This window comes from Hirsutella rhossiliensis, assembly GCF_020360975.1.
Source record: "Hirsutella rhossiliensis strain HR02 chromosome Unknown scaffold00001, whole genome shotgun sequence".
NCBI classification, from domain to species: domain Eukaryota; kingdom Fungi; phylum Ascomycota; class Sordariomycetes; order Hypocreales; family Ophiocordycipitaceae; genus Hirsutella; species Hirsutella rhossiliensis.
In genome coordinates, this window is record NW_025408667.1 from 2792546 (window position 1) to 2910235 (window position 117690).

Sequence of the window (117690 nt, forward strand, 5' to 3'; positions counted from 1 at the left end):
GATATATATAAATATCTAATATATAGATACTAAGGAATCTAAAGAATAATAAAACGGATTAAACGATAATATAACTTCCTATAGCTTAAAGAAGTAGTATAATAAGTTATTAAAGAATATAAACTTTATATATAAAGTAAAGCTAAACGATATAAACTATATAGAGAATTATAACCGCTATTAGTACTAGAAAAACTATAGGATTTAATAGCCTTTAACTATATTATAAAGCTACTACTATTAAAAGAACTTATAACTAACGTTAAGTATAATAGTATATTCGTTATTACTAATAGACTAACGAAGTATAGATACTTCCTACTATATAAAGAAATAAGTAATATAGAAGAGCTAGTATATATATTCCTACGAATAATTATTAGTAATTATAGACTATCGAATAAGATTGTCTTTAGTAGAGGAAGTATATTTATAGCTAAGTTTTAGTAAGCTCTTATAGTATAATTAGGGACGAAATATAAGCTTAGTATAGCTTATTACCTATAAATAAATAGATAAATAGAACGACTTAACTAAACGCTTAAATAATATTTACGATACTATATTAGCTATAAGTAAAACGATTAAGTTAAATAGCTATTAATAGCGTAACTAGCTTATAATAGCTTAGTTATAGAAATAACTAAGCTCTTACTAGTATATACTAATTACGGATATAACCTAGAAGTATTTAAGGTTACTTAATAAGGACTATAAGCGGAACGAGCGATACTATAAGTAGATTAGCTATAAAAATTATATAAAGAAATATAATAAGAACTTTAATTCGTTAGAGAACGAATATCTACTTATTATAATTAGAAAAGATTATAGGGACTAATCTTTCGAGAGGGAGATATAGTCTACCTTATACGACGAAATATTAAAATAAAACGACTAAGTAATAAATTAGATTTTAAGAAACTTAGACCGTTTAAAGTTAAAAAAGCTATTTTAAAAGTTAACTATAAACTTTCGCTACTAATAATAATATAGATGTACCTAATATTTTATATCTTATTATTAAAACTAGTACTACGAAACGCTAAACTATAGGATAAAATTAAAGTCGATAATAATTAGGAATATAAAGCCGAATAAATACTAAATATAAGAAAATAAGGTTAGTAATAGGAATACCTTATTAAGTAAAAGGGATACGGGCTAAAGAAAAATACCTAGGAACTACTTAAGTACTTAACCGATTATAGCTCTTTACTTTAATAGTTCTTCTAAGCGAACCCTTAATCGGAAATATAGGGTTACTAAGAATAGCATCTTAGTCTAATACGTTTAAAGTACTAAACGATTAAACCTCGCTAATAATAATAGTTTCCTTATTCGATAAATAAACTAATTCGTCTTAAGAAGAACGCGTTATACTATCTTCTTTATTAATAGCTTATATACCCCGCTAAAATAACTTACTACCTTAGTCCTTTAGGAAACGCTTTTATTTCCTAATCTAAGCTAAGCGAGCTATCGCTTCTTTTAATGCTTCTTTTACTTTCTATTCGTCCGAATTAATCTTTTACTATTAATTTATAATATAACGAACTAAAAAAGAAGGAATATTAGTAAAAAGAATAATAGGGAAGGAAAGGGATAAAACGAATAAGCGGACGCTATATTATAACTATTATAAGAACAGCCTATAAAGGTATATTTAAAACACCGATTAAAACGCTCGCCGACTTTATAAGTTAGGCCTAACCGAAAATAATAAGAGCAAGGTATAATTTTAATACTATAGATCTCGGTCTAGGATACTAGCTCTAATTATTAATGCGATTTATTAGAATTATAGGAACGGGATTTTTAAATATAACTAGATATACTATTAGTAGTATATCCTAAAAGGATAAAAGAATAAGGAATAATATACTTATATACAACGCGATAAAGGTATATTTATATACGGCGGCTAAGGTAGTAGGTCTTAAGGATAAGACTAAAAGGAAGGGAGGTATCTTATTACGACTATAGTCTAGTAAACCGCGGGGACTAATATATATTACGAGGTTACGTAACGTAGGGAGCAAGGAATATTAGACGGACCGATAGGCTAATTAAGTTTAGAGCGACGGGTTACTCTAGCGCTCTAACGCTCTACGGCTAGGATTATAGGATCGCTCTAGCGCTCTAGCGCTCCTAGATAACGGGATTACCTAGCGCTCTCGGCGATCTAGGGAAGCTCTCGAGATATATAAGGAAGGAATAGAATACTCCTTTAGGTAGATAGCTTAATAGCTTTTAATATTATAATTATTACGATCTCTATTATAATCTTATCTTTAATTCCGATTACTTAATTACCTAGTTATAGTCTATAGTTTACGACCTTTAACTTATTACTAACGTAATTCTCGTAAAGAGAGATACGAGAAGTATATAAAAATATACGAAGGTAAAATTAGAAGTAAGGGGTCGGATAAGTAGGGCAGAGAGATTTAATTCTTACGGGAGCAGCAATTGCGGTAAGGGAGTGATTATTATATTACCTTAATTGTCCTTCTTTCCTCTATCTAACGCCCCTCTTTATACCTATCTAGTATCTCGATTAATAAAGAAGATCCTACTTAAAGAAGCTACTAATATCCTTTCGACTACTAAGCTTTTTACCGGTTTTTCCCCTCCTTTCTAGCCGTTGCCGGCCTATCCGTCTTATCTCTCGCTACCTCTATAGGAAGCTATCGCTACTTCTGCTTCCCCTTATGCCCCTACCCTCCTTTCTACACCTCTTTTTAGCTCCTTCTTCCTTCTATACCGGGTGTTTTTAGCTTCCTTAGTCCCTCGTGCTAAGGGATATCTCCGAGAACTACGAAATTAGGCTACGCTTCGCGACACACCCCCTTAGCTATAGCCTGCCCCTTAAGGGCATAGCTAATACGGCTTCGGGCTAGTAAGCGTATAGAGGAGGTTCTTAGCTCTGCACTTCTCCCTTTACTCGAGGAAAGTAGGGGCCCTTTCGGGTCCCTAGGCTCTTTAGACCTACTTAAGGAAAAGGGCCAAAGGGGAAAGTCCTATAAGAAAGGGGGCCTTCTTAGAAGGGAAAAACCTAATTAAATAGGGGGCCCTCTAAAGGGAAAAACCTCTTCCTTTTCTTCGGCTATAGACGTTACCTTCTCGTACGGGCTATTAGCTCCTCTTATAGACTCTTAAGGCGGGCCTCTAAGGACAGCTTCTCTCGAACGTCTTCTAGCCTAATTTGCTATAAAAAGACAGCTAGCTTCTACTTCGGTAGGGGCTTTATAAGACCGTCGGCTTTCATCGATACTATTAGAACCTAACGGACGGAAATAAGTCCCCTTTAGACCTCTTAGCGTAACTAATACTAGTAGATATCGATATACCGTAGCTAGGTCGATAACTTACTATTTTCTATAAGAATTCGTATAGTCTACGTGTTATCGCATTCTATAGCTAATAGGGTCGGAATTTATAGTCGTAGAGATATTAGTAGCCGGCTAAGGAAAATCGCTTCTTTTAACGCTTCTAAAAGAGCTAGTAGCTCTGCCTCTATACTAGAAGTCGTAACGGTAGCTTGCTTCGAAGCTCTCTAAGCAATAGTTCCTCTAAAAAGGGATATAATATACCCCTATAAGCTCTTTCTATCTAAGGAATTGTCTGCAAAGGACGAATCGCTTAAATAAAGGAAGATTTCTATAGCTTATTTCTTCCTTTCTAGCCCTCCTAGGCGTAGACCATATAATCTCGTTAAATAGAGATAAAGGATAGCTCTGTCTACTGCTTCTTAATGCCTAGGGCTAGGATTCTAGTTATGCCTAGCTAGCCGGGAGACCGTAAAAGAGATATCCGGTCTAGTAGAAATAGCTGAAAAAAGCAGGGAGCCTACCTTCTATTAATATTAGTGTTTCTCTTACTCCCTAGCTTAAAAGGACGGATTAAGTAAAAGCTCTTCGTCTAATATAGGCGTAGAGGGAAGCTTCTTATTAAGGGAATTAAGGAGGAATTTATAAGCGACCTTATCGATATAGGCGTCCTAGGTAAGCTAGATAGTCCGTTAGGACCTATTCTAAAGGATTCGTATCCCTAGGAACTACTTTAGCTCCCCTAGCCTAGTTATCTTATACCTTTATTATAGGCCTCGTATAGCCTCCCTAGTAGCAGCTTCTTCCTCTTTCGGGTAGGCCTAGATAATATTATCGACGTAAAAGAAGACCGTGATTTTACCCTTCTATATTATACACGGTTCCTAAGGGACTTTTTTAAAGCCTAGGGCTTTAAGGGAACCTATTAAATGCTGTTGCTAAAGAAGGGGTAATCTTCGTAGTCTATATAGAGCTTTCCTAAGCCGTAGAACCTTTCCTAGCTATTAGAAGCTTAGTAGAGGCCGTATATAGATAACTTCTTCTTCCTCGAGTAGGCAGTTAATAAAGGCGTTAACTATATCTATCTAATCGAGTTCGAGGTCGAATTCTGCTGCTATAGCTATAAGGGTCCGAAAAGACATCCCTGCTAGGGTAGTTGCCTTAGTAGGAAGATCCCCTTTTTCCTGCTAGTTCCCGTATATAACTAGCCGGGCTTTATACTTTTAAAGGAAGCCGTGTTTATTAGTCTTATAGATAAAGACCTACTTATAGCTAAGGACCTATTTTCCTCTTGCCTTTTCCTTAAGGACTTCTTCGAAAGACCCTATCTCTTCGTGTAAGGCTAGGTAGTCTTTCTAGGCCTAGAAAAACTAGTCTCTAAAAGGGTGTCTTTCTAGCTGCTTCTGGTTTGCTGGTAGGTCCGGGAGGTCTCTTTTATATACCTTCCTTGCTAATAGCTATGGCTTAAAGAGCCGGCCTACTATAAACGCTCCGTGGGAACCGTCTTCTATTAGCGTTAGGTAGAAGTCGGAAAAACGATCGAAATAGGGGAGAGGTTAGTCTTCTTTCGTATCGGGCCCTATACCTTCCTTTGCTTCTCGAAGCAGGGATAAAAAGGCAGCCGGGTAATCCTTTAAGAGAGGTGCCTTTCCTACCCCCTTAGGGGTCGAGACGGGAAGACTAACTAAAAAAGCTGCTTCTAGATCTTCTTCTTACGTAGGAGGCGTAGGTAGGTAGGCGTATTCTAGCTCTACCGCTTTCCTATAGTCTCCTTCTTCGTCTAGATTATCTAATCTAGCAGCTTCCTCTTCGAAGTCGGCGTTATCCTCGACTACTTCGACGTTGGTTTCTTTTTCCGTTTCCTCGTCTAGGACCTCTTCTTAAGACTATTAAGAAGGGGGGATTTAAATCTTTTAAATTAGCTAACGTTAAGAGAGTAAGAGGGGCTATTAATCCCTCTTTCCGTCGAAGAAGCTAGATTTATCGTAAATTATATCCCTAGTCGAAATAACCTTCCGTAAAAGAGGAATCTAGATCCGGAAGATATTCGTAGAATTATACCTAACGAGGTAACTAATAAAGGCTCTAGGATTAAGCTTTCTTTTCTTCTTCCTTTAGCTATATATCGGCAGTTATTGCGTATGCCTTATAGCCGTAGGCACGAAGGTGGGCTAGCGAGGCCCTCTTCTTCGTAAAGAGCTCGAGGGGGGATTTCCAGTCTATTCCTTAGGTAGTCCCTCTAGGGGTCCGGTTCCGTAGGTAATAGGCGGTCTTAACGACTTCCCTCTAAAGGTCGTGGGGAAGCCTTATAGCAAGTCTTATCGTACGGGCCCTTTCTATTATAGCACCCCCTAATCTTTCTGCCCCTCCGTTCTAGGCCTAGGTATTCGGTGCTAACGGGAGGGGTAAAATGCCCCTTTTTAAAGCTAATTTAAGATATCCTTCGTAAATAGCTCTCCGTTAGACCGTATCTTCTTTACCTCGTAGCCGAAGTAGGATTTTATCTAGTTAACGAAGTCCTTAAGGGTAGACTAGTTATGCTTACTTAGGTAGGTCCGTAAGAAATAGGGGAAAACCATCCCTAAAAAGGCGTCTATAAAAAACATTACCCTAACGAAGCTTTCCTAGTCCCTAGATACGTCGGTCTAATCGACCTAAATTTCCTTACACGGCTGGTCCGGCCGTATTAGGGTCCGTCTAGAAATTCGTCTCCTAGTCTTTCCTTGGCCGCAGTGTTCGCATTCGACGGTCTTTAGGCCCCTTATTTATACGCCTTATTATAGGCCTAGCTTATATAAAGCTAGGGGGCCCGGGTGACTAAGTCGTGCGTGCTAAAGAAGACCGTCTCCTTAGGCTACCGGAAGAGGGTCCTTTATAGTAGACCTATTCCTCCTAATAGGGAAAGCTAACTTCTCGGGAGGTTCCTTCCTAAGGATAGGTCGGAATTCGAGAATAAATTAACCGAATTTTTCCTCGATAAGCCTAATAGTCTGATTCTTCTAGACTAGCCTCGTAGGCTTAGACGTTATATCCTAAAAGATTCCTTCCTCTCGAAGAAAGCGGAAGGAAATCAGGCTCGTTGAAAATCGAGGGCAAAAAGCTACCCTTTTTCTTCGAAGAATTTATATAGACCCGTTAGGTAATTTTATCGTGAAATTTACCCTTCCGTATCCCTCTATCCGTACGGTTAATTCCCCGGCAATAAGGTATTCCCTCCGTGCCTTCTTAAAGGACCGGAATCGTAAGAGTATATTATAGATATCGAGGGAAGCACCGGAGTCGAGGATAGCTGACTTTCGTAGGGGATAGTCGGAGGGTCCTAACGGGTGGTCTTGCTAATCCGTGGGGAAGACGAATGCTAGATTTGCTATACTAACGATTTTTCCTCGAATTTACGGTAGCGGCGTTAGTTGCTATTTCTTAGCAACCCGAATCTCGTCTATCTTCTTCTGCAACGAGGGGTCCTCCTTAAGAGACTGTTATACTGTTTCTCGTAGTCTCTTTAAAGGGTTAACTCCTTCGGGTCGGTTTTCCTCGAAGACCTGCTAGCAGTCCTCTAGCCGATAGGGCTTTTTGCATGCTTGGCAGGTAGGTCGATTACTCCTTGTTCGTTTCTTCGAGGAATCCTCGTCCCGGTCTAGAAGGTCTGCTTAAAAACCCCCCCTTTTTACCCCTTGTTGCTGATTTTAACGAGGTTCGATTTCGACTAGTTCCCTGATTTTTCGACTAACGGACTGAAAGGTCTATTAGGGGACTAGTCGGGCCGGTCTAATAGACGGGACCGGGCCCGGAGCAAAAGGCGGAGCCGGGGCTAGGACTGGGGCAGCCGTTAAAGACGGGGTTAAGGCTCTCGAGGGAGGAGGAGCCGAAGGAGCAACAGCCGCAGCAGTAGCAGGGGCCGCAGCAATAGGGGCTATAGCAGCTGCAGGTCGAGCTGTCTAGGTCGAGTGCTGGCCACGAAGGAATAAGACTGCTTATTGTTGTACTCTAGCAGCCTCTTCGTCTAGTTCCCGGCTAGCCTCTCGAAAGATAGTCGAGTAACCGTTACTAATAGGCTTTATTAGCAGAGATATATCCTATAGCTACTAGCCGGAAAGAGCTTCTATTAGGAAGTATTAGTTAGCTTCCTCGAGGATTTCTTCCTACTTAGCTAGCCACGAAGAAGCTAGCAGGTTCCTAGCAGAAAAAGCTCCTAGGTAGGCCGTATAGGTCTTCTTAATACGGTTAGTTATATATCCTCTCGAGGGAGCTATTAAGGTCTCGAGCTTTAAAAGCCACTGCCTAGGAGTCTCTTCCTCTCGAAGAGAGATTAGCTTTACGGCACTAACGGATTCTATTATCGCCGTGCGCGTAGTAGTTAGTAGCTTCGTCTCGTAAAGGTATTCCTTACGATGACTTTCGTAGTTACCTAAGGTAGTAGAAAAAGCTCTCTATTATATAGAGGTTAGCTCGGAGAAGAGGGTAGCTCCCTCTATAAAGTCCGTTGCCCTAGGACGAAGAGGGGGCTCGAGAGGGTCCTACTTATTAGAGAAGACTGAATTATAGATAGTTCTGTCTATACGAGCCCGTAGCTCCTTTACCTACTTATCCTAATCTTAGGGCTCTATAAGAATCGTCCTACGGACCGTAGGGATAGCAGAGGAGTCGATTTTCGTTATTATTGCGGGGAAAGGTAGAAAAGTCGGTTAAAATCGGCTTTTCTAGTAAGAGGGGTAAAAGGAAGCCACGAGGGATGTAAGAAAGGTGCCTTTTATAGCAGCCGGAAGGTATAGGAATACTATTCCTCCCGGGCTTATAACTCTCGCGAAGAGAGATACGAGAAGTGCATAAAAATACACGAAGGTAAAATTAGAAGTAAGGGGTCGGATAAGTAAGGTAGAGAGATTTAATTCTTACGGGAGCAGCAATTGCGGCAGGGGAGTGATTGTTGTATTGCCTTAATTGTCCTTCTTTCCTCTATCTAACGCCCCTCTTTATACCCGTCTAGCATCTCGATTAATAAAGAAGATCCTGCTTAAAGAAGCTACTAATGTCCTTTCGACTACCGAGCTTTTTGCCGGTTTTTCCCCTCCTTTCTAGCCGTTGCCGGCCTATCCGTCTTATCTCTCGCTACCTCTATAGGAAGCTATCGCTACTTCTGCTTCCCCTCTTACCCCTACCCTCCTTTCTATACCTCTTTTTAGCTCCTTCTTCCTTCTTCTATACCGGGTGTTTTTAGCTTCCTTGGTCCCTCGTGCTAAGGGATATCTCCGAGAACTACGAAATCAGGCCACGCTTCGCGATAGTAATATACTTATTATTACTTAGACCACGCCCTATTATATCTACTAATATAAACCCCTTAATAGGTTTATCCCTTAGGAATAATACTAGTCGTTATATATACTATACTATAAATATAAGATTATTATAGTCCTTACTAAGGCACCGCTTAAAATCCTAAACTATAAACTAAAGGATATAGTAAAGGCGGTAAATATAGCCTTAAAAGCTATAGGTATTATAGCGGCGAGGCGCTTTTAAAGTAGAGATATCGTAGTTATATTTAATATTATAGCGAGGGCCTATTAAAGCGACTAAGGCTAGGTTAAGGCCGTATTTAGACTAGAGGCTATAATTACTTACCGCGTATATATAGTAGTCGCTAAGAATATCCTATTAAGGGTAGTAATAGTAAATAAAGAGCGATTACTTTATAAGATTATAAAGGTAAATATAGTTAAAGTTCTTTAGGCCTAAGCGCTATACCCTTAATTTAAGATATCGATAGTAATAACTATACTTATTAAGGTTAGTAGCTTAAAAGAAGCTAATAAGCTCTATAACTTAAGCTTAGTTTTTAAAGTATAAATATTTTAATATAAACCCTATAATAAGTTAGTCTAACTATAAAGGTACTATAATTACTATAAGTATAGCTATATCGCTAAACGATATATATTAATATAACTTAATAGCTAATATAAGAGTATAGTATATAATAAAGGCGAGGATAAATATAAAGCTAAGAAGGGCGAAATCCCTTATAACTATATCTTATATTAAAGGGACTACTTATTATAGACCTAGACTTACCCTATAGCGAATAAAGCCTAGGAAAAGGTAAGAGAAAACTACTAGCGATAACCTTAATAGTTCGCGAATACTTAGATATACGCTAAGTAATAAGTACTACTTACTATTAAAACCTAGGGCGTTTTTAAATTAACCGCGGTTTAAAAGTAAAGACTAAGTAGACCGTACTAAAATAAAAGGTTAAGCTTAAGATACCCGCTAGCTAGTAGGGCTAGGGAGTTCGAACTAAGTATAAATAATATTTATAGGTATAGTAAATAGAGAAGCGCTAAGAGATAAAGCGCTTCCCTCTTTATATAAACGACCTCTTTTACCTTAACCTTACTTATATATAACTAAAAGTATTATTTTAGAATATATAAAAAAGATATAAGCTAGTTCGGTTAGCGCTTTATTACTAAGCTAGCTTTAACTTACTAGTATTATAAGAAGTTAAAGCTATACTAAGAGGCGCCCCCCCCCCTAACCCCTTAGAGTACCGCCTTATAGCTTAGTCTATAAGAAGGGGAGGTATACGCTATATATATATAAAAAGCTTAGGCTAAGGACTTAGTCGCTTTAGTTTAAACTAAATTAAAGTAAGGTAATTTTTAAGGATAGTATTAAACTATAAGCGATTTACTTACTACTAAAGGCTATAAGGGCTAGAGCGTTATATAACCTAAGTATAATTAAACTAAAGTACCTTATAATAATAGTAAGGGACTTTAATATTTATTACTTACTCTAGGATAAAAATAATAGAACCTTAGATAGTATAATATAACTTATATAAGAGGTAATAAAACTATAACTTAAACTCGCTACCTTAAAAAAGGAGTATATAAGATTTTTCTATAGCTAAAGGGATAGTACTATCAACCTAGCTTAAGTAATGCTAAAGACTAAGATATAGTATACTAGGCCTAACCTAGACCTAACTAGGTTAAACTATATCCCTTAGACTATTATATTATAGGTTAATACTTAGGCCTAGGCGCTTAAACTAGCCTTAAGGTAGAAAAAAGTAAAAGTAAAGCTAGTTAAAGCTAAGACTATATTTTAGCTAGGACTATACTAGCTAACGCTTTAAATACCTAAGGATATTAACTAGGACCTAGACTATATCTTTACTACTTTAGTATAGATCGCGATAGCTATAGTTCCGCGCTAAGGGCGAGTATTACCTAAGGGTAATATATAGTTTACCTTAAAGGTAGAAAAGGTAACGAGGGAGGCTAAGAAGGTAAGAAGGAAGTATAAGTAGGAAAAGAGTAAAGCGAACTAAGAAGACTTATATAAGGCATTTATAGCTTAAAAGTAAACCGTCCGTAATATAAGGAGGGCTTATTAGTATAAATTCTTAAAGGAACTAAGCTCTAGAATATAAAGAGGTAGGCTAGACTTTATAGTAAGCTATTACTAAAACTAACTTATATCCTACCGCTAGTTAAAAAGGGTAAGGACTAACTAATAGAAACCTTTAAAGGAAAGGCCTAGATATTAGCCGCTAAGTTCTTCTTATTAAAGGCTAGTACTACTTAAGGGCTACCTTAGCTTATAGCTAAGGCGACCCTTATAGTTAACTAATAAATCTAGCTAGCTAATATTATAGCAGCGCTAGGTAAGATAGTAAGCTAGAAAGTAATAGGATTAAATAGCGTCCCTTTAAGGTTTATTAAGAAGTATAAACTAGCCTTAGTTTAGTAACTAGCTATAATCTTTAATACTTATACTAAACTCTTATATTTCCTAGGTTAGTTCTATAGCGTAAACGTAGTAGTTATTTAAAAGCTAGGTAAGAGGCTAAAAGCCTACTATATAGTAAGGGGATATAAACTAATTTCCCTCTTACTTATAGTAGGAAAAGTACTTAAGTAGATACTAGCTTAAAGGATTATAAGAGTAATAGAGGTAAATAGTATCCTACTAAATAAATAAATAAGGAATAAGAAGGAACGCTTTATAAAGGCAGCGATCCTACTAGTAACGGAACTAATATATACGACCTAAGCTTAAAAGGGTATTATATTATTTCTATAGCTAGATATTAAGGGCGTATTTAATATAGTTAACTATAATAAGCTTATAAAGGAACTAAAGCTTAAAGGATACCTTAGAGCTTATAAGCTTAATATAAAGCTTTATAAGTAATAAAAGATTAACCTTTTACTTTAATAAAAAGACCTTAGAGCTAACTTAAATATTAATAAGAGTCCCTTAAAGCTCCCCTTTATCCTTAATCCTATTTCTATACTATATAACCCCCTTATATAAGAGGCTTAGTATAATATATAGTATTTATATTATTAGCTTTACTAATAATATAAATATAGTTAGTATTAGACTTAATAAGGCTATTATAATAGTATACTTAAAAGAAGCTTAAATAGTATATATAAAGTAAGTAATTAAGTTTATAGTTACTTTTAAACTATTAAAGAGCGAGTTAATTCTTAAGGTATATAAGCAAAAGCGGAATTTTAGGAAATTAAGGAATTACGTAAGACTACGTAATAGAGGGGAAGAAGGAGTATAAGGTAGGATTTTCAATACAATTTATTAGTAATATATTAGTATATAGAAGAGGTGTTAAAGTTAATAATTCTCTATCTATCTACTAGCAGACATGCTGTCTTATATAGACAATTATAGCTAAACGGAAGAACCTTTCGGGACTAGATTTAGGCTGCCGTGTAGCCCTAAGACTAGGAAATTCCGTGATACCTCGAGTTAATCTAGAAGTGTCTTAGTTCTACTAATATTTATATTTAAAGGAGGTTGGTCGTGCTAGTGTTCTTAAGAGGTCTTAGCTAGTATTCTAAGCTAGCTCTGTTCCTTCGATTCCCGATTGTATAATAACCGGCAACCCGTTTAATGCATAATAATATATAAAATAACGAGCGATTCTTACTCTATAGGATAAGATTTTATCTATAATTAATATACTACTTATTAGCTTATATAATCGGGAGAGTATATTATAGCTACTTTATTTATAGTAGGAACACTGTTCCTTATATTAATATACTTTATATAAAGGAAATAAGTAGTAATAACGCTAGTTTATTTTAGGGCTAATATAATAACTTTAGTCTAGGGGGCCCGCTTACTAAGGGTTTAGGTATACTAGAAATTATATTAAAAGGCATACTTAAAATTACTTAAAGTAAAGATAAAGTACTAGACTATAGCCTTAACTAGGCTCGCGGCGTTTATATAGGGATATACCCTACTATAAGCTAGAAAAGTCTATAATAAGGTAATCTAGTCCTTAATCTCTTATACTATAGTTATATTTTATAAGATAACGCCTATAAAGGGGAAACTATATAAGATTACGCGGGACTTAGTATAAGAATAGTTAGCTTACCTCTAAATAATAATAAGCGCTTACCGCGCGACCTTAGTTTACTAAGTTAAAGTAAAGGTAAAGGTACCCTTAATCGACCTCTACTTAAACTAAAGAATAATAGATACCCTTTAAAGGCTAAAGGACTTAAGGCTCCTAGGCTAAATCTAACGCGCGTTTAATATAGTCGCGGGTATACTTAAAAGGAGGTAACGCTAAAGAGAGAGTAAGCCCTTAGCGGCGCTACTTCTAAGTAGGCCCCCCTTTATAGAGGAGATAAGGGGGGTCTAGGGCTAGATAGGATTAAACGACCTCCTAAATAAAGCTAAGTTACTTAAAAGGCTAAATAAGGAATAAGCCGCCTAATTAAATACTAAGGAAGATATAATCTAATAATACTAAACTACCTTCTACCCTACTAACTTCTTACTATAGTTTAATAAAGTAATAACGCTAGACTATTATAAGGGCCTTCTTAAGTATATTAGTATAGTAATTACTTAAATATATATAAGAAAGATTAGGCTTAATAACTTCCTCTTCAACTAATAGGTCCTTAGTATAGTCTTACTAATATATACTTATAGATAAAAATAAGATACTATTTACTATATAATAATTAACTATCTATTAATAGTAAGGGTAAGGGAGTCCCTATTAATATAGGCCTAAGATATAGGTAATATAAAAGCGGGCCTTTAAAGGAAAAGGATAGCGGCGCTAGCGTAATAGTTCTTTTACTTAAGTAAGCTTTATTAGTTTAACCTAGCTTAAAGGCTATATATAGATATATAGGATAATAAGACTAAGGTCGTACTAGTAATAAAGCGGCCTTAACTAAGACTACCTTAGCTAACTACTTCCCTTACTAAGGTAACCTAGGAAAGGGAAAGGACTTATAATAATAAGACTATAGTATTAGCTAAACTAAACTAAAACTAAGTATAAACCTTACTACTTAAACTATAGGCTAAATAAAACTAAGGAGACTTAACTAAGCTAGCCTTAATAGGTATTAAATAAAACCTACTACTAAAAGACTATAATTAAATAAGACTTAACTTAAAACTAAACTAAGATAGAGCTAATAACTAGCCCTTAAACTATAACCTTAGCTTAACTTATTAATAGTAACGTTTACTTTATTATTATAGCGGGAATAATAAGACCCCTTTAAAGTAGTATATAAGGTATAAAAGAGAGTAACCTAAGACTTATAAGGAGTATAGGGACTACTACTACTATAAGAAGCTTAATAATAGCTAGCTAGGCCTAACCTTAAACCTAAACTAGAGCTAGTTTAAACGGCTAACTTATAAAATAAAGTAATAATTAAGTACTATATTAAAGTAGGACCTATACTAGCGGCGGCGTAAAGGCGGTCGCTATAGCCTACGCTATAATTATAAATCTAATTAAGGTTAAGACTAGTAATAATCTTAGCTAAGACCGAACCGTAATAACTATAAAGACGCTATTAAATAAAGTTAGAAGCGTTAGTAAGGTTATTAAGTAATATAAAGCGAGGACGCTTTAAAGCGGGTTTAGCGATAAAAGAACTACCGGGCTATAGCTTAATATTAGAGCTAATTAAAGGGGATATAGTAAGATCCTAAACTAACTTTAAGACGGCTATAGGTATAGAAATAGCGGCGGACCCCTTAGCCTTAGTATTAGATAGGGCCTTAAACGTAATAAGTGCCTTACCCTTACCCTTACCCTTTCCCTTTTTAAAGGAGGCTAGACTAAGCTTAGTATAATTATCGCTATTATCCTTACTATTATAGTCGTTACTAGTAATAGAATAGAAATAGTTAAGAAGATTATTAACCGCTATAAGGGTCTTTTAAGTAACTAAGAGCGACTTAGGCCTAACCTAAGCTAAGGTCTTAATAGTATTACTAAACTTACTTAGGTACTTCTTTAAGGACTTATATATATAGTAGGTATTATTTATAAAATAAGTAAAAGCTATAGTAAACGTTTCGATATTCTTAGCTACTATAGCTATTATAAAGCATAGCTTAATTTCGTAGTTCTTAGAGATATCCCTTAGTAAGAGGGACTAAGGAAGCTAAAAACGCTTAGTATAAGAAAAGGAAGAAGGAGCTAAAAAGAGGTATAAAAAGGAGGGTAGGAGTATAAAGGGAAGTATAAGTAGCGAGAGATAAGATAGATATACCGGTAACAGCTTAAAAGGAGGGGAAAAACTAGTAAAAAGCTTAGTAGTTAAAAGGATATTAGTAGCTTCTTTAAGTAAGATCTTCTTTATTAATTAAGATACTAGATAGGTATAAAAAGGGGCGTTAAATAAAGGAAAAAAGGATAATTAAGGCAATATAATAATTACTCCCTTAACTTAATTACTGCCCTTATAAGAATTAAATAGCTTAGCCCTACCTATCTAACCCCTTACTTTTAATTTTACCTTTATATATTTTATATATACTTCTTATATCTCTTAATATAAGAGTTATAAGCCTAGGAGGAATAGTATTCCTATACCTTCTAGCTACTATAAAAAGTACCTTTCTTATATCCCTTATAGCTTCCTTTTACCCCTCTTACTAGAAAAGCCGATTTTTACCTAACTTTTTTATACTTCCCTATAATAATAAAGAAAACCGACTCCTTTACCGTCCTTATAGTCTATAGAACGATTTTAATAGAGCCCTAAGATTAAGATAAGTAAGTAAAGGAGCTATAGGCTTATATAAATAGAACTATTTATAATTTAGCCTTCTTTAATAAGTAGGACCCTCTTAAGCCTCTTCTTTATCCTAAGGTAATAGAATTTATAAAGGGAGCTACCTTCTTCTATAAGCTAACCTCTATATAGTAGAGAGCTTTTTCTACTACCTTAAGTAACTATAAAAGTTATTAAAAGGAATACCTTTATAAGATAAAGCTACTAACTATAGCTTATATAGCGATAATAGAATCCGTTAGTACTATAAAGCTAATCTTTCTTTAAGAGGAAGAGACTCCTAAGTAGTAGCTTTTAAAGCTCGAGACCTTAATAGCTCCCTTAAGGGGCTATATAACTAACCGGATTAAGAAGACCTATATAGTATATCTAGGAGCCTTTTCTACTAGGAACCTACTAGCTTTATTATAGCTAGCTAAGTAGGAAGAAATCCTTAAGGAAGCTAACTAATACTTCCTAATAAAAGCTCTTTCTAGCTAGTAGCTATAGGATATATCTCTACTAATAAACTTTATTAACTAAATAAAATCCTACTTCGGCTATAAAGTAAAGAAGATATAGTTTAACGGAGAGCTATTTATAAAGGATAGCTTTAAAAAAGGGGTATTTTACCCCTCCTATTAATGCCGAATACCTAGGCCTAAAATAAAGGGGCAGAAAGTATAAGGGGTGCTATAATAAAAAGGGCCCGTATAATAAGACTTACTATAAGACTTTTATATAACCTTTAAAGGGAAGTTATTAAGACCGCTTATTAACTTTAGAACTAGACCTTAAGGGACTATAGGGACCTAGAGACCTATATTAAGACCTAAGGAATAAACTAGAAATTACCCCTTAAGCTCTTTATAAAGAAGAGGGCCTCGCTAGCCTACCCTTATACTTATAGCTATAAGGTATACGCTATAACTACCGATATATAGCTAAAAAGGAAGAAGAAAAGAAAGCTTAATCCTAGAGCCTTTATTAGTTACCTCGTTAGTTATAATTTTATAAATATCTTTTAGATCTAGATTCCTCCTTTATAAAAGGTTATTTTAACTAGGGATATATTTTTCGACGAATCCAGCTTCTTTAAAGGAAGGAGGGATTAATAGCCCCTCTTACTCTTATAATATTAGCTAATTTAAAAGATTTAAATCCCCCCTTCCTAATAGTCTTAAGAAGAGGTCTTAGATAAGGAAATAAAAAAAGAAACTAACGTTAAAGTAGTTAAGAATAACGCTAACTTTAAAAAAGAAAAAGAAGAAGCTATTAAATTAAATAATCTAAACAAAAAAAAAGACTATAGGAAAGCGGTAGAGCTAGAATACGCTTACCTACCTATGCCTCTTCTTATATAAGAAGAAGATCTAAAAGTAGCTTTCTCTATTAGTCTTCCTATCTTAACCCTTAAGGGGGTAAGAAAGGTACCTCTTTTAAAGGACTACCTAGCTACTATTTTATCCCTACTTTAAGAAGTAAAGGAAGGTATAGGGCCCGATATAAAAGAAGACTAATTTCTCCTTTATTTCGATTATTTTTCCGACTTCTATTTAATGCTAATAAAGGACGGTTCCTATAAAGCGTTTATAGTAAGCTAGCTCTTTAAGCTATAGCAATTAGTAAGGAAGGTATATAAAAGAGACCTCCTAGACCTACTAGTAAACTAAAAGCAGCTAGAACAACACCCCTTTAAAGACTAGTTTTCTAGGCCTAAAAAGACTACCTAGCCTTATATAAAGAGATAGGGTCTTTTAAAGAAGTCCTTAAAAAAAAGGTAAGAGGAAAATAGGACCTTAGCTATAAGTAGGTCTTTATCTATAAGACTAATAAATATAGCTTCCTTTAAAAGTATAAAGCCTAGCTAGTTATCTATAGGAATTAATAGGAAAAAGGGGATCTACTTACTAGGGCAACTACCTTAGTAAGGATATCTTTTTAGACCCTTATAGCTATAGTAGTAGAATTCGACCTTAAGCTCGAATCTATAAAACGGATCTAGCCCCTAACTACTTAGACCTATATAACCTAGACTACTTAATTTACCTATATACCTAGGAAGCTAAAGAGGACGCTAATAAGGAAGCCGTCGAAGAAGCTATCGAGGAAGCTAATAAGGAAGCTATTAAGGAAGCCGATAAGGAAGCTATCGAGGAAGCTAACGAGGAAGCTATTAAGGAAGCTAATAAGGAAGCTATTAAGGAAGCTAATAAGGAAGCTAAAGAATATTCTAATAAAGAAGTAAGGTATTTTAATAAGGACTACTAAGGGAGCCTAAAAGTAAGCTTATCTTTTCCTTAAGGGGGGGCATTTATTATAGGATAGAAATTATATAATATATTACGTAATATCTTTCCCTTATATAGATTGTCTAGCTAAGAAAAGGAGAGATTCTCTTTTTTTCTGCCTCTTAATTAAACTATAGTCGATCTTTAGCTATATTTTCCTTAGATCTTATACTATTTTTACTTATATATCTCTTTCTTTTACTTTAAGCACCCTACTTAGGCCGACCTATTCCTCCCTACCTAGCTATTATATAATATAGATCTAAGATATAATAAAAAGGAAAATAATCTAAGAGTTAAAGAGCCTAGCTAGGGCGCCTATCCTTTTTATTTTAAAGAAGGATAGTACCTTACTACTATATATAGACTACTAAGGACTTAACTAGGTTATATAAAAGAATCTATACCTTTTACCTTTTATTTTAAAGATTATTAATAACTATTAAAAAGCTAGGTATTTTTCTAAGATTAATATATAGAATATATATTAATTTATTTAAATTTAAGAAGGAGATAAATAAATAACCGCTTTCTAAATATATTATAGATATTTTAAATACTTCGTAATACCCTTTAAACTTACTAATATACTAGTTATATTTTAAAGCTATATTTACTAAGCGCTTAAAGGGCTTATAGATATAATCTATATAGTTTACCTTAATAATATCCTTATATACTCTAAGATAAAAGAAGAATATACTAAATACTTAGGATAAGTAATAGAAAGGCTAAGAGCTATAGAGCTTTATATAAAACTATTAAAGTATATCTTTTATTAATAGTTAGTTAAGTTCCTTAGGTATATTTTTTCTATTAATAGGGTATTAATAGACCTTTAATTCTTATAAAAAGAGATATAAGAAGTATATATAGAATATATAAAGGTAAAATTAAGAGTAAGGGGTTAGATAGGTAGGGCAAAGCTATTTAACTCTTATAAGGGTAGTAATTAAGGTAAGGGAGTAATTATTATATTGCCTTAATTATCCTTCTTTTTTCTTTTAATTAATGCCTCTCTTTATACTTATTTAAAATCTTAATTAATAAAGAAGATCTTATTTAAAGAAGCTATTAATATCCTTTTAACTACTAAGCTTTTTATTAGTTTTTCCCCTTTTTTCTAGCTATTACTAATATATCTGTCTTATTTCTCGCTACCTTTATAAGAAGCTATCGCTACTTATACTTCCCCTTATACCCTTACCCTCCTTTTTATACCTCTTTTTAGCTCTTTCTCCCTTTTTTATACTAGATATTTTTAGCTTCCTTAGTTCCTTTTACTTAGGGATATCTCTAAGAACTATAAGATTAAGCTATGCTTTATAATATACCCCCTTAGCTATAGCCTGCCCTTATAAAAAGGGTAAAGCTAAATACCTAGGCCGGTAAGCGTATAGAGGAGGTCTTAGTTTATACTTATCCCTTACTTAAGAAATCTAGGTTTTAGCCCTAGGCTCTTTTAGACCTACTTTAGGAAAAAAGGGCCTAAGGAGGAAATTAAGTCCTATAAGAAAGGGGGGCTTCTCTAAGGATAAGTCCTAAAAAAGGGGGCCTTTAAAAAGAATAAGTCCTAATTAAGCTAAGGGCCTTCCTTTAAGATAAGTCCTAATTCCTCTCTTTAGCTATAAACGTCTCCTTCCTCTTATATACTATTAGCTCCTCTTATAGACTCTTAAGGCTAGCTTCTAAGGATAGTATATCTCGAACGTCTTCTAGCCTAATTTACTATAAAAAGATAGTTAGCTTTTACTTTAGTAAGGGCTTTATAGGACTATTAGCTTTTATTAATACTATTAGAACCTAATAAATAGAAATAAGTCCCTTTTAAACCTCTTAGCGTAACTAATACTAGTAGATATCGATATACTATAGTAAGGTCGATAGCTTACTATTTTCCTTTATAAGAATTTATATAGTCTATATATTATTATATTCTATAGCTAACGGGGTAGGGATTTATAGTTATAAAGATATTAATAGCCGGTTAAGGAAAATCGTGTTTTTTAACGCTATTAAAATAGCTAGTAGCTTTACCTCTATACTAAAAGTTATAATAGTAGCTTACTTTAAAGCTCTCTAAGTAATAGTTCCTCTAAAAAGTAATATAATATACCCTTATAAGCTCTTTCTATCTAAGGAATTATCTATAAAGGACGAATCGCTTAAATAAAAGAAGATTTCGGTAGCTAATTTCTTTCTTTCTTACCCTCTTAAGTATAGACTATATAATCTTATTAAATAGAAATAAAAGATAGCTTTATCTATTACTTCTTAATTCCTAGGGCTAGGATTTTAGTTATACTTAACTAGCTAGGAGACTATAAAAGAGATATCCGGTTTAGTAGAAATAGCTAAAAAAAGTAAGGAGCTTACTTTTTATTAATATTAGTATTTCTCTTACTCCCTAGCTTAAAAGGACGGATTAAGTAAAAGCTATTTATTTAATATAAGTATAAAGGGAAGCTTTTTATCGAGGGAATTAAAGAGGAATTTATAAGCTACCTTATCGATATAGGCGTCCTAGGTAAGCTATATAGTTTATTAGGACTTATTTTAAAGGATTTATATCCCTAAGAACTACTTTAGCTCCCTTAGCTTAGTTATCTTATACCCTTATTATAGGCCTCGTATAGCCTTCTTAAAACTAGCTTTATCTTCTTTTAAGGAGGCCTAGATAATATTATCGATATAAAAGAAGACTATACTTTTACCCTTTTATATTATATATAGTTCCTAAGGGACTTTCTTAAAGCCTAGGGCTTTAAGGGAACCTATTAAATACTATTATTAAAGAAGGGGTAATCTTTATAGTCTATATAGAGCTTTCCTAAGCTATAAAACCTTTCCTAGCTATTAGAAACTAAGAGGAAGTTATATAAAGATAACTTCTTCTTTCTTAAGAAGGTAGTTAATAAAGGCGTTAACTATATCTATTTAATTAAGTTCGAGGTCGAATTCTAATACTATAGCTATAAGGGTCTAAGAGGATATCCTTACTAAGGTAGTTGCCTTAGTAAGTAGATCCCCTTTTTCCTATTAATTCCTATAAATAGCTAGCTAGGCTTTATACTTTTAAAGGAAGCTATATTTATTAGTCTTATAAATAAAGACCTACTTATAGCTAAGGTCCTATTTTCCTCTTACCTTTTTCTTAAGGACCTCTTTAAAAGACCTTATCTCTTTATATAAAGCTAGGTAGTCTTTCTAAGCTTAGAAAATCTAGTCTTTAAAAGGGTGTCTTTCTAGCTACTTTTAGTTTACTAGTAGGTCTAGGAGGTCTCTTTTATATACCTTCCTTACTAATAGCTATAGCTTAAAGAGCCGGCCTACTATAAATACTTTATAGGAACCGTCTTTTATAGGCGTTAAATAAAAGTCGGAAAAATAATTAAAATAAAGGAGAGGTTAGTCTTCTTTTATATTAGGCCCTATACCTTCCTTTGCTTCTCGAAGTAATAATAAAAAGGCAGCTAGGTATTTACTTTAAGAGAGGTGCGTTTCCTACCCCTTTAAGGGTTAATATAGAAAGACTAATAAAGAACGCTACTTCTAGATCTTCTTCTTATTTTATAAGAGGAAGTATAGGAAGGTAAGCGTAGTCTAGCTCTACTACTTTCTTATAGTCTCCTTCTTTATCTAGATTATTTAATTTAGTAGCTTCTTCTTCTTCTTTTTCTTTAAAGTTAGCGTTATCCTCGACTACTTTAACGTTAGTTTCTTCTTTTATTTCCTTATCTAAGGCCTCTTCTTATATAAAAAGGGATACGTAATAAGCGTAGGATTAGGTAATTAATAACGTAAGCGGAAAGATCGATTAAAGGAGTATAGGGTAGGATCTCGTCCGGAATTTATAATAAGTATATAAGGGGCTAAATAATATATTAAAAGAATAGCGTTATAAAGGATACTTATAAACTTACTTATTCTATCTACTACTCCTAGGGAAATCCTTAGTCTTTTATAGACTATTACTCGCCTACTAGTAAGCCGATTAGTTAGCTTTCTAGTATATTCTATAGTGCTTAAAAGGCTCTATCTATAGTATGTCTTCCTATCTTAGTATATAGTCTAATTATAACGTAATAGTTAACGTAAGACTATAGGTTCTAGTATAAGTAGTAGATTTAACTAAAATATTCTATGCCCTACCTATTCTTATATCGCGGATAACTTTAGAACCGCTAGGCTAAAATAGGCAATAGTATTTCCTTTCTGCTCGTAATTAACTTATGCATTTTATATATATTTTATTTTATTAAGATAGGCTTATCTTAACCCGCCTTTCCTAAAGGAAGGTAAAGATATCTAGTAGAGGTCTTTATCTTTAAGGGTTATTCCCTTAAACTATATTATAAAGCCTCCTTTTACTAGCTTATTCTATAGAGCCTCCCTATACCTATTATTTCTTTATAATAGTAAAATAAGAATATATAGGTATAATTTTATATCTTATAACTATTAGGAAGAGGGGATTTAGATCTTTAAAATTAGCTAATATTATAAGAGTAAGAGGGGCTATTAATCCCCCTTTCCGTTAAAGAAGCTAGATTTATCGAAAATTATATCCCTAGTTAAAATAACCTTTTATAAAAGAAGAATCTAGATTTAGAAGATATTTATAGAATTATAACTAATAAAGTAACTAAATAAAGGCTCTAGGATTAAGCTTTCTTTTCTTCTTTCTTTTTAGCTATATATTAGTAGTTATTATATATATATTATAGCTATAGGTATAAAGGTAGGCTAGCGAGGCCCTCTTTTTTATAAAGAGCTTAAGGGGGTATTTTTAGTTTATTCCTTAGTTTAGTTCCCTAAGGTCCTTAAGGTCCCTAAGGGTCCGGTTCTAAAAGTAATAGGCGGTCTTAACGACTTCCCTTTAAAGGTTATAGGGAAGCTTTATAGTAGGTCTTATCGTACGGGCCCTTTATATTATAGCACCCCTTAATCTTTCTACCCCTCCGTTTTAGGCCTAGGTATTTAGTACTAATAGGAAGGGTAAAATGCCCCTTTTTCGGAGCTAATTTAAGATATCCTTTATAAATAGCTCTCTATTAGACTATATCTTCTTTACCTTTTAGTCGAAGTAGGATTTTATTTAGTTAACGAAGTCTTAGAAGGTAAACTAGTTATACTTACTTAGGTAGGTCTATAAGAAATAAGGGAAAACCATCCCTAAAAAAGCGTTTATAAAAAACATTACTATAATAAAGCTTTCCTAATCCTTAGAGACGTCGGTCTAGTTAACTTAAATTTCCTTATATAGCTAGTCCGGCCGTAAAAGGGTTCGTTTAGAAATTCATCTCTTAGTCTTTCTTTAGCTAAAGTATTTATATTTAACGGTCTTTAGGCCCCTTATTTATACGCCTTATTATTAGCCTAGCTTATATAAAGCTAGGGGGCCTAGGTAACTAAATTATATATATTAAAGAAGGCCGTCTTCTTAAGCTATTAAAAGAGGGTCCTTTATAGTAGACTTATTCTTCTTAGTAAGGAAAGCTAACTTCTTAAGTAGTTCCTTATTAAGGATAGGTCGGAATTCGAGAATAAATTAACTAAATATTTCCTTAATAAGCTTAATCGTCTAATTCTTTTAGACTAGCCTCGTAGGCTCTAACGTTATATCCTAGAAGATTCCTTCCTCTTAAAGAAAGCGGAAGGAAATTAAGTTCGTTAAAAATCGAGGGTAAAAAGCTACCCTTTTTCGTCGAAAAGTTTATATAGACCTATTAAGTAATTCTATCGTAAAATTCGCCCTTCTATATCCCTCTATCTATATAGTTAATTTCCTAGCAATAATATATTCCCTTTATACCTTCTTAAAGGACTAAGATCGTAATATTATATTATAGATATTAAGGGAAGCACTAGAGTTAAGGATAGCTAGTTTTTATAGGGGATAATTATAGGGCTTTAATAGTTAGTCTTAGCTTTCTTAATCTATAAGGAAGACGAAGGCTAGATTTACTATACTAATAATTCTTCCTTAAATTTATAGCTTAAATAAGGGCAGCGGCGTTATTAGTTACTATTTCTTAGCAACCTAAATATCGTCTATTTTCTTCTATAACAAGGGGTCCTCCTTAAGAGACTATTATATTATTTCTTATAGCCTCTTTAAAGGGTTAAATCCTTTAGGTCGGTTTTCTTCGAAGACCTACTAGTATTATAATAACTAATAGCCTAGGGATTTATAGGCTAGGCAGCCGTTTCGTTACTTAGTCTTTTACTTCTTCGAGGAATCCTTATCTTAATTTAGAAGGTTTACTTAAAAACCTCTATTCTTTACTCCTTATTACTAATATTAACGAGGTTCGATTTCGACTAGTTCCTTGATTTTTCGACTAATAGACTAAAAGGTCTATTAGGGAACTAGCCGGGCCGGTCTAACTAATAGGACCGGGGCTAGGCCTAGAGTAAGAAGTAGAGACGGGGCCGGGCCTAGGGCAGCCGTTAAAGACAGTATTAATACTCTTAAGGGAGGAGGAGCCGAGGGGTAGTAGTAGTAGTAGTAGTAGAGACTATAGTAATAAGGGCTATAGTAGCTATAGGGGTAGTAGGTCGAGCTATCTAAGTTAAGTGCTAGCTATAAAGGAATAAGACTACTTACTATTATACTTTAGTAGCCTCTTTATTTAGTTCCTAGCTAGCCTCTTAAAAGATAGTTAAATAACTATTACTAATAGGCTTTATTAATAGAGATATATCCTATAGCTATTAGCCGGAAAGAGCTTTTATAAGGAAGTATTAGTTAGCTTCCTTAAGGATTTCTTCTTACTTAGGTAGCTATAAAGAAGCTAGTAAGTTCTTAGTAGAAAAGGCTCCTAGGTATACTATATAGGTCTTCTTAATACGGTTAGTTATATAGCCCCTTAAGGGAGCTATTAAGGTCTTAAGCTTTAAAAGCTACTACCTAGGAGTTTCTTCCTCTTAATAAGAGATTAGCTTTATAGTACTAACGTATTTTATTATTACTATATAAGTAGTAGTTAGTAGCTTTATCTTATAAAGGTATTCCTTATAGTAACTCTTAAAGTTACCTAAGGTAGTAGAAAAAGCTCTTTATTATACGGAGGTTAGCTTAAAGAGAAGGGAAGCTCCTTCTATAAATTCCGTTACCCTAGGATAAAGAGGGGGCTCGAGAAGGTCCTACTTATTAAAGAAGACTAAATTATAAATAGTTCTATTTATACTAGCCTATAGCTCCTTTACCTACTTATCCTAATCTTAGGGCTCTATAAGAATCGTCCTATAAACTATAAGGGTAGTAGAGTCGTTTTTTAATATTATTATAAGGGAAGGGTAGAAAAGTTAGTTAAAAATCGTCTTTTTTAGTAAGAAGGGTAAAAGGGAGCTACGAGGGATATAAGAAAGGTACCTTTTATAGTAGCTAGAAGGTATAGGAATACTATTCCTCTTAGGCTTATAACTCTCGCGAAGAGAGATATAAGAAGTATATAAAAATATATAAAGGTAAAATTAAACGTAAGGGGTCGGATAGGTAAGGTAGAGATATATAATTCTTATAAGGGTAGTAATTACGGTAAGGGAATAATTATTATATTACCTTAATTCTCCTTCTTTCCTTTATTTAATACCCCTCTTTATACCTATTTAGTATTTCTATTAATAAAGAAGATCTTACTTAAAGAAGCTACTAATATACTTTTAACTACTAAGCTTTTTACTAGTTTTTCCCCTCTTTTTTAAGCGTTACTAGTATATCTATCTTATCTTTTACTACCTTTATAGGACGCTATCGCTACTTTTACTTCCCCTCTTACCCTTACCCTTATCTTTATACCTCCTTTTAGCTCCTTTCTTAAAACCTATTTTTTAGCTTCCTAGGTCCCTTATACTAAGGGATATCTCCGAGAACTACGAAATCTAGTTACGCTTCGCGATAATATAACCTAGTATTTAATATAAATAATATAAATAATATAATAAGAAGATCTAAATAGTTATTATTAATTTAAAGAAAGACCTTAAATAAATTAATAAAGAGCTTAAGTTAAGAGAAGGTATCTCTTAAAGGAAAGAATAAAGCTTATAAGATAAAATAGAAAATAGCCCCTAGGAATACTAAAAGTATAATAAACTCTTTAAGGAAGAACTTAAGATAGGGTTACCTAAAAATAGTTAATAGGACTATAAAATTTATCTTAAGGATAAAATAACGCTAACGTTTTATAAAATTTATAACTTAGACGAAAAATAACTATAAACGCTATATAACTACCTCGATAAAAATCTATAAAAGAGATATATATAAACGTTAATATCTAAAGTAAGCTATCTAGTTATATTTATTATAAAGAAAAATAGTAAGCTATAATTAGTTATTAACTATAGACGATAAAACGATATTATAATAAAAAACTAAATACTATTACTACTTATATTATAATTATAAGAATAACTATATAGTAAAAGAAAGTTTATAGCTCTTAACCCTAAAGGTACCTATAACTTAATATATATAAAAAAGAGATATAAATAGATAATAGCCTTTAAAATAAATTTAGACTATTTAAATATCTAGCAATAATATTTAGACTTATAAATATACTAGCTACCTTTTAATAGATAATTAATAATATCCTATATAGATACTTAGATATCTTTATAGTAGTATACTTAGATAATATCTTAATCTTCTTAGATACCTTAAAAGAATATAAAGAATATATCTATAAGGTACTCTATATACTTTAAAATATAAAGTTATTAGTTAAACTAAAGAAAGGTAAAGTTCTATATATAGAAAGTAAACTTTCTTAGATATATAAGCTTCCTAAGAGAGATATAAATATAATAAGATAAGATTAATTAGTTAAAGAACAGCTAATATTAAAGAACGTTAAGGATATATAAAGTCTCCTAGGATTTATAAATTACTACTAACGGTTTATTAAAGATTTTAGAAAGATTATAGAACTACTATATTACTTAATAAAGAAGGAGAAAGAATTTATATAAGATAATAAAGCTAATAAAGCTTTCGAATATATTAAAACTACGATTATATAAGAACTAGTCTTACTTACCTTAAATTTAAAGTAATAAATCGAATATAAAACTAATATATTAGACTTTACTTTAAGAGTTTAAATTAAATAAAGAAATAATAAAGGAAGGCTATAACTAATTATATTTTACTTAAAGAAGTTATATAGTATAGAACTTAATTACTTTATCTATAATAAAGAATTCCTTATACTTATTTAAGCTTTTAAGGAGTTTTAATACTACCTTCTTAAAAGTAAATATAAAGTTAAGGTCTATATAGATTATAAGAAGATCTTATATTTTATAATAATATAATAGTTTAATAGATAATAGATTTAATACGCCGAATATTTATTAGGATTTTATCGCGAAGCGTAGCTTAATTTTATAGTTCTTAGAAATATCCCTTAGTATAGGGGACCTAGGAAGCTAAAAATTAGGTTTTAAGGAAGGAGCTAAAAGGAGGTATAAAGAGAAGGGTAAGGGTAAGAGGGGAAGTAAAAGTAGCGATAGCTTCCTATAAAGGTAGCGAAAGATAAGACGGATATACTAGTAATAGCTAGAAAAGAGGGGAAAAACCAGTAAAATACTTAGTAGTTAAAAGGATATTAGTAGCTTCTTTAAGTAGGATCTTCTTTATTAATTAAGATATAAGATAGGTATAAAAAGGGGCGTTAGATAAAGGAAAGAAGGAGAATAAAAGCAATATTATAATTAATCCCTTAACTTTATTACTGCTCCTATAAGAATTAAATCTCTCTGCCCTACCTATCCGACCCCTTACCTTTAATTTTACCTTTATATGTTTTTTATATACTTCTTATATCTCTCTTCGCGAGAGTTATAAGCCTAGGAGGAATAGAATTCCTATACCTTCTAGCTACTATAAAAGGCACCTTTCTTATATCCCTCGTAGCTCCCTTTTACCCCTCTTACTAGAAAAGCCGATTTTTAACCGACTTTTCTACCCCCTCTCTCTTTATAATAATATCGAAAAACGACTCCTCTACTATCCCTATAGTCTATAGGACGATTCTAATAGAGCCCTAAGATTAGGATAAGTAGGTAAAGGAGCTACGGGCTTATATAAATAGAACTATCTATAATTTAGTCTTCTTTAATAAGTAGGACCCTCTTAAGCCCCCTCTTTATCTTAAGGCAACGGACTTTATAGAGAGAGCTACCCTCTTCTTCGAGCTAACCTCTCTATAATAAAGAGCCTTTTCTACTACCTTAGGCGACTACGAGAGTTATTAAAAGGAGTACCTCTATAAGACGAAGCTGCTAACTATTATACGCACGACGATAACGGAATCCGTTAGTGCCGTAAAGCTAATCTCTCTTTAAGAGGAAGAGACTCTTAGGTAGTAGCTTTTAAAGCTTAAGACCTCGATAGCTCCCTTAAGGGGCTATATAACTAACCGTATTAGGAATACCTATATAGTATACCTAGGAGCCTTTTCTACTAGGAACCTACTAGCTTTATCGTAGCTAGCTAAGTAAGAAGAAATCCTTAAGAAAGCTAACTAATACTTCCTTATAAAAGCTCTTTCCGGCTAGTAGCTATAGGATATATCTCTACTAATAAAGCTTATTAGTAACGGTTACTTAACTATCTTTTAAGAAGCTAGCTAGGAACTAAACGAAGAGGCTACTAAAGTATAATAGTAAGTAGTCTTATTCCTTTATAGCTAGCACTTAACTTAGATAGCTCGACCTACTGCCCCTATAGCTACTATAGCCCTAGTTACTACGGCCCCCGATACTACTACTACGGCTATTGCTCCTTTAGCTCTACCTCCCTCGAGAGCCTTAATACTGTCTTTAACGGCTGCCCTAGTCCCAGCCCTAGCTTCGTATCTTACTCCGGGCCCAGCCCCGGTCCCGTTAGTCCGTCCGGCATAACTAGTCCCCTAATAGACTATTTAGTTTATTAGTCGAAAAATTAAGGAACTAGTCGAAATCGAACCTCGTAAAAATTAGCAATAAGGGGTAAAAAGGGGGGGCTTTTAAGTAGACCTTTTAGATCGGGACGAGGATTCCTCGAAGAAATAAAAGACTAAACGAAACGGCTGCCTAGCCTATAAATTACTAAGCTATTAGTTATTATAATACTAGTAAGTCTTTAAGGAAAACCGACCTAAAGGATTTAACCCTTTAAAGAGGCTATAAGAAATAATATAATAGTCTCTTAAGGAGGACCCCTTATTATAAAAGAAGATATATAAGATTTAGGTTACTAAGAAATAGTAACTAACGCCGCTGCCCTTATTCGAGCCGTAAATTTAAGGAAAATTCGTTAGTATAGTAAATCCGGTATTTATCTTCCCTATAGATTAGTAAGACTACCTATTAGGACCCTCCGATTATCCCCTACGAAAATCAGCTATCCTTAACTCCGGTGCTTCCCTTAATATCTATAATATACTCTTAAGATTCCGGTCCTTTAAGAAGGTATAGAGGGAATACCTTATTACCGGGGAATTAACTATATAGATAGAGGGATATAGAAGGGTGAATTATACGATAAAATTACTTAGTAGGTCTATATAAATTCTTCGACGAAAAAGGGTAGCTTTTTGCCCTCGATTTTTAACGAGCTTAATTTCCTTCCGCTTTCTTTAAAAGGAAGGAATCTTCTAAGATATAACGTCTAAGCCTATAAGGCTAGTTTAGAAGAAGGAGACTATTAAGCTTATCGAGGAGAAATTCGGTTAATTTATTCTTAAATTCCGACCTATCCTTAGGAAGGAATCTCTTAAGAAGTTAGCTTTCCCTACTAGGAGGGTAAGTTCTAAGGAGCCTCGTCCGGTAGCTTAAGGAGACGGTCTTCTTTAGCACGTATAACTTAGTTACCTAGGCCCCCTAGCTTTATATAAGCTAGGCCTATAATAGGGCGTACGAATAAGGGGCCTAAAGACTATTAAGTCTAAATACTACGGCTAAGGAAAGACTAAGAGACGAATTTCTAGACGAACGCCTTTACGGCCGGACTAGCTATATAAGGAAATTTAGGTCGATTAGACCGACGTCTCTAGGGACTAGGAAAGCTTCGTTAGGGTAATGTTTTTTATAGACGCTTTCTTAGGGATAGCTTTCCCCTATTTCCTATAGACTTACTTAAGTAAGTATAACTAGTCTACCTTTTAGGACTTTATTAACTAGATAAAATCCTACTTTAGCTATAAGGTAAAGAAGATACGGTCTAATAAAGAGCTATTTACTAAGGATATCTTAAAATAGCTATAAAAAAGGGGCATTTTACCCCTCTTATTAGCACCGAATACCTAGGCCTAGAACGGAGGGGTAGAAAGATTAGGGGGTGCTATAATAGAAAGGGCCTATATAATAAGACTTACTATAAAGCTTCTATACGACCTTTAGAGGGAAGTCGTTAAGACCGCCTATTACCTATAGAACCGGACCCTTAGAGGGACTACCTAAGGAATAGACTAGAAATCCCCCCTTAAGCTCTTTATAAAGAAAAGGGCCTTACTAGCCTACCTTTATACCTATAGCTATAAGTTATATATAATAACTACTAATATATAGCTAAAAAGGAAGAAGAAAAGAAAGCTTAATCCTAGAGCCTTTATTAGTTACCTCGTTAGTTATAATTCTATAAATATCTTCTAGATCTAGATTCCTCTTTTATAGAAGGTTATTTAGACTAGGGATATAATTTTCAACGAATCTAGCTTCTTTAATAGAAAGAAGGATTAACGGCCCCTCTTACTCTTATAACGTTAGCTAATTTAGAAGATTTAAATTCCCCCTTTTTAATAGTCTTAAGAAGAGGTCTTAGATAAGGAAATAAAAGAAGAAACCGTCGTTAAAGTAGTTAAGGATAACGTTAACTTCGAGGAAGAAAAAGAAGAGGAAGCTACTAGATTAGATAATATAAACAAAGAAGGAGACTATAGGAAAGCGGTAGAGCTAGAATACGCCTACCTCTCTACGCCTCCTCTTACGTAAGAAGAAGATCTAAAAGTAGCTTTCTCTATTAGTCTTCCTATCTCGACCTCTAAGGGGGTAGGAAAGGCACCTCTCTTAAAGGATTACTAAGCTGCTTTTTTATCCCTAATTCGAGAAGTAAAGGAAGTTATAGGGCCCGATATAAAAGAAGACTAGTTTCTCCTTTATTTCGATCGTTTTTCTAACTTCTATCTAACGCCTATAGAAGACGGTTCCTATAGAGCATTTATAGTAGGCCGGCTCTTTAAGCTATAGCTATTAGTAAGGAAGGTATATAAAAGAGACCTCCTAGACCTACTAGTAAACTAGAAGTAGCTAGAAAAACACCCCTTTAGAGACTAGTTTTTCTAGGCCTAGAAAGACTACCTAGTCTTATATAAGGAGATAGGGTCTTTTAAAGAGGTCCTTAAGGAAAAGGTAAGAGGAAAATAAGACCTTAACTATAAGTAGGTCTTTATCTATAAGATTAATAAATATAGCTTCCTTTAAAAATATAAAGCCTAGCTAGTTATCTATAGGAACTAGTAAGAAAAAGGGGATCTTCTTACTAGGGTAACTACCTTAGTAGGGATATCTTTTTAGACCCTTATAGCTATAGTAGTAGAATTCGACCTTAAGCTTAATTAGATAGATATAGTTAACGCCTTTATTAACTACCTACTTAAGGAAAAAGAAGTTATCTATATACCCCTTCTACTAGGCTTCTAATAGCTAGGAAAGGTTCTATAGCTTAGGAAAGCTCTATATAAACTACGAAAATTACCCTTTCTTTAGTAATAGCATTTAACCGGTTCCCTTAAAGCCCTAGGCTTTAAGAAAGTCCCTTAAGAACTATATATAATATAGATAGGTAAAACTATAGTCTTCTTTTATATTAACGATATTATCTAGGCCTACCTAAAAGAGGAAGAGGCTATAGCTAGGGAGGCTATAGAAGGCCTATAATAAAGGTATAAGATAACTAAGCTAGGGGAGCTAAAGTAGTTCCTAGGAATATAAATCCTTTAAAATAGGTCCTAATAAACTATCTAGCTTATATAGGACGCTTATATCGATAAGGTCGCTTATAAATTACTCCCTAAATCCCTCGATAAGAAGCTTCCCTCTAGGCCTATATTAAATAAAGAGCTTTTACCTAATCCGTTATTTTAAGCTAGCGAGTAAGAGAAACACTAATATTAATAGAAGGAAGGCTCCTTACTTTTCTTAGCTATTTCTACTAGACCGGATATCTCTTTTATAGTCTCCTAGCTAGCTAGGTATAACTAGAATCCTAAGCCCTAGGTATTAAGAAGTAGTAGACTAAGCTATCCTTTATCTTTATTTAATAAGATTATATAGGCTATACTTAAAAGGGTAGGAAAGAAAGAAATTAGCTGCTAAAATCTTCTTTTATTTAAGCGATTCGTCCTTTACGGATAATTTATTAAATAGAAAGAGCTTATAGGGGTATATTATATCCCTTTTTAGAGGAACTATTACTTAAAGAGCTTCGAAGTAATCTATTATTACGACTTTAAGTATATAGGCAAAGCTACTAGCTCTTTTAGAAGCGTTAAAAGAAGCAATTTTCCTTAGCCAGCTACTTATATCTTTACGACTATAAATTCCGTCCCTATTAGCTATAGAATGCAATAATATATAGACTATACGAATTCTTATAGAGGAAAATAGTAAGCTATTAACCTAGCTACGGTATATCGATATCTACTAGTATTAGCTACGCTAAGAGGTCTAAAGGGGACTTATTTCTATTTATTAAGTTTTAATAGTATCGATAAAAGCTAACGGTCTTACGAAGCCCCTACTAAAGTAGAAGCTAGCTGTCTTTTTATAGTAAATTAGGCTAAAAGACGTTCGAGAGAAGCTATCCTTAAAAGCCCGCCTCGAGAGTCTATAAGAGGAGCTAATAGCACGTAGGAGGAAGGAGACGTCTATAGCTAAAAAGAGGAATTAGGACTTATCCTAAAGGAGGGCCCCTAGCTTAATTAGGTCTTATTCTTCTTAAAGGCCTCCTTTTTAAGGACTTATCCTTAGAGAAGCCCCCCTTTCTTATAGGACTTAATTTCCTCCTTAAGGCCCCTTTTCCTAAAGTAGGTCTAAAAGAGCCTAGGGCTAAAACCTAGATTTCTTAAGTAAGGGATAAGTATAGACCAAGACCTCCTCTATACGCTTACCGGCCTAGGTATTTAGCTTTACCCTTTCTATAAGGGCAAGCTATAGCTAAGGGGGTATATCGCGAAGTATAGCTTAATTTTATAGTTCTTAGAGATATCCCTTAGTATAAGGGACCTAGGAAGCTAAAAAGCAGGTTTTAAGGAAGGAGCTAAAAGGAGGTATAGAGAGGAGGGTAGGGGTAAGAGGGGAAGTAAAAGTAGCGATAGCTTCCTATAAAGGTAGCGAAAGATAAGACGGATATACCGGTAACGGCTAGAAAAGATAGGAAAAACTAGTAAAAAGCTCGGTAGTTAAAAGGATATTAATAGCTTCTTTAAGTAGGATCTTCTTTATTAATTAAGATATAAGATAGGTATAAAGAGGGGCGTTAAATAGAGGAAAGAAAGAGAATAAAAGCAATATAATAATTACTCCCTTACCTTTATTACTGCTCCTATAAGAATTAAATCTCTCTGCCCTACCTATCTCTTAAGGTATATAAGCAAAAGCGGAATTTTAGGAAATTAAGGAATCACGTAAGACTACGTAATATAGGGGAAGAAGGAGTATAAGGTAGGATTTTCAACGGAATTTATTGGTAGTGTATTAGTGTGTAGAAGAGGTGTTAAAGTTAATAATACTCAATCTATTTACTAGCGGACATGCTGTCTTATATAGACAATTGTAGCTGAACGGAAGAACCTTTCGGGACTAGATTTAGGCTGCCGTATAGCCCTAAGACTAGGGAATTCCGTGATATCTCGAGTAAATCTAGAAGTGTCTTAGTTCCACTAATATTCGTGTTTAGAGGAGGTTGGTCGTGCCGGTGTTCTTAAGAGGTCTTAGCTAGCATTCTAAGCTAGCTCTGTTCCTTCGATTCCCGATTATACGATAACCAGCAATCCGTTTAATGCATAATGACATGCAAAATAACGAGCGACTCTTGCTCTATAGGATGAGATTTTGTCTATAATTAATATACTACTTATTGGCTTATATAATCGGGAGAGTATATTATAGCTGCTTTATTTATAGTAGGAACACCGTTCCTTATAGCCTCCCTTAAAGAGTAGATTTATATACTTTTTACTAATTTATTTATAGTAGTATATATATAGGGTAAAACCTAATATAGGAAAACCATTCTTATACCTTAATAGGATATATAAAAACCTATTCTTTCTTAGGAAAACAAAATCCTTAGGTATATACTAATAGAAAACCTATAGTAGGAAAAATCTATAGTTATAATAATTATTTATAGGATAACCTTATATAAGGTAAAACCTATTATTGCTAGGAAAATCTTAATAGATAAAACCTAGTAAATATTTCTCTAGGAAACTTAAAAGGAAAAACCTAGTAAGGGAAAGATATAGAAAGTATAAGAAATATCTAAAAACCCCTTTTAATTGCTTAGGAACTTATATTAAGGATAGACCGTTTCTAAATTTATAGAGTAATCTAGGTCTTAATTCCTTCGTAAAAATATCAGCTATATTATCTTCTAATTTAATATAAAAAACTCTAATTTCCCCTTCTCTTATACTAGTTCTAGTATAGTAATAGGCTAATCTTATATGCTTAGACATTTTATAAAATTCCGGATTTTCTACTAATTTAATAGCAGCAGTATTATCCGTTAAAATAGGAGGTATAGTATTAGGAATCTTAATAGATAGATCCTTAGTAATATTTTTAAAAAGCATGTTTAAATAAACAGCTTCTTTATTTGCCTCCCTAAGGCTAATATACTCTGCTTCGTAGGTAGAAAGGGCAACGGCTTTCTGCTTAGAGCAAGCCTAGCTTATTATATTATTATATATATAAAACAGTAACCGGAAAGGATTTTCCGTCCGTTAAATCCGACGCCTAGCTAGAGTCGGTAAAACCCTTTATATATAGATAGGTAAAAGGGATATTGCAATTATATTTAATCTTTAGGCTAGGGAATTTATTTAAATATTTCTAAATTATATTTAAAGCCTTAAAATACGTCTAGTCGGGCTTAGCCGCGAATCTAGCGCAGGAAATTACAGAATATAAGATATCTAGCCTAGTAAATAAGGCTAAGTATAATAGATATCTTATTTCTTTCTAAAATTGTAATATATCTTCCTTAGAAGGTAATTCCTTTGCTTTTATAAGCTTAAAGCCTACTATAGCGGGTAAATTCGAAGTTCCTAAACCTTCTTTATTAAATTCCTTTAATTTATTTAAGGTATAATTTTCTTAGGATATATATAGCTCTTTATTTTCTTAGTTTATTATAATATTTAGACCTAAGAAGTCTTTTATATCTCCTAAGATAGTAAAATCTAGGAATTTAGATAATTCTTTAAATAATCTTTCTTCTATTATAGATTTAGAGGGCCCTACTATAAGAAAGTCGTTGACGTAAATTGCTAAGGCTATACTATAGTCCTTATTTATAAATACTCCTTTGTCTATTAAAAGAGGAAGAAATCCGAGATTATTTAGTATAATTTTAAAATGATTATACTAGAGCTTAGGACTTTGTTTTAGGCTATATAATGCTTTCTTTAGCTTTGCTTTAATTTGACCGGTTTTATATAGGTCTAGGAATTTAGTTAATTTAATTCCTTTAGCTCTATAAGCTAATCTATATTTTAAATAATATTCTTTAAGAGCGTATTCTTCGTAGCCTATAGGAAGATCGATATATACTTCGCTATCTATATCGGCATATACGAAGGCATTTGTTATATCTATTTGCAAAGCTTCGAATTTATAGATAATAGCTAAAATAAGTAGAATTCTAATAGATTCGGGTCTAGCCGTAGTCGAGAAGGTATCTAGGAAATCTAAGCTATAGATCTGCTTAAATCCCTATATTACGAAACGGGCTTTATATTTTATTATATTATTTTAACTATCCTTCTTAATAGTATAGACCTAGCGGCCTCCTATAGCCTCCTATCCCTAGGAGGTAGGAAAACTCTAAGTTTTATATTTAATTAGCTAGATGATTTCCTTAATTATAGTATCTTTCTAAAATGCTATTTTAGGCTATTTATTGCCTGTTTATAGGTCTTTAGAATTTTTAGATCCTGATTTTCTATACTAGCTAGAATTAACTCTATAAAATCGCAGTTTAGAAATAAATTAACGTTAGGGTATTCGATATAGTTAGAATCGAACCCTTCCGGCTTAGGTAATTCTACTACTATTTTACTAGTAGTAGGAATAGGATCGTTATTTAGAGACTCTTCTTCTATAGAGCGAGGACTTTATCTCTAGGTTCTCTAGTAGCTTCCTCTATAGGGATATAGCTTTCTAGCTTATCTTTATTTAAAATAGAATTAAAATCAAAGGTATTATTACTACTAGAGATTTCTAGATTTTTATAAATTTATTTTCTAGTATAGTAATATCTCTAGAGATAGTAATCTTTCTCTTAGAAAATCCTAGATTTTATATGCATTTTCTAAATAGCCTACTATTATTCCCTTAAAAGCTCTATTATCTAGCTTATCTTTAGGGTCTTTATTCTTATAATATATAAGGCTTCCGAAGGTCTTAATTTTATTTAAGGTCTCGAAGGGTAGTATTATATTATCCTCTTTTCTATAGGACTTTTAAATCCTATCGCAGAATACGGTGATCTATTATATAAATAGGTAGCTATTAAAACAGCTTCTCCCTATAGATATTTAGGAAGCCTAGTAGTAAATAAAAGAGCTCGTACTTTTTCTAATATAGTACGATTTATTCTTTCTATTCTACCGTTAGATTCCGGCGTCCTAGGAGGACTAGAATTAAAGGTAATTCCTTCTTTTTCGCAATAGAGCTTTATTTTATATATAAATTCTTTAGCATTATCAGAAAATGCTTCTCTAATCCTAGTATTTTTAGGGTTACTTTCTACCCTATTTTAAATTCTAGGAACCTATCTAGAGCTTCTCCCTTTTTTCGAAGAAGGTATATTTCTAGATATCGGGTTCCTACGTCTAGGAAAGAAATATAATAGTGATATTTATTATAAGTAGGTACTTTAATTGGCCCCTAAATATCTAATACTATTTTTTCTAAATAAGAATAAGACTTATACGAAGGTTGTTTATTAACCTTATTCGTTGCTTTAGCTCTAATATATATTTCGCATTGCCTTATTTTATTTTCCTCTTCTAGAGGCATTTTTATATCCTTATTATATCTTTTTAATATTTCTAAAATAGCCCTACTATTTATATACCCTAAGCGTAAGTGCTAAGTATAAAAATCTATATCCTTTGCTTTTAAAGACGTAATAAGGATTGATTGGCTTTCTAATAAAGGTTCTATAAGAATATAATATAATTTATTTCTAAGAAATCCTTTAGTAAGGACCTTAGCCTTATTATTTAATAAAAGGACTTTATTTCCTCCTATTAAGGCATAGGTATTATTAAAATAAGATTAGATAGTATATTTACCCTAATTTAGGTATATAAAAGCAGTCTCAAGGATATACCTTTTCTACTATACGGGAACTTAAATACTAAGTCCCCTTTCCTTTACTAATATAAAGGAAGCTTTTCCTAGTAAACTTTAGACTTAATTTCTTTATAGTTAATAAGGAAATTCTTATTAGATACTATATGCCTAGTAGCTCCGGTATTATATATAAAATCAAAGATCCTTTTATTCTTATAACTAGAAATCCTCCTTCTCTTACCTTTAAGACTAATTCCTTTATTCTAGGAATCGAGGCTTCTAGAGGTCCTAAAAGAGAGTCTTTATTAGCTTCTACTATAGGGGTATTTATAGAGGTTAAAATTACCTCTAAATCCTTAGACGTTTATATAGGGGTCGGAGCCCTAGAAAGGTCTATAAGGTCGATATCTAGGTCTATATTTTCTTACGAAGCTATATTTAAGACCTTATTACGATCGTCCGAATCGGACTCTAGCTCTATAATTCGAGCCTTCTTTCTTTTATTAGTAGTAGAAACACTACTAGAAGGGGATTTCTTCCTAGAAGAAGAAGATAAAGAAGAAGATTTTCTCTTCTTAGAAATTCGAGTCCTATCGTCCTTCTTTCCTTTATTTAAAACCCAATAAGCAGGAGCCTTATTCGGGTGTAATTTATAGCAATTTGCTATAAAATGCCCTGGTTTTTTGCATTCCTTATAATAAGGAGTATCCATAGAATTTCTATGGGATTTCTAAGGCTTCCTTCGTATTAGGAAGGCTTTCTCTAAAGATTTATCTATATCCTCTATTCTTCTAGCTTCGTCTAAAAGACTAGCTATTAGGGATTCGAGGGTAAACGCCATAGAATTATGCCTAAGGCTCTACGTAATATTTATAATATAGCTTCTAAATTCCTTATTAAGGCAATTAAGAATCCATGCTATAAGGATAACTTCTAGAATTTCTATGTTACGGGATTTTAAATCCTCGTAGATTTCTTTTACCTTATAAAGGTATTTCTCTAAATCGGAGTCCGAGGGACTAAGATTAAAGAGCTGCTTAATAAGCAGATAATTCGACGAAAAGTTCGACGGATTATATAGCTTTTTAAGCTTATCCCACGCTTCTTTAGCATTTTTTAGATGCTGAATTTGCATTAAGGGACTATCTTCGACTCGAAGGAATATTATAGATAAAGCCTCCGTAGTCGATATATAATTTGCTTACTCTAGAGCAGCAATAAGCTTTTCTTTTATAAGGATAGCTTCTATCCTCGTAGTCTATAAGGTATAATTTAAATTTCCCTTAAGTCTAGTAAATTCGTATTCTTTCTATCTACCTATTTTATATAAATTCGGTATTATTTCGTTCGTAGGGATCGAGAAGTCTAGACGGGAGTTTAAGAGCGTAGGAAGGTAAAAGAAGTTAGGGGGAATTTCGAAAGGAATTTTAATTGAATATTTCGACGAGGAATTTCAAAGGTATAAGTAGTTGATTTCCCGGCTTAAAAGGAGCAAGCCGGGCTTATAACCTCTTAAGGTATATAAGCAAAAGCGGAATTTTAGGAAATCAAGGAATCACGTAAGACTACGTGATAGAGGGGAAGAAGGAGTATAAGGTAGGATTTTCAACGGAATTTATTAGTAGTGTATTAGTGTATAGAAGAGGTATTAAAGTTAATGATACTTAATCTATCTACTAGCGGACATGCTGTCTTATATAGACAATTATAGCTAAACGGAAGAACCTTTCGGGACCAGATTTAGGCTACCGTATAGCCCTAAGACTAGGGAATTCCGTAATATCTCGAGTAAATCTAGAAGTGTCTTGGTTCCACTGATATTCGTGTTTAGAGGAGGTTAGTCGTGCCGGTGTTCTTAAGAGGTCTTAGCTAGCATTCTAAGCTAGCTCTGTTCCTTCGATTCCCGATTATACGATAACCGGCAACCCGTTTAATGCATAATGACATATAAGATAACGAGCGATTCTTGCTCTATAGGATGAGATTTTGTCTATAATTAATATACTACTTATTGGCTTATATAATCGGGAGAGTATATTATAGCTGCTTTATTTATAGTAGGAACACCGTTCCTTATACTATCCTACCCCTTACTTTTAATTTTACCTTTATAAATTTTTTATATACTTCTTATATCTCTCTTCGCTAAAGATTTAACTATAAAAGAATCTATAAAGAAGGAATAGAAAATAGTTAAGATAATACCCTTAGTCGATAAAATAATTATAATATAAGGGCACTAATAGTAAAAGGATAGCTCTTAGAAATTAATAAAAATAAGAACTACTCGTAATAATAGCTAAATATAATATTTAAAGTATAACTTAACGACTTAATATATTAGAAATTCTAAAAATAAATAAAAGAATATAAAGTACTAAATAAATATAATATAGAATATTTAAAAGTTCTAATATATAAAAATAAAATCTAGATATTATTAGTATTATAAGATAAAGTTATATAAGATATATATAAATATATAATATATAGATAATAAGGAATCTAAAAAATACTAAAACGGATTAAATAATAATATAACTTCTTATAGATTAAGGAAGTAGTATAATAAGTTATTAAAGAATATAACCTTTATATATAAAGTAAAGCTAAATAATATAAACTATATAAAGAATTATAACCGTTACTAGTACTAAAGAAACTATAGGATTTAATAGCTTTCTATTATATTATAAAGCTATTACTATTAAAAGAACTTATAACTAATATTAAGTATAATAATATATTTATTATTACTAATAGATTAATAAAGTATAAATACTTTATACTATATAAAAAAGTAAGTAATATAAAAGAGCTAGTATATATATTTCTATAAACTATTATTAGTAATTAAAGACTACTAAATAAGATTATATTTAATAAAGGAAGTATATTTATAGCTAAGTTTTAGTAAGCTCTTATTCTTATAAAGAGAGATATAAGAAGTATATATAAAATATATAAAGGTAAAATTAAAAGTAAGGGGTCGGATAGGTAATATAGAGATATTTAATTCTTATAAGGGTAGTAATTAAGGTAAGGGAGTAATTATTATATTGCCTTAATTATTCTTTTTTCTTTTATCTAACGCCCCTTTTTCTACCTATTTAGTATCTTAATTAATAAAAAAGATCTTACTTAAAGAAGCTATTAATATCCTTTTAACTACTAAGCTTTTTACTAGTTTTTTCTATCTTTTTTACTAATTACTAGTATATCTATCTTATCTCTCGCTACCTTTATAGAAAGCTATCGCTACTTTTACTTCCCCTCTTACCCTTACCTTCCTCTTTTTACCTCCTTTTAGCTCCTTCTTTAAAACCTATTTTTTAGCTTCTTATATCCCTTATACTAAGGGATATCTCTAAGAACTATAAAATTAAGCTACGCTTCGCGATATACCCCCTTAGCTATAGCTTACCCTTAAAAGGTAAAGCTAAATACTTAGGCTAGTAAGCGTATAAAGGAGGTCTTAGTTTATACTTATCCCTTACTTAAGAAATCTAGGTTTTAGCCTTAGGCTCTTTTAGACCTACTTTAGGAAAAGGGGCCTAAGGAGGATATTAAGTCCTATAAGAAAGGGGGACTTCTCTAAGGATAAATCCTTAAAAAGGGGCCTTTAAGGAAAATATATCTTAATTAAGCTAGGGGCCCTCCTTTAAGATAAGTCCTAGTTCCTCTTTTTAGCTATAGACGTTACCTTCTTATATATACTATTAGCTCCTCTTATAGACTCTTAAGGCGGGCCTTTAAAGATAGCTTCTTATAGACTTCTTCTAGCTTAATTTACTATAAAAAGATAGCTAGCTTCTACTTTAGTAAGGGCTTTATAAGACCGTTTACTTTTATTAATACTATTAAAACTTAATAGATAGAAATAAGTCCCCTTTAAATATCTTAGCGTAACTAATACTAGTAAATATTAATATACTATAGCTAAGTTAATAGGTTGCTATTTTCTATAAGAATTTATATAGTTTTTATATTATTATATTTTATAGCTAATAAGGTTAAAATTTATAGTTATAGAGATATTAATAGCTAGCTATAGAAAATAGCTTCTTTTAAAGCTTTTAAAAGAGCTAGTAGCTCTACTATTATACTTAAAGTTATAATAGTAGCTTACTTTAAAGCTTTCTAAGTAATAGTTCTTTTAAAAGGGATATAATATACCTTTATAAGCTCTTTCTATTTAAGGAATTATCTATAAAGGACGAATCGCTTAAATAAAGGAAGATTTTAGTACCTAATTTCTTTTATCCCTACCCTTTTAAGTATAGACTATATAATCTTATTAAATAAAGATAAAGGATAGCTTAGTCTACTACTTCTTAGTACCTAGGGCTAGGATTCTAGTTATACTTAGTTAGCTAAGATACTATAAAAGAGATATTTAGTTTAGTAGAAATAGCTAAAAAAAGTAAGGAGTATACTTTTTATTAGTCTTAGTATTTCTCTTACTCCCTTACTTTAAAGGATAGATTAAGTAAAAGCTCTTATTTAATATAAGCGTAAAGAGAAGCTTTTTATTAAAGGAATTAAGGAGGAATTTATAAGCGACCTTATCGATATAAGTATCCTAAGTAAGCTAGATAGTTTATTAGGACCTATTTTAAAAGATTTATATCCCTAGGAACTACTTTAGCTCCCTTAGCTTAGTTATCTTATACCTTTATTATAGGCCTTATATAGCCTCCCTAGCTATTACTTCTTCCTCTTTTAAGTAGTCTTAAATAATATTATCGATATAAAAGAAGACTATAATTTTACCCTTCTATATTATATACGGTTCCTAAGGGACTTTCTTAAAGCTTAAGGCTTTAATAGAACCGGTTAAATACTATTACTAAAAAAAAAGGGTAATCTTTATAGTCTATATAGAGCTTTCCTAAGTTATAGAACCTTTCCTAGTTATTAAAAACTAAGAGGAAGTTATATATAGATAACTTTTTCTTCCTTAAAAGGGTAAGTAATAAAGGTATTAGCTATATCTATTTAATTAAGCTCGAGGTTAAATTCTACTACTATAGCTATAAGAGTCTAAAATAATATCCTTACTAAGGTAGTTACTTTAGTAGGTAGATCCCCTTTTTCCTATTAATTCTTATAAATAGCTAGCTAAGTCTTATACTTTTAAAGGAAGCTATATTTATTAGTCTTATAAATAAAGACCTACTTATAGCTAAGGACTTATTTTCCTCGTACCTTTTTCTTAAGGACCTCTATAAAAGATACTATTTCTTTATATAAGGCTAGGTAGTTTTTCTAGGCCTAGAAAAACTAGTCTTTAAAGGGGTGTTTTTTTAACTACTTTTAGTTTACTAGTAGGTCTAAGAGGTCTCTTTTATATACCTTCCTTACTAATAAAGGCTTAAATAGCTAGCTTACTATAAATACTTTATAAGAACCGTCTTCTATAGGTATTAAATAGAAGTTAGAAAAACGATTAAAATAAAAGAGAGGTTAGTTTTCTTTAGTAACTATATTAAGCCCTATATATTCCTTTACTTCTTAAAGTAAGGATAAAAAAGCATCTAGATAATCCTTAAAGAGAGGTGCCTTTCCTACCCTTTTAAGGGTTAAGATAAAAAGACTAACTAAAAAAGCTACTTTTAGATCTTTTTTTTATATAAAGGGAGGCGTTAGGAGGTAAGCGTATTCTAGCTCTACTACTTTCCTATAGTCTCCTTCTTTATCTAGATTATATAATTTAGTAGCGTCCCCTTTTTCTTTAAAGTTAGCGTTATCCTTAACTACTTTAACGTTAGTTTCTTTTTTTATTTCCTTATCTAAGACCTCTTTTTAAGACTATTAAGAAGGGGGGATTTAAACCTTTTAAATTAGCTAACGTTATAAGAGTAAGAGGGGCTATTAATCCTTCTTCCTATTAAAGAAGCTAGATTTATAGAAAATTATATCCTTAGTTAAAATAACCTTTATAAAAGAGGAATTTAAATCTAAAAGATAATTATAAAGTTATAACTTATAAAGTAACTAATAAAAGCTCTAAGATTAAGCTTTCTTTTCTTTCTTCTTTTTAGCTATATATTAGTAGTTATAGCGTATACCTTATAGCTATAAGTACGAAGGTAAGCTAGCGAGGCCCTTTTTATTATAAAGAGCTTAAGAGGGGATTTCTAGTTTATTCCTTAGGTAGTCCCTCTAAGGGTCTAGTTCTATAGGTAATAAGCGGTTTTAATAACTTTACTTTAAAGGTTATAGGGAAGCCTTATAGTAAGTCTTATTATATAGGCCCTTTTATTATAGTACCCCTTAATCTTTCTACCCCTCTATTTTAAGCCTAGGTATTAAATACTAATAATAAGGGTAAAATACCCTTTTTTAAAGCTAATTTAAGATATCTCTTATAAATAGCTTTATATTAAACTATATTTTCTTTACCTTATAGCTAAAGTAGTATTTTATTTAGTTAATATAGTCTTAAAGGGTAAACTAGTTATACTTACTTATATAGGTCTATAAGAAATAAGGGAAAACTATCCTTAAAAAAGCGTCTATAAAAAACATTACCTTAATAAAGCTTTCTTAATCCTTAGAGACGTTAGTTTAGTTAACTTATATTTTCTTATATAGCTAGTCTAGCTATAAAGGGGTTCGTTTAAAAATCCGTCTTTTAGTCTTTCCTTAGCTATAGTATTTATATTTAACGGCTTTTAAGCCCCTTATCTATAAGCCTTATTATTAGCTTAGTTTATATAAAGCTAGGGGGCCTAGGTAACTAAGTTATATATATTAAAGAAAACCGTCTCTTTAGGCTACTAAAAGAAGGTCCTTAAAACCTATTATCTTAGTAAGGAAAGCTAACTTCTTAAGAGGTTCCTTCTTAAGGATAAGTTAAAATTTAAGAATAAAATAACTAAGCTTTTCCTTAATAAGCTTAATCGTTTAATTCTTTTAGACTAGCCTTATAGGCTTAGACGTTATATCTTATAAGATTTCTTCCTTTTTAAGAAAGTAAAAAGAAATTAAGCTCGTTAAAAATTAAGGGTAAAAAGCTACCCTTTTTTATAAAAGAATTTATATAGACCTATTAAGTAAATTTTTTGTAAAATTTACCTTTTTATATCCCTCTATCTATACCGTTAATTCCTTAGTAATAAGGTATTCCCTCTATACCTTCTTAAATAACTAGAATTATAAGAGTATATTATAAATATTAAGGGAAGTACTAAAGTTAAGGATAGCTAATTTTTAAAGGGGATAGTTAGAGGGTCCTAATAGTTAGTCTTAGCCTTATTAATCTATAAGGAAGATAAAGGCTAGATTTACTATACTAATGACTTTTCCTTAAATTTATAGCTTAAATAAAGGTAGCGGCGTTATTAATTACTATTTCTTAGTAACCTTAATCTTATCTATCTTATCTTATAATAAGGGGTCCTCCTTAAGAGACTATTATACTATTTCTTATAGCCTTTTTAAAAGGTTAACTCCTATAAGTCGGTTTTCCTTAAAGACTTACTAGTATTATAATAACCGATAGCCTAGGGATTTATAGGCTAGGTAGCTATTTTGTTTTTTAGTCTTTTATTTCTTTTAGGAATCCTTATCTTAGTTTAAAAGGTCTACTTAATACCCCCCCTTTTTACCCCTTATTACTAATTTTTAATAAAGAGGTTCGATTTTAATTAGTTCCTTAATTTTTAAACGAACGGACTAAAAGGTCTATTAAGGGACTAGCTAGGCTAGACGGACTAATAGGGCCGGGCCTATAGTAGAAGGCGGAGCTAGGGCCGGGACTAAGGTAGCTATTAAAGATAGTATTAAGGCTCTTAAGGGAGGAAGAGCTAGAAGGGCAATAGCTATAGCTATAGTAGTAAGGGCTATAGTAATAAAGGCTATAGTAGCTATAAGGGTAGTAGGTTAAACCGTCTAGGTCGAGTTCTAGCTATAAAGGAATAAGACTACTTATAATTATACTTTAGTAGCCTCTTTATTTAGTTCCTAGCTAGCTTCTTAATAGATAGTTAAGTAACTATTACTAATAGGCTTTATTAATAGAGATATCTTATAGCTACTAGCTAGAAAGAGCTTTTATTAAGAAGTATTAATTAGCTTCCTTAAGGATTTATTCTTACTTAGGTAGCTATAAAGAAGCTAGTAGGTTCCTAGTAGAAAAAGCTCTTAGGTATACTATATAGGTCTTCTTAATATAGTTAGTTATATAGCCCTTTAAGGGAGCTATTAAGGTCTTAAGCTTTAAAAGCTACTACCTAAGAGTTTCTTTTTCTTAAAAAGAGATTAGCTTTATAGTACTAACGGATTTTATTATTACTATATAAGTAGTAGTTAGTAGCTTTATCTTATATAGGTATTCCTTATAATAACTCTTATAGTTACCTAAGGTAGTAGAAAAAGCTCTCTACTATATAGAGGTTAGCTTAAAGAAGAGGGAAGCTCCCTTTATAAATTCCGTTGCTTTAAAGTAAAGAAGGAGCTTAAGAGGGTCCTACTTATTAAAAAAGACTAGATTATAAATAGTTCTATTTATATAAGCCTATAGCTCCTTTACTTACTTATCTTAATCTTAGGGCTTTATAAGAATCGTCTTATAGACTATAAGGATAGTAAAGGAGTTGTTTTTTTAATATTATTATAAAAGAGGGGGTAGAAAAGTTAGCTAAAAATTAGCTTTTTTAGTAAGAAAGGTAAAAGGATATAAGAAAGGTGCTTTTATAGTAGCCGGAAGGTATAGTAATTCTATTCCTCTTAAGCTTATTACTCTTATAAAGAGAGATATAAAAAGTATATATAAAATATATAAAGGTAAAAGTAAAAGTAAGAGGTTAGATAGGTAGGGTAGAGATATTTAATTCTTATAAGGGTAGTAATTATAATAAGAGAGTAATTATTATATTACCTTAATACTCTTTCTTTCTTTTATTTATCGCCCTTCTTTATACCTTTTTAGTATCTTAATTAATAAAGAAGATCTTACTTAAAGAAGCTATTAATATCCTTTTAACTACTAAGCTTTTTACTAGTTTTTTCTATCTTTTTTACTAATTACTAGTATATCTATCTTATCTCTCGCTACCTTTATAGAAAGCTATCGCTACTTTTACTTCCCCTCTTACCCTTACCTTCCTCTTTTTACCTCCTTTTAGCTCCTTCTTTAAAACCTATTTTTTAGCTTCCTAGGTCCCTTATACTATAGGATATCCCTAAGAACTACGAAATTAAGCTATACTTCGCAATAAAAGTTAGTTCGAATCTAGCTAAGGGTATAATTAATTATTAGTTAGACTAGTAAACTACGCTAACCTACTTATTAATTAGCTAATTAGCGCTTTTAAAAGCGCTTATAAATATACTAGTAGTCTAGCCCTACTATAAGTAAGCTAGCCTAGACCTTACTTACTTAGACCTAGTAACGAATTTATTAAGACCTCCCTTTAACCTTAGTCTAGGCCCCTTAACTAGGAAAATAAAAACCTAAGGCTAATACTAGTAACTTAATAAGTATAGCGTAAAGCTAGTATAATAACCTAACTACTAGCCTAGCTAAAGGCCGGTATTAATAAAATTAGCCCGCTAAGCCTTATAGTAGAAAACTAAAGTAAAGCTTAGGAAGATATCGTTATAAGATAAGGTTAAAGATAATTATATAATTAACTACTAACTAAAAAGCGCTCGTACTACTAATTAACGCTATATACCTTATATATATAAAGGAGTTACTTTCTAAGTTTACTTTATAGTAGGGCTAATATAATTCTAACTAACTATAATAATAGATAAGATAGCTAGTATAAAATTCCTATATATTATAACCGCGACCTAGTATAAGGGCGGACTAGCTATAAAAAGAGGGGAGGGTTTTCCTTAAAGTACTTTAGTTTCTCTTTTTTATTTAACGTCGAAGTTTTAAATACCTTTAGATAGGTTACTAGTATAATCTTAATAATAATAATAATATAATAAGAAGACCCCTTTATAGTCTTAAATAGATCTATATTTAGCTAAGCGACTATTAAATTTAGTAATAGTAAAGCTATTTACTTAGTTAGCTCTATTACTTTTAAAATACTAGTTAAAAGGATTACGTTTATATTATCTAGGCTTATACCTATTTCTTACTTTCTTTAGCTAATATAAACCGTCTTAGCGTTTACTTTAATAATATTATAAATATACTTAATTATACTAATTATTATACTAATTACTAAATAAGTATCTTTATTACCTAAGAATAAAAATACCCTTAGTTCTTTCTCTTAAAGGCTAAAGACTTAATTACTTTTCTTATAAAGACTAAGATTTATATACTTTACTAACAATTTAAATACTTAGTAGTCCTTAAGCTATATTACTTTTTAAAGTAAGCTAGCTATAGCGACGTTTTAATAGGAATATTAAAGAAAATCTTTAAGTTCTACTATTACTATTAAATATATTTATAAGCCTTAAGATGTTTTAAATTTACCTTTTAAGATAACTAAGAGTTTAAGTACGAAATTATTATTAATATAATATACCTAGGAAGCCTATAACGCCTTATTATATAAGCTATAAATATAGCTACTACCTTTTAAAGAGTAAGATTCCTACCTTTAATATTAGCTAAGGATATATAAGAGACCCTTTAGACTATTTAAATTAATATATACCTTAGACCCTTTAATACTATTTAATATAACGTAAGGACTAACTTTACTTTAATAGAGTTCTACTAAGAAGTAAAACTTATAGGGATTAAATACTCTTAAGTGCCTATTAAGATATATTAGTTTATTAGAAAAATTAAAAGATATTACGCCCTCCTTTAATACGTATATAATATTATAAATATAAAACTAAGTAATATTACCTTTATTAAAGTAGTATATTAAATAGCTATAAAAGCTATTAACGATATAGCTAAACTTAATAGGATTATTCGAACTTTACTTATCTTTAGCGCTTACTTTTATTTAACTATAAAATCGCCTCTTTTTACTTTTACCTTAAAAAGGTTAGCTAAAATATAGAAAGTAATAAAGACGCTCCGCTAACTCTTAGCGGAAAGATAAGTTAAAAATGCATTTTATATATATAATAAACCGTCTACCTCTAACGTTTTATCCCTCCTACTATAAAGTAAAGTTTATATTTAAAGAGAAAAAGATATTTAGTAAGGACCTTTTTAGATCACTTTAATTAATAAATATAACGTTACTATTAATATAGTTAATAGCCCTTAAGTCTTTTATTCTTTATATATATAGCTATACTTATATAATAACTCTTTAATCCCTTAAGTTTATACCCTTACCTAAGATAAAGAAGAAACCCCTAACTAACCTTACCCCTTAGCACCTTATAAGAGAGGACGCTTACTTAGATCTAAGAATAAGCTAAAGGATTTAATTATAATAACCGCTCCTTTAAGCTAAAGTTTCCTAACTTAAAAGGAATAAGATATATATACTTTATCTATTAAACTTAAGAATAAAGGTATTATTACTACTCCTAGTGCCCTATTTAAAAAATTTAATAATATTAAGATTACTAACCTTATAAAAAGAGATATATTTAGCTTTTAAAGATATAATCGAATAATTTATAGTAATTATTATATCTTTTACTCTTAAATAGTTTATATAGTTAAAGGTAAAGATATTAAACTATATAAGAAATTATAACTTATTATTAAAAGATATAGCGACTTTAAGAAGACTACCTTATTAATATAATCCCTAATAATTTAATATATTAGTTAAAGACTTATTTTAGCTATTACTCTTAAACCTTTTTAAGGTAATAGTATAACCCTTTCCTTTTACGATATTACTTAAGTATACTTATATAAGAAGGTATGAGCAATAAGCGTAGAATCGGGTAATCGATAACGTAAGCGGAAAGATCGGTCGAAGGAGTATAGGGTAGGATTTCGTCCGGAATTTATAACGAGCATATAAGGGGCTGAATAATATATTAAAAGAATAGCGTTGCAAAAGATGCTTGTAAACTTGCTTGTTCAATCTACTACTCCCAGGGAAATCCTTCGTCTTTTATAGACCATTGCTCGCCCACTAGTAGACCAATTAGTCAGCTTTCTAGCACATTCTATAGTGCTTAAAAAGCTCTATCTATAGTATATCTTCCTAACTTAGTAGGTGGTCTGATTGTGGCGTGATGGTTGACGTAAGACTATGGGTTCTGGCATGAGTAGTGGATTTGACTAGAATGTTCTATGCCCCACCTATTCTCGTATCGCGGATATCTTCGGAACCGCTAGGCCAAAATAGGCAATAGGGTATCCGTTCTGCTCGTAATTGACTTATGCATTTTATATATATTTTTGTTTGTAAGGATAGGCTTATCCTAACCTGCTTTTCCTAGAGGAAGGTATAGTTATCTAGTAGAGGTCTTTGTCTTTTAAGGGTTATTCCCTTAGACTGTATTATAGAGCCTCTTTTTACTAGCTTATTCTATAAAGCCTCCCTATGCCTGTTATTTCTTTATAACAGTAAAATAGGAATATAAGGGTATATTCTTATAACTTATAATCTATAAGGAACGGTGTTCCTACTATAAATAAAGCAGCTATAATATACTCTCCCGATTATATAAGCTAATAAGTAGTATATTAATTCTAGATAAAATCCTATCCTATAGAGCAAGAATCGCTCGTTATTCTATATATTATTATATATTAAACGGGTTGCCGGTTATCGTATAATTAGGAATCGAAGGAATAGAGCTAGCTTAGAATGCTAGCTAAGACCTCTTAAGAACACTAGCACGACCAACCTCCTTTAAACACGAATATTAGTAGAACTAAGAAACTTCTAGATTTACTCGAGGTATCACGGAATTCCCTAGTCTTAGGGCTATACGGCAGCTTAAATCTAGTCCTAAAGGGTTCTTCCGTTTAGCTATAATTATCTATATAAGATAGTATATCCGCTAGTAGATAGATAGAGAATAATTAACTTTAACACCTCTTCTATATACTAATATATTACTAATAAATTCTATTGAAAATCCTACCTTATACTCCCTCTTCCCCTCTATTACGTAGTCTTCGAAGTGATCGACGCCTCTGTATTCCTTGCCAAGGAAAATGGGCATAAAGGAACAGTAGACAATTCGCCTGCGAGCTCGCGATACTTGCCTCTCTGGTCTCCATGCGCCCCAAGGTCGGTCCCGGGTTTCGCCGGGTCTTGAAACTGATCGATGCTGGGTGTCGGGGCCGGCCGGGGCGCAACGACTCCGGCTCCGGAGCTCGGACACGCACGGCCCCCACACTTCGGTATAAGCAATCACTTCCTCGGGCAAGTTAAGAATCAAATGGCACGCCCATGCTTTCTTGGAATGCATCGCTGGACGTAACTTCACTGGCCATGGACACCTCATCTCCGCATCGTCATCGGGGCCGGCCGGCCCAGCCGGAAATGGTCCAGGCCGACACCCGTGCATCAACCAGCAACCGGCGCGAGCGGCATCAATCTTCGGACGCAGCCCGCAGAAGCAGTCCCCAGCCCGGTCACGATGACGGCTGGCAGCACGTCCGCCGGGCCGTGGCCGACATGAACGCGGCCCGGGACTGGACCGGCCCCGATGACCCGGACAACCCGCGAAACTTCCCCTTCTCGCAGCGCATCTTCAGCGCCATGGCCATCACGGGGCTCGCCACCGTCGCCACCGTCGCAGGTGCCATGTATGCGCCTGCCCAGGACGACGTGGCCGCCTTCTTCGCATGCAGCCACGAAGTCGCCGTCCTGCCGCTGTCGCTCTACAACCTCGGCCTCGCCTTTGGCCCCGTCGTCGGCGCGCCCCTTTCAGAGACGTACGGACGCAAAGCCGTGTCCACGGTCACGGCACCCATCTTCGCCGCCTTTATTCTCGGCGCCGGCTTCAGCAGCACCGTCGCCGGCCTCGCTGTCTGTCGCTTCTTCGCCGGCATGTTCTCCTCGTCGCTCATTAACAACGCGCCCGCCACCATCCTCGACTCTTCTGCCGGGCGCTATCGTGGTGTGACTCTCGCCGTTTACTACACGCTGCCCTCCTTTGGCGCCGCCTTGGGTCCTCTGATGGGCGGCTTCATCGTCCATGCCGGCGGCTGGCGCTGGACACAATGGGCCTCGGTCCTTCTCGCCGTCACTTTGTATGTGCCCGTGTGCTTCACCCGCGAGACGTACAAAAAGGTCATTTTGCGCCGCCGCGCCATTCGCCTGGGTCTCGACGCTTCATCCCAGCGTACATCCACTGGTCGTGCGTTCCGGTACTTTGCGACGACGCTGATCCAGCGGCCACTGCATATGCTCCTCACCGAACCCATTGTGACCCTTGTCAGCATCTACAACGGCTTCCTGTACGGTCTCTTGTATACCTTTGTCATTGCGGTCCCCTGGATCTTTCGTGAATATTATGGCTTCAACAAGACGAGCGAGGCCTTGTCCTTCCTTGGCCTCGTTGTCGGAACGCTCGCCGCGTCCACGCCCCTGATTCTCATCGACCTGCAATATTACCAGAAGCGGCTGACGCAGTGGCAGCAGTCTCATCCGCCCGGCGGGGAGGGCGTTGAGGAGCCGCTGCCATCCGAACACCGTCTCGTGGGCGCCATGGTTGGAAGTCTCATGCTGCCCGCCAGCCTCTTTCTCGTCGCCTGGACTGCGCAGTTCCGCGTCTACTGGATAGTCCCCATGGTCTTCCAGGGTTTCGTCATGCTGAGCTCCCTACTTGTCTACGCCAGCGCCAACTTGTTTATGCTCGACGCCTACGGGCCGCTGTACGGTGCTTCGGCGTCGAGTGCCATGATGCTTAGTCGCTATACTCTCAGCGCAGCTTTTCCTCTCTTCACCCTCCAGATGTACAGGGCGCTGGGGGTCGGTTGGGCGACGAGTCTGCTTGGCTTTGTGACCATTACCATGGCGCCCATTCCCTGGTGCTTCTGGGTCTATGGCGAGAGGCTCAGGCGGAGGAGCAGGTACGAGAGGAGTGCGTAGACCAAGAGTATTACACGTACGCTTCGCCGTTGGTGCGGGCTGCTTTGAAAATTGTGGCCTACGGTAGAGATGAAATTGATGACGACAAGGCAGGTAATGTCCACGAGACGGACTATGCCTGGCGCGTTGATCCCAGGGGCAAGTCGACGGAGTGTATATAGGCGGGAGGTATGTCGATATGGGGACAGAGCCGAACAACCGATCAAGGGCAAGACCGTGTTGAGAAACATGTCAAAATGGAAAGTCTTTGCTAATTGCAGGTCCCAGTTGGCTCTTGCGTCGCTCGCCTTGGTTAGATTGATCTTGATCGCATTATATTCCAGACTCCCGGTGTCCCAATCAACCCTGCATCATTCTTGAAGTCCCGCCTATTTCCATCTATCTCTATTCAAGGCAATTACTCCGAGAGACGCCAACAAAAATTATGGAAAGGAGCAGTTCGTACTCAGTCAGTCGCTGGAAGATCTACGGTACAGCCTCAGCTCGACATGCCAACGTCTTGCTTTGGGCAATACTCAGCCCCACGATCTCAAACAGACATCTTCATCGGGATGGACTTGTGCGGATTGTAGCCCTTGACGACGAGTTCTTCGGCTTTCCAGCCATCGATGCTGCCTGCCTTTTCGCGCGCGATTTCAAATTCGGGGAAGTTCCGCGGCTCGCGCTCCAGTTGCTCCTTGAGCGCATCGACATGGTCGAGATAGACGTGCGCATCGCCCATGACGTGCGTGAGGCTGCCCGGCACGAGATCGCAGACGTGCGCAAGCATGTGTGTCAGCAGCGCGTAGCTGGCTATGTTGAAGGGAACGCCGAGTCCCATGTCGCACGACCTTTGGTACAGCTGGCAGTGCAGATGGCCCTTGGGCTTCTTGTCTCCGCCGTCGCCATTCTCTGTTCCGGTCCGCGGATATGACACGTAGAACTGGGCAAACATATGGCAGGGCGGCAGGGCCATGCTCTTGAGGTCGCGGGGGTTCCAAGCGGAGAGGATGATGCGACGATCGTACGGTGTCGTTCGCAGCTTGTGGATAACGTCGGCGAGCTGATCGACACCCTTTCCCGTATAGTCGGCTTTGGAATCAACATAGTCGGCCCCAAAGTGTCGCCACTGGAAGCCGTATACGGGGCCCAGGTCACCGACTTGGCGGTGCGACAAGCCCACGCTATCAAGGAATTCGCGCGAGCCGTTGCCATCCCAAATCTTGACGCCAGCTTCGCTCAGTGCCAGCGACGACGTGTTGCCCTCGATGAACCATAGCAGCTCGGCGACGACGGCTTTGAGGAAGACGCGTTTCGTGGTCAGGAGCGGCAGAATCGGGGTTCCATTCTTGTTCAGCGAGAACTTTAACGGCCGCGGAGCAAAGATGGAGTAGGTTCCTGTGCCGGTGCTGCGATGGCATCAGCAGTCAATCTTGGAGGCTCGAAAGAGGGCTGCTTACCGGTCCGGTCGATGCTCGCCCTGGTCAAGGATCTCTCGCACAAGATCGAGGTACTGGTGTTCTTCATGCATCGTATTGCGTCTTTGACAGCTGTTGGGGGGCAGGTTGCGGCGCTGCTTCACGGAAAGGGTGGCAATGTGCTGGATGGGACCGGTTGAACTTCAGGGGGAAAGAGAGGGAAACAAGACGCGTCTGGCAGAGACGCGTTAAGTGCGTGCGGGAGCCCCACCATGCTTGTAGAGAGGGTGGTGAGGGGTTCTGGAGCTAGGACCAGGAGCCCCTGACCTACCCTATACCTCTCGACGCCCAACGCCATATCCACCGTCCGAGCTCGATTCTGAACCATTCTCTACTTAACCCACTGTCCGCAATTTTCTCTTTCTTCCAGGGTCACCCGAAGAATCCCTCCCTAGTACAGTTGAAGATGTCACCGGGCGGGCCCTTGTTGTTGCTTGGTTGGACCAAGCCTTTTTTGCCTCATGCATATGTCGGCCCATGGCAGGGGGGTTTATTAGCATTGCTTTTGCCCACTTGGGCCAAGAGTAGGACCAAGACACTCCCAGAAGAACAAACTGTGATTCCAGCCCTGTCACGTATATGTGGGCCCCACGGAGCAAACGCCGTATATCAGCCAGTGTCGTCATGGTGTGGATCAGGTCTTAACGCTGACAGGGCGCAAACACAAGTTGTATCGTCACCAATCGCATCGAACTGTCAAAAAGGGATTCCAACTACAAACGCTGTTCGTTCTGCCTTTCTCACCCCAGCCGCCCAATCTGAACCAGAGCCGCCGCCACCTTTCACGACAAGCCGGCATGACGGAATCCTGCAACGAACCTACTGGCCGTCTGGTCTCGCACTTCGCCGGCAGGTACGTGGAAACTCGCCCAGCCCAGTGGAATTCGCTCACCTTCGTATCCGCTCACCTTTGCAAGATCCCACGCAGGCCACACTCGGGGCTGGTCGGAGCTGTGGGAGTCCGATCAAAGTGGCTTTTGGGACCGCGGAAAGCCGTCTCCCGCACTCATTGACTTTGTTGAGTCGCGGCCCGAGGTGTTGCATCCGCCCCCAGAAGAGAGACGCTTGCGAGCGCTTGTCCCAGTATGCTGTTCCCTCCGGCCACACAGGCCCTGCCGCCTGTACTACGTGTACTGAATCAAACGGCAGGGCTGTGGCAAAGGCTATGACGTTGCCATGCTGGCGCTTCATGGATTTGACGTCTACGGCCTCGAAGTTTCCGAAAAGGGGGCTCAAGTGGCGAGGAGTTATGTGGCATCTGAGCTCGTCCAGCCTAATGAACTCAACTATGCCAACAGAGACGAATGGCTTTCTACACCGCGGGGTGCACCGGAGATAATTACGGGCGACTTCTTTAAGCGAGACTGGCAGTGGCAAGTTACTTGCACTGAGGACGGCGTCACCGGATTTGATCTCATTTACGATTACACTGTACGTCGGCTCTTCATACGCCATTTCTATCATGCAGCGAATAGAAACTCACCAACCAACCCAACAGTTTCTCTGCGCCATTCTCCCAGGGATGCGCAAGAACTGGGCTCGGCGCATGGGCGAGCTGCTGGCGCCTGGAGGCGTTCTGATATGTCTCGAGTTTCCTCTTTACAAGGACCTCAACGCCCCAGGGCCCCCCTGGGGGCTTCGTGGCGTGCATTGGAACCTCTTGGCTCAAGGAGAAGATGGTATTCTTGACGGACCTGTGGGCGAGGCCGGTCCTACCAATGGGCGCTTTGACAGGGTTCTTTACTTGAAACCTCCTCGATCTTACGAGAATGGAAAGGGGACAGATATGCTAAGTGTATGGGCCCTCAAGTCATGATAATGACTGGAGTCGCTCATGCCTTGTATAGACGCTTGCACACTTCCGACAGCCACTCCGAGGCCAAATGCTGTCTCAGAGTTCGATATTGTACAGCACGTTGCCATGCTTCTCCTTGAACAATGTCTCGTGCTGCGGGCCATTTGGCGACAATGTTCCAAACCGGCATCAATGGACCCAGAGTGGACAATGCAGTGGGCAACGTCAATGCCCATCCCGATGCGGCTTCAACAAACCCAAGCTAACAACGGATTGTGCGCTGTGATGCCATCACAGTGGCCATGACAAGTGGGGTGTCAGTATCGCCGGCTTGCGCCAAGATCAGCATGCGCTTCTAGCTCTTTGTCCTGAAGCACCCAATTCTGGCTTATTGACAAGCTCGTGTATTCATTTCTATTTGCCCTGGTTTTCCCGCGCTCGGATGGTACGAGTCTGTAAGCGACCGGCCTGCCTCACCTGCCGGAAGTCCGGCCTCGGCAGGCCGAAGCGCTGAGAATGCCAGCTTATGGTGTATCACAAGGTGCATCCGCGTACGCCCATGCCGACATGGCACGCGACGCCCTAAGCCAGGCACGCTTCAAGGCAGATACAACTCCGTCACGGGCATCACGCTTTTGACGTCGATGTTCTGAACCTGCCTGTGGGTGTGACACCCCATGTGGTGTCGTGAACGTCCATTTGGGACCTGTCAGCCTGCTGGCTGTGCTATTGCACCAACCTTCAGCACAAAATAGTATCGATATGATATCACAATCCGGCACGGAGGCAAGGATTGGACCTACAGCATGCTGGGCTTGGGCGCTGCGGCCGGCTGGCGCTGCGCAGTTCCCCAGCCGCCTTGCCCTCTCGTGCTTCAAGTGGTGGTAGAAGCTGGAACAAATGACAGCCTTGCCGCAGCTCGACGTTCTCGCCGGTTTGTGCGCATAAACTGTACCTAAACGTAATGATAGTGGCACAACTGCGCATAGGTAAAATCGGACTTAATGCCACCCTCTATGAACAGGGACTCGTGTCCTCCCCCGACTGTCACTACTGCAACCTAGGACACCCACAGACGCCGAGTTATATTCTGCTGCGCTGCCCTACCATTATGAAAGTGAGGAGAGGGAAACGATGTGGGAACGTGCCGGACGCGAAACTACAGAGTTTAAAGAGTTGGTCAACAACCCTGACATCAAATGGCCGGATACGCGGCCCTGATGATGCTAGAAACGGGCTCCGCCTAGCAACTCTAGTGGGTTGAGACGGAACAAGTAGTCGAGGACTACAAAGAACTACAGCTAGCTGCTGCGCAAGGCGAAGGCGCAAGTGCAAGCGGGAAAAGCGGGAATAGGGGAGCCCGCCCTAGCATTATCAAGGGCTCGCGATAATTAGGACGCGGGACCAAGCCACCGGGCTCCACGCGTAAGTGACACGTAGCATACATCAACATTTCCACAGCCCAGCAGGTCTATATGCCCTGCCCACAAACACGCTCCAATGCCACACCCCCTAGAACGCACAAGACGAGTCAACCAGGCGATTAGAAGAACCCCTAGACCGAACGCAGGCACTTAGGGGCAAATCAGACCAGAGATTCGGGACCAAATGTCCCCAGAGTAGGCCAGGAAGAGAGCTAAAAGAAAAGCCGCACGAGGAACCAAAGGAAGAGAAAGCTGGGAGTTGCGTCACACGAGGGAAAGAAAGCACTAAGCAGGACTCCAGGAGGAACGGGACCCCTGTATCTCCACACAACGTCTCGGGGGCTTTGCCCCTGGACGGCGCTACGCTGCGTGGCCCATTTCTGGGCCCCCAGAAAGGGTAATGAGACAACCAACCAGACAACCAACCAGACAACCAACCAGACAACAACTGGTATACTAGCCCCGCGGATTCCAGTTGGCCAACTGACCTTATTGCCACTGCACGCAGCGGGCCGTCACGTCCCGCAATCCAGAGAGGCGGCGCTTAATAGGCTGGTCCGTCCATCAAGACGCTCTAATATGTCCACCCGCCAGAAATCGCAGAAGAAACTCGACTCCGCGGCAAGTAAAGCCTTGCGTATGTCGATGGCCGCGACCTCAGGACATTCCGACCTTAGGTTTGCCGAGGAAGAGGTGAGTAAAGCCAGACAGTCTTCTTCCCAGCTCAGCGGCCATACAGACGAGGTGTCCCCGAGAGCCTTAACAAATATGTCATCTTTCATTTTGCCGGCCACGGCGAATCACATCCGCCGGGACCTTTAAGGAGCTCTTTGCTTACCAGCGATTGGCAAACGGTCGAACTTATCGGACTCAACCTAAGCCAAAAGCCCCCGTCGCTAGCATGCCTCTCGGCTTGCCCGATGAGCGAAAGTAGCGCGAACAATCTGCATAATAAAGCTATGCATTTTGATGACCGCTTGCCAGCTGGCAGGCTTTTAGCACGTAGACGCGCATACGAAGTACACTGCTAAAAGCTCCCTGAATAATATTTACTCCTCAACATGCTCGAATAGGCCTATGTATACGTGGACTCGTTGGCTATAGCATGATATTCGCCACGGCGGCCAAGTTGGTAACCGCAGCCATCCACTTGCCCACGTTGCGACGGACATTGACGCCCTCAGATCTCTCCGGCGCCGTCGGCACGGGGACTTTTGTCGTTTCCCCCGAAGCAGTCGTCTCCGTTGGCGCCCCGGCGACGGTCGAGGTCTCGGTGTGCCCTGCCGGGCCAGTCATTCCCGTGGGCGTCGTCATCATTGCCGAGGTCGTTGCTGCGGAACGCCGGCTGCCATAGCATCCGGCCAGGGCGATGGTGTCGTTGAGCCATATTGCGCCGTACGGCACCGCAGTCATTGCCGTGAACCATCGATTCGGGCAGTAGGTGGCAAACTCGACGGCTTCAGAACTCGACTCCGACCACCACGAAGAAGCGGCGCTGCCATACGAGGAGTACTCGGAGACGAGGACCGAAGGAACGGCCGCGGCGAAGGCGCACCACTTGGAGTGCGCGGGGAACTCGCACTCGGGGTTGCCCATTGCGTCCGTTAAGGTGGGCTTGCAGTCCTTCTTGAGATCCTCGCCATACGACACGAGAGCATCGAGAAGAAGGCCCGTTGGCTTTGGAGGCATAAAGTACTTCTGCAGAGGCTCTGTTGTGCAGGTCCATGGGTCTTTGGTGATGGCCGGCTTCGTAGTGGGCAGGATTGTGTCGAAGATGGCAGCCGTGACGACAGTGGCCTCGACAATGACGATGGCCGCTGCTGCCCTCATAATGGTTTGGACGTGGGCGTTGAGTCAAGTTGAGTCAAGTGTGAATCTGCGTCGACTGTCTGCGACACCAGGACAACACGGGAAGCAATCTGCTTTTGTATCTTTACAACTCCCTCGTCGCCTGCCCAACAAGAGTAGCATTGTAGCTAATTGTCGATTGAACGGAGTACTAACCGTAGTAACTCAGTAAATTGAGCTGACCTTATGAGGACCTGAGGAGATTTGCCCATGTGAGCAAAGCCACCAGTAGCAGAAAAATCCAGAGGTCAGGGGGGCAGCAAGGAGCGTTAGATCTCTCCTTAATACTGTACAGACTTAACGGGCGTGCAATCTATGAGGCTACATCGCCCCACAACCTTAAGGCCGGCTCGATTTACTGTTACTGAGTTACTACGGTAGATGTCCGTGGCAAGGATAAGGGAAGCGGAGTCGCGTGTTACAACCGAGTCGCATCCTTGTCCTCGGCCGGGGAATTCGCTACACAGAGTGACATGGCATAGCCTGCGTGCCTGAAGCAATAGACTAGGGATGCCGGTCGTGCTCCGTGCCGGCTCTGCGGGACTACCTATTACAGTACTAGTATATCCCTTCATCCAAAGAGGTGTGTTGCTTCATTGCGTAGTTTGGCTCGATAGCGAAGTGCCGGAATAAGAAGAATCAGTCCCATAAAGTGCGCCAGAGCCCTCGCAGGATGATGGCGCATACCAGAATAAGGCGGAGGGAGAAGTCTAAGAGAAAGGACAGGCATAGCAGGATTTGTATAAGCAGGGCCTCTCTTAGAGGCATATCCCTACAACGCGACTTAGACAGCTAATTTACTGTTTAAGATGTATTGCGGTAACCTTACTTCTCTAGCTAGGCATAGTCTCGAGCGTAGGTGCCGGGAATGTAGGACAGTTAGTCAGAGAAAAGTAAACTCCCACATCCAGCTGTCTCGCTCCTCCGGCATCGACTGGATCAAGTCATCTATAGCCTTCTTGGCCTCGTCCCTCTGGAAGGCATCTGGCCACCCGTGCTGCCGGTAAACCTGCCTGATGTACTGGACATCCAGATCCGTTCCCCAGTCTTGAGGCTGGGCGTAGACCTGTTCCTTGGTGATGTCCACGGCGACCTCGGGGACGTTGTCGGCCTCCAACGTCTTCTTTCCAAAGCACGGGATAAGCTTGAGGCTGCGGTACGCCGCTTTCAGCTCCTCAAAATACAGACCAACGTCATAGTTTAGGATGTTGTCGGAGCGAACAAGCTCCTCGACAACGCTGCCATCGGCCACCATCAACCACATGTAACGACCATACAATTGGCAGCCTTCGGCAAAGTAAAAGACGTCGGCGGCGTCGACCAAGTCGTTCTCGTCATCGCGAAATTCAAAGCAGTCCACCGCCTGGTCTCCTGCTGCACAGTCCTCGGTTGTCCAGGCAATGTAGTCTATCAGGTGCGACTTGTAATGCACGGCCGCCTCGTCGTCGCGTCTCTTTTCAAAGTAGGGCAGGTGGCGCAGCACTTGGACGGTGTAATCGGACTTGAAGCCCGCGCAATACTCCTTGGTCATGTGCGGCCAGCCCCCAGCGGGCGGCACTTTGAGGTTTGCCTCGTCAAAGTGCAGGGTGGTGAGGAACCGGTAGAAGTTCAGGAATACGGACCCGTATTTTTCTCGGGCGTGTAACGCGGCCTCCCCGGGGACGACGATGCGGTAGAGGTCGCGTCTTCGGAGACGGGGGGCGAGGCGGAGCACATGGTTGTGAATTTGTGAATGCTTGTTGAATTCTTGCTTGACGTCGGAGAAGTACCGTATTATCTCAGTAAATTGAGCCGGCTATAATAAGGGGCCCGATACTGTAGATGGCGTGCCCGCATGAGGAAGAGATTTGCAGAAATTGTCACCTAACAACGTGTGCAACAGACCCAACGTCTGTGGCTCCCGGGGACACCGAATGCACACACAGGAAGTCTATTTTCGGCTGGATTAGCAGGAAATCCCGATGGGCCCCGCACATCGTGTACATACATATATATATATAGAGTCACCCTGACGGATTCCCTCTTTCAGGCAGGAAGGACAGTTGGCCCGGCTCAGGATGGCGGGATGGGCCCGCGTGACATCGTGTTGGCCCTGTAACCAGCAGTAGCGTAGTTGAGGCTTATCAACGTTGTATAACCATGGCATTGCGTACGCCCGTTGCGACGACCGTTGCGACGACCCCTTCTTCCCTCCATCACCTCGGCATCATGTCTCTGATCGCGTTGCCAGTAGAGTTGATTTTACGAATTGCCTGGTTTCTACCCGAAGAACGCTGCATGAGCAGGTTGGCCAGAGCCTGCCGCCGCTTCCACCTCTGCATAACCCCCTTTCTCTATCGTCACAACAGGGAGTGCGGTGGAAACACAGCCTTGATGTGGGCGGTGAGAAACACGTGCCCGAGACGCTGGAGCGTGCCAACCAGGCCGGCACTATAGTCAAGGACCAGAACTTATCACTGCTCCATGGGGCGGCGAAGAGGGGCGATGAGCAGGTGGTCAAGACGCTCCTGGACGTCTGCCACTTTCACCCTGCTGAGCTGGACGAAGACAATATCACTCCGCTCAGGTACGCAGTCAGGTGTCCTCATTTCGGGGTTGTCAGACTTCTCCTGGACCACGGCGCGGACCCATCGCAGCGGTCCCGTCCGAGAATGACACCCCTTCACGCAGTAATTGCCTTGGACCAGGATGCCACCGAGATAGTCGCCCTGCTGCTTGCGTTCGGAGCCGACACTTCGGCCCAAGACCATTACGACCGAACACCGTTGCATCTTGCGGTCAGTCACCGCAAGGCAAACATTGTCGAGTTACTGCTGATCACGGGGCGGATCTGGAGCTCAGGGACAGCTTTGATACGACTGCGCTCGAGGAGGCCATCATAGTCACCAGCCACGCGGGCATAGCGAAGCTGCTCTTGTCAAGAGGAGCGCGTCTATTCCCGGAGCGCGAGTCTCCACGTAACCCGATATACGAAGTAGCCAAGTATGGCAACGTGGAACTTGCGAGGCTGCTTCTCGAGTATGGATGTGATCCCAACCATGCAAGCGATAGGGGAGACCCGCCGCTCCATGCGGCCTGCCGACAAGGACATTTTGACATGGTACAACTCCTCCTAGACTCTGGCGCCCAAATCAACGCCCAGTCCGCCAATTGCGAAAACACAGCTTTACACGAAGCACTCCGCTCCAGGCATTTACATCTGGTCGAGTGCCTGCTTCAGGCTGGTCCGGATCTTGCGATTGCGAACGAACATGGGGATCAGCCGCTCCATATAGCGTTGTCGCTAGGGAGACAGGACGTGATCGAGGCTCTGCTTGATGCCGGAGCAGACATTGCCGCGAGAGATGGCGAAGGAGATACATTCCTGGAGATTCTCGAGGGCTGGGGTCATGACGAGGTTGCCACCAAGCTCGCCGAGAGAGTGCCAGCCTAGCGTAATGGCTTATACATGTGATTTTAAGTACAGTACTCTCAATCTTTCCGGTGCTGCTAACGCACATGGATATCTACTCTACATGATTTGCTGAAGGGAGTCGTGTCGTGTACACGTATGCAATGCTACACGACCATGGCGTTGGCCTGTGCCTTTTTTGCCTCTTTCAGCCCTGGCCGAGCCTCGGCCTCGCAGCATGTAGTAGCTCAGATGGGGCCATGCATGAGGCAGAGTAAGATGTGAGCGTCGTTTATGCGAGTCGCGCTGAGCCTCCATCTCAAAGGGTAATATTTGCTTGCCCTCCCCTGACCGATGCCCTCTTCTCTTTGGTATCGTCGAAAGCATTCACAATGCAAGGGCTTCCTACTCCGACAAGAGGCGCTTTGGCGTAGTTCCACCACTGCGGACAGCCAGCTAACAACAGTGGTTTTACCTCGGACACACTTGTGAAGAGGATTCCGACTCGCGTATAACATCGACAGGCCTTGGCCTCATGACTGCCCCCTTTTCGTAAACCATGACTTTATACGTTGGGCTGTCATTTTTTCTGCCCACGAGTATTTCAACGACCAGCCATGAGACGGCTAACTACAGTCTCCTTTGTTTGGGCCGCCAGCCTCCATTTCGTCCGCGCCGCCATCAACATCGACGGCAGCCAGGCCGTTGACCCCGTAACTGAGCATGATCCCTCCCCCATCAGCGATCCCACCATCTACATCCCCGACCAGCATGACTGTCCCTTGGCCTGCGTCGACTATTCCAACATGCACAGCTGGACCCCTTTCCTCTCCGTCGACCGCCTGAATCGCTGCCGCGAGCCCATGCTTCTGCAGTTCTCCGTCACGCAGCCCCTGGGGGACCCGGACTCTACTATTTACATCCGGAGCTGTACACTTGGCGGGTCTGCCGACCTCTTCGCCATGGCGGCCCAGGCGGCCGAAGTGGACAATCCCAAAAAGGCCCAGAACCTGCTTCAAGGAGGAAGCTTCGACTTCGCCCCGGCCTGCGCCTCCATGGGCACGCAAGTTGATGGGAAGCTGGACGTCGCCACGAGCGGCCCCGGCGGCGAAGACGATGGCGGCGCGGCGGCTGATCTGCTGCAAGACATGACCAAGTTTTTCGCCGACAAGGACAACTGCAACGAACAGTTTCTGTTTGCCTACCACAACCACCTGGTGGCCGGCGTCTACATCGGAGCTGGGCTTGGCAAGCCTACAGCAAGCTCGGCCCTGGAGGCCCTGGCGGCGACTCTTAGACGCGACCGCCCCGGATCCCCTGGCGCCAATCACACCGTGGCCAAGCTCTGTGGCGGCAAACGTTCGCCGGAGCAGGTATTCGGAATCTCTTTGAATACTACAGGTGACCTTGGGGCAGTGCAGAGGACGGCCCTGAAATGGAGCCTGGGCGAGGGTGCCGCCAGCAACGGCCAGCTGAAGCCGTCGAGGCCCCTTTTCGGCGTCCAGGTCATGGAAATTGCCGGTGCCAACATGACGGCTAGCCGCAACAGCTCTTCCTCGGCGTCTTTGTCACTGAAATCGACGTCTTGGCCACTGACGTCGCGCATCCTCAGGCGAGCCGCGTCGCTAGGGAAGCGCGCCGTGTGCCGGCACATCAAGGTGGCCCCCGGCGACGGCTGCGCTGCCCTGGCCTCGCGGTGCGGCATCTCGGGCGACGACTTTTCGAAATACAACCCAGGCAAAGGATTCTGCGCGACACTACAGCCAGAGGACTCTGTTTGCTGCTCGCCTGGTGAGCGCTACACGCCTCCCAAGCCCCAGGCAAACGCCGACGGCAGCTGCTCGAGCCATCTCATTGCGAACGGGGATTCCTGCCCCAAGCTTGCCATGCAGCACGGCGTCTCGGTCGCCGACATCGAGAAGTGGAACAAGGGCAATACCTGGGCCTGGACCGAGTGCAGCCATATGCTCGTGGGCTACAGCATGTGTCTAAGCCCGGGACTGCCCCCGATGCCGCCACAGCAAGGAACCGAGTGCGGCCCACTGGTCCTGGGGACGAAACCGCCCAAGGAGACGGTGTCTCTCGCACATCTCAACCCGTACCCCCTGAAAGCTTGCTGCAGCAACTGGGGCTTTTGCGGCGTGTTTCCGGCTCAATGCGATGTCCATGCCCCCAAGGGCGGTGGGCCCGGAGCCAAGCTCAAGGGTTTCCAGAACACCTGTGTGTCCAACTGTGGAAACGAGATCAAGCAGAACTCGGGCCCGCCCAAAAAGTTCCAGCGGATTGGCTATTACGAGTCTTTTGGCCTTGAGCGCGAATGCTTGTTGTTACAAGCTAAGCATGCTAATACTGACGGCAGCAACACGCATATCCACTGGGCGTTTGCGTCCATTGACCCGGCAACGTTCAAACCAGTCGTCAGTCCCAAGGACCAGTGGGAAGAGTTCAAGACGCTGTCCAACGTGAAGCGCATTCTCTCTTTTGGCGGCTGGGCCTACTCAACCGAGCCTGCCACCTACCAGATCCTCCGATCCGCCATCATTGACAACCGCAACGTCTTTGCTAGTACCCTGGCCCAGTTTGCGGCGGATGAAGGCCTAGACGGAATTGACATTGACTGGGAATATCCGGGGGTGAGTCTCTTCCCAGTCCATGCCGCGCCGCTTACACCGACAAATTCCGATCAAAGGCACCAGACATATACGCCGGCAGCGAGCCTATTGGCAGGAAAGGCGACGGCATTGCCTATCTGAAGTTTCTGACTGTCCTCGAGAAGAAACTGGGCTCGGGGAAATCCGTCTCAATCGCAGCGCCGGCCTCCTTTTGGTACCTCAAGGCGTTTCCCATCGACCGGATTGCCGCCGTTATCGACTACATTGTTTTCATGACGTATGATTTACGTGGCCAATGGGACTATGGTAATGTCAATGCTTTCGATTCTTGCCCGCCTGGCAAATATATTCGAAGTCACGGTAGGAAGAGTCCGCGTTGCAGCTCATGTTGAAGTGGAGCTTGTTTACTGATGCACGTGTGGTCCGGTCAACTTGACCGAAACTCGCAATTCTCTGTCAGTCAGTATGTTGTCATGTCACTTCTCTCCGTGACATCCTTGTTAACATGTATTTTCAGTCACCAAAGCTGGCGTGCCTAACAACAAGGTCTTTGTCGGCGAGTCGAGCTATGGGAGGTCGTTCCGCATGGCCCAGGATGGCTGCTGGGGCCCATGTGCGACTTACCGGGTCCAGAACAGAGTCCAACGCGAATGCTGGAAGGTGTACCAAAACCAAGGGGTACATTTCAAATGCCGAGATCAACGAAATCATCAAGAAGAGCCAAGGTCGGACGTTGAATGACGGAGACTCAAACACCGACGTGCTGCTCTACCAAGGTTTGTCCGCTCCAGCCAGGGCAAGAGATGCCACCGACGTTAATGCTCGACGCCGCAGGAGACTATATCAGCTACATGACTCCGAAAACAAAGGATACACGACGTGAAGACTGGAAGGCGCTCAACTTTGCGGGCAGCATCGACTGGGCCGTCGACCTGCAGGAGTTCGCTTCCGACGACTTCAGCCCACCCAAAAGAAACGAGTCCGGAGAGGGCTGTGTCTGGGGAAAGGATCTCGGGCTCGACTCAGGGCACCTTTGTGAGTTTAGCTGCGGGTACGGATTCTGTCCCGAATCTCGATGCGTGTGCACCGAGACGGGCACGCCGCCGGACCTCCCGAGCGCGGATTCGACCGTTGAGGCGGCTGCTCTGGATTCGTTTGATGTCGATCTGAACCGCCTTTGCAAGTTTGCATGCAAGTACGGGTATTGCCCCGATGAAGTCTGCGAAACGACGTCGCCGGAACCCGCCGACTCGGTCGAGCCCAGCGAGGGAGACGGAGTCGTTCACGTTGGCGAGGGCCCAACTACTTCGACGTTGCTGCGGCTAGGTGGGCCAACAGCCGGGCGTGCTACCGCTATCAAGACTACACCAAGAACAAGGACGAACTGCAAAAGTGCAAACAGATATGCCAGAGTGTGCTGGACGAGGCAGAGGGGGACAGGACGCGCAACTACGGCTGCGTGGCCCGCTTCGACATCGACAAGCCCATCCCCTGGGAGATAGCTCCGTGGGGCAAGGACTTGGTTGTGCGTGGAGACTGCAATTGCAACAACTGGCTCGTCAACGAGTTTGCCAATGTCGTGCTGGACGCCATGCCCATCATTGCCCAGGTATTGACGACCCTTGGCTGATGACTTGACTGCCGTCTCTAGCGCGTGAGCTGACAACGGCCAGATCGGCTGCTACATACTCATGTCGGCTGTGCACCTGGTGCTCGATGTAGGCGCAAGCTTTATCCCTGGCGTCGGCAAAACACTTGACGCCGGCTTGGGTAAGTCTAGACTCGGGTCCATGCCAGGTCTCACCTCCCAGCACTGACAAGAGTCGATAGACATGGCGGCCACAGCGGCGCAAATGGCATCGTATATATATCCAAACGAGGAAGATCCCGAGGGCGCCTTCTCGTGGTGGTTGAGCCCCTGCGGCTCGACCACGCTGGTGCCCGACGACATCAAAAAGGTGTTTGGGATCCTGAACGGCGTGGCAGATGGCGTGTCCAGCTTCAAGAAGCCCAAGAACATCAAGAAGGGAGCGGCCAGAAGGGGGACGACGGCAACCCGAGGAGCCCCAAGACGCGCCGACCCAACACCGGCGGCAGTGGCCAGCCGCCGCCATCCAAGATTGCCAAGAAGAACCCCAAGTGCAAGATCAAGAAGGGCGTAGAGGTGACCAAGCGCGTCAACGGGCACACGCTGCAGCTGCTTCACTGCCCCAACGACCAGGCCAAGACGGTGACGGAGGAGCTGATTGTAACAACCGTCACGTACAAGAAAAACGCGGCGTTGATGCTCGTCACCAAGACGTGCCAGGGCAAGTGGGGCCAGGCCTGTTACCATTACAGCTCGGCCATCCGAGAGAACCTGGCGTGGACCGAGCTGCCGTGCCCGCAGGAGGCGGCAACCGTGTCGTGGCGTGTCGACGCGAAGGCGACGGCAGTCTGGGAGAAAACACGCCTCGGGCCGGGCTGGAAGAAGGCGGCCGAGGCCGACCGAAAGACGCAGCACTGCGACAAGGATGAGTGGCCGCCCGTCGGCCTCCTGGGCCTCGACCACCCGGCCCGCGTCAAGGCCGGCGTGGACGGCGAGGGCCAGCGCGTGCGGCTGCTGCCGGCGGGCGAGAACCGCGGCGCCGGCTCCATGTGGCGCGGAATCTGCCTCAACCGGGCCCTCGACAGCCTGACGGACAAGGATTTCCGCAAAGAGGGGAAAAGTCGTATACTCACAAGGTGGTCAATAAGGGCAAAACGCAGAAGATTGGCAGCGCGACCTCAGGCGTGCGGCCCAATTTTGCCATTTCTGCCTGGGAGCATGCGGGCACTGCCAAGGACGATGGCCTGTGGGACAATGGCTGCTGGCCCAAGGGCATCACATCCAATGACCCGGGCTACACCCTCCTCACGCTCGACAACTGGTATAAGAAGAACCCTCGAGGGCCCAACGGACGGGTCACGCAGTGGGACTACACAGCCAAGTTTGAGCTGGGCAGGAATGGAGGTTGAAGCTGTGGAAGATGCTCAGACAACCTGGAATAGACGACGGTTGATCCATCTTGGTTGACACTTTATATCTCGAAACTTAGTCCATGTCCGTGTAGGTTGAATCTACCACGTTCGGCATCCCGAAAGCCCTGATTCATCCTCAAGGTCCCCAGGTGCGACCTCCTGCGTCCTCGACAGCCCGTGACCGTGATGCCGTCCTGTCCTCTTAGGCCTCAAGCTCGACGCCTTCCAGCATACTCCAGGGTGCCACCTTGTCGGCTTCAAAGCCAGCCGTCCCGTCAAACCGACGGGCGGCACTCTTGACTCCGGCATACCACATGGCCGCGTCTCTGATCGAGTCCCAGTCGCCAGCCGACGTCCCCAAGGCCGCGCCGTCCTTGCCGGCGCGCAGCAAGGCTTACTTGACCCAACCGACAAAGTTCCACCCTTCAGTCTCTGGTCGGAGCGGCGTGTCTTGGAGTATGGACCGAAGCCGGCTCGGGCTGTTGACCTTGGCGAACAGGATGCGGACCAACAGCATCGACACGGGGTGCGCGGTCGTGTCCCGCTGCTCATACTCCCAAACCGAGCGAAGCACCGGCGGGGCGCCTGTTTCGAGGCGTCTAACGGTTCCTCCGCCTCCCGGAAATGAAACAGCAGACGATACTTATTATCAAGCATCTTGAAGCTCCAGCGGAGGTAAAGGAAATTCATCTTCGAGCTTCGGAACAGACAACACAAACACGAGCTTTAAGAAGACCGCAGGACTCACTCCCCTCCAGGGCAGGGGGAGATTCTCAATCCCTTCTTAAACAACGAAGATATACTGATGATGCTGTACTCCCTGTATTGGGGTTATAATATAATGTACTGCTGGGCTTATGGCAGGTCTGTTGTTCCCTTACCCCTGTAGCGCACTGCGTTTGCTGATTAGCTGAATGATTTCTCTCCATTGACCTGGCGGAATCTTCGCGAAATATTAAAAGGTGGGCATGAGACGAGCTCATAGCGAGACCAGCAGTGTCCAAACCAAAAAGCACGATTTTACCAAATCATTGACATCTCCAACAATCATGGAGAATTCTGATCAAGACAACCAGATCTCTGAAAATCTCAGCAGTCCGTCGGCCCCTGGAGTATGGCCTTTACCGGATGCGATGGCTTCTCTGAACCCGGGCGAGGGCGCGGCTCCAGGCTCTTGGGCCTCTGCCCCCGGGGAGGCTCAGGAGCCCTGGGAGACTCAGCAGCTTCCTGAGGGTTCCGAATGCGCAAGAACCACGAGGAGGGGAAACTACTCACTCTTGACTCGATAGTCGTGCAGAGTCTCCGTCTGAAGACCACATTTGATAAAGTCTTCAAAGGATACAGGGGAATCACGGCGTCATTGAAGAGCGTCGTCTTCAAGGCACCATTTCGCCGATTCTCATATCGTTGGGAACGCCTCACCAAGTTCCTCGAGCATCAGAGGCAGAAAGACCCCGAGTCTGCTGCATTCTTTCAGCTGCTATACGATCCGGTTGATGCAGAGCCCCGTGAGAGTGGCTACAAGTATATTGTCGAGGCATTCGTCAGTGGGCAGATGCGCGACAAAGGCGGGTTTGACGAAATTGTCGAGGGGAAAGGAGTCAGCATTGTCCTGTTGCTGGCCGGCAATCCTGGCACGGGGAAAGCGTTGACCGCAGAGGCCATAGCCGACAAAGTGAGGCGGCCTCTTTACATGCTGGGTGCGGGTGAGCTTGGCAAAGATGCCTACGATGTTGAGAACCGCCTGAAAACTGTTTTGAGGCTCGCTGAGGGGTGGAAGGCCATCCTGCTCTTTGACGAGTGTGATGTGTTTCTGCAGCAGCGCCAGACCAGTCAGCTGGGACACAACGAGATTGTCGCCTTGTTTCTTCGGTAAGTCTGATCTTCCCCTTCCCTCGGTCTAGTGTGACTCATCAGACTGACAATGCGCGCACTCGCAGCATGATTGAGCATTATCGCGGCATTCTCATCATGACGTCGAATCGCGCCAACACGATCGACCAAGGGTTCCACAGCAGGATTCACCCAACGCTGCACTATCCAGAACTGGATGCGAATGCAAATGAGCACATCTGGAGACGGCTTACGTCGCACTCGCAGCAAGGAAACGGCTTGACAGACGAGCTGTACCGGCGGCTCGCACAACTGCCTCTGAACGGGAGGCAGATCAAGAACGTGATCAAAGATTGCGACGCTGCTCGCTGTGCATGGAGAGACCCAGCTGGGTTTGCAGCAAGTCCGCACGGTAATAAAGGCAACAATGGGATTGGATGCTAAAGGCTTGTGATGAAGAGGATCTCGTATGTTATTCATTGCGGCCGATTTATTTCTCTGGTCTTGGAGGGCGCACAGCTACAAGCATGTAGGCCCGGAGGGACGATTGAGGTCTTCTGGCACGCTTGTATGATATACACCAGGTTGGGCAACTCTGAGACGAGCACGGACGAGCTCGGGACATGGAGTTCGAGAGTACAAAAAGGAGACGATCCTGCCTTTTCTCAAATGGTCTCTTCTTTGCAAGTTTCCTTGGGCTACGTTTTGTGCACACGGGCATTGGACAACGGCGATCTATAGCACTTGTCTTTATGGCGTGTCAATAGCTGCTGTATTCATCAAATTGTCTCGGACGAATCGTAACTTATCGGCAAAGTGAGACGCTGTTTCGCGACAAAACTCTAACATTCAAGTGTAGGTGTGCGTATGGTCCTCTTCTGTGAGAGACAAATTTCTTGAGTTGTCGGAATATCGAGCTTGGTCCCAAAAGACGGAGGGTTCAGCGGGCTTTAGACAGGCTTGTAAGAAAGTGGTTTCTTTGATAGTTAGCCCAGGTTCATGTACATGAGTGAGGACTAAAGATCGCAATGTACTCAGTATAATCTTGCATTGCGAGACTCCTACTGTAGAGAAATATACCACAATACCAACCAGTCATCTCTAACGGAGGTGCCTCCAATTTTGTTGGAGGATAATATGACTGGTTTAACACCTACAAGCAGGGACACATGCGCAATCCTGACGGTGCTGCAGGGGCACATGGGATTCTGTCTCACTCTTTAAACTTGTGCAAATACGCAGGTGTCAATGTCTCACGCTGCCACAATACGAACACAAAGGCCTTGATCGAGGTATTTTTATTATTTATTTTGTGAATGCAAGCAGCCAAAGTTTTAATGATGCTTGCCGGAGGTCCGACGCATCCATCGGGCAGACGCGAAGGTACGTACTGTGCCTTGATTTTTGAAGCGCGTTGATCCCTTTGGCAGTGGAGGGAGCCCCCAGGCCACACAGCCCACAGTACGTAGGTATTAGTTACGCTTGCTACTGGCTGCGATTCTAGGAATTCACCACGAAGCGATAAGTATCGACAAGGCTAGCAAGACTTCTTTTATAGCGGGCTTTACTAGGTAGTGAGCTCGAGTACCGCTTAAAGCACAGCATTCTCATTAGACAACTTCCCAGTCAGCGACCTGGGGCTCCCCCACTGTTAAAGGGATAATTACCTATAGGATCTAAGGAGCAGGTACTAGTAGGTAGTAGGTATTAGTAATTACAGTACCTACCGAGGCGATCCCGAGCCGCACTGGACCCTGCTCGAAGGCGAATGTATCTTGGCGTATCTCGCAGGCGCGCGGTCTGAAAAAAAAAGGGAAAAAACACGCTCCCCTCTGCACCTATCCTGTACTGTAAGAGAGGTTTGGTGTTTGGAAGAGGGGGTAGGGGGTAGGGGCGCGGGAGCATGTTTTCTTCAGACCTCATGGCAGGCTACATACAGGAGCACCAGGGTACCCGGCGAGACTTGACCCAGTTAAGACGGAGACAGTACGTAAGGTACAGATGCCTTACCAACTCCGTGCTTGGAGATACTTTGGCTTTTTCTTTCCTCAACCTCCCACCACCCATCTTCAAACCCCCCTCCCCCCCCCGGCCCCCGGTAGAGGCAGCGCGGCCTGCTCCGTCACTCATTCTGCCTTGTTAGACTCTCGGTTTCTTCTACATCTTACATACCCTTCGCCGAGCCTGAGTCTGCCACCTGGCGGCCGCCGTCGTCATGGCGCCTCTCGTCGACAGTGCCCAGATCGAGCATGCCGAGCTGCTGCGCCCGCTCCCTTTCCACTTCCATACCTACGTCTGGCCCTTCGTCATCGTCTGGCCCGTCTTCCTGCGCTACTACCTGACGCCCGACCTCTACGACGCCTACATTGGCGCCCCCGAGTGGACTTTTGTCTGGTGCGGCACCATCATCACCGTCCAGTCGCTCGTCTGGTTGAGCACGCATTGGAGCGTCGGCCTCGACGCGCGCTTCACGGCATCAAAGGCCAAGGATGTCCAGGATGCCCAGCTCATCAAGGTTCTTCCCATCGCAAACGCCGGTTCTGGGGAGATTAGCAAGCTGGTTCGCGACAAGGTAAGCGCTGCAAAAGCACTTATCTGGACATGAGCTGACCCCAGGACCAGGTTGGCGGCAAGACAAATCTATCCTTTCTCTTCCAGAAACGCCGATTCCTCTACAATCCCGATACCAAGTCTTTCAGTCCGCTCAAGTATGACCTCGACGCCGAACCGAAACCCGCCATCGGCCGCTTCCAGTCAAGCCGCGGCTTCGAAAAGCAATCGGAAATCACTCGTGTTGAGCAGCATTACGGCAGAAATACCTTTGATATCCCCGTTCCCACATTTACCGAGCTCTTCAAGGAGCATGCAGTCGCGCCTTTCTTCGTCTTCCAGATCTTCTGTGTCGGACTGTGGCTCCTCGACGAATACTGGTACTATTCGCTATTCACCCTCTTCATGCTGGTCGCCTTCGAGAGCACCGTCGTCTGGCAGCGTCAGCGCACCCTCAACGAGTTCCGCGGCATGAGCATCAAGCCCTACGATATTTGGGTTTTCCGTCTGGGCAAATGGACAGAGATCCAGACCGACGCCCTTCTCCCTGGCGATCTCGTGTCGGCCGGCCGAACCAGGGAGGATAGTGGCGTTGCTTGTGACATGCTGCTCGTCGAGGGCACTGCCATTGTCAACGAGGCCATGCTCTCGGGAGAGAGCACCCCTTTGCTCAAGGATTCCATACGGCTACGTCCGGCGGATGCTCCTCTCGATCCCGACGGATTGGACAAGAACGCCTTTCTCTGGGGTGGCACGAAGGTTCTCCAGGTAACCCATGGCAGCCCTGATCAGGAGAAGTCGACGCTTGCTTCTGGAGTTCCCCCACCCCCCGACAACGGCGCCATGGCAGTCGTCGTCAAGACGGGATTCGAAACCTCTCAGGGCAGTCTGGTCCGGACCATGATCTACTCCACCGAGCGTGTCTCCGCCAACAACTTCGAGGCTCTGCTCTTCATCCTGTTTCTCCTCATCTTTGCGCTCGCTGCTTCGTGGTACGTCTGGGACGAGGGTGTTCGCAAAAATCGCAAGCGCTCCAAACTCTTGCTGGATTGCATCTTGATCGTCACCAGCGTTGTTCCTCCCGAGTTGCCCATGGAGCTCAGCCTGGCCGTCAACACGAGTTTGGCAGCCCTCTCCAAGCTCGCCATCTTCTGTACTGAGCCCTTCCGTATTCCTTACGGTGGCCGCATCGATGTCGCATGTTTTGACAAGACCGGGACTCTTACCGGCGAGGACCTGGTCGTCGAGGGCATTGCCGGCTTGGGCCTCGCCAACTCCGATATCCCTGACAAGAAGGAGGCTGATGGCGCCCACTCCAACATGACGGCAGTAGTAAAAGCCGGCCTCGAGACCCAGCTCGTGCTCGCGACGGCACACGCACTGGTCAAGCTCGACGAGGGAGATATTGTTGGTGATCCAATGGAAAAGGCCACCCTTTCGTCGCTCGGGTGGACTCTTGGCCGCAACGACACACTTTCAAGCATCAACAAAGCGGGCAGTACGCAGGGCACCGTTCAGATCAAGCGTCGGTTTCAGTTCTCGTCTGCCCTCAAGCGCCAAAGCTCCGTGGCCACGGTTCATGGCTCCAACTCGGCGGCTGGCAAGAAAATAAAGGGTACCTTCGTCGGTGTCAAGGGCGCACCAGAGACCATCATGAAGATGCTGGTCCATGTGCCCGCCGACTACGAAGAGACGTACAAATACTTCACCCGCAAAGGATCCCGTGTTCTCGCCCTCGCTTACAAGCAGCTTACCGTGGACTCTGAGCTCGGCGCCGGCAAGATCAACGACCTGAAGCGTGAAAAGGTGGAATGCGACCTCACATTTGCTGGGTTCCTCGTCTTGCACTGCCCTTTGAAAGAAGACGCCAAGGAGGCTGTCCAGATGCTCAACGAAAGCAGCCATCGCGTGGTCATGATCACTGGAGACAATCCCCTCACGGCCGTCCACGTCGCCCGTGAGGTCGAGATTGTGGATCGCGAGGTTCTGATTCTGGATGCGCCCGAAGATAACGCTAGCGGGCAGAAGCTTGTTTGGAAGAGTGTCGATGATAAGGTCAGCATCTCGGTCGATCCATCCAAGCCTATTGACCCCGAAGTCCTCAAAACCAAGGACCTCTGCGTGACGGGATATGCCTTGGCCAAGTTCAAGGACCAGTCGGGTTGGAAATCCCTGTTGCGACACACATGGGTTTACGCTCGAGTCTCCCCAAAGCAAAAGGAGGAAATACTGCTTGGTCTCAAAGATATGGGCTACTACACTCTGATGGCTGGCGACGGCACCAACGATGTCGGAGCCCTCAAGCAGGCCCATATTGGCATTGCGCTGCTCAACGGCACCAAGGAAGACCTGTCCCGCATTGCCGAACACGCCCGCAACACCAGGATGAAGGAGATGTATCAGAAGCAATGCGACCTCATGAAGCGTTTCAACCAACCCGCCCCGCCTGTCCCTGTCATGATCGCTCATCTCTTCCCACCCGGCCCTAGCAACCCCAACTACGCAAAGGCCGTTGAGCGCGAGGCAAAGAGCAAGAACATGACGCCGGAGGAATACGCAAGGATTCAGGGTCATCCGACGGAGACGATTGTCTCTCCGAACGCCCAGAGCCTCGTCAACGCGAATGAACCCCGGAACGCCCGACAGGTCGAGGCGAGCAAGAAGGCCGCCAATTTCGCCGACAAGCTCGCCTCGGGCATGCTCGAGGCTGAGCTTGGCGACGATGAGCCGCCAACGCTGAAGCTGGGCGATGCTTCCGTCGCTGCACCGTTCACGTCCAAGCTCCGAGATGTCATTGCCGTCCCCAACATTATTCGCCAGGGTCGCTGCACGCTCGTGGCTACGATCCAGATGTACAAGATTCTCGCCCTGAACTGCCTCATCAGTGCCTACTCGCTGTCTGTCCTGTATCTCGAGGGCATTAAGTTTGGCGACACCCAGTACACCATCAGCGGCATGCTCATGTCGGTTTGCTTCTTAAGCATCTCTCGAGCTCGCGTGGTTGAGGGCCTCAGCAAAGAACGCCCTCAGCCCAACATTTTCAACACATATATCATTGGCTCTATCCTGGGGCAGTTCGCCATTCACATTGCCACCCTTATCTATATTGCCCGACTCTGCGACAAGATTGCCCCGTGGGTTTTCCCGCTGATACGAATTGGTTCGATGCCGACTAACCTGCTATAGGCGCTCTACCGATGGCCTGGACCTCGAGGCTGAATTCGAGCCGTCCCTGCTCAACTCGGCCGTCTATCTCCTTCAGCTCATCCAGCAGATCTCAACCTTTGCCATCAACTACCAGGGCCGGCCATTCCGCGAGTCCCTCTCGGAGAACAGGGCCATGTATTACGGAATCGTCGGCGTCTCCGGTCTCGCCTTTGTCTGCGCTCTGGAACTGGTGCCCGAGATCAACCAGGGCATGAAGCTCGTGCCCTTTACCGAGGAGTTCAAGATGAAGATGGCGGCCTGCATGGTCATCGACTACGTCCTGTGCTTCATCATTGAAAAGGGCCTCAAGATGGGCTTTAGTGACTACCGCCCGCGCGACATTGCCGACCGTCGGCCGGAGCAGCTCGAGAGAGAAGCTGCGCGCAAGGCGGTCATTGAGCAGAAGAAGGCCGAGGAGGAGGAGGCGAAGCGCCTGGAAAAGGTGGCTGCGTTTGAGCGCCAGGTCGAGGATCGCAAGAGGAAGCTGCGAGAGTGGAGAGGCGGTCAGCAGCGGACACAGTAGAGATGCTGTGTGTATGCGCGCGCGCGTGTGTGTGTATGTGGAAAGAGGAACGAGCGGCCCAAGTCCAGCCTCGCGCTCGGGCTGGAGCCCCTGGTAGGGCGTTGCCCTCGAACTCTCACCTCACGGTGCGGGCGAGGCAGGCTGCTGTATCCGGCCTTGAGATTCTCTATCTTGGGTGATTTTTCTCGATCACTATTGCAAGGGACTCCTCCCGGGAGGTGGAGAGCAGGGGGATAGAACATAGACGATATGGGTCGATTTGCCGGGGGTATCTTGGCGGACTGTAAAATCACGGCAGAGTCCAATAGAGTCTTTCCTTCTGTCACGATTATAGGGGGGATGGCATGGAATCGCCGGACGCGACTACTTTTCCCACACTGTCACATGTAGGCTCTCCAGCAAGGGAATTCAAGACCATGACGAGACAGGACCAAAGAGGCTTGACGCGAACTTTTTGATCTGCTATAATACACGAGACTCAACAAGAGTCGAGAACGACTATTGAACAGCAGGGTAGATTGCGTTCCGCCTATGCCAATTCCTCACGAGGCCCGACCAATGCTGCCCGGCGGCAGCACATCAGTCAGACTCACCTCCTCATTACCGTCCTCGCTTCGTTTAAAGCCTCTTCACGGTGCGCTCCCAGCTGGCTGTGAGGTCGGAGTGGGCTGAAGCGGCGGAAGACGTGCTGTTTTGGGAGCGGTGCGACACTTATTTGCCGGGGTTCTGGGCGACAAAGGCAACGCCCTTTTCAATGTTCTTCTTGAGGTCGCTCAGGCAGGCCTCGAGGAGCTTCTCCTCGGCGGCGTCGAGCTTGCCAAGGGGCAGGATCTTCTCGACGCCGTTGGGGCCGAGCTCGACCTTGCTGCTGAAGAAGTCGATGCCCTGGTCCTTGTACAGGGGCGAGTCGACAAAAGTGGGCTCGACGACACCCTTCTCGCCCTGGGCGGCCCGGAGCAGGGACTCGGCCATGCGGGCGCCGGCCATGGCCATGGACAGGGTGGCGGAGCCGGCGCCGTCCTTGGCCTTGACGACCTCGTCGCCGCCAAACTGGACGCGCTTGACGAGCTCGGCGTTGGAGCTCAGGTCGGGGTGCTTGCTTTGGCTGAAGAGAGGGACGATGGTGACGCCCGAGTGACCGCCGACGACGGTGATATTCTCGTCTTTGGGGTCGGTGCCCTTGATCTCGGAAACAAAGCGGCTGGCGCGGACGACGTCAAGGGTGGTGACGCCGAAGAGCGTCTTGGGGTTGTAGACGCCCTTGGACTTGAAGACCTCTGCGCAGATGGGGACGGTCGAGTTGACGGGGTTAGAGATGATGAGCACCTTGGCCTTGGGGGCGGACTCGGCAACGGCCTTGGCGAGATCGCGGACGATGGAGGCGTTTGTGTTGAAGAGGTCGTCACGCGTCATGCCGGGCTTGCGGGGCACACCGGCGGGGATAAGGACCACCTCGGAGCCCTTGAGGCAGTCGGCGAGGCCACTAGGGGTAGCGTCGTAGCCCTTAACCGTGGACTTTGTGTTGATGTGGGCGACATCGGCGGCAACGCCTGGTAGACGAGGTGGTCAGCTGAGGATCTATTCGGGCTTGCGAGAGGAGCTTGAGGCGAGCAAAAGGGGCGGATGGGTGCTCGGTGGCAACGTACCGGGAGCAAGACGGATATCGTAGAGGGCTAGGTCGGTGACTCTGGGGTTCATCTTGAGCAGCAGGGAGAGGGGCTGGCCAATGCCGCCAGCGGCACCGAGGACGGCGACTTTGGAGAGCTGCAAGCGACGAGATGTCAGTCAGCAAAGCACATCGGAGGGAGCTATGGTCAGGCTTCCCCGGCCGTGTTGGGTGCTGAGACGGTTGAGAAGGGGGACCCACGTTGCGCGCGGAGGCGGAAAAGGCCCGGCGCTGGATCTTGGCAGCGAACATGATGGAGGACGATGTATGAATACGAGGGTATCGTAGGGAAATGAAAAGGCGGAGAGCAGCAATTGGGAGGCAGACGTGGTCTGGTGTGGTGAGGACGGCGATGGGGCAGACGGAGAGGAAAGGAAGAAAAAAGATGGATCGGAAGCTTGCTTGGCTCGATCGGGTATAGCTCGGCGAATCCCGGCGAAGGCGCCGGCACAGTGTTAGGCAGTGTTAGGAGATAGAGTGCGAGGCTTAATACGGACGCCGATTATTAGAGGCGGTACGACTGATAACAGAAGGGGGAGGGTGCTCTTTTACTAGCCTGAAAGTTACTGCTCTTGAGTTGATGTTGAGGACGAGGCGTTGACGAGTTTAAGTTTATTCGCCAATACCAATTGACATGCCTGTAATTACAGCATCTTCAGGTCGGAACAAGACGTAGCAAAAGCGGGCCTCGGCTGGCAGAGGGCACACGGACAGGCACCAACACAGGGCGTCACGCATTGAGGCGCCACTGTTGACTTGTAGGTTCATCTCAGCAAGCAGGGTTGGGGCTTGCTGTACATAATCGAGAGAGGCCAGTAATTAGTGATGAGGAAACGGAGCTCAACCATGGTTAGTGCTAATAACACTGTCTCCGGACTGCAGAGTCTCACGACGCCGCCCAGACTCAATGGACATGGGCATGAACTGCTGCACTTGGATCGGCATCGGCTATTCGTTCTTGACCGCCTGCACGATTGGTATTAGATGCATCATCGGCGTTAGGCTCGATTCAAGGCACAGGGAGAGTCCGAGGGCGTTTGATGAGCTTCACGAGCTCGGCCGCCTCCTCGCCGTCTGACTCACCCAGCTCGAAGTACCGAGCTATCTCGCCTTGGTGCTGGGTGGCGCCTAGCAATGCTAAGATAGTACTTTTCTCAGGCTAAGCGGCGGATATGTACCTCCTCCACGAGTACCTTTTCAGCGACGACGCATCTGCCAAACGCTCCCATCCGTCGTCATCAGCATCGCTGCTCAGCACTCCCGACGCGCCATGTCCCGTGCGCAGCTCTCCCAGCTGCTGCCCCTACCTGAAGAAGAACTTCAGCAGGTGCTCGACTACGCCGCAAGCCTGTCCAAGCCCGAGGCCGCCACCCACTTCCACGACTTGCTCGGCGATTCACCCCTCGCCGTCGACTTCATCTCGTCGTTCAACTCGCATAGAAGAGCACCAGCGGCACCGACATCATCGGCGACGGCTGGCGACTCGGGTTCGGCATCGGAGCCCCCTAGATCCGCGCCGAAAGCCAAGCGAGAGACAAAGAAGAAAAAGGGCTCGGCCATACACACCCCGGCGGCTAGGAAGCTACCAGAGTATCAAGGGCCGGCGACCACGGCATACAAGAAGAATCAGGACATCGAATACATTCCCAAGCGAGATAGCGCGCCCGGCAGCAGCAATGCCTCTCGAGCAGCCACGCCGTCAGTACAGACTCCTGTCCAGCCGCCCCCCAAGCAGCATGCATCGGCTGCCGGGTACCTGATATCAGACGGCCTCGCCAAGGCCAAGGCAAAGTCAAACCCGCCCTCCCGGAGCTCGACTCCGAAACCATCCGGGGGCACCAGCGCCAAGGTGGCCATTCCGGGTGGCATGCCTATGGCCGGTCAGTCTACGGCACTCTCTGATCTAGACGCCGCGATCCGAGCGCTTGAAATCACGACGAACCCTACCATGGACAACGGCAAGAGGCGGAAATGCAATTGCGTCGCTACCAGACATCCCTTGCAAAGCGCCGCGCCAAATTGCCTCTCCTGCGGCAAGGTCATTTGCATCAAGGAGGGCCTAGGCCAATGCACCTTTTGCGGGTCACCGCTTTTGAACGCCGACGAGGCCCAAGCCATGTTGCGGGAGCTCAAAGACGAGCGCGGGCGAGAGCGCATGACGGTCAACGCTGCAGTTCACCGCAAAGCAGACGTGTCCAAGACGCCCGCGCCCTTTACGCAGCCCCGCAACGCAGACGCTGGCGACGGCGGCCCGTCTCTGGCCGAGGCGGCGGCCAAGGCCCGGGCGCATCGCGACAAGCTCCTCGACTTCCAGGCGCAAAACGCCCGGCGAACCACGGTGCGGGACGAGGCGGCCGACTTTGACGTCAGCGGAGCCATGACGGGCACAGGCAACATGTGGGCTAGCCCGGAGGACAGGGCGAGGGAGCTGAAGCGGCAGCAGAAGCTTATGCGGGAGATGGAGTGGAACGCGCAGCCTGACTATGAGAAGCGACGGCAAGTGATTAGCATCGACCTCGTGGGTGGCAAAGTTGTGCGCAAAATGGCGGCCGTGACGCGGCCGGCGAGTTCTGACGAGGAGGACGAGGCCGGGCCGGCGCCAGAGGCCCTGAGCAAAAGGAGCGGGAACGCAAGCGGCACCGGGGGGGCCTTTAGTCGCAATCCTTTGCTGGGCGCCCTGATGAGGCCGGTGTTTGAGCCCAAGGGGGAGGACAAAGACACACCGGAGCCCCGGGGGCAAAGAGAACGGAAGAAGGGGTGGAGGAGAGTGCAGGACGACGTGGAAGATAACGAGGCAGTCATACTCGACGGCGGAGCGTACGGCCATAGCGGACCGGGCGGCGGCGGAGGAAGGGCAGGAGATGAGCCATGGTGCGGGTAAGGCCGGCAGCTGTGCGGAGCAGTCTGAAGATGGGGGAGATGTGGTGCTCGCTCTGTTGCCAGTATGGACACGAGGCAGAGCTGGCGCGAGTACGAATCACCGTCTTTGAGCGTCATCTCCGAGACCCGCACTGAACAGGGCAAGCCGAGGTGTCATCGGTGAGAAAAGCGGGGTGACGGGCAAGGAACCAATACCATTAGCTAATCTGTACTGGCCGAGGGTGTGGTGCCGGCCACGTGACTTCGTGTCGCGGGTAGTGGCGTGCGCGACAGGCTCCACAGACCCTCCCGGACCTTCCAAACAGACCGTTGGGGAGGGCCGAGGGGCCACGCGACAAATGGTCACAGGGCGCCTTTCATGCGGCTGCGGCACATGGGCGCAAAGTAGTTTTTATTTATTAATTGCTTCTTGCCTTGTTTTCTTGGTCAAGGATCGATTAGGGGAACTTCTAGAGTCTATGACAAGGAAAAGAAGAAGGAAACGAGGTTGCGCGTCACTCGCGCCTTTGCCTCGGCCATCCCAGCGACAGGCACAGAATGAAAGATGCAAATTGTTTCATCCCTACTCCGTACAGTACTTACAGACATGCCAGTGGACTCAACGCGATGGAACCTGCGTACGGCCAACTTGGCACACGGCGAATGCGACGCAACCTGGCGGCGCCCTCTGCGCGATGAACTGTAGGAGACTTTACTTTTCCCTCCTCTGGGCCGGGCCGCGTATGTGCGCACGCCACCGTCGTAGAGGCTTGCAAAGCATGCTCGGTACGGAATAGCCAGTGGCATTTGGACAAGCTGGCCAGTGGCAGAAAGCAATCCCAACTTCTGACTCACCCCCGGGCCTTCTCGTCCACCGCTGTGCGGACAACTCGAGGCCCCTTGTGGGAGCCCGTAGCGCAGCGCCCCAAACTCAGGCCCCGTGCCGCCTCGTACTGCGCGGCCGGCGCCCTGCTAAGAGAAAAAGTACCCTTTCCCGCGCAAGCCGCCACATGAGAACTCAGCCCCCTAGCTCCCAGGTACTCTTGCCTCCGTTTGCGAAGTGCCTTCTTCGTCCCGCATCCGTCGCGACCGGACCGCGTAACCCCCGTCGTCAACCTTCAGGCTGCCACTTTTTTGCTCCCCGGCTCTCCCATGCAGCCCGCATCTGCGTCTCGCCACTCCATTTGCGAGCGCCCTTTCCTGCGCCATCATCCATCGCCTTCGGCTGCCCCAGGCGATCCCGGCCCTTGACCAGGCATCCTTTTCTTCCCTCACCACCGAGCGGGCTCACCCTCACCGACAGCAACCGGCGGCCGTCTGCACGCCTGCACGCCATGAGGCCTGACTGGCGTGCCGAGACCTCGCCGCACAATACGCACGCCGCCGCATCGCCCTCATCCTCCTCGGGAGCAGACACACGCGGCGAAAAGATACCCAGGGCACTCGCCGGCGACGACAGCTGGACACGCGGGGGGGACCCTGCTGATCCCACGTCGCGCCCCGCGCTTGTCGCGACCTCGCATCGCCGACCACCACCGACGTCCGACGACCTAGACTTGGACATGACGGCGCGCCAGCAACTACGCCGTCATCTTCTTGACCGGAAACCGCGACAACTTCAGCCCCCAATGGACCAGCGCAGCGCCGCCAGCTCCGCCCACAGCTTCACCCGCTCCGTGACAAACTCCCAAGAATCCGCCGCCACGACGTCGACGGATCAGATCGTCACGCCTCCCCCTAGCGACACCAGTGCCGGCCTCGACGGCTCAGTGCTGACAGAAGGTGGCAGGGGAAACGACGGCGCCAAGGAGGCCACGGTCAGACAAGGAAACGCCGACGAGAGTGTCTTTGACGTCGCCAGCCAGGAAAGCCAGCTGCATCAACTTTCCGCCGTTGCCGCCGTCCAGGACAGGATGGTGCCGGACGAAGCGGGTGGCGGCGGCTCGAGGAAGCGCATGGCCGACGGCGCGGTCAAGACGCGTGACGGCAGCGTGAGTCCGGTAAAAGGACACTCGAGGACCACGAGCGCCATCAGCATGGCCTCGACCACCGGCAGCAACATTGGCGAAGTACGACCGCAGCCGTCATTCTCCCCATCGCCTGCTTACGCTAACACCGTCTTGTCCAGTTGTCTGCCGAACTCAAGACGCTCCTCTCCTACGCCATGGTCAAGGTTAACCACGGCTGGCAGTCACGGTCTCTTGATGAGGTAGAGTCCCTGGCTTCTCAGGCAGTGTCACCCACCTCGAGTGCCTACACCGTGCATCGCCCGCAGGACGCCTCGACCAGTCCGCGGCAGCCCGTGGCTTCTACGGCGGCTCACGTTCACTTCCCACAGAATCCCACGAGGGCCCGGCGCGAGTCCAACTCGCCGCCTTCGCTGCTATCCCCCGCTAAGCCGGCCCTGGCCGCCGCAGCCTCTATCCAGCCTGCCGTACCTCCTTCCAAATCCAGCCTCAACGCTCGCCGCAATTCGAATCCTCGGTATACACCTACGATGCTCTCCCGCGCACCTTCGGCCTCTCCGCACACGCCAGGCCCGGCTCCGCGACCCGACACACGCCAGCCGTCCATGTCACGAGCGGAGCAGGACGTGGCCGAGAGCCTGCTATTCATGAGCAGCCCGGGGAACTCGACAAATCTCAAGCACACCTTTTCACCCTCCATATCCCCAGGCGCTCAGCAGCCCATACCGCCCCGGAATGTCGGCGCAAGGCATGCACTGCCCAGCGGCCCCCGCAAAGCGCTCCCGACGCAGCGGCCTGTCGCTGCCGGTAAGAAGGTTGGAGGCATGCCCCCGCCTCCGGGCTCGCCCATGGACCTGGATTCGCCGCGATCGACTTTACTCTCTCCTGTCCGCGGAGCCCCCAAGAGACGGGCGAATGGTGCGAGCTCCCATGTGAGGGCGTCTCTGTCACTGCCTAGTGGCCTGGGAATGGTTCCAGGCAACGCGAGAAAGAGCCTGCGAGACGAGGACATTGAGCGAATGCTGGACCGCGCCGGCACCGAGTCACCCGACAGCTCTGACGGTGAAGATATTCAACTGCCTCCGGGCCGGAGAGGCGTGGCCAGTGCCATGGAGACGTAGCCAGGCCTGGAGACGTAGCCAGGCCTACGCCTTTTGCTGGCCGTCTCCGCCCTACTGACTCTCGTTTGCCGCTGGCGCACGTCGCCCCTGACAGCTATCCGTTCCAGTATCCAGGCTCAACCCAACGTGACGAATTTACGACAATTCTACATGGAAATCTTGTTTGCAGTCGTCTGCTATTCTCGTCCTGCTCCTCACCCTAGACCATTACGGATGATGTCTTCATGAAGAGGAGGAAACGGTTCATCGCTTTACCATAAACCTGAGGTTCCGTGCTGGGGTGGGATACTCCATGCTCGCTTCGAATCTTTTCTCTACCCAAACGGACGCATGCTACGGGAACGAATGTCATGTACAGACTGATGACGACGGGGCTTTTCAACTTTTCAATTTCCTTGAGTATCCGCTCTGAGAGAAGAAGCATGGGTAGACGTGCAAGCATCGGGCTGCTTCTTGTGTTGTTGCATCGCTTGGCGGAGCGGTTCTGGAATGTGAGCCATGTGCTTTATCGCGCGAGGTGCAGATGACACGGGCTCGTATGGTCTGTGGTCTGGTTGCGACAACGCCTTGCACGACAGCACACCCGGCTTGAGGTGTTCTCAACTTTCGGTGCATCAGCATATGCATGTGCCAGTAACCTCTAGCTTTGCAGCTGAACCTCCTCCCTTTCTCACGTGTCCCGGCTTCTTTGCTTTGCACGTACCCTTTATCGCCTCGTATCCGCCAGTTCCCCAGGCCAGGACGGCCTGACGTACTCGCCGATGCATCGCGCCAGGGCGCCACTTTGCCGCCGCTTCACCGTCCTGCTCGGGGGGTGTGGAAGGCCGAAACAGGACGGCTCGCCACGAGGGATACCCGCACGGACCTCATCGTCGCATGTGTTGTTGCGGCTGCAGCGTGAACAGGCGGTTGAACAGTCGGCGCTGTCGTTGTGGTGGTGACGGTTGGCTGTCGCCAAGTTGCCCGGGCCGGGGCCAGGACCCGGGCGGAGGTGGGGCCGAGTTGCGGCGCGGAGGGTCCGGTCGTCGGCCTCGGCGAGAAAGATGTCGTAGTCTGTCGGCCCATGTCTGTTGGGTCGAATCGCACCATGGCCCCCACCGGCGATATCTTTCCTCTTATCCTCTACTTCCGTCCCCCCTATCCCCTTCCCTTCTTCTTCCGAGTCCTCCGGCTCCTCCCCCTCGTGTACCATCGAGCGCTTCTCTTCCACTGCCCTCCTCTCCTTGCGCCGCCAAGCTAGCGGCGAGGCGGTACGCGCAAAGCTGGACGCGGCGTGCGAGGGGACGTAGGGCGTCCTTGGGGGGCGCTGGGGAGGCGACGGGGTGGTGTTGTCGGGGGTAGCGATGGGCTGGCGTCGGAAGAGCTGTGTCCAGGGTGCTGTGTAGCGCTGCGTCTTGGCTGTTGGCGCTGCTGCTGCTGCGGATACTCTCGGTGATGGGGTCGGGTCCGAGGGGCATGTTCTTGTGATGGAGCAAGGCGGAGGAGGGCCGAGGGATAGGGACTCTTCCCGCTCGCCTTGAAGTTCGCTCATGTTTCTCTAATCCGTCTTGACCTCTGAATGATGTCCCCCTCTTGGACTTCGATTTGAACGATGGCGAGGTACCTTCCTTCGGGTCTTCAATCGTATTAAGTTGACGAGCTTCCGTCTGGTGCCTGGCAAGGTCTTGGTCGGAGACACTCAGACAACGGCACGGGCACACAGACAGAGGCAAGAGCAGCCAGAAGTGCCACTACAACTTTGCTGCCTGTGCGCTGCACATATACCTAGATATATACGACGTACAAGGCGTCACGAGAAAGCAAGCGCCAGCCCGCACATCACCATCGCACAACGCTCGTTCCCGTGTGCGACGGCGGCTGGCCACAGAGGCAGCCACGCCGCGCGATATGCTTGTGCCCTACCGGATACCCACGGTACGAGCCAAGTTCAGGGCCCCTGCGGCTGTGGGAGGTATATGAACGGGCGGCGTACGGGAAGTGTGGTGACGACGGGTGCTTTCAGCTTTCAAGAACCAACAGCCTGCAAGGGGAGGGGAGGTCAAGCGGGTATTGTACGCAGAAGCAACATGTGCTTGGCGGAAAGGAGAAAGAAGCGGTTTGGCTGGTGGACTGGCCATGATGATACATACACGCACAGTCCACCGGGGGCGAGATGGAACTACAAAGGAAAAGGCAGTGCGGGCTGTCCTCTTCCGGCAACAGACATCAAGGGCAAGGGGAGGGCGAAGCATTCTAGGCACAGCAATGAGTAAAGCGTCCGTCTGGATGGAAGACTCCCAGGAAAGTCTGGCCACGCGAGCCGACGCCAGCACTTCGCCACCGGCCGCTACAGTACTCGAGGTCAAAGTCCTGATACAACGGGATAAAGGCGAAAATAGAAATAAACCGTGCCGCATGGAAAGAGGCTCACTTGATCCGGCGCCGGCCCCCGGTAGGCTGAGACTTGGCACACGCCCCCCGGGGTTATTGCCTTACCAATGAAACTCGCGGCGATGGTCTTTGGACCCGACGCTCCCTCTCATTTATCATTTTCAAGAACTCCGTACCCATATTCGCAAATACAAAAACATCAGGTAAAGAAAAAGGCTGGTAACTGGCCAGTCGCTGCTTGCTACGAAGTCCTTGAAGTACAGTACGTATGAAGTTACTCGCCAGACTGAGGGCGAGCTGATGCGAGTTCAATGTCTGCGGGAAGCCGTAAACGCAAGCCACCGGCACAGAGTGGCTCGACGATCCCGCCAAGACCGCTGGGCAACCTCGTAAGCCTCTGCAGTCAATAGTCCGCTCAGGTCCGCGGACCAGGCAGCCCCTACAGGCATCTCCCGCCTCCCGTTCTAGCCCCTTGCTTGACGATTGAAGTGACGGTCAGCGAAATTGCACACGAAGCTTTAGTTAGATACAGGGACCCTCAAAGCCTTTTTATTTATTTAATGAGTGATAGTATCTGGGAATCCAGGATGCCCACTGCGCTTCCCGATTCCGCGTGACTGCACTTCCAGATTCCTCTTTGCCGTCACCGAGCCGACTCGGCTGGTTTCCACCCGTTTCTTCTTGTTGGATCAATTCTCGTAGATTCCGAATATGTCGTGTAAGGAAAGTAATGTTGGAACCCAAGACGCCCACTGCTCATCTCGGCTCCACTTGTATCTCCAAAATTTATCTGTCAGGAAAACCCCGAAGATCCGAAAGCCATCTGCTCTTCTGAATCTGAAATGCTCGATGGAGCAGACCACGAAGGATAAGAGGTTTGACGACAAGCGAGCTCCAACCCCTTGCGGGGGCCTTGATCCCTTGACGCCGAATCAAAGGTAGATGCTACCACGGGCTCACTCAAGCTTCCACGGACACGACTCGAGTCGACTGCTGCGACGAGCCAGTGTCTGGAAGATGCAGCTTGGCCAGCGCCGCAAATCCGCCCCGGACGCTTTGGGAGTCGACTCCCTTGGCACGCAAGACGCTATTGGCCACCCTGGCGCTATCTCCGTCGTAGCACATGGTCAGGATTCTCTTGCCCCGGAGGATGGCCATCAGGGCTTCTGCACTGGGGTTCCGCACTCCATCCTTGTCTTTGATGGTGAAAAGCCTTTCTAGCTCAAGCCACAGTTCCTCGAGCATTGTGCAGTCGCCGACGGGGTCTGCGAAGGGGCTGCCACGCGTTGCGCCATTCTTCAAGACTTCGAGGGGAATGTTGACCGAGTTGGGCAGGTGGAAAGCGTTAAAATCAGCGGCTCTGCGGAAATCAAGAATCTGCGTGTTTGGCTTTGCGACCAGGACTCTTTCCAACTCGTCGACGCAGTTGCCAGCCAGGCAAAGTGCCGTGTCTCGGCTGTTGGTGGGATGAAGTGTGAAGAAGGTTGAAAGGGCGTCCATGGCCTCTCGCTCCCAGGCATCGTCGTAGCGATACAAGTCGACATGCCGGAGTCTCTGCGGGCAAGGTCATTAGCCATCCAATGGCTCACGCCGACCAGGGCCTCTAACACCACTTACCTCGTTTCGCACTGGCCGAAACTTCTCAGGGCCCAGCTTGTCAAAATATTCATTCAGATATTGGAATGGGAGATCGCAGCACATGAAGACGCAGTTGATCTCGCCATTGGGGCCTGCCAGCTGCGACAGAGTGCCATCCTGCTTCTTCTTTTCGATACGTTGCAGGAGACCCTGGAGCGTGAATCCAGAGGATGGCCCGCACACGATGCCCTGGCGGGTGAGGTCGAGCGAAAGAGAGTAGGAGTCTTTCGAGCCTACCTCTTCGATGACATCGACAGCCGACTTGTATGGGAACTTGACCTCGCTCATGAGGGAGAATTCCCGGGGCCCGGGAACCCTGTCTCCCGCATCGGTGCACACACTTCCAACGACCGTTAGTGATGGAGCCAACGATCCACCCGTGTTTCCACTCACGCAATGCGGTAAACCGATGGCTTCGCTTTCCCGAAGTACATACCAAGCCCGGTCATTGTTCCTTTTCGCCGAGTTAAATATCAACGGTCATGGCAGATATATATTGCGGGACATCTTACCAGCGGTTCCCATGGAGGCCGCAATAACATTGATATCGGGAAGCTGCTGGTGAATTTGCGGAGCTGTCCAGCGTTCATGGGCCTTCCAGTTCTACCGAGGGCGTCAGCTGTCCAGGCCTTTTGGGTCTTCAATCTCGTTAGAACTCAGCGCACATTGTCATTCTGGTATTGGTTCGGACTGCAGACTGAGTCGGACTCCATGGCCTTTCGAGAGGCGGCTCGGATACCACCCCTTTCGTCGACGGGGGTTGGCTGGGCCGGGCCCCCAAACAGAGTGCTGGATTGTTTAGTTGCGAGCATCTACTTGACAAGCAGCTTTGGGCGCCTTACACGTCAAGTCCGAAAAACTGCATAAGGCGCACTTTGGTCTGGCTCGTCTTGTTGCTGAGGTACGCATGGACATCATCGATGCCGTGGAAAGCCCGGGCCACCATGGCCATTGATATCACGGTCGAACCCGAGCTGCTTTCCACAATGGTCTTGGTCTTGCCGGGCTCAACGCCCTTTTCCAGCAGATTCATGGCTATTGGAGATTGCTTGGCTGAGCAAATAGCAGGCTACATGATTGGCCGGGAGACGAACCTGGCATGACCTTGACATTGGTGGCCGGGTGCATCGACATCATTTTGGCATAGATGCGGACGCCATCGGCGCGATTGGGGTTGAGGCAGTCGGGAATCTCGACCAAAGGCAGGGGAGGCTGGCATTCGGGGTCAAAAAATTCCCTCACGGACTGAGGCCCAGAGTAGACATTGAGGTTGTTTCGTCCCATCATGGAGCGCAGGGCCGGGAGCTGGGGAGTTGGCAGTCGGGTCGAGCGGGCTTCGGAATGAAGATGCGACGGGCTCAGAAAACCAGGAGAGAAGGCACAGGTGCAAGAGTTTGGTTTATAGTTCAAAGGCAACGGCACAAGACGAACTTGTAGCTCAACTCACTTCCCCACATTGCAGACGATCCGGGTTCGACCGGGCGGCTCTCCATGACGAAGACGTCCAAGTGTCGGGGCTAGATCCCTACCCAGGGTTCGGGGTGAGGGTTCAAGGCCACGGCAATGCGGCGCGCAACAGGCTGGCCATTGCGGGCTGACATGCGGCGGCATCCGTCTGCTGTCATTGGGCAAAGGGAGGGAAAAGGCAAGCCTGGGGAGGAGCTTTTAGGCGGCAGTTCGAATGGGAAGTGTCGAGGACAGCCAAAATGCAAAAGCGCTCGCGTCGGGCCATCGGCAAGGCACGGGAGGTCGGCGGCCTAGTGCCTTGCTAGTCCTGGATCCGCATCTCCACGGTGAGGGGTGAGGGTTTTGCGCTGGACGGTGGCAGACGAGTAGACGTTGAGAGAGTTTGTCCCGCCTCTGGCTGGCGCGGTGAGCCGGGGATGTCGGGGTTAGGAGGGCTCCAAGCGGCCGGGGATTTGGCCAGGGAGCGAGGGACGGCACGAAGCCTCGTGATGCGTGCCTGCTGCGCAATTCAAGTCGGTGAGATGTGCTTGGGAGATACAACTTGTGGTTGGCTAGACAGGATGCAGGTGAGGGGGCGAGGGGCGAGGGGATTCCGGGGTCGAGGCCATCGGCGGAGGAGGGTTTTTCCGGATTGGCTGCCCCGCCGGATGCATACGATAAAGGGAGCAAGCAGCTTATGTACTGTACGTACATACTCGGTACTCGGTACATGTGATGTTGGACAAGGGCATGCATATATATATATACGTACACTTCAAGTAGGTACCTAAGCATAAGATTTGCACAACATGAGGCGATTGAGTTCCGGAGTGCGTCTCTTGGACCTTGGCCAGAAGGCCGCCTGCAGCAGTGGCGCCGCAAGTGCTGAGTCGAGGCCGTCTTGCCGTCTTGCGGGCAGGATGCGCAAGAAGAGGGCCATTCCGGACGTTGTATGATGCCGACAAAGGGCAAGGACAAGAAGGTCATCTGATGATTGCGGGCACGTTTGGGGGAAGAGCAAAGAAGGCAGGCATCAGGCTCCACGTGCCTCGGTTGCCTCCCCTTGAATCCTTGATAATCTTACATGCCGTTCGTCTGCCGACAGACGGCGTCATGTTCCTCATCACTACGGGGTACAGTTACAGCCGTCGAGTTGGGTCGCGTGCATGTGAAATATCAAATCAATGCACGGTCATCCGAGCTGCGGCCGTGAAACAGCTGGGGCAGAGCTTGCCCATGGCCGCAGCGAGGTACGAGGTAATATTCGGTACTCCGCACTGTCCGCCCGTCCGGCTACAGGCTGTGTCCCCCCCCCTACGTATGTGCCTCCTCCTCCGCAAAGCATGTAACCGACCGGGGAAGCTGGGGCGGGCCGCCTGATGAAACCGTCTCGAGGGCGACACGAGAAATCAATCAATTGCTCTTGAATAAGGAGAGAGAGAGAGAGAGAGAGAGGGAGAGGGAGAGAGAGAGAGAAAGAGAGGGAGGGAGCGAGGCATGCGCGTCTGGAATTCCGGCCCTCGGCCCAACCGCGTTGCGTACGGCTCTGCGCTACGGGAACAAGAGACAGCAAAGAGAATGGCTGGCTGGCTGTGTCTCCCCCAATCTCCCTGCGGCCCTGCCTGTCACTGCTTGGCAGGCTCAGAGTTATTTACACATTTAGCCACGCCGGCCAATGGCTGCCAGCCCCCATGTCTGGCAAAAACAAGCACCATGTGCTGTACCGTAAGCCTCCCCCTGCCGATCTGCCGCCTCCCTCCGCTCTGTGGCTCTTTTCCGTCCTCCTTTCTCCATGACAACGGGGGCATCGTTATCTCCTACCACATGCTGCATACGGCCAAGGCCTCCGTGGGCGCATATGCCAAATGCCTCCTTCCAGTGCAGGAAGCGGCCCCGGGGTCGCCATCTTCGGCTTGCTGCAGCTAGCACGAGGACAAGGGCAAGCGAGAAGGCGATCGGCACCGGCGCTCCACCGGCCTCGCTGGTCCGCCGCCTCATGCCAGTCAGCCGTGCGTGGTCAGCCCGGACGAGCAAGCACGCTTGGGAGGCGATAAAGGGGGGACGGCGACCGATGAATGTCTCATTCGTAAATCAGTGCCCCGGCTGCCGAGCCATAAGAGACGTCCTGCAGCCTCACGTCAGAGGCAGGCCTTCTGGCATATCACGAGCTTTGGGCGCCGGCACCCACTCCCCTACCTTGCCTTCCCCCCCTTTTGCCCTTTGTGTCCCTTTGTTTATCTTGGTCGCATCCCCCGGCACCCTCTCTCCCCTCTCGTCAACTTCCCTCCCCAGTGCCGCCACCTGTGCCTGACACGCAACTCCCACAATGGCATTGGCTCTCCTGCTGGGTGCCTGGGCCTTTGCCGGCCTCGGTGCCGGTTCCGCCTGTCTCGAAAGGGCTCACGACATCCCCGAGGGGTGGCAGAGGCTCAGCGAGGCGCCTGATGCTCATCAGCGGCTGCGCATGTCCTTTGCCCTCCGCCAGCCCGATACCCAGACCCTCTACGCGTCCCTCAACGGCAACACCCGCCTGTGCGTCAACCAGATCCGCGCGCTGAGGACGCCGGCCAAGGACGATGTCGACAGTGTCCTCCGGTGGCTGGCCAGCAGCGGAGTCAGCGACGCCCAGTCCGAGAAGGACTGGATCCATGTCCGCACCACGGTTGCCGAGGCCGAGAAGCTGCTCAACATGAAGATGCACCGCTACTCGTTCGAGGGCAAGCCCCCTATTCTGCGCACGACCGAGTACTTCATCCCCGACACCCTGTCCGGGACGATCCGCTTCGCCCACCCCATTGCCAACTTCATGACGCCGACGCACGACGTTGCTGCGTCTCGCGAGCTGTCTGCCGACAAGTCCATCCAACAGCGCGCCCTGCCTGCTTGCGAAGACATCATCACCCCCGGCTGCATCACAAAGCAGTACAGCCTCAACTATACCGCACCCAAGGGCAAGTCGCCCGTGCGCTTCGCCGTCGCCGGTTTCCTCGACCAGTTCGCCAACTACGCCGACACAGATGACTTCCTCAGGCGCACGAACCCGGAGCTCGCATACAAGGGCTACAACTTCTCCGTCGAGCTGATCAATGGCGGGCAGAACCCGCAGGACCGGGCAAGGGCCGGCTCCGAGGCCAACCTGGACATCGAGTACGCCCTGGCCATCGGATATCCAACCGAGGTGACCTACTACTCGACGGGAGGCCGAGGCGTCAAGCTCAACGAATCGGGCCAGGCCATTCCCGTGGAGTTCTCCGACAACGAGCCATACCTCGAAATGGTTGAGTATATGCTCGACATGCCCGACGACGAGCTCCCCCACGTCCTCACCATGTCATATGCCGACGACGAGCTCTCTGTTCCCCGGCCCTACGCCGAGCGTGTCTGCGCCCTGTTCGGCATGCTGGCTGCCCGCGGCATGTCCGTCATCGTGGCCTCGGGTGACGGCGGCGCCCGGGGTGGTCGCAACGCCTCGTGCCGAACCAACGACGGATACAACAGGGAGACGACCGTTGCCACGTTCCCCGGCTCCTGCCCGTGGGTGACGGCTGTCGGAGCTACGACCAACAGCGACAATCCTCCCAAGGGAGCCTATTTCAGCACCGGCGGCTTCTCGCAGTGGTTCAAGCGGGAGAGCTGGCAGGACGAGGCTGTCGACGGCTACATCAAGGCGCTGCAAGGCCGCCTCGAGGGCTTCTACAACCCCAAGATGCGCGCCATCCCCGACATCTCGGCCGTCGGCACCCAGTTCCTGACCGTCGTCAACGGCAAAGACGTGATCCTCGACGGCACCAGCGCCAGCGCGCCCGTGCTTGCGGCCATGATTGCGCTGGCCAACGACGCGCGGCTGCGCCAGGGCAAGCCCTCCCTGGGCTGGTTGAACAAGAGGCTGTACTCGGCAGAGGTCCGCAGGGTCCTTTACGACACACAGGGCGGTGTCAGCAAGCCCTGCCCGTTCTCGGGAGGGAAATCGGCTGGCTGGCCTGCCGCGAAAGGATGGGACGCCATCACGGGCCTAGGCACGCCGGGCAAGTTTGACGACTTTTTGCGCGTCCTGGTGGAGGGGTATTGATTGAAGGACAAAGGGTTGCGTGATCGTAAAGATACCAAAGCAAAAAAGGTCTGTCTTGAGAAGTAATGTCTATACGGCATGCACGTTGTGATGGTTCGGCATAGCAGCGTTAGCCAATTGATGAAAGCATTTGAGCACCTGCACCAGCATGGGGGGGGTTTCTTGAGCAAGTACTCGTGACTCCCATTGCACTCTGAATTCGGCAATAATTCTGGCGGGAGCATCTTCCTTGCGGTCCGATCTCTGCAACAGGGGGTCGGGGCCAGCGTTTCCGTCATCGTGTCCAGTATTGCCATCGGTGGATATATCTCCCAACGTGCATGCAAATGGTGGCGGCCCGTCGTAAACTGCTTCTTTTGCTGCGTCGTCAATGCCGTCGAGTGTCTCGGTGTCGTTGGATTAGCCACCCCGGGCAAGAAAAAGGCTGAAACATGTGTGACAGACAAGAGGAATTGACGTGGGAGCGAAGCACGACTTTGCAGCTCAATCTGGCAGAGGACCTAGGGATGGATCCATTCCTCTACCGGGGCCGCCCGTATCCACTGCGGCCGAGGCTGTTGGCATCCCTGGAAGTGGGTGGCTGCTGGCGCGTGGCGCTAAGATCAACCGGGCCGGGCGATAAGGTACCTGGCCTCCGGTGCCACTCACCGCCTTGCTCTGGGTACTCCTGTCACTAGCGTTAACGCTTGAGGGCTAGCGGACCGGCAAGGAACCGCGACATCAACAATCTCGCGTCAGCCGTCTTTCTGCCGACGCCGGTTTGGCCTTCTGCACTCCCCGAAACGACCAATTGCCGCCTCGTTGCTTGCCTCCCGGCTGCCCTGCGCTCACGTGCTCCATCGTCGAGCACCGCCTGCCTCTTCCAGCTCTTTTCTCCTCCCCCGTCAAAGGCGAGCCGCACCCGTTGAGAGTGGCCGAATTGTACCTCGAGGCGCGGCGGTGACGGCTAAGTGACTCTGACGGACCGCGACGGCATCGCTAGCCGTCCGTAAACAATACGGGCGTGCCTCTCGAAAAGCTATCGCTGCGCCCACGATGCTGATGCTCGGTCCCGCTCGCAGCCACGTGTGCAGTCTCTGAGCGCCTTGCCGTGCTCATCGACAGCGTCTACGACCTCAGTCTGCGAGTGGTACGGTCGATAGAGCGGGGTCTGCTGCGACTCAATCACTATTCACGATACCCGCGTCAAGGCAGCGACCAATCGCCCTTTTGCCCAACATGCCCACGCAGCACGTCGAGCCGCAGTCTGATAACCACCTCGACGATGTTTCCAACTCCCTGCTCAGGGCACGCAGAGTGGTTGTCATTACCGGTGCCGGCATAAGCACCAACTCGGGCATCCCCGTACGGGCACGTTCGGAGCGGTTCGACATGTTAAGCTAACACGGGCAGGACTTCCGATCCGAAAATGGCCTTTACTCGCTGGTCCAGGCTCAATTCGATGCCGCCGCTCGGCAGGCGCGTCGGTTTGACCCAGCTGCCAGTGCTGGGGACTGCGATGGCCGCGACGAGTTCCGTCTTACGAAGCGACGCAAGATCTGCTGTGAAGACTCAGCAGGATTTCCCGACGACGAGCCCGCGCAGGCCAAGCAGGACTCTACCCAATCGTCAGAGCCCAAGCTTTCGCCATCATTTCATCACAAGACGGCCGACGAGATCGAGCCTGTCGCGTTCCAGCCGGAAGACTGCGACGGCCTGGCTGGCCAGCCATTGCGTACTCCACAGCCAAAGCTAGCCATGATCTCAACGACAGACATAACCACGTCGCCGCTGTCGTCGCCTCCGGCTGACGACATGATCATCCCCCCGTCCACTTTGCGCTCGCCCACTCATAAGCGACTAGTCGACGTTACGCTGCCTCAAAGCTCATCGCCACTATCGTCACCTCCTCCCGCCCTCTTCGATTCCTTCATCCCAAGCTCTCCCTCTGCAGCCATCTTCAGCCGACGGAGTAGTACCTCTGCATCCGAGGCAGATAGCTCCACCCCCGCCTCGAACCCCCTGAGCTCATCGCACACTTGCAATTCGAGTAGAGGTGCACTTCTAAACATGAAGGGCAAGGATCTGTTTGACGCCACCATCTGGTCGGACCCTATAAGGACGTCCGTTTTTTACACTTTTGCGACGTCTTTACGGCAAAAAATCAAGATGGCGGAGCCATCGAGCTCCCATCGGTTCATCAGCCATCTGAGAGATCGCGGGAAGCTCGTTCGTTGTTACACGCAAAACATTGACCAGATCGAGGAAAAGGTAGGGCTATCCACCTGCCTGCTGGATGGCCCAGGCAATCGGGGGCGCTTTTCGCGTCGTTCTACGGCAGCTGCAAATCAGCTCAATAAAATGGTAGATGAGGTCGCTACCGTTGCCGACGAACCGATTAAGTCGGAGAAGCAGAGCCACTCTGACGACCAATCTGGATGCAATTCGAGCCAGCCATCCCAGGCAGGATCTTCAGACGGGACTGGTATGCCTGTTTCTGGAGGAGAGACCGCAGCTGCCGACCAGCGAAGGCCTCCGGCTCGGCCTCAGAAACGGGACCTACGGCGCTCTGGGGTGGAATGCGTTTTCCTTCACGGGTCTCTCGAGCTCCTGAGGTGCTTTCTCTGCGGAAATGTCTGCTCGTGGGACGACGACGAGCGCGAAGCAGAGACGTTGACGGGCCAGCAACCCGAATGCCCGCACTGCGTCGGCGCGACGGCGGCCCGAGAGGAAAGGGGGAAACGGGCTTTGGGCGTCGGCAAGTTGCGGCCAGACATTGTGCTGTACGGCGAGGAACACCCCAGCTCGCATCTCATCAGCCCAATCGTCACCCATGACCTTGCCCTGCACCCCGACATGCTGCTCATCCTAGGCACGAGCTTGCGAGTACACGGCCTCAAGGTCATGGTCAGGGAGTTCGCCAAGGCCGTACACAGCAAAGGCGGCAAGGTGGTCTTTGTCAACTTTACGAAGCCGCCAGAGAGCTCGTGGGGAGACGTCATCGACTATTGGGTCCAGTGGGATTGCGACGCCTGGGTTGCGGATCTGCAAGGCAGGATACCGACACTCTGGCAGGACCGCGATCTGCCGCGACCGAAAAAGAAGCGCGAGTCTGGTGGGGCAGTCGAGGGCAAGCAAAAGGGGGAGAAGAAGAGGCAACCGGCGGCAAACCCGGTCGCCTTGCGCGACACAAAGGCCACGGGTGCATACTGGACAGCCAAGGTGCTCCAGGAACTCGGCAGGATAACAGAGAAGATCCTGCCCGCACGCAGGGCTTCGATGGTGGCGGGCGAGCCGACCAGCCAGTCCACGAGCGAACCCTCGTTAAACGCTCTGCGAAAGAAGGGTAAAGCGAAACCAAAGCCTTCGAGGAAATCGGCACCGGGGGCGCTGGAGAAACCCATCCGGCCTTGTTCGGCACTCAACCCCGGCCACGGCAGGGCCGAGAAGAGAGGCAAAGAGGCGGCGGAAGCGGCTGCTGCGAGTGTCGACAACGCGGCGGCCATCAGCTCTATCCTGAATTTGGTCAAGGAGAACCCGAGGATACGCAAGAGAAAGGTGATTGACGGAGAGGAAGTGGCAGCACCTTGTGCGCCGCGAAGGCGCGGCCGCAACCAGAGCTACAAGGCGGCGGCGGCGGACCTCAAACTTCCACCTCTGCGATCTCCTCCGGCGCAACAGTCGACTCTGCCATGCCTTTATGGAAGGCCGGAGCCGCTGGAGCCGAGAAGCCCGCCATCGGGACCGCTCGCATCCCTGTCACCAAACCTGCGCACCGCAAAAGCTTTCCGAGCCAACCCGTTGTACCTGGACGACCCGATGCATCTGCTCGACTCGGCACCTCGCTGGTCACCGTTCTGGGGACACGGCGAGGACGGCGGGGGGCTGCTACTGGGGAGCGGGAACAAGGAGACTGAAGCGAGCCGTGGGTCCGGGTTCAAGGAGCCGGGGGCGAGCGGCTCAAAAATGATGGGAGGTCCGCCGCCGGGGCCGAGTCGGGTGTCGATGGGGAACTTGGAGGGGGAACTGATGGACTGGGGTGCCAACTGGAGCTGCAAGCGGTGACAGGGGCCAGGGCGATGGCGTCTTTGGGAGCCTAAATGTCGTGAGAGGTGGGCCGTGAGATGGGATGCATTAATAGAGGTACCTCCAGACGCAGACAGCCAGGGTCGGACGCACTTTATTCAGCACACGTGCTGCATGACTGGCTCTGGCGTGCGTCTCACGTCGGGCGCTGCTGGTGTTTTCTTTCCCCTTAGCCTTTGAACGATTGTTTACGAAGTACTTGGTCAGCCATTTCCATGGAGCGAGTTTCCTGCTCTGACGCCGTCCCGTTGCTGTGGACGTTATGTTGAGTACGAAGGAGGTCTGCGATGTCGGCGGTCCATTGGCCGGTCACGCGACGAATCTCGAGCGAGGCGCCATCTGCCTGACACTCGGGCGGCTCCCCATTCGTTCCCACCACGGCGGCTGACTCCGTTCATCGCCTTCCCAAGACAAGAATTCGTGCACGCCATGGATTTTGTGTCAAGTACGCTGTTGGCACCAGCCAGGCCACGCTGCGGGACAAAGGGCGTGCGTTAGTCGAGTGAGCTTTCCTCGGGTGAGAATACAGGGATGCAATGGCCTCATCTGGGCAGAAATGGCGATTCTCCCTAGTTCTGTTGCTTATGCTGGCTCGTGCAGGATGAGTCTTGCTTACCTAGGTGGCGAGCCATGTAGCCTTTTCATTCATGACGCCGAGAAGGCACTCTGATGCGTGGAAAAGCTACTTGCTCTCGTCATCCATGATGCGCTGCGTTCATGTTGGGACAGACATCTGGGACTCATCAGCGAGCGATTGCGGACCATTGGCTTAATTAGTAGATACTAGAATAGGTAGGTACTTAGGGCTAGGGTCGGCTCAGGCCTACATCCAAACCAACGGCGGGCAGGTTTGGCAAGGCTACAGAGGGGGTCGGGTGAGGCGGGTCAGGTGAGTGAGGCGCCGGAGCCAGCACCGAGGCCCGGAGCGAGCAGGCCGGCTCGCACGCCATCGCCAAAGATGGGTTGCTTGGGCATTTTATTTGTAAGGAGGGTTCAAGTTCGGCCCGGCCTCTATCTTTATCATTCTTGCCTCCCTTTCTCTCCATATCCATCTCCGTTCTCCTCGTCTTTCCTCTCACTCCACCTCCTCATACTCTTTGCCTGCCTGTTCCTCGGCCTCGTCGACCGACTCGCGGCAATGGGCCACAACTTGCCCATCATCAATGGCCCGCCCAAGCAGTCCCACGTCAAGCAGCTCGGCGGCGCACTGAAGAAGGACTTTCCGTTTGACCCGGAATGGCTCAATCTCAACCATGGTAAGTGCCTCGTCATCATCAGCTCAGGAAACAACAACTGGACACGGTTCCTCTCCTGACACTTCGCCCCTGGCCTGATAACGCCTTGTTAACATTGCTCTCCCGCCCAGGCTCCTTTGGCAGTATTCCCAATGCCATGTGCGCCAGGTTACGCCACTATCAGGACGCGACCGAGGCTCGCCCTGACCAGTTCATACGCTACGACTACCCCAGGCTACTGGATGAATCACGCGCCGCCGTTGCAGACCTGGTCAACGCTCCCGTCGAGACCGTTGTCTTCGTCACCAACGCTACCGATGGCGTCAACACCGTCTTCCGCAACCTGACCTGGGCAGAGGACGGCAAGGATGTCATCCTGACCTTCTCCACCGTCTACGAGGCCTGCGCAAACGTGGCCGACTTCATAGTCGACTACTACAACGGCGAGATCGAGCACCGGCCCATCCCCATTTCCTACCCGCTTGAGGATGACGAGATCCTCGAGGCCTTTCGGGACGCGGTTCGGCGTGTCGAGGCTGACGGCAAGAGGGCCCGCGTCTGCATCTTCGACGTCGTCTCCTCTAGGCCCGGCGTTCTCTTCCCCTGGGTCGACGTGACAAAGGCGTGCAAGGAGCTGGGCGTCATCAGCATGGTCGACGGCGCCCAGGGTATTGGTATGGTTCCTCTCGACCTGACTGCTGCCGACCCGGACTACTTCGTCTCCAACTGCCACAAGTGGCTGCATGTCCCCCGAGGCTGTGCCGTCTTTTACGTGCCTCTCCGCAACCAGCATCTGCTGCCAACGACGCTCGCCACCAGCAACGGATACATTGCCAAGTCGTCGCCCCGCGGCTCACCGCTCCCGCCAAGCGCCAAGGGCGTCTTTGTCAACAATTTCGAGTTCATGGGCACCAAGGATAACGGCCCGTTTCTGTGTGTAAAGGACGCCATTGCCTGGAGACGGGACGTTCTCGGCGGCGAGGACAGAATCTTGGCGTATCTATGGGACCTAAACAAACGAGGTAGCCTGCACGTCGCCGGCGCTCTGGGCACGGAGATTCTGGAGAATAGCAAAGGCACTTTGACCAACTGCAGCATGGGCAACGTCGCGCTGCCCATATGGATCGGCGAAAAGGGCGAAAACGCCCGAGACAGCGACGCCCTCGTCGCGGACAAGGACGCCGGCACAGTGTTTCAGTGGATCGCAAGGACCATGGTCGACGACTACAAGACCTTCATGTCGCTGTTTGTGCTCAATAACCGTTTCTGGGTGAGAATCAGCGCCCAGGTGTACTTGGATATGAGGGACTATGAGGTTGCCGCCAATGTCCTCAAGGAACTGTCGGCGAGAGTGAGCGCGAAATGGGGTTAGGACGACGCTTACAAGGCGGAGTCATACCACCATGAAATCTTGCGCTGTACACTCTTGAACTTCTCGACGACCCTGACGATCTGCTCGGGTTGTTCACCATTTCACAGTGGCCGTCGGGGCCCGGCGCTCGTGAGACTGCTCAGAATCACGGAGCAGCCAAGTTGAGCTTTTATCAGCGATTCGATGTTGCATCCCTCCGGTCCATGACTCTACCCGCTGGATGAGGCTCCGACATCCCCGTTATCGGCGGTGATAGTTGGTTGAACTTCGTCTTGAGTCGAGTTACTCTCCTTTTTTGACGGGGTTCTTGATGCATAGCGGACGATCATCTGGGCAGGGACTGTCTTTGGCAAGGGTAAGCTTCGAGAGGTCGTGGAGGACACTTCAACCTGTCCCATTTTCTCGGACGGAGGGCAGGGCGTTGGGGAGTTTTTGGCATCGTCGCGAACAGCCAAGAGTCGACCATTGAGTGGTGTTGGGCTAGACAGACACGACACACATGACGGACAGGCTCGAGTGATCTGCGAAGAGAAGGGCCCGCATGGTGGACTTTCAGATGACCTTGGTCAACCAGTTGGCCCAGCGTCGTTGGTATAGAGAGGTTTGCGTATGAGCTCGATATAGAACCAAAAGGCTGATCGGGTAACGGGCGGAGAACATTACGCGGGGGTGGGGGGGGGGGGGGGGGGGGGCCAGCGGGCGCCTAAGTTGCGGCCTGGCCTGTGAGATTTCGCATCGAATGCCATACGGTTGGATACCGATGGCCTCGTATGCGTCATCGACGACTTGACTTTGGGAATCTCGAGATGTGTCGCTGGGAAGGATGAGTTAGACGGATACATAGTGGCACGACCTTCCAGAGGCACTTGCTTGTCGCTGAATATTTAGATGCAGAAAGGGGGCGGCATCAATCGTGAGCAATCAACGCAACGAACAGCATATTGTTCGTACGTAAGTGGTGATCTTGTCGACCACATGAGGGCCTACATTCTCGGGTCACGGCTCTGCCCCTGTCCGCCGTGAGTGCGTCCGCACTTTGGACCAGTGAACAATGCAGGCACACCCACGGGCACATGAACTCTATCTCAACCCCATCACTTGGATTTGGCGTGGTCCGCTTGAGCCAATGCCAGTGATAGCCCAGACCACAACGAGGTGACGTTGGAGGGCATTCACAGAATAACAGCCCGGGTCTAAACGCGCATTCAAATGACAGGGAGCACAAAGAGGGGGTCTACCCGTTTGATCTGAATAGATGGGCTGCTCTGTGCGTCCGCTGCCCTCGTTGATACACAGTGAGATTTGCGCAGGGGGGGGAATTGCCGGGTCGCGGATGTTGGAACAAGTCCATTGACGTGGTTGAGGGTAGGAATGTGAATGACTCGAGTTGAGGACGGGAGGTGGTCACTACGAAATTGGGCAGAAAGACCAGATACAGGCATTGAGGTTCATGATGAAAGGGGGAGGACGGGAAGAGGCCGTTGCTGTTGACCTCGACGCCTTCCCGAAGCCTGAGCTCCATTAACGTTAGATACGAGCCATGACTGGCCTCGAGCCTTTCCAATCTTAAAGGACCCCTGGTGGTGGCCGGGCTTCGTGACGGTTGGCTGCCAAGGGAGTTTTGGCTCCATGGCACTTGGGCTTGTTGCTTCTCAGCGGTAGGCCTTGAAGCGGGATTCTCCGAAGAGAAGATGCGGAAATGTTCTGGTCGAGATGGAAGGCGACGGAGAGCAGCGAATGGCCATGGGTTGCCTTCAGCCAGGAGGGGCCGCCTCTGTCCATCGTGCGCCTCATTGTGGCCGCAGAGGAAAAAAAGGTTTGGAGCCTTTGAAATTGAAGGATGGTACAAAGAGAGGGAGGACAGCCAAAGCTGCTACACCACGGCCAAGGCGGGGAAGAGGCTGCGGCACCTCGAACTATATACCCGAGCTGTCTTTGTGTGGGCTTCAGCCACCACCCCCTTCCAGCTGCGGATTATGGCCAGTTTTCTACGTGCCTACCCTACATCTCATTTGAGCTTTCTGACTCGGTCTGAACCTACCTGCCTGGGCCCGCCCGCTATCTGAGATATCGCTGCCCGTGCTCATTGGGAGTTGTTGGGTTGGAACGTTTGGTGGGACACATATGTCATTATGAAAGCAGACGAGGACATCGGTTGCTTTGTTTATTTACCCGTGGATTGAAGCTGTCAGACGATACATTGCTACTCCCATCATGACGATCTTGCCTGTTGGATTCAAAAGTGTTGGTAGCGATGGTTGAAGACGAGCTGTTCACACTTCCACATACACACGTCCTTTTCTCCTTCTTTTTCCAGACTATGCCACTAGACGTATGGCAAATAAGTGTGAAATAGCACATACGCACAGGCTTATGCATGTCATTTTGCTCCTTGAACTTCTTCATCCTTTACCGTCACTTTGATTGCTGGGCCGTACTGTCTGTTTCTAACTCAGGTGAAGAAAACGACAACGACCCGGGCGTTAACTGACAGCCTCCCCCTTTCTAACTTGCAGGGAGAGGGGGTACGCGCGTACGACGACTCTCGGCGCCGCCGGGGCAGGCCGTCAAGCGATTCGCCTACAGGGGGTGTTTCAGCAAAAAAACCGCTCAGCAGGGCGTCTCAGCACTCGCATTGGAGCGCGTCTCGTGGGGGGGGGGCAGCAAACGCGGTAGCGCCGGAGATCATAGCGCCAGCGGGGGCGGCAAAAACTGGCGACTGGTGCGTGCGCGGTTTGGCGACTGAAACGACGGAGGGGAAGATGGGGGAGTTATTCCCGAGAGGCTCGCTCCTCGACCGAGGGAGGGCTTCGGGTTTAAACCAACTTCGTTGTATGGCTATGGGTTCTTTTGTGCCTGGGGTCGTAGGGGAGGTGGGAGATCGCCAAGGCTTGAAACGGAGTACACATCATCAGGTGTCTTGTAACCCATGATTTGCCCATTCCGTGGTTGAGTGTACTGCCGAATTTGCCGCCCCCTAACCACCTACAGAGCAGGTCCAGGTGCAAGACGGTGATCCTTGGGGGAGGGGGATCTGACAGGCAACGCTGAATCCCATCGACTTTCGACTTGTTCCCGGAGCCTCTTGTCTGTAAATACGGGGGCGGGGGCGGCAAACGTTCGACAATCCACGTCTCAATCAGGCATATAAGTGCGCGCTTGCCGAGCATAGCGTAGCCGGGCCAACGCGGCCCTGACGGGGACTCGCCCGGCCGGCGGGAGTCGTGTGTCCCGGCCACCCACGGACTCTCTCTCAAGACTCAAGGGTCTCTCCCCCCTTGTCAAACTTACATGTACTTTGATAGCAAGGGGGGGGGGGGGGATGACCTTAAGCGCCACCAGGGTAACGGCCCCACGCAGGAGGGGTGGACGACGACAAACGCATCCTCCTCGTCCAGAAACAAGCACTGTTTGAGCGATTGTTGATTATTGCAGTTCGGATCAAGAGCCGTCACTGTTAGCCAGCGGCATACGACTGGCTCATTCTGTCAGCCGCCATGCACGCGTGGCCTGGGCGGCAGCAGCCCCCAACGGAACGGACGGCCTATCCGGCACCGGCCTGATACAGCTGGGAACTCGGGCGAGGCTCCTGAAGATGGTCTTGATGTCTATTTGACCGTCCTCGTGCCCGCCGGCTCTGTGCCTGGCTTTCTTTCTTTCCCTTCCACTCCTCCCAACGCCCTTGCTCTGCTTCCCTTGTCTTGTCTTCCTTTTCTTATTCATTTCATTTTCTTAATTCCCGCCTTTAACGCGTGGCTTTCTCTTCTACAGACCAGTTACGCGGACTCTGGTGCGAGCTCACCACCGTCCCTGGGCATTATTTTCCCTACCTTCACTTCCTACACCCACCTGGCGTGGACTCTGTAGTATTTTTTATTTTTTATTCTTCCAAGAAAAGAAGCAAGCCTTGTGCTGCTCTTTTATTCCTCCCACAAATATGCATTTCAACTTCTTCCTCACCTTTCTCATGGCCGGCTTCCTGACCGTGGTCACGTCCTCCGCCATCCAGAAACGCTCCATCCAGAAACGCTCCTTCACCGTCGAGCGTGTAGCCAACCCCGGCTTCACGGGTCGCAACGGGCCCAGGGCGCTGGCCAAGGCGTACCGCAAGTACCGCATGCCGCTTCCCCGAGACCTGGTCGATGCCCTCGAGTTCCAGGAATTCCAGAAGCGGTCCCTGGCGGCGGAGCAGCAGCAGGTGCACGAGAGCAGCCGGGGCGAGTCCGCAGAGGAGAAGCGTGACTTCATGAGCAGCATCGGCGGCAGGGTGTCCTTGGCCGGGACTATCAAGGACGGCAAGTTGCAGCAGAGGGGTCTGTTGGACGACCTGGCAGGCAATGAGCCCGGTCAGGGAGGCCAGCAGCAAGGAGGCCAGCAGGAAGGAGGCCAGCAGCAAGGTGGTCAGCAGCAAGGATGCCTGCAGCAAGGAGGCCAGCAGGGAGGAGGCCAGCAGCAAGGATGCCAGCAGCAAGGTGGCCAGCAGCAAGGAGGCCAGCAGGGAGGAGGCCAGCAGGGAGGATGCCAGCAGCAAGGTGGCCAGCAACAAAGTGGCCAGCAACAAAGTGGCCAGCAGCAAGGATGCCAGCAGCAAGGATGCCAGCAGCAAGGCGGCCAGCAGCAAGGCGGCCAGCAGGGAGGATGCCAGCAGCAAGGCGGCCAGCAGGGAGGATGCCAGCAGCAAGGTGGTCAGCAACAAAGTGGCCAGCAGGGAGGATGCCAGCAGCAAGGCGGCCAGCAGGGAGGATGCCAGCAGCAAGGTGGTCAGCAACAAAGTGGCCAGCAGGGAGGATGCCAGCAGCAAGGCGGCCAGCAGGGAGGATGCCAGCAGCAAGGTGGTCAGCAACAAAGTGGCCAGCAGGGAGGATGCCAGCAGCAAGGCGGCCAGCAGGGAGGATGCCAGCAGCAAGGTGGCCAGCAACAAAGTGGCCAGCAACAAAGTGGCCAGCAACAAAGTGGCCAGCAACAAAGTGGCCAGCAACAAAGTGGCCAGCAGGGAGGATGCCAGCAGCAAGGCGGCCAGCAGCAAGGCGGCCAGCAGGGAGGATGCCAGCAGCAAGGTGGCCAGCAGCAAGGTGGCCAGCAACAAAGTGGCCAGCAGGGAGGATGCCAGCAGCAAGGCGGCCAGCAGCAAGGATGCCAGCAACAAGGAGGCCAGCAGCAAGGCGGCCAGCAGCAAGGATGCCAGCAACAAGGAGGCCAGCAGGGGACGAACCAAACCGGCGGCGGCAACAATCAGGCTGGATCCACGGCCGCCGTGCCTGAGGAAAACGACACAGAGTTCCTGTCTCCCGTCAGCATTGGCGGCCAGATGATCAACCTCGACTTCGACACGGGTTCGTCGGACCTTTGGGTCTTCAACACGCAGCTCCCCCAGCAGTCGACGGTCAACCACCGGCTGTACGACCCGGCCAAGAGTCGGACTTTTTCCGCCATGCAGGGGTCCCAGTTCCTGATCCAGTACGGCGACGGCTCCGGAGCCAAGGGCAACGTCGGCATGGATGTGGTCAATGTAGGCGGCGCGTCAACGCAGCAGCCGGTGCAGCTGGCCACCGCGGTGACGGGGCAATTTGTGCAAGACCAGAACAACGACGGACTCATGGGCCTGGCCTTTTCCAAACTCAACACGGTCAAGCCGCAGAAGCAGATGACCTTTTTCGACACTATCAAGAGCTCGCTCGCCATGCCCGTCTTCACCGCCGACCTACGCAAGAACGCAACGGGCGTCTATACCTTTGGCAGCATTGACCAGAGCAAGTTCCAGGGCCAACTCACCTCCATCCCCGTCAACACCTCCATGGGCTTCTGGCAGTTCTCCAGCGAGAAGTTTGCCGTCAATGGCGGCCAGCAGCAGGCGGCTACCCCTGGAGGCCAGGCCATTGCCGACACGGGCACCACGCTCATCCTCGCCGACGCCAAAATCGTCAATGGCTACTACCAGCAAGTCCAGGGCGCGCAGAACAACTCGCAGATGGGTGGCTTCACTGTCCCCTGCAACGCGAAGCTCCCGGACCTGGACCTCGACGTCGGCGGCAACTACATGGCGCGCGTTACCGGCGACAACATCAACTTTGCACCTGTAGGAAACGGCCGTGAGTCTTCTGCAACTCCCCTCCCCTTTCTACCCCCAACGGGCCTTTCCTCCTGCCGCCTTGGATCTGAACAAGCCTGCTGACACGAGTTGCTACCAGAATGCTTCGGTGGTGTCCAAGCCGCGCCTGCCGGTACCATGGGCATCTATGGCGACATCTTCTTCAAGTCGCAGTTCGTCGTATTCAACGGCGGTAACAACACCCTGTCCATGGCGCCACATTCGTGAATAAGCTGGACGGCCATGAGCGCATAGATGATCTGTTCATTGTACATACACATTTGATCTAATAGCATGAGCATCAACGATGCCAAAATGGGCCGGCACAGGGCCAACTGGGAACGAGTTGCAGCTCACCACACGCATGTCTGCTGCTTCCGGGAGAGGCAGCAGCGGGGATCACATCAAAGGCGTCACGCGCGACGAGCTAGAACAAAATTCAATCGTGACACCTACCATTGCCTGTGTGGTTTCCTGTGGTGTCATCGTGTCCCAAGTTGTGTGTGTCCCGAGTTCGATATCCAGAGGGCCGAGCCCCCTGGTGGCGTCAACCTCGCGCTTTGATTTGCGTGTTCCTGGAGCGCGGAGCTTCGCCGACATGGTGCCGGCCGCTGACGGCTTGCGTTCAAGCAGCGTGTTCGCCTCGAAATCGGGCGGAGTCCCGCAGCAGAAGCCAGGAGTTTGTTGGCAGTGTGGGTTCAGCTCAAGGTGGTGTCTGGTCCCCGATGGTGAGCGACTCTGTGTGTCTACGGGAACTTAGATCCGTTGGGACTCGCTTGAGGAACGGACCATCGAAGAAACAAATCGTAGGTCCAATGTACTGTACTGTAACGCACTGTAGTCGGGCGAGGCGGCTGAGCCAACCGACCCCTGCGGATGGGCGTCACATGAGACTTTGCTTGCGTGGGTACAGAGTACGAGTAACCGCTTTCGTGTCATCTTCTCGTACTTCGTACATCTGTGCGTCATGTTTTCTAGGCATCAACCCATGTCTCTCCATTGAATGCATTGGTTCAGCCGCTCGAAGCAGGACCCGTCCAACGGAAGTTACAATACAATACTTAAAAGTAGACCACTGCCTCAGCGGACTGTGCATCGACAGCATCGCTCAACCCCACACCATCGTCACCCTCACCCATTACATACAGATAGAAAGATGGGCTCATCACAGTCTAGCAAAGCCGCTCCCGCCTCGGAATCCTCCCCTCCTGCCGACAAGTCGCTCTACCAGCGCTTCCAAGATAAGAAGCGCGGCCCGCCCCTGAGCGACGAGGACATCAAGAAATACACGGGCAAGTCGCGCGACGAGCTCAACGCCTGGGCCGAGGACCAGCCCGGCGTCGGCAAGAATCAACTCGCGGGCAAGCTGGCCGTTGGCGGCGCCTCGGGTCTCGCCGGCGCCGCGGCCGGTGCGGGGTTCGGGGGATGGGGCCCCGACGCGGAGCCGAGCGGAGCCGATCGGGGGATGAAGTTTCCACCAAAGCCCGAGGCCAAGGCCGACTAGGAGTCGACCTGAGCGAGGTTCGCGGAGCAGCGATTCATCCTTTGGTGGGTGGGGGGAAAGCGGCGGAAAATAAGAGGGCCGCGGAGACAGCGGTCAATGTTTTGTTTAAGCGGGCACCGTGCAGCCTGTTTCTGCTGGGCGGGGATTATCCCGGATCCGGTTATATCTCTATCACGACAATGCAAATCCAGTTCTTTCCGCTGTCAAAAGGTTCGACTCGACAGGACCATTTGTCGAAGACACTGTGCCGCATGATCCTCGGGTCCGAACTTCATGCCCGCTATGGACAATGCTCCTGATCGGGACAGCAGACGAGTAACGCTGCCGATCTAAACATGAATGCTGCATTTTCACGGGTCTCCTCTTGGCCATAGGCTTTTTTATTGGAGTCGGTCCTTCGCAACGTTGATTTTAATCGAGCGTGATTCCCAAAGAACGACCCATTTCACGGACTTCGATGTGGACATTGCCCCCTTTGCCTCTCAATGCGCAGCTCTTTATCTACGCGACGGCCCTGTGTGCACTCGGGCGTGCTGTTTCCCTGTCTCATCCTTCATCTGGCCTGTCTACGGTGTAGATGGTGAGAGAGTTCGTTCTTGATCCATTGCAGTAACGTTGAAGCTGGGAAAATAGCATGTTCAATCTCACTCATAATGTGGACCATCCATGCCTTCCATTGCATAAAGCAACCTCTATTGCCCTCAATGTCTATGGTACGCCTTGGACCAGCCAGGTCCAGATTCATGATGGCTATCGCCATGCCATGTATCCCACCGCTGCCAATTTTCGACCTCGCCCTACCTAACACGTAACCAAGTCGAAACCGCCATGATCCTGACCAGGATTCCTCTGAGTCGAGGCCTTGGATGAAGGGGAAACATACAAACCTTTATCGACAGATGCGGTGTCAACATGCCACAGATGTGTCGTCAAACGCGACGAGCCTTGTGCGACCACCCGCATCAGCTACACGTAGCCCGCGTTGGCTATACAAAGGAATACTGTGCAATCGCGGTCCAGCCGTTTCTGTAACTTCAGTCTCACATAACGTCCTGTCGCATCAAACTCGAAATTCCTTTGCAGGGGAATCGTCGTGTCCGCTACGCCTGTACGCAGCAGCGCCAAGCGTCAGAGAGAGGGTCAACATGGCATGAGTGTGACGGTCCCGCCACCCCCGTGCCGCATGATCTGAGCCGCCTGTGTGAAAAAGGAGTCGATGCGTAGCATGGCTGCCCTGAGAAGAGTTTTCGCCTGAAGGTTATCGCACTCGCCTAGCTCATGGATTGTCTGATGAAAACACTCGAGCATGCGATACGCCCTTTCAATGTCTCGGCGCTCCCATGCAAGCAAGAAGAGGTAGACAAGAAAGTTCCCGCAGAGAATGAGCTGCGATCGAGCATCTAGAGGCCATGAGGATTGTTCAAGTCAGGATCAAAGCACATGTAGATGAGCAAGGAAGTGGTTCACGCACGTCGTCCCCAGAACCCAATCAGATCATGCTTGTTAATGCAAGTAAGAAACTCGGCAAACGACTCAAACTCCAGGAGTGCTGCCGGGAACCATCTCCGAAGATTCGATCCCGGGGTCGCCTTGGCTGCCCGTGTTGGAGGGTACATGAGGGCTCGATAGAGGAGCACCTGAGCGGCATAGAAGGACAGGTGGAGAGGACCTTGGCATCAAAAAGAGGATCAGAATCTGAAAACTCAGCCATTTGAACGCGTGCGACTTACAGTTGTAAGACGTTACGGACGATCGGCGCCGCTCCTCGTGCTGAATGACAAGGCACGACGGAAGGAGGCTTGGCCAGTCCTGAAGCTTTGCTTGCACCGCAACGAGTTCGGCCTGAGCTTGCATTCTGTCGCTTATCGTCATGGCTCTCGTGTTGACTTGACTGCACATTCGAGTCGCGGGTTAGCGAGTCGATCATGATACATCCCATGCTGCATAGCTTGTTGCTGGTGCAGCCCTGCTTGCCTTTATACCACGGCCTAGCCAGCAAAAGGAACATATACAAGAGGCAAGGGGGCAAGAATATGGACTAACAAGCTGCAATCCAGAACCGTCCGCAAGTGGCGGGCGATGCTGACCATCTCCATGAAGCGAGCACCGGCTGAGACCTCAAAGTTGGCGTCGGGTGGCTCCACGAGATGGCGCAACTCTTCAGGCACGCCCTCGTCCGCCCGGACGTCATCTATGGTGAGCGGGCATGTGTTGAAAGAGCTGGCACTGATGTGCGGAGGATTTCCGTGGCAGATGGACGACCAGCAGTCGGTCACAAATGTTGCCCACCACAGCTTCCGGCGCAGCTTCTTCTCCAGCAGCTCAATGTCCCACTGGCCCGGGTCCTGGTGGAGGCCGATCATCTGGGCACACGCCGTGGCCTGCGCGGCAAAGGTCCATGTGGTCGGAGCTTCCATGCTATCGAAGGCCGGGGGCGTGACGTGGATGAGCAGCAAGCAAGCCTGCAGGATGAAGAGGTTCGGGTTTTCGATCTCACGTCGGAGCGCCGAGTGGGCATGGCTGACCAGCTCGTGCTGCTGGAAGGGACAAGGGGTGCCGCGGATGGCCATGTCGAACTTCCAGAAGACGGACGCGAGGGCGTAGAGGGCGCCGCGCAGGCAGGCCGGCACGGACTTCTTGTCGGCATGGTATCGGCGGAGGAAACGAACTTTGGAGACAATAGGCAGCACCGGGTGAACGTGGCGGAAGTAGAGCCGCACCAGGTTCTCGCCGTAGGGCCAAACCTTGGCCTCGATCGCGTCCGAGGCGGCCTGCCGGGCCCGGTGGACGTGATCCGGGTGGCCGATCTCGAGGCAGAGGAAGTGGATGGGGCGGTCGTCGGGCAGAGAGCTCCCCGGGTGCACCTGGACGATGTTGCCGTCGAGGTTGTACCTTTCGCTCAATATGCCGTACCGGAAGGCGTCGAGCAGAAAGGTGTCCTGCTCCGAGGTCGGGCCCATGTGATAGGCGGTGCGGCCGACAATATCCTCGAGACTTGGCGCGGGACGGGCGAGGACCGGAGAGGTGAGCGGGGGTGACTGAGCGTCGGCTGACTGCGGTGGCTCTATGTCTTCGGTCGACGGGCTAACATGGTAAACAAGGTTCTGATGGACGACGGCGGCCGGCCCGTAGGCCTGCGGTCGGGCGCTCGACTCCGGCCCAAGGAGCTGTCCGCACGGGCCAAAGGGCGAGGCGACCGTAGGGCTGTCCTGGGTGGTGCTGGGCGTTGGCAGCTCGTTTACCTCGATTCGTGATGCCGCCGGAGGTACGGCGATGTGCTGGGAGGAGGAGCTTGGTGGTAGCACCGGTGCTGGCGGAGGCGGCGGCGGCCCGTAGCCGACGACTCCGGCTTCGTGACTGACGGGCACGGCATGGAGAGGATGAGGCGGAGGGTGAGAAGGGGTGTCGTGGCGGGGCGGAGTGTGGTGATGAAGCTCGAGATCTTGTGCTGATCCAGGCGTAGATGCGGGCGAGGATTGACAGACGATGCCTCGGCTTTGGCAGAAGAGACCTGGTTCCGGACGATCAACGAAATGGCCAACACGACTTTTCGGAACTGCCGTGTGCATGTCGAGCTGGGGATCGGTCATGCGGGCAAGTGTCTGCTACATCTGTGCTACTACAGACGCTGGCCACCCGGATCTGAGTCTCGACCTGATAGTACCCCTGAGCCACATGTGCTCAAACTGTCATGACTTGAACATGCCCAAGCTTTGGTCGATGGACTCGCGTGCCATCATGCCGAGTCTGGTCCGTTGTGACCCCCTCGCCATCAGGGCCGCACCACATAGAACGCAGCAGGACAGGCAGAGAGGGGGGGGGGGGCTGGGGGCGACCATGGGGAATAACGTAACGGTAATAGATGGTTGGCAGAAAAGGGAAGCCTTCGTTCCAATCCCCTCTCTTCGTGTTCGGTCTTGGCCAGAGAGAGAAGCAGGGAGGACAGGGGCAGTGTAAATAGTGGGATGGGACTGAAGCTTGGTAGGAGAAAGCTCAAGGAAGGCCACTGAGGTAGACATGAAAGGAAGCAGTTGAGGCTTACATGGCGGCTCCAAGGTGATGACGCAGGCCGTCTTGCGTCTGCGGCACGCGTCGCACGGCCGGTTCTTGCGGCTCCTCCGCTCCCTCGGGTTGCCAAAGCTACTCTGTATGACAAACTTGCGTGGACGGCCTGGGGGTGCGCCGCCGTGGCCGTGGGCTGCTGCCGCTGCTTGGCCGTCGCCATTCATGTTCTCTCGCGGGCCCCTGCTGCAGGGGCGCCGCCGGCAGCGAGCTGTTGCGTGGTACGACCCGAACCGGCCCGAACCGACATGGACGCGGCGGCAAGGCCACGCGTGAGATGATGCGGAGGTGATGGTGCTCGGTGGGAGCAGGATAGGATGGTAGGTGAGTCGGCGAACGTGCGATCGGTCAAGTAGATGGATCGAAGAGGGAGGGGAAAGGGGGGGTGTCCCTGGACGAGATTGATGAAGTTGACCGAAGGTGTTCGTTCGGCGTGCTGGCAACTTAACTTAACTTTCCTCACTCGCTCTCCCACTATCCCTCTTGTTCCTTTCAGTTCAGTCCCACTTTGTCTGTTGTAATGGCCCCGACTTACGTTCGTGCTTTGCTGTGCTACGTCCTTGCTCTCGTATGAGGGTGCATGGACACGGATGCGCGCCGACGGGGTGAGTAGAAATCGGGCGAGAGACGAAGGTGCTCGTCGCGAAAATCACCGAGCTTGCTCATCTGACGAAATTTACGGCGACAACGGCAGACGGGCATCGGAGCTTGTCCGCACGTACTGTACATGCACATATGCTATACCAAGGAGGAGGGGAGCGGAATATAGCCCACTGCTATCCACCACACACACTGGGCCGAGTATATGTAGTGTGTGTTTGGTGTTACATCCAAGCAAGGAAAATGCTGCATTACCGTACACCGTTCCCAGCAAACTTCATCAAGCAGACGACGCGTGATATAGGTGGGGATGTCGGTCAGGGATGCCATGCAAGGATGAGGCCGAAGACGACAGTTGCCCCCTTGCGCTAATTGGCGATGGAAAGCCGTTGTGTCCACCTTGTCGCCGTCCTAGGCTCGCTCGTTGGCTGAAATGGGGGTCCGCGGCCGGGATCCAGGAACGAGAGCAGTGTCCACCAGACAGACTACCACCGTCTGCTCCCTGGCAAACGATGTGCCTGTCCCTCGTCTTCGGACAAAAGGGAACGTCTGAGCTGCCGAACTAGAACCAACGAGGCATTGTCGGCCGGCCTTGCCGTAACATGTATGTGCTTTGTAGGGTATGCTGGAGACTCACTTTGACACCGCCTTGTCTGTTTACGCGGCCTTGGTCCGAGACTGATGAATCCTCCTGTCGGTCCCGCTCTCTGGACCCCACTGAGTCCCCGGCCGAGGTTACATTGGCGCTGCGAGGGAAGAGTTTCTTCTCCATTCCATCTTCTCTCTTTGCTCTTTATCCTTCTTCTCGCAGCCAGAGCTTAATAAATTCTCTCAAAACTTCTTTACGAGTCAAGGGGCTGTTGTCATTCATCCATAGCGACGAGTGAGAGAGAGGGAAGCGGAAAAGCAAAAAGAGAATTTTAGCCCTTGCGCCTATTCGATGCCACAGCAGTGTTTGACGCTGCATGCCGCTTCATACTGTACTGTCCTAGCCAGCCCATTTATACCTCTCCTCTGCTCCCCTCATCGCATCTTTCTCTTTGCGCATGGCGACTCTGAGCTGGCCCCCCTTGCTGCAGTCATGCAACTCTCCAGCCATCTCCCAATGCCGGTCCTCATTCATTACGCCGTCGACGAGGCTGTCGTCGGCGCCCGCTCCTTGGCACTCCCTATATCCGCTCGTTCGCCCTTTAGCAGATTCTGAATGATGTCGCTCGAGGGGTCCAGGTCCCACTGATCCCTGTAGTATTGCTGGAGGTCGCCTGCCCTCATCGGTTGCCGCACAAAGTCGTCGATGGCCCTCGCTGGGAAGAGCTGGTGCAGCGCCGTGTACACAATGCCGCTCGAAAAGTAGCCGTACAAGTAATTGAGGTAGTAAAGCTCCTTGGTGGCGTCGCTTACCTTGACAGCGCTGTTGACGCTCGCGATGAAGCCCGGGAGACAGGGCGCAACTCCGATGATCCACTGCAGCGAGCCCAGGTCTCTGGTTAGCCCCTTGTTGCTGCTGGGGCCATACTGCATAGCCCGCACTTGATGCTGCATGCACAATAAAACGCCCGAAGTCTTGATGTACGCACATGGCTAAACTGCCCGATGTAGACCCTTGTTGACGAGGGAATCCGAGGAAGGGGACATGGAAGAAGTGGGGGAATCACAGGGGATGGAGAACAGGGGAAAGGATGAGTAGAAGGATCATAACAGCCATGACGATGCTGTCCAAGACCGAGCGATGCCTTCCGGTGGAAAGCGGAAACGTACCGCCGCAACAGCACGCCAGTTGAAGCCGTGCCAGTACCAATATATGCTTCCCGCATCACCTCGATAGAGGTCTTCGACCTTGAGCTTCCTCTTGCAGACGACGAGATAGTGCGCCGTCATCATGCCCGTCATGGGCGCCAGAAAGACGCCATAGCTGGACACGACGGTGAGAAAGATCGGGGCTGTGCTGACTAGCCGCCAGGGGTTCACCACGGGGCTGATCAGGGCGGTAATGTACGCGCCCCGGCGGATGTTGATGTAGCGCGGAAAGATCGAGGCCAGATCGATGCCGCCGGCCAGGGCGTTTCCGGGGATGCTGCTGCCGAGCTGTGACGTGCACAGGGCGACGCCGGCGAAGAAGAGGGCCGCGCGGGTCCCGGCGCCGTCGTCCCTCTCGAGAAGCCGCTCAAAGAGGGTCGGCGGGTTCCAGACGGGCTCGCCGCCGAACCGGTTCTGCGTCGCCGCCACGACCAGGATACCGAGCACCGAGGCGTAGATGCCGTAGACGGGGTATGAGAACACCTGGCCCCAGATGGCGTCGCGCGGCCTCTTGGCGAGGCGGGAAAAGTCGCTCTGGTTGAGGATGCCGGCCGCAATGGAGCCCATGGTGGACATGGCGCCGTACACCATCAGCCACGCCGTGCTCTGGGGCCCATCCGCCGGAGGGGCCGCCGCCTGGGTTGAGCCAAGGGTCTCGCCGAAGCCGTCGGTCCCCATGGTGGCCAAGGCCCAGATGAGGAGCACGAGGAAGAAGACAAATGTGACGGCGCTGGTGACGTTGAAGAAGCCCTGCAGCCGGTGCGGCCGGATCCAGATAAAGGGCAGGCTGACGACGCAGAAGATGACGTAGCAGACGAACCGAGCCGATGTCATGCCCGTCTCGGCCGGGATGTTGTTGGTGATGCGAGACTCATACTGGGGGTCCCAAGACAGAAGGATGAGGTAGACGCATTGCCCTCCGACCCAGGCTTGGAACCCGTACCTATGTGTGGTTTTGCGCATTAGCAGTAAGAAGCTGGTGGAGAATCACCTGTTTCTTGACTGCACAGCTGTTTGGACTTACCACACTGATGATCAAATGTCGGAGGTCAATTTCGCTCATCAGGCACTTGTTGTTCAACGAGGACGTGTGTGTACAGACCCGCTGCCGGGCTCAGTGGCAAAGGGTGAAACTCACCGAAGGACAAGAAGATGCGATTCCATATCGTAAACTGAGAACCCCAGATTCCCCATATGGAGCGGCTGTAGACGGAGAAGCCGACTTGGTTATGTGTCAGCGCGCTGCGCCATCTTGGGTCTTGATATTTATGCTTCAATGCTCCCATGCCAATTCCGACTTCCTCGCACTTCTTCTTTCGCGCTGCGAGAAGGAGAGATAAAGAGCAGCCGGCAGACAGGTCGCCAGCGAAGGAGACGCACTATGATAGTTGGCCCCTTGTAGAGAGCTCAAGACAATAGCTCCCGTGACGAGAAGATTGCCGATGGAGATGCCTGCAGCATGGGATTAAAGTTCCATACGCCAGAACGCAACATGAACAGGGCTTTTCTAGGTTTCGAACATACTAATGATTGCCTGCCACCAAGTCAGACCGAGGGGGATGAGTGAACTTCCCGTCAGGAATGTCGCGATGGTGCAGTTAATCAACAGCCCTAGAAAAGCATAAAACCGAGTCAGGCTGGCATTATTCTTCCGTACCCGATATTGTCTTCTGAAACCGCAAGGCGGTCCAAGGAAGAGGCTTGGAAGCCACGCACAGTAGTTGTGAAAAGCCAGGGGATTCCATGTCCGTCGCGACACATCACAAGGTCGGACATCTTCGTTCTGAGGGCGAATGAATTCCGTCAGTATTCGCAACTTAACCCGACGCGCCAGAGGAACGCATGAAACACGCCTCTGCGGAGACACTGACTATCAACGATGAGACGTCCCCTTCTAGCTCAAGGCGCCGGAGCAGCAAACGGGGCCCCATTGCTGCTGCTGTTGCTGCTCTTTGCCCAAGGCTTCGCGCCGCTCGAGGGCTAAGTCAACGACCGCTAGCACGAGTTGCGTTTAGTTGGATATAGTTGATGGGTAGAGTATGTTCGAAGTTGCCCCATACTCGATCCAGAATAGGGCTGAAGATTTACTCTATTTATTCAACGGCCGTGATCCTCGGAGGATCCCGCCGAGGGGAAGGAGAGGAATGACGAAAAAAGGACGACGTATGTGCATACGGTATAGCCTTTCATCCGACAACTTCTCTGCTTTGCTGACACCACTTCCCTGCTCTAATATACAGTTGGAGGTACGAAGGACCAGTCAGCACTCGCACGCATAGATGGACATGACGGGCTCGCAATCACCCAGAGAGAGATAAGTCACTCTCCGGCGCCATATCCACTTCGGGCTGTGCTCGGACGATGTGTGTGTAACCGAGCGGCTTGCTGCATATAGGCTGATGTGGTGGTATGCGGGTAGGATCAGGGTGCATTGAGCTCTCACTCCAACGAGAAAGCAAAGGCCAGCGTAGGCTCATCAAGGTGCAATAGAGAGACTTCCATACATCCCACTACGCATAACGAGCAAACTAATGAAAGGCGATATCATTGGCTGTGTCCAGTCCGGCCCACCCTTAAAAATACCGACGTCCACACCACCGGGGACCTCCCCGCTTATTATCCAAAGGTTTATATCGCAAACCTTCACTTATCACCGAGGATCCCGTTTATGCTGCATCGCAATTGAGGCATGTGCAAATTGCGGAACTATTTCCGATCTACGGGCTTCCGGGGGCGGGGGGGGGGAGGGAGGAGGAACTACTAAGCTATCAGCCGACGGCTCATTGCTGATTTGTTCACGTCAGTTCTGCCCTTGCCTTGTCCGTACCGGAAGAGCTTGTGTCCGCCATCTGATTTGGTTATACTTGGCAAGTTATAGTTCAAAGCTGTGGACATGGCCGCATCTATCGCTTGCATTCTAGGTTTTGACCTCGTACTGTACTGCACTGCACATCTGGAAAGGAGAATGGAAAAGGTTAACAGAGGGGAAAAGGAGAATTACGCAATGCCAGTCCTGCTCTTGCCGGTTGGCGTTCCGCTTTCTGGCCGTCTGGCGGGAACGACATTCCCTACCGCACCGGTCTCTCCCGCCTGGCAGCTGAGGGTATAATTTCGACCCTATAATTTGATACTGGCCTTGAAGAAATCCACTTTTACGGACTAATTTCATCGTCAATTATTATACATACACAAACACAGATCAACGTTCTATATCTACATCCGTACAGTTCACTGCTGATCTGCATACGCCCTAGTCCGTACAAAGCACGAATACGGCGTGCACGTAAGACGAACCTCGTCGAAACAGGGCCTGCAGAGAACCAGGGCGTGCGCCGGTGTGGTTCTTGAAGCGTAGGGGGCCCAGCCGGCCACCTCGCCCGCTCAGTGACGCCCCATATACTTGTGGCGTCCTCGCCGAAGCCTCCCCTCGCCTCTGCTGGCTTCGGGGCATCAGTCTTACAGTCTTGACTCTCTAGACATCTCCATCTCAAAGACATTCGCCGCATGGCATCGGCCAACTCTCATTGACGCCCATCACACCTCCTCCCCGAGCCCTGGCATCGGTAAATCACTATCCACCAACCACCTCCCTGGGCCATGCCTGGTTCAAGTGGTTCCCCGCATGGCGAGCAGGCTAATATCTTACAGCTCGCATACTGGGTGAAAAGGCGGGGAAGAAAAATCCTCTCCGACACTCCACCGGTCCGCCCTGTGCGTTTCGGGATCTTCCTCAAGCGTCTGAGCTTACGTGGTGCCGTACTTATTGTCTCCCAACTCAAAATCCTAAACAAACCTCATCTTTCCCTGCCACCCGCTACCGAGACTAGGATAGTTTGCCGACTCGTGTTACGATTCGCCCTAGCAAGACTCCATTGGCGATAAATTGAATCCAAGACGGCACGTGGAGAAGGCTAACTTAAAGAGACAGAAGACGGTAG

The 117690-nt window shown here is 46.9% G+C and overlaps 21 protein-coding genes across 21 annotated transcripts; 13 read left to right on the forward strand and 8 right to left on the reverse strand.

Moving 5' to 3' along the window:
• Positions 1-50699: 50699 nt before the first annotated feature.
• HRG_00343 (major facilitator superfamily domain-containing protein) lies at positions 50700-52253 on the forward strand (the record flags this gene model as incomplete). The annotated part of the gene is made up of 1 exon (XM_044858814.1): positions 50700-52253. One exon carries the CDS (start codon positions 50700-50702, stop codon positions 52251-52253), a length of 1554 nt encoding a protein of 517 aa, XP_044725214.1.
• A 529-nt stretch (positions 52254-52782) lies between these two features.
• Positions 52783-53763, reverse strand: HRG_00344 (thymidylate synthase domain-containing protein; the record flags this gene model as incomplete). Its single annotated transcript, XM_044858815.1, has 2 exons — positions 52783-53641; positions 53693-53763. 2 exons carry the CDS (start codon positions 53761-53763, stop codon positions 52783-52785), a joined length of 930 nt encoding a protein of 309 aa, XP_044725215.1.
• A 744-nt stretch (positions 53764-54507) lies between these two features.
• On the forward strand, positions 54508-55526 carry HRG_00345 (thiopurine s-methyltransferase (TPMT) domain-containing protein; the record flags this gene model as incomplete). The annotated part of the gene is made up of 4 exons (XM_044858816.1): positions 54508-54563; positions 54628-54793; positions 54860-55141; positions 55209-55526. 4 exons carry the CDS (start codon positions 54508-54510, stop codon positions 55524-55526), a joined length of 822 nt encoding a protein of 273 aa, XP_044725216.1.
• A 2716-nt stretch (positions 55527-58242) lies between these two features.
• HRG_00346 (uncharacterized protein) lies at positions 58243-58759 on the reverse strand (the record flags this gene model as incomplete). Its single annotated transcript, XM_044858817.1, has 2 exons — positions 58243-58260; positions 58334-58759. 2 exons carry the CDS (start codon positions 58757-58759, stop codon positions 58243-58245), a joined length of 444 nt encoding a protein of 147 aa, XP_044725217.1.
• A 901-nt stretch (positions 58760-59660) lies between these two features.
• Positions 59661-60493, reverse strand: HRG_00347 (uncharacterized protein; the record flags this gene model as incomplete). Its single annotated transcript, XM_044858818.1, has 2 exons — positions 59661-60334; positions 60400-60493. The coding sequence occupies 2 exons, from the start codon at positions 60491-60493 to the stop codon at positions 59661-59663; spliced, it is 768 nt and encodes a 255-aa protein (XP_044725218.1).
• Positions 60494-60985: 492 nt separating this feature from the next.
• Positions 60986-62210, forward strand: HRG_00348 (ankyrin repeats (3 copies) domain-containing protein; the record flags this gene model as incomplete). The annotated part of the gene is made up of 3 exons (XM_044858819.1): positions 60986-60999; positions 61047-61554; positions 61614-62210. 3 exons carry the CDS (start codon positions 60986-60988, stop codon positions 62208-62210), a joined length of 1119 nt encoding a protein of 372 aa, XP_044725219.1.
• Positions 62211-62785: 575 nt separating this feature from the next.
• HRG_00349 (glycosyl hydrolases family 18 domain-containing protein) lies at positions 62786-67777 on the forward strand (the record flags this gene model as incomplete). Its single annotated transcript, XM_044858820.1, has 13 exons — positions 62786-63107; positions 63189-63735; positions 63781-64330; positions 64382-64801; positions 64858-65140; positions 65298-65407; positions 65457-65556; positions 65615-65981; positions 66107-66389; positions 66454-66550; positions 66611-66738; positions 66780-67491; positions 67551-67777. The coding sequence occupies 13 exons, from the start codon at positions 62786-62788 to the stop codon at positions 67775-67777; spliced, it is 4146 nt and encodes a 1381-aa protein (XP_044725220.1).
• Positions 67778-68829: 1052 nt separating this feature from the next.
• On the forward strand, positions 68830-70057 carry HRG_00350 (ATPase family associated with various cellular activities (AAA) domain-containing protein; the record flags this gene model as incomplete). Its single annotated transcript, XM_044858821.1, has 3 exons — positions 68830-68892; positions 69093-69652; positions 69721-70057. 3 exons carry the CDS (start codon positions 68830-68832, stop codon positions 70055-70057), a joined length of 960 nt encoding a protein of 319 aa, XP_044725221.1.
• A 1771-nt stretch (positions 70058-71828) lies between these two features.
• On the forward strand, positions 71829-75893 carry HRG_00351 (haloacid dehalogenase-like hydrolase domain-containing protein; the record flags this gene model as incomplete). Its single annotated transcript, XM_044858822.1, has 4 exons — positions 71829-72185; positions 72236-73155; positions 73234-75297; positions 75350-75893. The coding sequence occupies 4 exons, from the start codon at positions 71829-71831 to the stop codon at positions 75891-75893; spliced, it is 3885 nt and encodes a 1294-aa protein (XP_044725222.1).
• A 711-nt stretch (positions 75894-76604) lies between these two features.
• HRG_00352 (lactate/malate dehydrogenase, NAD binding domain-containing protein) lies at positions 76605-77811 on the reverse strand (the record flags this gene model as incomplete). The annotated part of the gene is made up of 3 exons (XM_044858823.1): positions 76605-77443; positions 77540-77657; positions 77761-77811. The coding sequence occupies 3 exons, from the start codon at positions 77809-77811 to the stop codon at positions 76605-76607; spliced, it is 1008 nt and encodes a 335-aa protein (XP_044725223.1).
• Positions 77812-78829: 1018 nt separating this feature from the next.
• On the forward strand, positions 78830-80440 carry HRG_00353 (putative zinc finger motif, c2HC5-type domain-containing protein; the record flags this gene model as incomplete). Its single annotated transcript, XM_044858824.1, has 3 exons — positions 78830-79086; positions 79138-79311; positions 79372-80440. The coding sequence occupies 3 exons, from the start codon at positions 78830-78832 to the stop codon at positions 80438-80440; spliced, it is 1500 nt and encodes a 499-aa protein (XP_044725224.1).
• Positions 80441-81752: 1312 nt separating this feature from the next.
• HRG_00354 (whi5 like domain-containing protein) lies at positions 81753-83506 on the forward strand (the record flags this gene model as incomplete). The annotated part of the gene is made up of 3 exons (XM_044858825.1): positions 81753-82235; positions 82284-82487; positions 82547-83506. The coding sequence occupies 3 exons, from the start codon at positions 81753-81755 to the stop codon at positions 83504-83506; spliced, it is 1647 nt and encodes a 548-aa protein (XP_044725225.1).
• A 706-nt stretch (positions 83507-84212) lies between these two features.
• HRG_00355 (uncharacterized protein) lies at positions 84213-85037 on the reverse strand (the record flags this gene model as incomplete). Its single annotated transcript, XM_044858826.1, has 1 exon — positions 84213-85037. One exon carries the CDS (start codon positions 85035-85037, stop codon positions 84213-84215), a length of 825 nt encoding a protein of 274 aa, XP_044725226.1.
• Positions 85038-86836: 1799 nt separating this feature from the next.
• On the reverse strand, positions 86837-88798 carry HRG_00356 (pyridoxal-phosphate dependent enzyme domain-containing protein; the record flags this gene model as incomplete). Its single annotated transcript, XM_044858827.1, has 7 exons — positions 86837-87430; positions 87494-87854; positions 87908-87968; positions 88027-88117; positions 88180-88303; positions 88357-88549; positions 88609-88798. 7 exons carry the CDS (start codon positions 88796-88798, stop codon positions 86837-86839), a joined length of 1614 nt encoding a protein of 537 aa, XP_044725227.1.
• Positions 88799-91286: 2488 nt separating this feature from the next.
• HRG_00357 (pro-kumamolisin, activation domain-containing protein) lies at positions 91287-93029 on the forward strand (the record flags this gene model as incomplete). Its single annotated transcript, XM_044858828.1, has 1 exon — positions 91287-93029. The coding sequence occupies one exon, from the start codon at positions 91287-91289 to the stop codon at positions 93027-93029; it is 1743 nt and encodes a 580-aa protein (XP_044725228.1).
• A 1218-nt stretch (positions 93030-94247) lies between these two features.
• HRG_00358 (sir2 family domain-containing protein) lies at positions 94248-97073 on the forward strand (the record flags this gene model as incomplete). The annotated part of the gene is made up of 5 exons (XM_044858829.1): positions 94248-94373; positions 94422-95279; positions 95350-95372; positions 95463-95493; positions 95559-97073. The coding sequence occupies 5 exons, from the start codon at positions 94248-94250 to the stop codon at positions 97071-97073; spliced, it is 2553 nt and encodes an 850-aa protein (XP_044725229.1).
• Positions 97074-98232: 1159 nt separating this feature from the next.
• Positions 98233-99701, forward strand: HRG_00359 (aminotransferase class-V domain-containing protein; the record flags this gene model as incomplete). The annotated part of the gene is made up of 2 exons (XM_044858830.1): positions 98233-98350; positions 98461-99701. The coding sequence occupies 2 exons, from the start codon at positions 98233-98235 to the stop codon at positions 99699-99701; spliced, it is 1359 nt and encodes a 452-aa protein (XP_044725230.1).
• A 3937-nt stretch (positions 99702-103638) lies between these two features.
• On the forward strand, positions 103639-106017 carry HRG_00360 (eukaryotic aspartyl protease domain-containing protein; the record flags this gene model as incomplete). The annotated part of the gene is made up of 5 exons (XM_044858831.1): positions 103639-104000; positions 104053-104955; positions 104997-105189; positions 105235-105790; positions 105890-106017. 5 exons carry the CDS (start codon positions 103639-103641, stop codon positions 106015-106017), a joined length of 2142 nt encoding a protein of 713 aa, XP_044725231.1.
• Positions 106018-106945: 928 nt separating this feature from the next.
• Positions 106946-107293, forward strand: HRG_00361 (uncharacterized protein; the record flags this gene model as incomplete). The annotated part of the gene is made up of 1 exon (XM_044858832.1): positions 106946-107293. One exon carries the CDS (start codon positions 106946-106948, stop codon positions 107291-107293), a length of 348 nt encoding a protein of 115 aa, XP_044725232.1.
• Positions 107294-108433: 1140 nt separating this feature from the next.
• On the reverse strand, positions 108434-111522 carry HRG_00362 (fungal specific transcription factor domain-containing protein; the record flags this gene model as incomplete). Its single annotated transcript, XM_044858833.1, has 5 exons — positions 108434-108693; positions 108765-108962; positions 109024-109184; positions 109337-110804; positions 111336-111522. The coding sequence occupies 5 exons, from the start codon at positions 111520-111522 to the stop codon at positions 108434-108436; spliced, it is 2274 nt and encodes a 757-aa protein (XP_044725233.1).
• Positions 111523-113077: 1555 nt separating this feature from the next.
• Positions 113078-115683, reverse strand: HRG_00363 (permease for cytosine/purines, uracil, thiamine, allantoin; the record flags this gene model as incomplete). Its single annotated transcript, XM_044858834.1, has 7 exons — positions 113078-113419; positions 113714-114695; positions 114887-114974; positions 115133-115204; positions 115277-115363; positions 115469-115535; positions 115624-115683. The coding sequence occupies 7 exons, from the start codon at positions 115681-115683 to the stop codon at positions 113078-113080; spliced, it is 1698 nt and encodes a 565-aa protein (XP_044725234.1).
• Positions 115684-117690: the final 2007 nt, after the last annotated feature.